General features: G+C 39.6%; 4 protein-coding genes across 11 annotated transcripts; all 4 read left to right on the forward strand.

Annotated features, from left to right (window-relative positions):
- Positions 1-15,391: 15,391 nt before the first annotated feature.
- znf148 (zinc finger protein 148) lies at positions 15,392-26,825 on the forward strand. 2 transcript variants are annotated; one of them, XM_039600232.1, is made up of 7 exons: positions 15,392-15,498; positions 18,328-18,704; positions 19,558-19,683; positions 19,779-19,902; positions 20,047-20,130; positions 20,225-20,343; positions 21,923-26,825. In XM_039600232.1, exons 2-7 carry the CDS (start codon positions 18,351-18,353, stop codon positions 23,546-23,548), a joined length of 2,433 nt encoding a protein of 810 aa, XP_039456166.1. In that variant the 5' UTR covers positions 15,392-15,498; positions 18,328-18,350; the 3' UTR covers positions 23,549-26,825. The 2 variants fall into 2 exon arrangements, with proteins under 2 accessions (XP_039456166.1, XP_031585080.2); XM_031729220.2 differs by having other exon boundaries at positions 18,328-18,644.
- A 1,474-nt stretch (positions 26,826-28,299) lies between these two features.
- On the forward strand, positions 28,300-49,397 carry slc12a8 (solute carrier family 12 member 8). 4 transcript variants are annotated; one of them, XM_039600503.1, is made up of 15 exons: positions 28,695-28,856; positions 29,212-29,349; positions 30,242-30,382; positions 30,501-30,647; positions 32,518-32,709; positions 32,854-33,085; positions 38,596-38,709; positions 38,906-38,993; positions 41,096-41,183; positions 42,170-42,316; positions 44,074-44,731; positions 44,830-44,927; positions 45,028-45,145; positions 46,639-46,699; positions 46,973-49,397. In XM_039600503.1, the coding sequence occupies exons 2-15, from the start codon at positions 29,335-29,337 to the stop codon at positions 47,142-47,144; spliced, it is 2,271 nt and encodes a 756-aa protein (XP_039456437.1). In that variant the 5' UTR covers positions 28,695-28,856; positions 29,212-29,334; the 3' UTR covers positions 47,145-49,397. The 4 variants fall into 4 exon arrangements, with proteins under 4 accessions (XP_039456436.1, XP_039456438.1, XP_039456437.1 ...); XM_039600502.1 differs by lacking the exons at positions 28,695-28,856; positions 29,212-29,349 and adding an exon at positions 28,300-28,375; XM_039600504.1 differs by lacking the exons at positions 28,695-28,856; positions 29,212-29,349 and adding an exon at positions 28,411-28,687.
- Positions 49,398-50,189: 792 nt separating this feature from the next.
- heg1 (heart development protein with EGF-like domains 1) lies at positions 50,190-62,336 on the forward strand. 2 transcript variants are annotated; one of them, XM_039600432.1, is made up of 14 exons: positions 50,190-50,674; positions 55,076-56,141; positions 56,418-56,917; positions 57,817-57,930; positions 58,123-58,251; positions 58,362-58,435; positions 58,530-58,585; positions 58,939-59,093; positions 59,533-59,667; positions 59,930-59,972; positions 60,057-60,094; positions 60,239-60,326; positions 60,839-61,016; positions 61,141-62,336. In XM_039600432.1, exons 1-14 carry the CDS (start codon positions 50,401-50,403, stop codon positions 61,282-61,284), a joined length of 2,994 nt encoding a protein of 997 aa, XP_039456366.1. In that variant the 5' UTR covers positions 50,190-50,400; the 3' UTR covers positions 61,285-62,336. The 2 variants fall into 2 exon arrangements, with proteins under 2 accessions (XP_039456366.1, XP_039456367.1); XM_039600433.1 differs by lacking the exon at positions 50,190-50,674 and adding an exon at positions 50,692-50,814.
- A 4,552-nt stretch (positions 62,337-66,888) lies between these two features.
- On the forward strand, positions 66,889-82,246 carry kansl1l (KAT8 regulatory NSL complex subunit 1-like). 3 transcript variants are annotated; one of them, XM_031729217.2, is made up of 16 exons: positions 66,889-67,155; positions 67,678-68,820; positions 71,763-71,910; positions 72,113-72,265; positions 73,340-73,443; positions 74,301-74,475; positions 75,369-75,528; positions 76,592-76,711; positions 78,182-78,328; positions 79,000-79,100; positions 79,400-79,512; positions 79,777-79,825; positions 79,950-80,131; positions 80,439-80,559; positions 81,450-81,678; positions 82,007-82,246. In XM_031729217.2, the coding sequence occupies exons 2-15, from the start codon at positions 67,748-67,750 to the stop codon at positions 81,645-81,647; spliced, it is 2,844 nt and encodes a 947-aa protein (XP_031585077.2). In that variant the 5' UTR covers positions 66,889-67,155; positions 67,678-67,747; the 3' UTR covers positions 81,648-81,678; positions 82,007-82,246. The 3 variants fall into 3 exon arrangements, with proteins under 3 accessions (XP_031585077.2, XP_039455488.1, XP_039455489.1); XM_039599554.1 differs by having other exon boundaries at positions 71,769-71,910; XM_039599555.1 differs by having other exon boundaries at positions 66,890-67,155; positions 79,950-80,062.
- Positions 82,247-103,206: the final 20,960 nt, after the last annotated feature.

Below are 103,206 nucleotides of genomic sequence, written 5' to 3' on the forward strand. Positions count from 1 at the left end.
TGCCAGCCAGGTCACACGTGACAAAAATCAACAGAGGGATGACACATAGTAGTCTGATCCATAATTTCCCAAGTTACGCTTAAAAGAACAAGTTTCTTGAGCAGGGTTACAGTCTGAACTAACAGTGAATTCTGGTCTGCCTGTCAGTTTTTCTTCCCAAGGGATCGCTTGATTCCACACCAGCATACTTTTATTAGAGGCTGCTGTGATAATTAGTGAAATGTAGGACTTGAGCTGTGAAAATCCTGATTGCACTAACTAAAAAAGAATCAAAATATGGTACTTTATTTATTTTAGATAGGTGACAAACTATGATATAACTGAAGTTGGCTGCACACTAACAGGCTGTATGATTTTATGATTTAATAACTTAGTCATCATAATTTCTCATAAATATTTATAGCACCTATCATGATAGTGAGGATTACAGCTTCAGAGAAATTATTTTCCACTTCTAGAGATAAACTACTGGCACTTTTGTGTGACACCCCATGACTTCTAATCAGGACCAATACCCCCTGCTTACAGCAGCAGATCTTTGGCCATTTCACTGGGCTCAAAGAATCAAATGTCAAGACGACATTTTCAGACATTATCGGATGAGTTTCATTGACATTTTGTGTCACCTGCCACTTTGGAGTACGGTGATTTTCAAGTGATTCTGAGTTTGTGTGATACTTAGAGGTCACAAGCACCAACTTATTAAAGCAGCTATCAAATATAGAGGACAACAACATAAAGCATGATGACATAATGAATTATTAAAGCTTAAATAAGTGATTCCTTGTAACTTTTTTTTGTCTGTTAGCTGACAGCAAAAAATACAGTTACCCTCTTAGCATATCACACAGATCACAGATTTTAAATTAAAGATTAGATTTAAAAAAATAAATGTATCCTCCTGAGACCCCGTGACCTCAGAGGGGTGTTACATTTTGACTTTTCTGCACCTTCATTCTTCTAAATAAAGTGTTTCATACATGGTTCAGCAATGGCAACTTCATTCTATTATGGTGTAAATTAAACCCACTATTCCCTTATGGGTTTTTTTCTAACATGATTCTTATAAGATCCTAATCCAAATTGTTAGGTGATAACTGCAGGTTAATTTCTTGCAAAATGTTTTTATTTACTCTTGTTTTTATTTATTCTTAACCTTTAGTCATTCTTTATTTGTCTGATGTTTTTTTCTCAAACTTGGCTCCAGTGTGACCACAACAGTAAAATGCAGCGATATTGACAACCTCATGTGTTCTTTTTCTTTTTCTGGCTTCTCCTTTTCAAAGTCTGCACAATGGATCATCTGCCTCCATCTCACCCTATCCCTAGCATACTCACCCCCACCCAGTCAGGGCACATGGCTGCCCCTCCCTGAGCCTGGTTCTGCCGAAGGTTTCTTCCTGTTAAAAGGGAGTTTTTCCAAGCCATTGTCACCAAAGTGCTTGCTCATGGGGGTTGTCTGATTGTTGGGGGTGGGGGGTGGGGTCGCTGAAATATTGTAGTCTTTATCTTACAATATTATGTGCCTTGAGGCGACTGTTGTGATTTGGCACTATATAATTAAAATGTATTGAACTGAAAATCCTCCTGTGTCCCTACCAACCCTCAGGATGTCCTCCTTCACTATCCACAGATCTTCTTTGTGGTCTTCCTGTTTTCCTCCTGCCTGGCAGCTACATCTTTATCTTCAACAGTATAGTTGTCCAATATATTGATGTCTGATATACTCATTTCTAATCCCCAGTAGGGTCTCTGAGCATCTCCACCTCTGCCACATCCACGTCCACTCCTGTCTTTTTATCAGGACTACTCTCACCAAACCACATGTCCCAGCTGAATATACGGTTAGGAGGTGATGGCAGAGGGGCATGATCATTTTTATAATGTGGCAGACAATAATACTCTAAATGTGCCATAGATAATATTTTTACAAGCAGACCTTACCTTTACTTCCATAGATTTTTAACACAAGATTTCTCCTTGTAATGGACTATGCATTTTCTCTACTTCTGAAGACAGACTGAAGTGGAAAGAACACTGTTTATGTCAATCTAATAATTTATCAGAAAAAGTGTAGTATTTGATTGACACCTGACTCACAAATACCACCCAGGATTGAGTGGTTGTCCCAAAAGGTGAAATTAAAGTTTCTTTAAAAACATAAATGACTGCCCATTTTCATCTATAATCTACATATCTGAACAGATTACCTACTACAGTGACGGACAGGCTAACAAGCGAGGAGTGAGCTGAATCATCACTGGCACTCAAAGTAGGCCAACCAGTCTGTCCCTCATTTCAATAAAATTACAACCATTTGTGTTAAAGACAGGTCTGGGGCATTCACGATAACTTCCCCTTTTTTCCCTCTTGGCAGGAAAATCATTAGTGTTAGTTTGCTTCTTGCCCAGTATGCAGTGGTTAAGGCCAGGCTAGAACTGCTGCAGTGACATGCAGTTGGCCTCGGTTATTAAAGTCAGCTCAGGAAGGCAGTTAAATGAGCATCAACATAAAGAAACTGTGTCATCACCACTACCCTGATGGAGGCTGAGCTGCGGAGGCTGTGTGTGAAGTCAAATGTGGATGTGTTGCTGTGAATTCAAGCTGAGAGGATGAGTTGTGCGCACATATGAGTGTTTGTTCACCCGCAGCCTGAGAGGTTGTGGGTCAGTAAGGCGAGCCGGCCTGCTATTGTTTAACAGAAATCGCATCTCACGCATGACTGTGGGATGATTATTTGGGATGATGGGAAATCAGGCAGACACATCGCACACACGCACAAAAATTCCCACATACGTTTGAAAGCACGCAAGACGTGTTGGGAACAATACGTGACAGGAGGGTGTGTGAAGCAAATAACATGTGAACAGCATCAAAATAGCTCCAACTAACAGTCACCTAGTCTTGATGACAACCACTGGCTGCCTGCAAAGCCCAACTTGTCTTATTTTGTAAATCCAGGCTGACAACAGCTCTGCGGGATCTGTCTGTGTGTGTGTGTGTGTGTGTGTGTGTGTGCTAGTTAAAATGCAGTTTTTATTTCATTTTTTTCATACACTTATTCTGGGTAAGATGGTATTGGATATTTTTAGCAGAAAATGGCCCTAACAGTTTTTATATACTGATTCGATGCGCTCTTCCTTAACACTCTACCCCCCTGTTTGTATTTGTTCCTGATCAACTGCCACCCACGAGAGATGGGAGGTGAAGTGTCATATTGTGAAGAAAGGGAATTTTCTGGGTGTGTCATGGGCAATTTGGGCTCCGGAGTGCAACAGCTTGTGTGAATTGATGTTAGCTTTTTCTCTGGCTTTGAGCTGCCTCTTTTGTAGCTTTTCCTCAGAAGTCTTTGCCATGCGAGAGGCAGACAATCCAGGTTAGATTCAAAGCGTAGACTTATCCAGAGCTGCAGGGTGTACAGCCTGTAATGACACGTGTACATGTATATGCAGAAAAAAGAAAAAAAGAGAGACAAATCCAAGGGGAACTGCTTGTCTTGCAAACTAAAGCACAGGTCTATGTATACTTATTCTTGAGCTTGTTTAAATAGCAGATTATGTGTCTGTCTTCTGCTGACCAGTTCATAGCATATTTCTATTGGTGTGTTCTTGGTGTCATGTTTTGTGAAAGGAGAGAAGGAACCAGTCACATCAAATTTCTGGTAAAACTGGAAAGTGCACTTCATTAAATACTAAACCTGAGTGTGTTTTTAGGGGCAATGTTTTGCATACTATTTTTCCACAGTTAATAGGTGTGACTGTAGTGTAGCGGTTTGCACATTTCCCTAACAAGTGAAGGATCCTGGGTTTGATTCAAGCAAGACAAAAGACACAAATCCCTTTGGGGTTATGTAAAAATCTGCCAAATCAAACATGGAGCTACCTGCTGTGGCAACCCTTTGTGAATAAGAAAGCAGCTGAAAGTAACTTTTAATAGAAGGCTATGATAAGGATGCATAAGGATTAGAAATTGAGCTGGAGCACACAGATCTATAGGTTTTCTCTAATTAACACCTATTTGTTTTTTTCAATACATGCAAAAACTGTGTACAGTGTAAAAAATATACTGACTTTTATGCCCAGCTTCAAATGATGTTGCTTAGAAAAATATGAGAGTTGTAAATCTCTTGACAAGGAAGCACATAAGTGTACTTTATAAAGTGTTAAACTATCCCCGTCTTTGAGTTCAGTACTTTAACATTTAATGTTTAGATTTTAGTGCTTTACCCCACTTGTTTGCGGTTGTTTGCAAAGCCCAGCGTGTCTCAAAGGGCATAGCAGCATGGGCTTCCAACCCAGCCTCAACTCCCTATGAAGACACGAAAAAACTTACTGAAAGAAACACTTTTATTGTAACTAACAAGGGAAAATGAGAAGAAACCCCAGGAGAGGCAATTCAGAAGGAGAACCCCTCCACGGATGGCCAAATGTGTCCTGTGAGCCATGGGTGGGAAAAGGCAGTAGACTATGTGGGCAGAATTGGTAATAGCTGTGTCACTTCAACTGTAGCCACTTCAGGTTTTCTATGGGGAGAAAAGCCAAAGGCCAGCTTGTAAACATGAAAGTGAAACCTGAGATTTTTGCACTTGTTTGCAGTGGAACTACAGACATCATATACCAACTACCTGGCTTCACATTAGATGTAGAACATTTTTGGAATATTGACCCTCACTCTGTTTACATGCATTTCAATGTCTTTACTAATAACTCAAAAGTTGACTGTGTCCTAAAATCTTTTGCGTTTTCATTACTGGATCATTGCAGGATGGCTAAATAATCAGGAACAGACAGGTTAAATCATTGTCATCATTTTTAGACATGTTTCAAACAACATGCTGAACTTCAACAAGCTTCAGACAGCTGATCAGTATTACAGTAAATTCCTCTCACATGATAACTTGACCGTATAATAACTTGAACAATAACTCTTTCCAGTTTCCAGGAAAGATAAGCATAACTCCAAAGCCATCCTATCTCACAAGCTTTCAACAACTTCCCAAATTAAACTTGGGCCTAGCACTCCCTCCATTTATGGTACCTGCCTAAAAGGTGGAACCAAGGACAGTCTTTCAAAATATGTAAGTCTATTACTGCGTGTTTTGGCTGTGGATGCTTAAGTGTAAAGATGTTAATAATGCATGCAAGATGTGCACAATGAGTTCATCAGAATGCAAGAGACAAAAATCTGTGTATATGTGTGTGCGCGCACATTCATGTTTATCAAATACATCCCACCACCATTACTGCTAACTGTCTTAAGGGAGTGAATGTCTTTCTATTAGTAGATGTAGAATGAGGAACAGTGGGAGGGATATTTGCCTGCACCAATTAAGACTGTCATTAACTCTGTACACCGAACACTCACACACACACAGCGAGACAGACGCGCACACACAATATTTAACACATTCAATTTAACAGTCTGTGAGTCAGCGTGTGCCTCTCTTTCTGTCTGTCTGAGACCTGTTGTCACTGAGACGGGATATGAGGAGACTCTTTCATCTCTCGCTCTCTCTCGGCTTTTTTCTCTTCCTGTCTCACACTCCAGGATTATGTGAACACGGAAAACCTTCAAGGATGTTTATGTGTACTGCTTTCTTGGCTTCAAGGGCGTCAGCTACCCCTCTGTTAAACCCCAAAACCCACTTCAACGCGGTCAAGCGGTCCGGTCTAGCATTATGAAATGGGATCTGAATAACTGTCTGGTATTTTTGAGGTCATTTAGAAGATACCACAGTGCTTATTTGCTCTCCTGTATGTCTAACCCTTTTTGAAAGACATTTTAAATATTGAAAATGTACAGACATGTAAAAGGAAATGTGCCTGAAGTAGGGTCAAATGATATCACAAATAATCCAGGCATGGTCCTGGCTTGTTGACCCAGCTGTTGTTTTTGGTTTTTTGTCTTAAGCTCTGTTTATCTTTACTTACATTCAGTCTGATTATTACTTTTTGCATTTTCAGCTTTGTACTTGTTTATTGCAGTTACAGTTGTGTTTGTGGTATTCCTTCTATCAGTTCACCTTACATTCCTTGTTCCCTATATATAGTGAGATACTCTCTGTTTCGTTACTTCATGTGTTATTTTGATAGTCATGTATCTTTTTGCCAAATTTACTTCCCAGAGTGTCATTATCAGATGTGGTTCAGCTGTGTGTAGTTCCCAAGTTGTTTCCATTCTGCCCTCATCACTGTGTATTTATACCCTCAAATTGTTTTGGTTCTTTGGCATGTCATACTGTTACCTGACTTTGTTATTTTGTAGCCTTCAGACTACTCAAATGGCTTTAATAAAGGTTCTCATTTGATCCCTGCCTTCTTGCGAATCTGCATTTTGGGGTCCAACCATTATTACATGCAAACCTGTTTTTCCTGTTTGTCTTAGAGTGGATGGGAATCATTAAAGCAAAGATACAGTAAGCAAAAAGTGTGGTGGGGTGAGAATGAGGAATGGGGATGGTGACAAGGGGCCATTACTACTCTCAACAATTGTGTTATGATTATGTGTTTATGGCTGGTCAGCAGAACTTTCAGATAAATTTGGATCTTTATATGTGACCTCCCCAAACACTCATTACACACTTTGCTGAGGATAAAAAATTTTCTGAACCAGTGTAGAGGTCTATATTCACACCCAGGATAATAAGGAAGGAAACATAGATGGAAGCTGATTAAAATGTCTCACTATAATTAAGAACACCCAGGTTTTCTCATAGGGGACCAGTGCAGTTGATAAATATATAATCAAATTCCCAGTATAACATCTTTTCTGTGGCGGAATCTGATTTGATGTTTAATAAAAACAAAATCAAGTTAATCTACAGTCATACTCTAGATTTAAGTCCACAGTTGCTAATGTTTACCAGTACTGATTGAGCTGCCTAACTGACCAGAGGGATGGTGGATCTGAATCATGTCTAACGTGGTGTTTCCGTCCCAGTCTGCGCTGAAATACTAATAACGTAGTCTGTTTGGGCTGCAGGGAGTCCATTACGCTGACTGTATCACATCTTTGTCCATTGGGGGACACGCGCTGGGGAATGCAGAGAGGAAGGAAGACTGAGAGGAAGAGAGGCTCACACGTATGTTCTGGGAAAAGTGTGTGTGTGTGCGCGTGTGTGTGGCTCTGTGAATGTGTATTGAAGCTCGGACACAGCAGACATGTGTCACCTCAGCTACAGTGCCGTCAAGCTAAACTGACATAAACAGCCCCAGGCGGCCCTATCAGAGATGGACTTTACATAACGGCTGAGTCACTCACAATGGTGTGTGTGTGTGTGTGTGTGTGTTTTATGGCTTTGTGTGTGTGTGTGTGTGTGTGTGTGTGTGTGTGTGTGTGTGTGTGCATTGCATGTGTGTTTCTGCATCTGCATTATTTCTGAGAGCCAATTTCTGAAGGTCTACAATTTTAGTTGTAGACCTTCACAATGAGGAATCTCCCCTTTTACATTGAGATCATCATAAAAAGATGCTCAGGAATGAGCAGTAGGGGAGGGCAATTAATTTTCCCAAGAGGCCACAATTAGGGCTTAATTGTAACATCTACTCTTGGCAGTTGCAGTTTATACAGTTTAAAAAGAAATACATTTAAAATTAAGCTGAACTGAGTTCAACTTCTTGGCGCAGCCCTCGACAAAAGTCTCAGTTTCTCATGCGCCCCTTTGGGAAAATTAATTTCCCACCCCTGCTCTACAGCATTCACTCACACAGGCAAAAATTGCTGAGATTAGTTTTAATACTTTGTCACTCCTAAAATTAACCCCTATGGAAATCTTAACCTGAAAACAAAGTACTTGCCCTCAGACAGCTGAAGCTGTCTCAGGATGACCCAGCGTCACAAATATGATATTCCACAGGATGTCCCAGACATACAGCCTTGTACTGATGGCAGTGAATAATAAGATGGCACACAAGTGAAGCAACTAATCATTTCTCAAACAAGTTTTTCTCAAGCATGTTTTCTGTCTCATTAATAACTTCTTTTTTTGGTTTTGTAAGCACATCCTTAGCAACAATGAACCTTTGATGCTACTGCAATATACAACTTAATGCACAGGACATAAAAAATACTTTCTCTATAGTTTCAGTCGGACAAACTAAGATAAAAACAGTACAGTAAGTCTGAGGTCTCATAGCTGCTGTTCCAGAGCCATATGTCGCTCTTTTTTTTTCTATCTCCAGTGACTCAATGTGACTGAAAAAAAAGGCTAGCTGATTATCCCCTTAATTTTGCTGAACCTCCCCTGCAATAGTTAGCACTGATGGTTCATATTTACTATGGATTCTAATGTAACAAAGGAAAATATAAAATTAAACAGTCTTCTTTTTTAGCTGACACTGCTGCTGAAAGTTAATTCAAATCAAATTGAACCTTGCCCATTTTTGTTTACATTGACTATATTGAGAGCTATTTTAATTTTTTCTTTTAAAACAAATTACATCTATTAATAACATTGAAAGACATATTTATATTTACTAGGCTATCACCCTCATTAAGGTAAAATAAGAGAAATGCACTTTATTTAACCCAAAAAGATAAAGTTCTCTGGTTATACCAAATAAAAATGTTATTTAAACACTAGAAATACATAACAAATAGCTTAAATAAGTTATTATAAGACTCAAACACATTTTGCTGCTCCATAAAGATTTTTGGTGTCAAGAATTGCTTAAAATTAGCTCTGTGGAGTTTGCCATCCCCTGTTCTACATCAAAATATCTTTAGCATATTTGATTTGAGATTCTGATTCCAGTTTAAAATTTTAATCTGTATTTAAAAAGCCTTTATTAAACTTCTTTTTTTTTGTAGCCTTTGGTGAGACAGTCAGGATTTGATTAAAGTCGAAGCATTTTTATATGAGATATTCTCATTATTACCAAACTATACAGCATGACCAAAACCAACAAAACCTCAAGGTAACATCGCAACTTAACAGCCAAAAAATGTTTTATTTTTGATGTCATGAAGTTAATTAAACTCATTTCACTTCAGTGACCGCATCGCTATGGGGTATGTATTAGTGTCTGTGTGAATGGATGGATTCACTCGAGGGTTAATGAGATAGACACATGCACACACACACATAAACACACCCACCCATGTCACATTTGTTAAAGCATTCACCTTAAAGTAATTTCAAATCAAAGCAGTTCGTTGGCTTTTTAATTTTTAAATGTAACTTGGTAATTTCATGACCCAAACATGAAGGTTTTACATTTTTCTAAAAATCAGATGATCTCTAAACAAAGACCAGTTCTTTCAAAGTCAGGCCACGCACCTTTTTTTTGGCAGAGTGATTGTGAGTAACTATGGAGCATGACATAGTAATGAGTTCATCCAGGGGTAAAGAATATTTTTAATTACACGTGATTTTGGTAAATTAATTTAGCAGACAGAGCTTACGGATGTCCTGGGAATTATCTTGTTGATGGACATCCAGAATTTTTATAAATAAATTAACATTATGGTGCTCAACACCTGAAAAGCAAATGTTAAAAACTGAAATATACATAAGTATTAATTATTTACAGTAAATGCCAAACAACAAGATCATTAAATTTCCCTCTTCAGCCATCAGATTTTCATGGAGCTTCTGTGCTCTGTAACAAACACCACATTTTTCCATCCCAAATAAAAAATTCTGACTATTTACATTCATATTTATGATCTGGTCATCTGGTCTGGTCTAATACTATATTTATGGGGGGAGTATTATGTAGGGCTGAAGAGGTTTTTTTTTTAATGTCTGCAGCAACACATACACTTTGTCATATACAGTTTGCGCACATTGTGAGGCCTGAATATGTTAACAAATCCCTTCTCCTCTTCAAGTTTCAATAATTTACTTTTATCCCTACATATTTTATAACTTCAATCTCAATTGAACCTGGATCTATCAAAACGTATTAAAATTCAAGCAGGCCGAACGAATCCTTTCCATCTTTGTCGACGTCCTCCTTAAAAAATTAATATGCAAACAAAGAGAAGAAGAAGATTACCTTTTTTTATAGTCTAACTGACCTGGGTACAGGTGATGCAAACATGGCTAGAGTGCTTGGTTTAAAAGGTGCAGCCATGGTTCACAGTTTATAACAGAAGAGATGCTAAATTTAAAACACACACACACACAAACTGGCCGAGCCTTTAAACAAATGATGAAAAAGATGAAAGACCATCTGTTTGTCACTCAACATAGCAGCACCCCTAATCAGCCAAGTCTCAGTAGAATTTAAAGAAAAGTGTAACAGAGATTCAGCGTGGTTGTTAGCAAGAAGATCCTGAATTTGAATCCACTGACCTGCTGGGGCCTTTCTGTGTGGAATTTCTGTTCTGTGTGTTCCTGAGTGGGTTCTCTCCAGGAATCTGGCTTCCTCCCACAGTCCAAAGACATGCATGTTAGCATTAATGGTGAACTGGTCTTAGGTGTGAATGGTTCTTTGTCTAGCAACCCGTCAAGAGTGCACCTTGCTGCATGACCCACGGAAAATAACTTGATGAATGCACTCGATTTGGAGCCAACCTCAAGTGGTCATTTGAGGAACTGCAGTCTTTAGCACTTCCGTGCTACCTTCACTTCTCAATTGCAGAGGTTTTCACTGGTGCAGAACAAATTAAATTTCACAAAACTGATTTTTGTGAAATTTAATTTATGACCAGGCTGAATGTTGCAAAATGTTTTTGTAGACATGGAATCACTGAATATAAAACAAATAATGAAGCAGTCTAAAAGTTTCAGATGTTCAATTTTACCGATGAGTAATCATTTTAAAAAATGTTGTTATTTGGTGCTTTGGTTTCCAAATGTATCTTGTCATTTTCAGGTTACATTCATTCACATTTCCTGAACAGCAGATGAGTGTGTGTCATTTTATCTATCTTAGCGTTGATGACTTTGCGTCCAAACAGTAAGTTGCCTTCATTTGCGGCTATAAGAACAGTAGACTTTAGTACTATTTTGACATACTGAATGAAGAGAAAAACAATATTTCTCTCAATGGAGGTTGGAACTTTTAGAGGTGGCAACCATAACATGAACCAAAATTTTGTATTTAAACAGGAGCTTGGAAGGTTGTGTCCACCACTGGAAAGAAAAAACAAGACTTTTTTTTTGGAGGGGGGGCAGAAGTCAAACTTTCGGGTTATTATCTCTTTGTTTTTTTCATGGTGGAAAGAAGCTTCCATACTAAAGTGACTGTTTTTAAAAAGGGGAACAAAAAACACAAGGGAAAATATATTCTAGAACTAGCTGCTTCTACCATTTCAATATTAAAATGAAGCAGAAGAAAACAAGATCAGTGTTTGCTGTGTTGGTGTACCCGAGAACATCGGCTAGGATAATAAAAACAGACCTTAGTGAGGAACATTTGACCAATTCTGAACAAAACAGCTGATACAGTCACTGTAAAGATACATTTTTTTTAAATCAGGGATTGAGTTATGATATATTTTCATCTCTTACAGTGTATTTGTTAAATGTAGGTGTAACAAAACCGGTATTAATCTGCTGTGTTGTTTCCAAATGATGTTTATGATTAATCTCATTCTCATTAAAGAAACAGCTGGACAATGTAGGAAGGATTCTGTTCTGTTTTTAATAATCAGAGTGTGTATGATAAGGGTTGTTTAACAATTTTGCCAACACACAAACACACACACACACACACACTACATAAACTGCTTATGCACTTACACAGTTGGCACGCTACAGTATTACAATTTACACATGTATTCAATGAATGAACACATTTTCAATAAACCTGAGTGAATTTCATACTCATGCATGTTTGCACTCCTACTGTACACACACACACACACACACACACACAACCTGTCTCCCTCGCTGACTACCACTGAGCCTTCCCTGCTCCACTTTTTTTTTTTTATCTGTCATCCAGGAGCATGTCAGTGTTTAACCCCCTCCCACGCTGTGACACACACACACATATGCACACATGCAGCCATTTTCCTTTACAAAAAAACTGCACAAAGTCACTCAAACATTTTTTTTACCGTTCTTTCTGTCTTAAAACACACATACACAAACCAGGACACTAGTTTAGACAGACACAGACAGCTGGAGCAGGTATTATAAGTACTTTTCCTTTCCTTCTCTTTCCCTTGTTATGCCATTACTGAGGCTGATAGAGTCAGAGCTGTCATTTTCAGCCTGTGTGTGTGGCCACGTATATGTGTGTGCGTGTGTGTGTGTTGAGAGGTGTCACAGGCTCGCTGCATATTTGCTTTTGGCTCGCAGAAATCATTTAGTTGTCCGGTCAAAAAGGGCATCTGCCATCCAGCCACTCTCCTTTTCTCCGCAGGAGAGCACTCACAACAGTTTAGGAGGCTGCGGGGTTTCTTCCTCATGACTGCATCCAGCATTTAGGCTGCTCGTGGATATTTAAATACTAGAGTGTTGCAACCGTAGCTCAAAATAAGAAGGTTTAAAAATTTTAAGCCTAAACTTGCACTTTCCTGGTGAGTTGGGCTGAGGAGATGCTCAGGCTTTTTTTTTTAATCCCCTGTGGTGTTTATGGAAGAAATAGTGATGTGGTCGAGCAAGTGGCGAAACTAGAGTGTCAGCTGCAGTCAGCGATTATCTCTCAGTAATCACTGCTCTGTTATATTTCAAAGTATCAAGTCATGCGTTTTCTTTGTCCTTTTGTTGTGTCAGGATGTGTAGGATATATTTATGTTGCAAAGATGTAAAGAAAACAAATCAACTCTACTCTGCAGGTGATTAAAAAAATAAATAACACGAATCTTCCGCTATGCATTCACACTTAAAAAATCAACATGTCCTTGGTGTGTCCTTCAAATCCTTCACTTTGGAACATCCAAAATGTGTTAATTTTCACAGTTGAAGGTTGGTTAAGGTAACATAAAATACTTTGGACCATGATGAAAATGGCAGGCATCTCACATGTGTAATAGCTTTATGGGGCATGTGATAGTCTGCATGCATGGGGGGCCAAGGTGCCTGCAATAGGGAGAAGTGCTTGGCCAATTTGCAGCGTGTTTATTATGTGTGTGGGTGTAAGAGTAAATATCAGTACACCTTCCTAAACCAAGACTGGCCGTAGAACAATGAAATAAGCTCACAGGTGTCTGGGGGAATTAAAAAAATGCGCTATGCGTAAAAGAATTAGCGGAGCATATATGATAAAGACGCAGAAACATGGCCCTGGACAGATTAGGAATAAGACGCACAGGAGCCGGTGGAGATAATCCCGTTATCTCGTTGGACGTAAAATGCCAATGTGAAGCATCCTCGGAGACCAGGATGAACTGAACATGAACTAATGCTGCGGATATACGGCAGGAGGAGTGGGGGCAATCAATACTGGGAAACTGAGGTAAACACTGTTATTCCTGACCTTAAGGAACATCCACGCAGTTTACCGCAATGTCACTGACGGTCTCCGTACTCCACTCATTGCGATCCCACACACGCGCGCACGCTCCGTGTTCCGTTTGACACCAGTTCGATGCCCCCCCCCCGCTAATGACATTGTTTCACCTTTGAGAATTCCCCATCAGTACCAAGAGCGCGTCTCCAATACATAAGAGATTATTGATGAATGGCCGCTGTCAAGTTGAGGAGAAAGGAAGCCGGGGCTCTGCTCATTAAAGGCTCGGGATAACCGGGTGCCTGTGGAGACGCACGCCGGTCATCACTTTTTTAACCAGAGCGCATTTAACATTACGCACGACAGGAATGCGCGCGTGTACACACGCAGACACGGACACAAGAGATACACAGATAACCACGAATTAAAAAAAGCAAAAATACAACACGAGTATAACTCAAAAACAAAAAGGGAGACAAGCAGACTTACAAAATGACCCTGGGCTCTGTTGGTTCCTCTGTGCGACCCATTGTGATATTTCCGTTACTCCGTTTTAACGGAATCCTCAAATGCCGTGGTCGCAGTCCACGTCTCTGCAAATGTACCAAAGGATCACATAGAGAATGAGGAGAATGGCGAAGATGAAGAGCGCTACTAGGATGGCCTTGGTCACCGGAGAGATGAGCGACTGCATGTCAGGAGCAGAGCCGGGCAGAGCGGCGTGGAGCTCCGCGTCCGTCCGTACTCAGTCTGCTATCTCTCTTGCTCTCCTCCTCTCCTCTCCGCCGCTCCGGTGGCAACTGTTGAGGATGGAGCCTGGAGCTTTGCCGTGCTCAAGCACACACATTTATAACCTGACGCGCATGCACACGCACTCCACCACGCGAATAGCCTCTCTACCGGCGATCCGGGCGCGCAACGCGTGGGGGCTTCCCTTGCTAGAAGCGGCACAGCAGTGGGTTGTATTTCCCCGGATCCACACTCCCTCGCTGCCTGTCGCACATCAGAAGACGCAGCGACAGGTGAGACTGGACTGATAACACCCGCGCTTCCTGCAAAGAGGACGGCAAAAAAAACCAACAAAAATCACTTGAAATTCACCAATACAATACAATAAAATAAAAGCCCGCACAGATGTTTCCAGACACAGAATGAAAAAGTGCTAAGTTGCGCGTCGAGCTGCTGCACTTGTCGGCAAACAGGTTGATTAGTATTCTTCACAGCGGCGTGTTTGAGTGTGCATGCGTATGTGTGTGAGATGGCTGGGGATGACAGGCTATCATCTTATCACGACCCTTCGAACCCCCCTTTTTGGCCAAGCTGTGAGTCTAAGGATTAAAATATAATTCTACATTTTTAATGTTCCCATTTCCACCTGATGCGCGCTTTATTCCTATTTTGTTGTATTACTAATCAGACTAGCCTATGCGGCTGGTACGTCTTGCGCATCTTTTTATAAGTATTAATCCTATAATAAAAAGAAGATGGTCTGCAAATGCCATCAAAAACTCTTGTCACGTATATTCCATCTGGGCTAATTAAGACAAGGTCGTAACTGATAAGGCTAGAGGATATGCGCCTTTCCTCACATAAAACGCAGATATCCATGTTTAAACCTATATGACCGATATACGTTGAGAAATCGGGTTTGGCAATTTCACTTAAATTGGGAGTCTGTTTTATTCAGAAAATACAAACACTACATGACAGAAGAGATGACTGCATTAAACAGCTTTTTAATGTGAGCAACAGTTAATAACCCCCGAAGAAGGTCGTGTATTTCTGCATGATATTCCTATCAGATAATTACGGTTACCCACCATTCAAAGACATTAAATCACTGAAGAAAAAAAACGCGCGCCATTTCCAAAAAAGGTGCAAAACAATAATGGGATCAAAGTCTAGAAATAACTGGGCTATTAAGGCATCACTGATGAACATTTAGGCTGCAGAAGTAGGGCACCGAAAGGACATTATCAGTTGCATGATGAGGAGCGCTGCGTTCACCTCGAATACCACCGTGCACCACTAGATGGCGACAGATTTAAATTTCCATGTCCTGATGATGGTGTATTTGATTATTCCGCACACCATCACTGCACTGTAGTCTTGGATAAGAATCATGACAGTTAAACGGGCTTAATACGCGAAGGTAAGGAGAAATAAAATTAAGTTTTCAATTATTTTCGTATCAAATATGCAGTACTCACGCGTATTATTGTTTGTCGTGGTAGAGAACAAGGTGGTTAGCGAACGTTAGCTTGTGAAGATTGTGGCCTATTTAGCAGAGTGGGTGAGGAAGCTAAAGCCAGCTATCACTGCTAATAAGTAAGGGAAAGTTGTGTTCTGTGTCACATGTGTCGTTTAGTGTGAGCTTAAATTTGCTGTTGAATGCCACATATAAGGAGGTACCGCAGCTATGAACATGCAGTTGCAAACGAATGTTATATCAAAAGAGAGAGACCAATGTTTGCAGCAAATTGCTAGTGGTTAGCTCACTAGCTTCAAAATAGGCCGTAAATGCTCGCGAAGTAGGCGCGTGCATATTGGAACTTCCGCTCTGGGCCTTCAAGGTAAAGTCCCAAGTAATGCGCTTTATATTGCAAGGTTGAGAAAAATACGAGTTCGTAAGGTTCAGACGAAGTACACAGTTTGTTTTTCAATGAGAATGGTAAATACTTAAAAGCCTGTTCCGGTATTTTTTACTTAAAGCGTTGAGGAAGCTTTTAATTTGAAGACGCCGTCGCCTGTCTTCCTGTGTTTTCTCCTGCTGTTGTTATGAATGTTTTTGAGGTTTGACGAGCGCAGCTAGCTAGCTAGCTAGCTTGCTGCCTATCTAGCAAGAGACTTAAAGCCACTTAACCAAAGTGACACAGAGAGTGCGTTTGCATATGGTACTAAGTGGCTGTCAGTGTGTGTTCAAACCCTGACAGATATTTATTGGCCCCGCTGTTTCATTGTTCAGTTTGTGTTAGGAACAGCGTCAAACCTGTAACCAAACGGTCCACAAGTCCAGCGGTAGCTAGCTTTTTGCCAGGTTGAGCTCAAGTGATTTTAATTTTAGTCAGCCATCTAATCAGATAGTGCAATGTAACTCCGAATATAGGCAACATCGGCGTAATACAACAGTATAATGTACTGTGGTGGCTAATTGAAATAAGCTATTCTCGATATTTAGCTGTGTTTGTAAGAAATATACTAATCTTATGGTTTGACGGTTTAGGTTTATTACTTTACATATACTTGTAGTTCTTTTAAAACATTAGAAAACCGAGTTTAGAGTTTAAATTAGAATATATAAAATCATAACTGCTACACTTGCATGAAGGCCAAAAAAAATGGAGGAAGAAGAAGGGCAGAATGCAAGCGTACCTGTGCACGTCAAAACACAAGCATGTAAACATACAGACAGCGGCATGTTTCATATGTTCACATGCTCAAAAACAAAAGAGACAGAAAATAAGCACAAGAACTTTGAACTGAAACACTAAACTGGCCAATTTCTACAGATCAGTAAAGATACAGCTCATCTGACTTAGTGTGCAAGACTTTTCTTTATGTACATAGATTTAAATAGTCTATTGTTCGCGGTGTAGTGTAAATATTTTATCTCATGGTTTCACAGTTTCACTCCTCAATTGGAAATACACCTTTTTTTTAAGGTAGTCAGAAAAAAATGGACTTCAGAATTAAAAAAATTCTGCTCTGCTCTGCAGAACAGATCTTATAACATTTTACTTTAAAATTTTCAAGTCAAGTTGTTGGAGAACAACAAACATCAATTGATGCTATTGCAAAGTTGACAATTTGCTCAGAAGAGCAATGGCATGGGTTTCCCCCCCACACAATCGCTCTTCTTAATTTAATTTAAGGTCATAAGTCTTAAATTTGGTGAGGTAGCTGTTAATTTTTAAGAGCTTGGTTAGGCCTGTGTGTGTGTTTTTTAGTGAATAAAAACCAGTGGGATCTAAAATATAACTGACTATGTAGAACAACAGTCTTGCTACCTATCCTCAGGCTTAATATGCAAAAATGTTTTTTAAATTAATGTTGGCTTTTCGGATCATTCCTAATAGTGAACTAATATCTGATTCATAAAAGATGCTTAACACAAAAAGCCTTGCTTAAGCAGTTTCTAATAAACCCATAAGTAACTCATTTTCTTCTGTAATCTATGAAACTGAAGTCAACTTAAATTACCAGCAGTGGCCTCGGAGGGGTTCTCCTTATAATACTATTACAAATATCAGAGATAGCCGTGAAGCAAAAGGTAAAAGCAAACTCTTTGGAGAACAGGCTCATAGTGGTGGTTAAGGAGAGTGAAACCAGACAACAAATATTATCCAGTGGACTAAATAGCGGGTGGAGGAATCCAAACAAGCAGCCTGGAAATGTGTTGCTCCTGCACTGACAAGGGTTGGATAGAATTACAGAACTGTAAAGTACACCAGTGGCTTTGAAAATCGCTCCAGTCTAGACTTAAGATTTGAGGTATGGTCACTTCTGTGCTGTGGTAAAGTTTTGTTTTTTTAACATGTTTTTCTCTTTAAGCATACTTAAGATAGTTTTATATATGTTTTATAAATGAGGCCCTAAAGCTCGTTTTGTTGGTTGCCAGGCTTCATACCACCATGGGTGTTTATTTTTGTATTCTTTCATATCTATTTTTGGTTCAGTGTTGTGGGGATTGAAAAGAGCTGCCGATTTGCTCGTTTAAAAATAAGTAACCATGACTTATGGGAAACTCAGTTAAAAGTTACTCACATGCAGCAAGTTCTAATCTGTAAATAGACTTAATCCATGCTTGGGAAAGTGAGCCTTCATGGTCACAAAGGGGATCTTGGTGGATATAATTATTTCATCCATGATAGTTTGCAGTTGTATTATGTCCCTTTTTGGATTTTTTTAAATACATTCTACTCAATTTGTACATTTTACATTTGGTTTTTTGTAACTGTGTTTCTTTGTTTTTATGTTATAGACTCAAGAGCTACTCTATGTAAGATGAACACTGAGGACAAACTGGAAGGCATGCTGCTGAAGTGCAGCAGCGGAGGAATAGACGGAGGAGGGAGAGTTGGCCTGGGCAGCGGAGGAGGACTGGTGGTGATGACACTCGGGGAACGATCGCTGGCAAACCACCCTCTGCTGGCCGAGGATGATGACGACGAAGACGACGACGAGGACTTGACTCGAAGCTCGCTGGTCACTCACGACCTGGTCCCTCCAGAGCAGCTGATGATGCAGGAGGAGATGATGAAGAATAGCGGTGGAGGAGAAGAGGAGGGAGGAGCCGAGGTGGGAGCGCATTTCCCCCTAAAACTCACAAATAAGTTTCCCTGCTTGCTTCATATGCCAGTGAGTTCATGCTGGTTTAGAAGTAGATCAGATTTTGATAAGCTCATTTCTGTGAGTACATCTACAGTCTCCACTTGATCAGAGTGAGTTTGCTTTTATGCATTTTATGTTGACTTAGCCTGACATTTTGGACTGTTCAGTGCAATCAGTTCTTTTAACACACAAAAAGTACTGTTAGTTAGCTGCTAATACTGCAAACTACTTTCACACAAGTTACTTTTAGTTGCCAGAATTTTCTTAAAAATCGGTCTAAAATAGGGAACTCGCATTAGTGTTTTTTTTAATGAATGACAGAGATTTTAATTGAATTTTTTCTGTCACTTTGACCCACTTGTTCATATTCAGAAACAATATATTTGTACACTCTGATCTTCTGGATCAGAATAAAATGTGAACTTTAAAATGGTAATTTTTATTCTAAGAATACAGCATAATGAGGATAATCTGAATTCACCCTCAGGGACAGGTTTAAAGCATTGCTTCTCCTTGGGAACTTGTATGGTCTGTGTTGTTTGTCTGTCTGTAATTATTACAGACGGGTTATTTACAGAAAGCTGAAAAGTGGCTACATAAATTTTAAAATGCCAGTCAGAGGATTTGAAAACGCTGTCCCTGGCCACCTGGCAGATGTAATCTCTCAGCCTGTTCTGGGTTGTAAGGGGCTGAGGCTTCCCTCTGGTATTTTATGCCTGAGGCAACTGTATGGTGAGATGCCCTCACATTGGTTGATGATGCTCTGCTTGCCCAGTTGCACCTGTCTGACCTGGATAAAGTGCTAGCTGGCTGGGTGGCCCTTTAAAGTAAGTCATGTGCGATATTCAATGTCTAAATGACTATGGTCCTTCTTTTACAGTTGAGCATCAAGCAGGAGCTGAAGTTGTCTGAGCCAGCGGTCTATATAAAGAAAGACAAAAAGGCAATCAAGGATCTGACGATGTGTCCCAAGAAGAAAAAAAGGAAGCAGCGATCACCAGCAAAGGTGAATTCCATCTGTGGAATCTATATATTTTTAAAATACCAGGGACAGTTTTGAAAATTCAACCATACATGTGTTCTTTTTTACCCCCTTTGTAGATTCTCAGCATCAATGACGATGGCTCATTGGTCATACCAAACCCAAAGTGTCACGTCTGTACTCACTGTAATGCTGCGTTCAGAACGAACTACCATCTACAGAGGCATGTCTTCATTCACACTGGTATGAATAACCCTGGCATGTATAAAAATATGTAAAACATGTTGCTGTGAAATTAGATATGTTGACAATAGGGGATCTTTTAGTCATCAAAGGAAGCTAAAAACTAAAAACAACTGGTTTTCATATATGTTACTGAAAACCTAGGTGAGAAGCCGTTTCAGTGCAGCCAGTGTGACATGCGCTTTATTCAGAAATATCTTCTCCAGAGACATGAGAAGATCCACACTGGTGAGTAACAAACAGTTTGGCAAAATTCCCAATTGTTATTATGATTATTGTTATGTTAGCCTGAACTTTTTTCTTTTTAAATACTTGTCTGTAGGTGAGAAGCCTTTTCGCTGTGATGAGTGTGGGATGAGGTTCATCCAGAAGTACCACATGGAGAGGCACAAAAGGACTCACAGTGGAGAGAAGCCCTACCAGTGTGACTACTGTCACCAGGTACTATTCTTTGATTGCTTGTAAATTAGTGCATTTGTAAGTTCCAAAATTGTTTCATATTTTAATTAGACAGACATGAAAGGTCTATTTCAAACCTTTATTTCAGTCATTTTGGTTCAGACAAAGGGGAATTAAAATGTGTTGGGTTTTTTTGGTCTTGTGTTCACTAACTTTTTAAAATAAATTTGTGAACTAGTTTTCTTTGGGTTATTTCACAACGACACTGTGGTCCCTTTAAATTGAGCTCTGGCTCATTTTCCCCCTTGGTGCGGTTCATTTGTGCAGATGCCAAGATGTGTGCTCGGCTGCTGACAACCACACCGAGACCCTTTTGAAAAGGGTGGTCAGTGGGAGGTTCTAGCTAAATACCTTCTTGTAGCTAGGTATGCCTTGCATTCTGGGATGTGGCAGAGTACACAATCTGTACAATAATGCCCAGAACTTTCAACTCTTAAGCCTCAATTACATCTTTTCATGCAACCCAAACTTCAGGTGGACTTTAAAACAGTATAATAGGGATGACAACTTGACCATGTCGTATAATCATGGCTTTAGGAGTAAATTTTCAGTGTAGTCCAATTGTCCTGACCTTAAGCACCTTCCTGTGTTTCTGGCCAGTAAGTAGACTGATCATTCTCACGTGGTTTTTAGTGTGACATTTTAGTTTATTTGGAGCTAGCTTGTAATTCTCTTTGAAAAGAAAGCAGAATATGCGAACATATCAAACTCATCAGCTGACCAGATGAACTACAAGTGTGACGATCTCCTGTGTGTATGTATTTGTGTATTTGAATAGTATGTGGTACAGTGGTTGGCTGTAATATAAAACATGTACGAATATGTGTGGAAAAAGGATGAGGATTGTAAAGCGCTTTCAGTGGTTAGTAAGACTAGAAATGCACTATGTAAATGCCACCCTATTTCAAGAAAACGCAGGTAGAGACAGGATGTACTTCGTCTTTTATTTTGACTGCATTAACTGACTTATCACAAAAGAATACAAACACTAAACATTGCAGTGTAAACTGTTATTGATTGCTTAGTCTGGCTAAAATTCTTTGCTGACATGTTAACAATTTGCTTATAAGGATAGGAATGCTTGCTAAACAGTTATTACGCAAGATATTTTTTTAAGTAGTTAAGCTTTTGTGAATTTGTTGAGTGCCATTAAACTTCTAAATACTGCGTTTAAGACCTTTAGACTAAAAAGAGTCTGCTTAAAACTTAGTCTGGTTAAATGGTGTTTTTGGCATTCAGCTTTTATTGCCATGCTAAAAAGATTGTGTGATTAAAAACACATTTGGTGTGAAAACACTATCACTAGTGCTCATATTAAAGATTTTTATGGCTGTAGAGAGTAAACAGGAAGAGTAAAATTGTGAACTCAAATAGCAGTCATATATACCCAGCTATAGATAACCCAATATTAGAGCCAGTAATGAAGGTTTAGCTGTTTTGTGCACTGCTCAAATAGTTAATGAAAGTACAGAAAGTGGAAAGTGCTTTAAACTGTGATGGGTTTTTTTGTTGTTATTGTGTAACATGTATAAAATAAATGCATTGTGTCCTCTTTCTGCAGTACTTTTCCAGAACAGACCGGGTTTTAAAGCACAGAAGAATGTGTCACGAGAACAGAGAGCGAAAGGCAAACAAGACTGCCGGTAAAGTTGGACCTTTACGTGAAGCAGACTCTTTAGGGCCCCCCTTTGTTGCCAAAGAGTGCTCACTGCCCAAGAAAAAGCGCCAAAAGTGTACAGACAAGAGTTCAGGAGCTTCCACTACTGCCCAGACAGAAGGGCACACTTTTACGGTGGTAGAAACAGAAGAGAAAGAGGAGCAAAAGGAAAGTCTTTCTTTATATGCTGTGTCCTCCAAAGTCAAACATGAGTACGTGATTGCTGACTACTCTGTGGACCTTCCTGAAGAAACGGCTAACCAACACCAAGATGGTGATGTCTCTTCGGAAGAAACAACTTCTCCTAAGCTACTTCTGAAGAAAGTCCCCAAGCGGAGTCTTAAGCAGTCGACTGAACAAACTCCTCCTTGCTTGTCCACTTTACCCTCCTTTGAGGAAAATACTAAGGTGACACAGTACACCTTTGAGATCGTGGACAAGCAAGGCCTCTTAGACGTAGAAGGCAACAGTGAACTCGAATCAGTTGAAACTCTTCAAGGAGGACAAACAAAACCAGCAGCCAGCAGCACAAACTATGACGACGCGATGCAGTTTCTCAAGAAGAAACGTTACCTTCAAGCTGCAATGGCTAACAACAGCCGGGATTATGGCCTGAACACGAGCAGCATCTCCTCTCAGCCACCTGTTACACAAACTGTGGTGTCAACAGTCATCGACGAAACTGTTCCCGCCACCATCTTGGAACCCCAACCCATGAACACAGAGATTAAGACTCCTCACGACAAGAATGTTTTGCCTGATGAGGTTCTTCAGACACTGTTGGACCACTACTCCAACAAAGCCAATGGGCAATCAGACATTTCTTTCAGTGTGGCTGACACAGAGGTTACCTCAAGTATATCTATTAATTCCTCCGATGTTTCAGACAGCAGTCCGGTCGAGAGCCTCGGAGCATCTAGCGCTCAGGCTCAGCCACCTGCTGAGAAAGTGAGTCTCTTGCAAGAATACTCCAAATTTCTCCAGCAAGCACTGGAGAGGACCAGTCAGAATGACAGCTACCTGACCAGCCAGAGCCTCAGCTTGGTCTCTGAAAACCCCACGTTAGCTGGACAGCCTCTGTTCTCCACAGAGAAACAGTTTCCTTCCCCCAGCAGGTTCAAATCAGGGATGAGCTCTCCACTAAGGTCCACCTTAGAGAAACCTCACTTCGGGTTGCTGGTCGGGGACTCCCAGCACTCGTTTTCGTTTTCAGGCGACGAGACAACCCCTCCCTCTGCAGTGTCCCCAGCTGAGGAGGACTTTCTGGAGCAGGTCTCGCCCTCAAAAAAGACTGACTCTTCACAAGGGATACTACAGACTTTTCAAATAAGCTCCTTTGAACAGAACTTCAAATCTCATTTCCAGACATCAAGATCTGCAGCCTCCTCGCAGTTTACGGTTGCCAATGGACAAGTGAGTGTTCGAGGACACAGCACAGAATTCTCAGAGTTCCCTTTAGTCCGAGTCACTGAGACCAGGTCTCAACTGAACTCATCCCCTGACGTTTCGACCAGTGAATCGTTTGGCTGAGGAAATGGAGGCGGGAGCATTCAGTTCTGTTCATCATTTCTGTGGCACTTTATCTCGTCTTTCCTGTGTTTTTGCCAAATCAAATCCCACTGCAAACGAGGGGTCTTTTTTTTTTTTTTTTTCCTTTGTGTAAAGCAGTTATAATTTTGTTTTTACGTTCTAAACTTCTTAAACAGGAATACTGAAAAATGATAATCATACTATAATTAGCATTTCCCCTTTTGGAAAAAAAAACAAACTTCCTCCAGAATGTACATTATGAGATTAAGCGACCAAAGTGTAATGCAGGAGATTAATATTCTCTAATTCCATTGCCATTATTTTTAATGTTTGTGTCAATCATTTTGCCTTGCACACTTAACGATCAAGTCACACTTGCTGCTTAATGCAATATTTACACTTATTAAAATGTAGTTTGCGTCTATGTACGCTTTTTTTTTTTTTTCTTCCCCCCCTGCATTTTTCGACTGCACTGGGGGTTTGGTGGTCCAGAGCTGCACAAACCTACTGTTATTGGTACTTTTTCCTCATGAATGCGTTAATTTTTTTCTGCATTTGAAGATCAAACTCTGTCATTCAGCTGAGCTGAAATGAAACGGGGCCACATAAGTTTGTCCTGCTCCCCCTTCCCCCATGGCAGTGTTAGATTTTTTTTTTTCTTTTGCTTTAGCTACTTCCCCTTACTCTTTGTTTGTTTTTTCAAAAAATATCACTTAGAGCTTTTCTTTACTCCAGCAGTTAAATTGTCTGCTGACACGCACGGTGACACAAAGTTTCGTTACCTAATAAGGGTGTTTCTGCAGGATGTGTGTAATGAACAGTACAGGATAGATTTGACTGATTGTGTTTGTGCTACCTGGGATCGAGTTCACTATCCATTTTGCAGATTGGGTCTAATTTGAGTAATAGGTATACGAAATTAAATTTAACATCATGTGAATTAATGTATTCCCTTTTGGAATGGTTGGATTTCTGGCCACTGATTTTTACAAACATGAGTAGTGCAGGATAGACTGAGCTGCGCTGTATGGGAAACGTTTTGGGGGTTGTGTTTTTTTTTTTTTTTTTCTCCATGCCCCCTCCCCCAAAAACAAAAAGTTTTGGGCATCAAATAGCTGCACACATTTAATGGTTGCAGGATAATTCTTAGGTTCTGTTGTTAAAATGCATAAAGATTCAGGGTTGTGCTTTGTGTTCACACAGTTTGGACGTTTTTCACATGTACATTTATATTAGATTATCACAGTATGTATAAGTCACTTTTTGTTAAGAGAATAGTGAGACTAACCACTTAATTAGTTTAAGTAGAAATTCAAACTAATTCACTTTTTCTTTGATCACTTAAAAGGACATAGCTCTTATAAGGGAAACAAACTTAAAGTTCACAATCCCTTGTATTCAAGAGAATTTGATTAAAATGAGCAGTTTATTATTTTGTGCCTTTTTAAAAGAAATATTACAATTTCCTTTAGTCATTCCTGCACAATGCATTTATTTCTATTTGGTCTACACTCTAAGGCTACTATTTCCACTTGCACAATACAGACAAGCACATAAGCTATCAACATGTTCACACCTTCATACATTAAGAACTGGGAGCTTTATTTAGTTTTGCCTTTTAATATTGTATTATTTTTAAAATTTTAGCAGAAACATATCACCAAATTTAATAATCAACATATTATCTGTAGTTGGGAGGAGTTAACATGTCATGGACTCTTCTCCAGTATGTGTGTAAGTACAGATTTAAGTTGTAGATGTCTAGATTTGCTGATAATCACTGATTTGCTGGAATGTTCTAGTCAGACTCATCTGTACGGGCCTTGTTGAAACCATGCAGTTTTAAACGGAAGTGGCAATGAGTTAAGTCTTTTCTGTACTTCATTACACTGTTGATTGTCGTTCACGTCTTAGGTGCTATTGTGTTAAACAATGTTTTTATTTTTTTGTTTTTCGTGCACCATCCAGTTTAGGTTTGAAACCAATGTTGAGCTCCCACTTGTTACAGCTCCTCTGACAATCAGGGACACACAGAACCACGTTAATCATCGAATACTTTATTCTTCCTCAATGATCATTCCCTCTAGAATGTATAGAAGATATCCTGCTGTAAATACATTGTATATTTTTATGCTCTGAGAAGTACTGTTAGGTTTTATTTTGGTCCTTAGAAAGACAAGGTGTGTGCAAGAAATACTTTTTGTCAGTTAATTTGGCAAGTTTTGTTGTTTTTTAAGCATTTATGAGATTCAATAATGAAACGGTCCATCTTCCTGAGAAAATGTGGCTTTTGCAGAAATCTCACCACTGTATCAAATTTTTTTATTATATTTTCAGTTTAATTGGTGATTGATCAAAGTAATTTTAGATTTTTGTGAATGTTCATTATGATGAGTTTTACTGTATAACTATCATCCGTATGATATATTGAAATAATTCCTTTTAAACATATTTAAAGTAAAAAAAAAAAAATGTTCTTAAATGGAAACAATCCTCCATTCAACAGCTATTAGCGTCTTGAATTTGTGTTAAAATATCACTTAAAAGTTATAGTGTGGTTGAAATACCTCACTAGCTGCCCTTTTTTTATTGTAAGCAATCTTTAAAAGCACAGTGCAGATAGAAATGATGGTTTTGTAAATTGTACCCCATTTAGTTCTTTGAATTTTGAATTCAGTTAAAGTGGAAACCTATTGGAGATTAATGAAGTATGTGAGCAGTACGATGAATATTTCCTTTTAATTAACTATTGTCAGTAAGCTGACCATAAGTGTCCTTGTATAAGCTAGAGAAATCTCATTTGTGTGTGTGTGCGTGTGTGTGTGTGTGTGTGTGTGTGTGTGTGTGTAAAAGATCTGAATTTTTTGATAAAAAGCTATTTTTGAAACATGTCATTTAAAGCACTGATATGTACAGTATATCATATGCAGTCATTCTCGCTACCCTCATTTATCTCTGTATAAGTCGTTTGTGTCAAGGTTTTTCAAATACAGATGGGAATCTGAACTTTTTCTTGATTTTAAAGAATTTGACAAGGAAGCCTACTGCTTCGCAGTAAGGTTGGGCTTACGTTAGGTTTATTCTGCATGGTCTCTGACTTGTTGGGTCAAGTGAACTTGTTTTATGGATAATGTGCAGCTTTAATTGTAGCTGATTATTTTCAGTCAAGTAACCCATATGATTAGACTTTTGCAATATACAATGATTTGTAAGCAATCTGATTAAATTGTTTTTGATTGTTGTGTGTCATGTCCTTATAAATAAATAATTCACAGCATGTGATCTTGAATTGTTGTTGATGTACAGAAGGCGTGCAGCTGCTGGTGAAGCTGAGTGTGGGTGGGTAAATGTGTTTCCTGCTGGAAAGCAGCCAGAAAAGAGAAATATAAAGAGACGCTGGGATGTTTGTTATGGTGTGTTAGGGGAATTCGAGGAGAATAGAAGTGAGGCAGAAGACTGTTTTCATAGGTACGCACTCGTACAGTAACACATTGAAAATCTTTCACCATTTATGGTACACGTTGACATCTTTTTCAACAGGTCCAAAACCTGAAGATATATATTCAGTTTACAGTGATATAAAAGTGCAAAGCATAGAATTCTCACATTGGAGAATTGTTGATGTTTATCGTGGAAAAATATGGAAAAACGTATATCAGAATAGTTCGGTCTTAATTTTCTGACAAACTATTTGTCCAAGCACTGTAAGCCTTTATCACAGCCCAGTAAACCATGAAGGTCAACCAGCATGCACAACAACAGGACCTCCCCCCAAGTGAAATGCAGCTATCAAATACACCTGTGCTTTCCTGCTAGCATACAGTACTGTGGGAAAAACCTTCAGCTACCCCTCATTTCTTTATTTTGCTTCCATTTAGCCAGTCTTTCTTGTAATGTTTAATGTGGTGTTGAGCAGGTGTTCTCCAGACTTTCTGAAAGTTCTCTGGACATGGCTACTTTTATACTCAATTTAAGCATAAAAAGGCACCTAACTCAAAGGATGAACCAGTGTTGTATCTACATATAACAGAAAACTGAGCAAAGAAGTGGGTTTAAATTGTATCTTTAGGCACTTTAATATTAGCAGTCTGTCCGAAACACATTTCTTCCCTTTTCTTTAGCCGAATCTACAAAAAATCCCAAAGCTAACACAGACTGGCATAAAAAACACCAAAAATGTTATTCCTTAAAATATGGGATCCAGAAAAGATCTGACACAGGATCTGAGAGATTTACTGGTCCTTCAGTTGAATATCAGTTGTTCACTGAGGCCTCATTAGAAATTGTCTCAAAAGAAGTGTGGCTGTCAGGAAGCCATTTTTAAGGAAGAGGAAACTGGAGGGAAAGGGCGATGTAGTGATGAACCCAAATATTAAATTTTTGGTTCAAATCATTGTCAGTATGTGTAGAGATGGTCAGGAGAGAGGTAAAACAGTGTCTATAGCCGTCTATGAGACGCAATGGAGGCTCTGCCCTGGCAGCATTTCAGCCAGTAGTGTTGGGGATTTTGATCTTTAATGGGAAACAGCTGTTTGGTAATGACTTTATTTCTCAGCATGGCAATGATCCAAAACACAGTCTTCATGCAGTAAAAGAATACCTGGATGACAAATCGGACCGGCCTCCCCAGAACCCAGATCACAGAGAGAGCAAAACAAAAGGCAGCCAACATCCAAAGAAGAGCTTTTAATGTCCTTTAAGAATCCCGGAGAACTATTCCTGAAGATTACTAAAAGAAATTACAACAAAGTTTGCCTAAGAGAGTTCAGACTGTGATGAAAGGTGGCCATACCAATGCTTGGCATAATCATCTTAAACCATGAAAATGTAAAATATTTTCATTGTGCTATTGTACAGGGAAACTCTTCCAAGTTTTGTTTTCTGTTATTTATTTATTTTTGAATATGTGTTTAGACTGATGTGTTTTCTGATCTGATTGGTAACTTATTGACTGGAATAAGACTCAGAAAACATCCCCAAAGTCTGAAATTCAAACGTGTTTCAGGAAATAACTCCACAAAAAGGATCAAATCCATGTGGATGCATTTTTCAGCTAATCATTACTAGCATTACCTGCCGCAGGACTTGCCAAAGCAAACACGAGATCCTTGTGCAAATGCTCCAACACATCCCGGAAAGGTGAGCAGTAACCGCATGCCTAAGTTGCCTGCTGGCAGCTGACGTATCCATATGACGAACACGTTGTCATACTGAGTGGATTTAAAGAAAACTGGGAAAGTGGAATGGATTTATTTTTTCTTTAATTTTTAAAAAATTGCAAGCAGTGGATGAAATGAGATTGTGAAAGGTAAGGTGTCGCTGAGTTAATCTAGCTAAGAAGCTGTTTGAAAGAAGACCGCCACTCACACCAAACTCTATTGAAAAAACTGCCAATTTTAAGACTAGAGCACACCTCGGTTTTCATAATGGCGTATATCACCAGGAGCTTATTTTGAACATTTAAATTGATTACACTTTCTGATATGCCGTCTTTCCATAATCATAATAATAACTATTATTATTCATTTCAACATTTTGTTTTCTAACGAGGAAACAATGAATTCACATGTTTGTTATAATTCTTCGTTTATTTATCTGGAAACAGAAGCCTCTGAGGTAAAAGCAGTGATGCTAACAACTATTTATTGTTTGTCACATCGCAGAGGAGCACACCCTGCTGCATCCGGGTGTCCTCAAGCTGCACCTGTTGCTGTTTAACCAGGATAAACAGTGCTATTCTTTCCAAGACGACCGCTACAAATGCCTGTGCTACCGTACTGTTTACTATGGCAGGAAAAACCGTATGCTCCAATCATAGATTGCATATCTTCACAATTATGAGTGTTTTGAATGCGGCATGCCAGAATTACCAAGTAACATGCTGCGATATTTCAATTTCCCAGTAGTTTCTGAACGGAAATGTATTAGACTAATAAGTAAGAAGGAAATCAATTTTTTTATCAGATGTTTTAATTGGGATATTATACATGTTTTATCCTCTTATTCCTTTTTCTAGTTTTAAGTCTAGAGTTTTCGATATTTGCTGAGGAAAAATCATACATGATAGTACATCATTATGTAAAATATGTTTGGGGGGGTTATTTTCTATTTTGGGTTACTTCTTATAAATATACGTTTAAGACAGAAATGTTCTAAAATATAAATTAGAATATTTGACAAATCTCTCACAAACGTGTTTAAATTTAAAAATATATTGTTATTTAAAACAAACTGTATTGACTTTTTTCCCCAGATTTGAAATACTCGACTTTAAACCTCTAAACCTTTTTTTTTCAGGAGTGCCGGGAATTAACTGTAAATTGGAAAATTTGTAAATTTCAAAACTCGTGGAAAACATTATAATGATATTTTAGCTTTAAAAATATCATTTTGATTAAAGAGCTTATGCGTGCGGATGGGTTAACCATTATTGGAATTGATTTTTGGTTCTTACCAATATTGTTAAATTGGGCACAGACCTTACATTGGGTGGTGATGTAATACATTTGTTAAGCACTGTACCTCTAGCATCCAGTAACTCACTAAGACCATTATTTTGGTACACTATGGTACACATGTCTTTTAGAGTGACTCTAATAGTATGTGATCATAAAAGTTTTTCAATATTAAAATATAGATTTTATTTCGTTGTTTTACATCCAGCCTGTAAATATAAACACTGTAAATCTCCAGGCTGCAATGGAAACCCTGCCAGCCGGTTGGACGGTGTACACCTGTGAGCAGGAAAGAGCTGAGACAGGCCTGTTGAAGGGAGAATCTGATGACACTAAAGCAAACACACATGTTCAAGATCTGTTCCATGAAGATGCAAAGGCAAGATGTTCAGTGTGTCAGCTCAAATGAAACAATTTTTAGGATCATTGCAGGCTGTTGTTAAAGTAAAGTGACTTCAGATAAGCCAGTGCTGCTACAGTTGTATTTCTGTGTTTAGGGTTTTCAGCAGTTGAGTCAGCCGTGGTGGAGGATCAAAGTATTTGTGTGGGAGCCGGTGCTTTTTGGCACCTGGGATGGAGTCTTCACCACCTGCATGATCAACATCTTTGGTGTGGTTCTGTTCCTGCGTACTGGCTACCTGGTGGTTAGTAAACAGACTATCTTTCACTTTGTGTATTGTAGGTAATTGAACAGCTAATCCACTTTAAACTCTCCCCACGCTAATAAAATGCTAAAAGGCTGAATTCTGTTAAATGCAACTGCCATATTGGTGCTTTAAATATGAGTGTAGTAACCGTGCATGGTGGATACACTGCAGTGAAAAAGGATTTTTCACTTCCTGATTTCTTATTTTTGCATATTTGTCATGTTTAAATATTTCAGCTCAGACAAACTACCTGGGTGAAAATAAATGCAGTTCTTAAGGTTTTTTTTCCTCATTGGCTCTTTGTGATAATTTCCCCTAAACCTAATAACTGGTTGTGCCATCCTTGGTAGCAGGAACTGCAATCAAGCATTTGTGATAACTGGCAATAAGTCTTTGGCATCACTATGGAGGAATTTTGTCTCAGTCTTCTTTGCAGAATTGTTTTAGTTCAGCCGCCCTGAATGTTTTCAAGCATGACCCGACATGCTAAAGCATGAATCACACTACCACCACTATGTTTGACTGTTGGTATGAGGTTGTTTTTATGAAATGCTGTGTTAGTTTGACATCAGATGTAACAGGACTCAAACCTTCCAAAAAGTTCGCTTTTTTCTTATCAGTCCACAGAATATTTTTCCATCAAGATTTTTTCTGGCAAACATGAGACAAGCCTTTGTGGTTTTATTGCTCGGCTGTGGTTTTCTCCTTGGAACTCTTCATGGATGCCATTTTTGCCCAGTTTTTTCTTATTGACCTTAACAGAGGCAAGTGAGGCAGTTATTTAAATGTTGTTCTGGGTTCTTTTGTGACCTCCTGGATGAGTCAATCGACGCTCTCTTAGACTAATTGTGGTCAACTGGCCCCTCCTGACACAGTATACCACTGATCCAAATATCCAAATTATCTGTCTTTATGGATAATTGCTTTGACGGTGGTTCCACTGGAATCCCAAATTCACTCCATAAGACTTACAGATGTCAGTGACTTGGTTTCTCATCTGTTCTTGAGTTTCTTTAGATTATGGCAAAGATTATGGCATAATGCTCCGGTTACCGCTGTCTATTATTAAAATTTCTCTGATTATGTGGAACATTTAAGTGTGACAAATATGCAAAACACTAAGACATCTAGGAAGAGGGTAAATACTTTTCACAGCCCTGCAGTAGCAGACTAAAGAGTCAAAAAGAAATCACTAATCACCAAATTTTATTTTGTATGGTTTCATTTTTATACTTTATAATGGCTTAGCCTCATGTTTGGCTTTCTGCTTTCAGCTTATCCACATTTTTTAGCACTGTTTTTAGCTTCACATATAGTTAAGTATGTGTCATCATGACAATTGATCCAGAACACTGTAATAGCCATGTGTCATCACAGGATACAGCTACAAAGAGACCCAGTGATTGTAATTGCTACATCCGTTTGGCCTTAGCTTGACAGCTAAAATATAGTTTGCTGTGTAGAAAACAGGGTTTCTCTTTCAGAGAGAGACGCATCTTATCAGAAATTTCTGAGCAAATAAAAAAAAGTGTCAGTGTGTCGATGGTCCTAATTCACCTGCTGGTCCACCACACCCGTATAGCATCTGTATGTTGATAGAAAATTGTAAACAAATACAAGGAGGAGAAAAGAGGAGTGATTAAAAAGATGTGAGAGATTGGAGAAAAAGGTGAAGACAGGATTATTTAAATGAACTGAATACAAAGAACTAAACAAAACAGGATGTCATGTACAGAAGATGTGTACAATACAGGTGGTATATTGGCCCAAATATATCCAGTTCACAACTGCAGATGCGTATTATGGTGTAGTTTGTGCAGTGATCACTCAGTATTTTGGATCTTTACTGTTTCCTAACATTATCCAGGGGAACACAGGAGTGCTGCTTGGGATGGTTCTCGTCTCCATGGTTGTGTTGGTTGCTTTAGTGACAGTTATGTCGGGAATCGGTGTGTCTGAACACTGTGGTGTTGGGAGTGGAGGAATCTACTCCATGATCTCTACCATCCTAGGGGGAAGGGTCGGGGGCACTGTTGGCCTCCTTTATGTGTTTGGGCAGGTGAGTAACAGAGGTTTTTAATTTGAACACCGCTAAAGTTGTTTGTTTGGAGTATTTTATCCCTTAAGAAAATCATAGAATGCTCAACCTGAATTTTCCTCCTTCTATCTCGTCTCACTGTTAATGCTCTCTACCACTCTGCAGTGCGTCGCTGGGGCGATGTACATCACAGGGTTCTCCGAGTCGGTGGCAGATCTGCTGGGTCTTCAGACTCAGTGGGCGGTGCGCTGCATGTCAGCAGCAGTGCTGCTAGCCCTGCTTGGAATCAACTTGGCTGGTGTCAAGTGGATTGTCAGACTTCAGCTGCTCCTCCTGGCTGTTCTGGCCATCTCTACCCTGGACTTTGTCATTGGCACATTCACACACCTTGACCCAGGTAAGGCTGGGGACAGAGACACATTTTCAACAGAACAACCGTCACTATGAACACGATGAAAACGAGAAACAAAAAAAAATCAACAATCAGTTACTGTATCGAAGACGAGAGAGACAGTCACAGTTTTAGTTACATTTTTTTCATGCATTAGGAAGATTTGTGTGAAAATTAGGAGGCTAGGATGGCTGCTGGTCAGAAGTAGATGTAGTGGAGTCTTTAATTTGACTCCTAATTTCTGTAAGAATCCAACATGGCTTTTAAGTATTGTTTCCTGTTAATTAACACACCTTGTGTATCATATTTGAAACATACAATTTTTTGTGAGTTTTTGAGACTCTTACATCATCAGTGTCATTTTCCCCCTGAAAAACACCTAAATAAATTGCACAATACATTTTTAAGCAATTTGAAAAAATGCCAGATGCAGGAAATACAATACAGACTAAAAGTCATATATGGAAATTAAAATTTAATTAATTATTTTTAAAGAAATTTGTTAAATAGCTAAATAAATTCAGAAATTTCTGGCAATTATGTGATGATTCAGGCTTTAAAGGTTTAAAGAGCATCAGTACACAAAACATCCTGAAGCTGTCTTTGACTCTTTGAGTGTTTGAGTATCAGATCTCTAGTAGAATATAAAGAGAAGCCTGGCTCATGTTGCAGGGAACACTGGTGTTTTGTATAAAGCTTTCCAGTTATAAATACCAAGACTTTATTATGCTGTATTTGTTTTTGTTATATCTCATTCTCCTTAACTCACTATTAAACTGGGGGGGGGGGGGGGGGCTTCCAAAGAGGCAGTGTGATGGAAGGAGTGTGGGAACCTGTTGTGACCTGTTTTAGTCAGTAGGTGTAGCTGCAGTATCACTTATTTTACTCAGAATACTACTGACATTCCTCTGTCGAATAACCTGTTTATTTCTTTCACACTTTAGCGATTAGTTAATGTGTAATGTTTTTTTTTCCTTCTGTTGTATTTTGAGATTTTAAGTTTGAAAATTATTTTATTTTATTTTATTTTATTATTATTGTGAGTATTTTTTGGGTGCGGTGGAGGGGGTATTCTTTTGTTGACCTCCAGGAAGTCCTTCCCCACATTTCCTGTTCTCACTGATTATCAACTTCCTGCCGAGTAGGAAGAAAAAAGTGTTCCAGGAGTCAAATCAGTCTGTGAACAACACATTTCACACAAGACCCAAGAGTTCTCACACACATGATAAAACATTCATATCTATAGTAACTTTAAAAAAAAAAAAACAGAGAGATTACCTTACCTGTCTTGTTAGTTTTTGTTGGATTTAGCTCGACTACTTCAGGTGAAATTAAAACCAGACTGCCTACTGCTCTACACCTCCCAACTCCCAGTCTTGTTTAAAGCACACTTGGTAGAGACCAGTTTTCAGCCCTTGAGATCTGTACAACCAGCCATAATGACCACTCCAGATTTTTCCAATTAAGAGCAGCTCTGTGTGTGTTTTGGTGACCTAATGGTTGGCAGAGGACCAGCAGGTCTCCATGCTTGCTGAAACGGCCCAGATTAGCATGAACTCACTGAACACTGAGACACATCCTGGAGGAAAGGAGCCACCGCCAAAAGCATGTGGTCATAGTTTGATAACATGTCCCCAATTTTCACACGCCATTGTATATCTCTATCACGGCTTAGGCATGTCTGGTTAACCACATATTCCATCAAAATTTCACTTTCTATAGACATGATTGCCAGTATGTTTGGCAGATATTGCCATTGTAAACACTGAAATCAGTATTTTCCACCTCTGTCATAATCAGAAAGGCTCAGTTTAGAGTTCACTGATTGTAAATCAGCAGAAAATCATCATAGTTGCTTTTAATTATAATGTTTTGCCCCTGTAATGTTTCACTTAACTTTTATCCCTAGCAACAAAAATCACAGATATCAGGTGCTGGCTTTGACCATCCCATGTTAATCGTTGATAATCATTAAGATGAATTTAGGAGTGTTTCTATCTATTTAAGTATCTATGTATATGAACTCTTGACTCACAAACCTGGTTTTCCCGTTCACTAAGATGTCAAAGAAGTGGATTGCAGCAAGTCCTTTTTGCAGCACTGTAAGAGTTGGAGTTAAAATTAAAGTGTTGCATAACTGCAGCATGTAACACAGTCCTGAATAGTTCACAAGTCTGTAAGCACAGTAAATTATTCTGACAGTAATGCCGCCCATGTATTGTCTCTGCAACCAAACAGTTTAACCACAAACCCTTCTGATTGTGGTGCATCGTTGAATTACACTCTGACACGCCTCACCCTGTCCTTATACTTGAAGTCTATTCCCCACAGAAAAGGAAGCCATAATGTACTCCTTGGGTCTGGGGTTTAGGGTGTTAACCAGACTCACCCACATTTTTGGAAAATGACAAAGAGAGAGAGCCGGAACTGAGATCTGAAGCCTGCTGCTACTCCAGAGACCGCCACATCATCTCTCCCTGTGATCCTTACTATAATATATAGTTCTCGATTATCCCAGCAGGACCTGCTCCACCTCTGTAAACTCACAGCCTGGCCTATGCACCATGCTCGGCAATTTATGTAAGTTAGTGTGGGAGTGTAAGAGGTCATTCAGACTGAGGGAGAGGCCTCAGATGTTCATGTAATCTGACTACACATTCAGAGGCATGGTTAACTCAGAATGGAGCCCCACTCTGCTTGTAAACTTGCTCAATACAGAATAAGTAAACTAGAATGAAGACATTCTTGCCTTAGCTTGAGCTGGAAACATAGTAAGTAGGCTTACAAAGCTCTACATCTCTACAAAATCTCATGGATCAAACTGAAGACGTGTCAGTACAAGTCTTCTAGCTGTGTATTGAAAAGGATCATCAGCCTAGTGGGAGTTACCTTCTGATTCAGTATTATATAGGAAGCACTTAGATTGGATTCTTTGATGAATAAATATTAGGGGTAATAATGGTTGCTTCTTGCACGCTGCAAACTTCATAAAGAAGGCCCCACATAAAGCAAGCAATCAAGTTTGTCAGTTAATTATGGTAATTTGATTACTTATTTGGAAACTGGGGAAGGTCCTGGGTATAATATTATAAATTGTGGATATCTATGGTCAAAGTTTTCTTCATACCCATTTTAATAATGGTTTTACAATGCAAAAGTCTTGAGTCGACTCTTACGGATAAATAGGTGGATGGTCTTGAGAAATAGTTCTCCAGGTTTTCTAAAGGACCTTTAGAGTTGGTCTTCAGACATTTCATTGCTTTTCACTCATATTTAGTCCAGTCCTTGTACCTGACCATTTTCAGAAGAATGATTTAACATGGACCTCGTAGGAAATGGTTTCAGTGGAAGGGCAGCTGTCAAGAACTCATTTTTTTTAAAGAAAAGAAACAGGGAAGAAAGGCTAAAGTATGCAAAATTGCACAAGAACTGGATTTATGTGTGAAACCTGAATCCAAATTTGAAATTTTTGGTTGAAATCATTATCGGCATGTATGGAGGAGGTCAGGAGAGATGAACAACAGTAAGTGTCTACAGCCATCTGTAAAACACAGAGGAGGCTCTGTCATAGTTTGGGTCTTTATTTCAGGTAGTGGTGTTCAGGATCTTGTAGATGCATAATTAACGAATGCAGAAAAGTACCATCAGATTTTGATCCACCTTCTGTAAAGCTTCTGCTTGGCAACTTCATTTTTCAACTTGACAATGATCTCAAACACACTGCCAATGCAATGAAAGTAATACACAATGGCTTAAACGGGGTTTCTGGATCTTGTGTGAAGTATTAGGATGCTGTACACCTTGTTTTTAAAACGAGGTGTAGTTTGCAACAGGGCCCAACACAAATCTTTGCCAGCCTATCATTGTTATTATTCCTAGAGAAAATGAGGGGACAATTTGCAGTGAATGTAGTACATATAAGGATTTTATATTAAAGTGTAATGAATATGTGAATGCTCCAAAATAAGTACTTGGAGGGCTTAGCCGTGAGAGCTGGCAGAGTTGAGCCCACTTGGATGTTGGACTATGATGTTGTAATATGGGTGGGGTGCTCATGATGCCGTTTGACACTGGCTGCCCTGGATTTGTTAGATCATGATTGTTTGGATAGAGGGCGATCCTAGTGGGTCACAAAGTGAACAGGAGTTTGAGCTTTTTTGACCTCATTAAACGCATCATACAAAGCTGGAACAGAGAGTGTATCCAGGCCTTTTCTTTTGGCCTTTTGTAAAACAAAAGGAAAAAAAATGAGCATTCTCTCTCTCTCTCTCTCTCTCTCTCCCTCGCCATGTGTCTCTCCCTTTCTCGCTCTTTCCTCCCGCTCTCTGTCTCCCTCTCTTGCTCACATTCATTCTTTCTCCCAAACTTGGAAGCTGCTGAGCTTCTGAAAAGGGTGGTAACTTCCTTTTGGATAAACATGTCATTAATCTGAGAGAACACATTCTTTCCCATCACAAGATAACCAAGGGGGAAATGTCCGGTTTTGTAACATAGGCGGGTCCTTCAGACTGTGTAGTTTAAATGGCCCCCTTCACACATTCAGCAAACTGACCTGACCTAGAGTCATCCTGTCATGTCTTTAGACTGTAGATTTGAAAGGTGTCACCGGTTGTTGTTGTTGCCATTTATTTTGACTGAAATAGACTTTGCAGCATTTATTTACTTGGTGTTATATTTCTAACTATGATGCAGATGTTGTTGAATTATGGAGGGCTCTAATGACTATGCAGATGTAATGCTGTACTGTTCAAACACCTGGTATATAGTGCTGTATGTTTTTCCTTTCTGTGTGCTGTGATTTCTTATACGGTTGATCTAATTTTCTGCACAAAGTGTAGCTTAAAAAGTCAGGAAAAGGCCAGATATGGTGACTGCTTATTAATCTAAGAACACATTATTAATCAATTCGTGAGAGTGATGTGTTTTAAAATCATAAAGTAACTGCTGGCCCTATGTAGCAGCTAAAAACATTTTAAGATTGGACTAGACTGCAACATTTTTGTTGGATTGTATTAATAGGAAGTGAGAAATAGAAACTCATTATTATAATTATTCCTTAAACACAAAATCTATTAATAAGCCCATGTTAAAGAAGCAAATGTTTCTTCTTCTTTATTTTTTAAACCAGTTTATTCCCTTATGCATTAGAGAAATAACCATCATTATCTCAGGTGGAACTGTTATGTGTCCCTTCATGAACTGATTTCAAACAGATGAATGTTACATAAGATATAAAGTTAAGTATTCTTGTTATGAGTCATTTACAGCCTGGGATTGTGTGTTTGTTGCCTAAAATATTGATACATAAGTAAAAGCCTAACATAGAGCTGACTTTTCATGTCTAAAGAAAGACCTGAAACTAATTTTCATACCTCTAGCTAATGGAGTTTGCATAGTTTCTTCTTCCTTCATCATCATTTAATGTTCGTAACTGTTTACTCAGTGAAGAAATGCTGGTAATTCTCACATGCCTTTCTGTATTGATGAGCTTTATGTGAGTTTGTCTCCACTTTCAGAGCATGGTTTCATTGGTTATTCAGCTGGGCTGCTCAGCAGCAACACTATGCCAGATTATACCACTGGAGAAAACTTCTTTACAGTATTTGGGGTTTTCTTCCCTGCTGCTACAGGTGAGTAGATCCTCAACAACTTCTTTTAGATGTCTGTATTTCACAAAAAAAAAGAAAATCCAAGAATAGGAAAAGCATGCAAACATTCAAATCCTGCTTATCATTCTTTGCTTCATATGCAATATAAAAATAAAGTTTGCATTGACAAGCACCTTGTGTACATTTTGTGGTTTGCACATCTTTGTGTGTGTTGTAGGGGTTATGGCAGGCTTCAACATGAGCTCAGACCTTCAGCGACCTGAGCACAACATCCCCGTGGGAACACTAGCAGCTGTCTTCACCTCGTACGACAACACCCCAAATCCACTAAAACATACACATATCTATACAGTGCTGTCAAGCAGTATTTACCCTCTGCACAAGTTCTTGTTTTGTTGCATATCTATCAAATTCACATTTAAATGTTTCAGATCATCAAACAAATTTTAACATTGGGCAAAAATAACCTGAGTAAATATAAATGCAGTTCAATCCTACCTGCCCTGTGTGAAAAAGTAATTTCCCCCTAAACCTAATAGTTGGTTGTGTCATCCTTAGTTGCAATAACTGCAATCAAGCATTTGTGATAACTGGCAGTGAGTCTTTGATATCACTGTGGAAGAATTTTGTCCCACTCTTTTTTGCAGAACTGCTGTGATTCAACAACATTGGAGGGTTTTTGGGTACAGATGGATGTATAAGGTCATGTCAAAGCATTTCAATTGGATATAAGTCAGAACTTTGGGAAGACCTTTCCACAACTTTCATTTTTGTCTTGTGAGACATTAAGAAGGTGGACTTGCCGGTGTGTTTTGTCCTGCTGCCTAACACAAGTGCGTGTGAGCTTTAGTGCACGAACTGATGGCCGGACATTCTCCTTCAGGATTTTCTGGTAGAGAGCACAATTCATGGAATGATGAACTACAGCAGCGGTCCCCAACCCCCGGGCCTCGGACCGGTACCGGTCCGTGAGTCGTTTGGTACCGGGCCGCGAGAGTTGAGGCTCAGGTGTGAAATGTATGGTTTTCAGGGTTTTTATCGGTTTTCAGCGTTATTTTGTTATCGTTTTTATCATTAACTCGGTTTTCCTGGGTCTTTTCACGTGTGTTATGAATAAATCTTCTTTTTTTCGGTACCGGCACTAGTTTTATTTTGTTGTATTTATCCGCGACACCTTATTGCCGGTCCGTGAAAATATCGGGCATAAATGCAAAAGGGTTGGGGACCGCTGAACTACAGAAGTCGTCCAGGTCCTGAAACAACAAAGCAGCCTCAGACCATCACACTACCACCACCGTGTCTGGCTGTTGGTCATGGGAAAGGCGACTCAAACCTTCCAAAATATTATACCTTTGTTTCATCACTCCACAGAAAATTTTCTCCAGAGTCTTGGGGATCATGATTTTTTGGCAAATGTGAGACAAGCCTTTGTGTTCTATTTGGTCAGCAGTGTTTTCTTATTGTTGAATCATAAACACTGACCATAACTGAGGCAAGTGAGGCCTGAAGTTTTTTTAGATGGTGTTCTGGGTTGTTTTATGACCACCTCTATGAGTCGTTGATGAGATCTCAGAGTAATTGTAGTAGGTCCGCCTCTTCTGGGAAGGTTCACCACTGTTCTCAGTTTTCTACAGTTGTGGATAACGGCTCTCTCTGTGGTTCACCGGAGAACCACAGACAGTCTTAGAAAATGGCTTTGTAACTCTTTCTGGATGAACAGATGTCGCTGACTTTGTTTCTCTATGTGTTCTTCAGTTTCTTTAGCTTTTGACATGATGTGCTGCTTTTTGAGGTCTTTTAATCTAAATCATTCTGTCAAATGAAATTGATCTCAACTTTCCAAAAAATGTGGTTAAGCACAGGTAATTCATGATTTAAGAGGGGGGATAATTATTTTTTGCACACACAGCCAGGTAGGTTTGGCTCACTTTTTCCTCTTAATAAATGAAATCATTATTTAAAAACTGCAATTTGTATTTACTTGGATTATCTTTTTCTAATATTAAAACTTGTTTGATGATCTGAAACAGTGAGGTTTGACAAATGGGGGGAAAAAAACAACTCAGGAAGGGATTAGAAATGCTCTTTAATTGCACTGTATAATTAAATACAAAACCACAATAGAAAAATTTACACACCACAGTACGCAGTACTTAAACTAATATAGGAAGGTTTATAGAAAGTACAGGAAAAAGCTATATGATTTAGAGGTTTACTCTATTGTGATTTTTTGGTTTTCTCAGTACACTGAGTGGGTTTTTCTTTTTCATTCACTGGAAAACAAAAGTAACCCACTCTAAAAACACATCGCTATCAGACATTCACTTGTCGTGACTCAATTCTCCTATTAACAAGCAGAAAGAAACATTTGTTAGTAATTCTGTGCTGTACTTTTGGTGACCCACAGGTGGTTCCTGTATCTGGTCTTTGTCTTTCTCCTGGGGGCCATCTGCACCAGAGAAGCTCTACGCTATGACTTCTTGATAGCTGAAAAGGTAAACTCCTCTCTGTGTTTCCATTCGGCTTTGTGAGGGGGGGGGCCTTCCAACAAAAGGGAAGAGGTAAGGGGACTTCCCATGGTGGCTCACTATGTTAGTGGCGTGGTTAGTTTGTGTTCTGACTATATATAGCAACTGTATAGCAACATTATATTCATATTATATTTAAATGTGGAAATAATTATCAATTTTAGACTTAGAAGTGGAGATTTTTTTGGGGGGTGGCAGCAATAATTTTCAAAAGTTGGGGGAGGATTACCACTGTGTCGTCTAGTCTATCAACCATAAGTGTTTCAGAACTGGGAGGACCACTTGCTATAGTGCTGAAAGATTTATAGTCTTATTTTTGCTTAATGTAGAAAATGTGCAGCTTAATATTTCAGGTTTTTCAGTATAGGAATATGTTGGGCATGCAGATCCCCCTGTTTAGCACCTCTTTTTCCACAGAGCCATGCCGCCTTCATATGTGCAGTTGGTGGTTTGGCATTGTCTGGCTAAAAAAAGCAAAGTCTTCCCTGTTGCAATAACATGTGTTTCGCCAAAGCCTCCACTATACAGCTAATGGGCCTTTAATGCCTTGTGCACTGTGCACTTCTAACAAATCTGTCATATACAGTGTTTTGTTTTGAGGACGGGGAATGAGAATCAATGCATAAATTGTCTTCAGAAAGTGTTGCCCAGCTCCAAACAAATAAACTGACCATTTGTCTCTAGGTGTAGCATACATTCAGCATAGCATTACTGCAAAATGGTAAAAATTCTTAAAATCATTATAAAATGATCGCACATGAGTTAGACGTTTTAATAAAATACAACCATTAGATGTTGCTTTGACCAAGTCCTTGACTTGCCCATCAGTGGTGATTTCTCATTGTTTTTATAAGGGGCTGGCTGTAGCGGAACTGGATTGGGCGTAGCTGTTGTGAGCTCTCATCCCCACCCCATCCTTTTTCACCCTCTGTTTGTTTTCCTTCTTCCTCCAGGTCTCCTTGGTGGGTTTCCTCTTTCTGCTGGGCCTCTACATCTCCTCCCTGGCTTCCTGCATGGGCGGCCTGTATGGAGCACCCAGGATCCTTCAGTGCATCGCCCAGGAGAGGGTCATTCCCTGTCTGGCCTTTCTGGGAAGAGGGGTGGGTGGATAGAGCCATGAAGGGAGGAATGTGTGAACTGAAAACTATTAGCTAGAGTTTCTTTGATGTCAATTGATATTACTGAGGTGTATTCATCAGCTGCCAAATTCACTTACATGCAGAATAACATCCAATACTATGACGACTAAAACTGATGTTTGCCTTATTTGGAATGAAACAAGAATCACCAAAAAGACTCATTATTAAAGGATGATTTATGAGTCTTTATTTTCAGTGTCTGTGTGCATATTGTGAGGGAGGATAAACTTGAGAGTAGCTTGAAGTCAGCATAACTAGTCAGAGATTAATTTCAGGGTGCTAGTTGATTAAAACAGATATCTGCAGACTGAATTAAAATGAGACAGTGCATCATCATTCTGTATATCTTCACACTACATGTAGACACAAAATGACTGTGAATAAGTTTGACTCAGTGAAATTCCCCTATAACTCAACTATAACATATTGCATTTTGACTGCAGTACTCTGTAACTGCATGCTTACTGTATTATTCAGTGGATCAAATACAAGTTGTATAGAGTTTGGGATTGAAGTTGGTTTCTCTGATTGCCCAAAGTAACACACGCATACATTGTAAATTAATAAGTGTGCTTAGTCTGGCTCTAAAGGGGGCTGTGGTGTATGGATTCAGAAGGACACGGTCACAGGTCTGCCTAATTATAGAGCAAGCACTGCACAGAAGTGAGCGGACTGACTTTATTGCAGCAAAGAGTTACGACACATTGCTGCAAAACACATGCACACATAGTCACGTTAACAACCTGACCTCTTCCACCCCAGTTTTCCTCAGACTTCTCTGGATGGCAGCTGTATCTGACCTCTCTCAGCAGGTTGGAATGAGGCCCTAGACATCTTGGCCCAAATCAAAGCCCCAGAACAAACGCAGGAAGGGAGACGGGCAGGGCCCTGCTCCGCTGTATGCTCTGGAGGCCCTCCAGCACACAGCAGTGCTCCTTAAACAGTGAGATAGGACCTGGGAAATAAAAGCAAACTAGTTAACAAACCACATGTTAAAGCCATTTTTCCATTTTGAGAAAAGCGATTATTGTTGGGGGCATTGTTTTATTCCATTCATTTAACTTTGAATGCTGAACACTATTTAAGTTGTAAACACAAACATATTCTTTATTTATGCTGTATGTGTTTGATTTAATTAAATGTAATGTAGGCATACTCATGGAAAAATAGCACCAGAACCTTTCTAAAAGTCGGAATAGCTCTCTCATGGGTGTCACAGCTATCTCATGTCAGACTGGCCAGAAGAAGTCCAGATGAAGTCATAGGAAGATTTTGTGTAATGGATTTTTTATTTTTTTATTTACTCAATACGACCCACATTTTTCAAGCTATAAAGCTTACATTTGTCAGCAACATGAATAAGTAATTGTCTGATTGTTACTTGTTGGTAAATCAAACACTGAACAGGAACTTTTGAAAACTCAGTGGACAACAGCAGGAAAAGATCACTCATCGGGGTTTTATTTAACTCAGATTCAGCTTTATGTTCATTTTCATTGTGTCTCTGTTCTTCTGGATTGGTGTTTCCCCCCTTTGCTCAAAACGAACATCCATTTTACTTGGCAAAGGGTTAGCTGTGGCAAATGTACAAAATCCCAGGAAGAATAAGACATTCTTCTTTGTTACACAAAATGTGTTGGTTTAGAGGCACACAATATGTGTATTTGATACATAGTAACAGGAATCGCTAATATTGTGTGACCTTTTCTCCCTGACAGAAAGGCCCAAACAAGACCCCGGTGGCGGCTATCTTTCTGACGAGCCTGGTGACGATGGCCTTCATTTTCATCGGCCAAGTTAACATACTGGCGCCCATCGTCACCATCAACTTCATGCTCACCTACAGCTTTGTCGACTACTCCTACTTCAGCGTGGCCATGATCTCCCACCTTCAGAATAAAGATAAGAGGGACACCGCCTTATTGGGCAAAAGAAACCAGCGCAGGTCCACCAGGCACAGCAGCACGTCACTGATTCAAGCCAATCTTCCAAACTATGGAAGTGATGGTGGGAGTCTGCAGAGTAAAGGCACTCTGCTGGAGTTCACTAGGGACATGGACCAGATATTTCCACCTGTGTCAAATGTGGACTCTGGAGCTGAGAAGACCTGCATGCAAGAGATGAACAACACATCCAAGAGCAGAAAGGCTACTGCTAAGCAGAAGCTAATGGACAGCTTTGGTTTGGACTCGAACATCAGTGTTTCCTCAGAAGAGAAAGAAGAGGGGACAAGTTCTGCTTCACTAGAAGAGGAAGACCAGGGGCCAGGTGGAGGAGGAGAGCTCAAGGCTGGAGAGGAGCCTCAAATCACAGGCTATACAAATGTTGGTCACGTTGAGCAGGATTTGCCTGCTGAGACTCACAATTACAGCACAGGTGATCAGATTTACCTATCAAACATTAAAATAGATTAAGGTATATACTGTATCATAGAAGCTATCTGTACCTGTTTGACCCTTTCTTAAATCTTTCAGGCACTGGAGGTAAAGCAGAACACCAAAGCTTTGAAATCCAACCCAAGCACAATTCCTTCTATGCAAAGTTTTGTAACCGCTGGATCGCTCTCATTGGGGTATGTCAGACATCATTTGCTGTACAATATTTTGATTTTGTTCTCATGACTTTCTTGATATTTTTGGATTAATGTGAACATATCCTTTGTTGTCTTTCAGGCATTGAGCTCCATATTGATTATGTTTGTTATTCAGTGGGTTTACGCCTTAACAAACATAACATTTGCCTTGCTGCTCTTCTTCTACATCGGGAAAACAAGTCCTGGACTACCAAGAGGTGATTTCCACATGTATATTTTCTTTTTAGAAGAACTAAGTGGATTCAGGATAAATTCATCTCCACTTAATCTTTGTACCTGATCTTGAAACTTCAGAGATTAAAGTGCTTTTTTGAGCGCTTCATAGACTAAAGTTATAAATTATTGTATTATTTAAAAACGAATATGAATACAAGCATAATAAGTCGTATGAGGAAAACAAAGCACAAAAAGAACAAAAGACACCAAAGTGGAAAAAACAGGATTTAATCTTGATACCTAATGGCAGTTGGGGTGACAATGCTAGCATGTAGACATTTGTATGTTCCTCCAGGGACATACTTCCCTAGACTATCACTGACCCACCATCCAACCCCTCAGGCTAAATGATGCTACAGGCAAACATAATGTTCTCCACAACTTCTGCAGAGTCTTTCACGTCTGTCACATGTGCGCAGGCAGAATTTGCTCTCACTATGAAAAACACAGGGCTCGACTGGTGGTTCTGAATTGGTCTCCAGAGTGCCAGACACTGAGGACAGGGTACACTAGATGATGTCGGCCCCTTAGGCCACCCTCATAAGGTCTCTTTCTGATTGTTTGGTCAGAGACATTCACAATAATGGCCTGCTGGAGGTCATTTTGTAGGGCTCTGGCAGTGCTCATCTCGGTCCTCCTTGCACAAAGAAACATACCAGTCCTACTGATTGGTTAAGGATCTTCTACAGCCCTGTCCAGCTCTCCTAGAGTAACTGCCTGTCTTCTGAAATCTCCTTCATGCTCTTGGGACTGTGCTGGGAGACACAGTGAGCCCTCTTGCGATCCTGGAGGAGCTGGACTGGGCAATCTCTCCAGTATCAGCTCATGCTGTCAGTGGTGACAAATTCAAAACATGTGGGAAAAATAACCTCTAGTGCTCCTCCTTTTAATTTCATTAACACCAAAGCAGCTGAAACTGGTTAACAACCCCCTCTGCTTCTTAACTGACCAGATCAATATTCCAGAAGTTTAGCAGACTTGATGCTATACTCTGATTAAAAAGTGTTCCTTCCTAAACTGCAATCTCACATTTACGGATTTAGATTTGGTTACCATAGCATATGTCGTTACGTGACCCAGTAGCATAGTCGGCTGGGAGGTTCACTTGCAGCCTCTTTGCCTGGCAGCTGTTGTGGCTTAGGATTTCTTGAATAGCTGGATGTGACACCCTGCATCTGTGCAATAAACTCACCACATCAGTACGTGCCTCAGCCGTCTGACTCACGACATTTTTGAACACGAGCGTCAAACAAGTGTCAGGTCAAGTTAAGTGTCAGACATTTGTTCCACAAATGGAAATGTTGCCAATGTCACAGTGCAGTTCCGACCTCCTGTGTGGTGGTAGAGCTTCAGACACTCACAGCAGAAAAAAGTGTGAAATTTTAGTAACATTGAATGCAAAATTATTACAGCAGAAAATTATGTGTTTCTTCCTGGCAGAAACATAACGATCTGGATTTTGATTTATTTGCAGGAATTGCAGCTCAGTTCAGCTTTTTCACGTGGTTCAAATCGACACTGAGTAGCATTTGCAGGTATTTATGATTTTATTTTTGCACTGAAAAATCTTGCATCATTGATGTCTATTAAATAATGAAGAAGTCAATTTGAGTTTTATATGTGAGTTTAATTTGCTAAGAGTTATTTCTATTTCTGAATCATAATCCAGCATTGCTTTTATTATAAAATCACAATGAAATCCCAAACCTCATAAGTTTGAAACTGTAAATGGTGTTGATTTCAGTTTTTGATTATTTTCTACATTGTTACACCTGAAATGGATTTCTCTGTGTATTCTTGTCTTTCAGGAGAAAAGGATCACCCAGGGATGAGATCGTAGTGACGCCCTCTTTGTCTGGGACTCTGGGGCTGAAAACCAAGCAGCTGACGGAGGAAAACGCTGACTTTGCCTCTCGTCACCGCTATCATCAATCGTCGTTCATCAGGGCCGACAATATGGTCCAACCACCATTTCACTGACTGAATTAAACACTGCCTCAGTTATGCGTCGCAGCTGACAGCCTGAATACCACATTTTCTGCCTCAAACGGTGTCTCATGTTGCACTACGGGCAGAATACTGCTCACATGTTAAGAATCTCAGTGGCTCGAATTGTTTTCCTGTGGTGGTTCAAGGAAATCAAAGCTTTGCACAAAGGTTATGTGGAAGAATAAGATACATCAGAGACAGGCGATAGCTAAAATGTGCAAGTTTTCATGCAAACAGACAAATGCAGAGATTTATTATTTTCTCTTAATATAAACTTCAACTTTTAACTCTTTAATTTTCAACTGTTTTTTTTTGCCATTCCATTACTCTAAAATGGCCTTTTAAGATACAAAACTTTTAAAACATAGTGTATAGTTTATAGATGACAAATACTTTATCTTATATATGGGATTTTTTTGTCACAGCAGTTGCAATAATAATAATAATGAAAAACTAACCTCTGCCCCACTAACCTGTCCAGTTAGTGGTCCAGAGGTTGGTGAGGATGATTGATAATCCACAATCACTTTATCCAGTCTGTTGTTGTCACGAGCTCTGACGCTGCTAACCCAGCAGAGCACAGCAAAGTACTTTACACTAACTACACCTCATTGATAGAATATCTCTATGTTGCTGCACACATAGAACAAGGCGCTGTGTGGGCTGTAAAACTGCAAAAGTCTTCTATAAATGCCGATCTATTTCCAATCAAACCTAAAGCTAATTTCAGCTGCTCCCTTCTCATAAGGGATTGGCACAGTGATTAGCTCCACGTGTTTTGATTTGAGAGCTTTACGCTGGATGCTCTACCTGGCGCAACCACAAATGGGATTTGCGTCTCCATATCTATTTGCACATAATAATCAAAAAGCGAAATCAGAAGCAAAAACTTTGTTTTAATGTATTCTATCTGGACAAAAGTACTGGACCACTTACACATTATACCTACAGGATCTTGCTCGGCCTTAGTAACCCATGCCACGAAGCTCTCGGTGCACAGTTTTTGTGCTGATGTTAATGCCGTAGGAAGTCTGGAGCTCTGCAGTCACTGAGTCTGTAAGGCGTTGGTGACTTTCAGGCACTTCACACCTCAGAACGCAGTAACCCTGCTACTACCTTGCATGGTCTACCACTTTGTACTTGAATTGTTTCGGCTCCTAAATGCTTCTCCTTTGCAATAATACCATTTAGACATTTTAAAAAGTACTTGTTGTTATAGTGATATCTATTACGCTACCATACTCAAATTCAGTGAGCTCTTTAGAATCAGTTTTTTGAAAAAATGTTTTTCAAAGGTAGACTGCATGGATAGGTGCTTGGTGTTATACACCTGTGACAATGGGCCTAAAAATACTTGAATTCAAAGTCTGTATAATGTGTTCATAGCATATCTGAAAGTATCAAATAATGAGTTTTTTTCCCATGTGTGTAAAGCACTTTAACAGCTCTCCTGGTTAAAAAAAAAAAAAAAAAAAAATATTTGAAGACACTACTTGGTGTGAATTAAATGCATGCTAAATGTTTTTTTGGGGGGTGGTTTTCAGTTACAAGTATGATCTGCAAGTATCACAGAGTTCAAGAGTCAGTGTTCGAGCAAAGCTGTGAAAACCACTTCCTCTTATCCTGTTTCTGTGAAAGCAACAGCCCGCCAGTAGGCACACAAGTCTGTAAACCTACTGATTACTTATTTTCTTATCACTGGGCAGAGCTGTAGAAGGGTTGGTGTGCTTTGTGCCTTTGCAGTGACTAAGAAGAAACCCTGTGTGGTTGGAAAAGTTAGTATGTGACTTTCAGTTGAGACACAATGCCTTGAAATGTGAGCAGTGGGAATTAAATACACGATGGAGACAGGACTAAATTCTACTCACTTTTGGACCTACAGGATGTTTGGGCTTTGTGTCATGCAGGAATGAGATTAGAGCAAAATGTCTGCAGAAGATGAAAAAATAATAATAATGTGGTTTGTAATTTAATGCACTTTCACCAATCTTTCATTTGCTTGCTTTGTTTGCACCAACCACCAAAGTCACTGAAGCAAAAGTTCCAACAATGTGTGTTGCACAGCACTGGTTTGAGAGGCTGATTATGTTTACAATCAGTTATGTGTCAAGACAAATTTATGCATGTTTCTCTCTTTTTTTTTGTTGCTTAATAGCCTAAAAAAATGAACAAATGAACTGCAGAATAGTACATATTAATTACAGCAAATTTAGTTTTCCTTGGGATAAAATGTGCTATAAATAATGTTTGTTATCTGTTATTCTACCCATAACACGAACCCTAATTCCCCCAGATGTTCTTTTGATCCCAACCAGAGCACACGAACATCTGCCTGGTAGTTCAGTCTGGCTCCACCTGAAATAGAAATATTTTAATGTCTGGATAAGTGGAATGTGCTGTGGATATGTATATACAAGCTCATTCTGCAGCTTGACAATGACTACAAACATACAGTCTGAGTCACAAAAGAGTAACTAAGCAGTAAATGTGAAGACCAAGGATCCTTGCAGCAGACCTGACTGAGAGAATTCCACATGATTTTATCACTTTTTAAAAACCTGCTGTGACGTGATTGCACTAACAGAAAAGGAAAAAAAACTTTTTACTTCATTCCCAAATGGAAAACCAACATATGAGGGTTTTGAATGATGAAAAGCAAAGTTCTGTGGGGAAATAAATCTCAAGATACGAACAAATAAACAATAAAATAATATTTTAAAAAGTAGAAAGAGAGATGGGTATCTTTGTGGTTAAGACTCTATATAACAACAAGTGATTTTTACAACTATAGCCTGTGATTACAGGTTATTATCAGCAGGTAATGATAGGCTACCGTAACACTCGGAATAGAGGGATTATTCGGTGATGTGAGTTACTAACAGCTCTTAAAAACTTCTGTGGCTTGAAAAGGAAAATATTTATGGGCAAAGCTTCCGACACCTGCAGACAGCAACAGGCGCTACTGGGCTCAGTAACGGGACTCTCAGTGTGTGTGTGTGTGCGCGCGCGGGGAGGAGGAGGAGCCCGGCCTGAGATAACAGGCTGCTGCCTCGGCTCTGTTATCTTCCGCTCCCCGCCGTCTGAGCTGCGGATCTCCTCCGGACCTTTACCAGGATTTATTCATTTCCCATTAAAACTTCACTAAACGCCGAAGCGCTCCTCCCATGGTGTCCCCGGGAGACTCTCCGGCATTCACTCGACTTCACGGAAACTATCGGCGACCGTTTTGGGGGGTCTTGAAAAAATCATGGAAACGTGGTTTTTGAATCACGTCCTCGGTTTGTCTCTTCTGGTCCTCCATCTGGGTCTGCCGGGGCCCCTCCGGGCTGGGACCCCCAGTAACAACAGCACGAATGCGGCAACTCCAGCACTGGATGACTCGGTGGCCACGGATGAAGTCAGAAGCATGGAAAACAGTGCAACTTCAAATTCATACTCCAGCGAGACGTTAACACCATCACAGAGAAACCTCCTGCTCAGGCACGCTGCAGAAACTCACGCTGCTACTGCTGGAAACTTCGGTAAGAGCTCCGAGTGTGAGGCCTGCAGTGGCAAGTGCTGCACAATGATTGAAAAGATCTCCTTTTCATTTCGGCCTGTTGAAGTGAGGTAACATAAAAGGATCGATAAAAGTTCATTTGAGATCCTCCAACATTATTTTGTAAGTTAGTGGTCTTCTATTATTAATAAGTATGATTTTAAAAGAAAAATGTCTAAACACAAAGTTTCCATTTCGGTTATTTGTGACTGTGTTGTGTATTGTTTTATTTTTGAAAATGAAATAATAACACGTGCTTAGACTCATCGTGTATGTGTGCCAGATTTAGCCAGGTGTGCAGTATTCCAACTATATGCCTCACTATAACTGTCCCAAAGCCTATTTTATAATCCCTTACTGAAATGGCTCTTGTAGATCTGTTTTTGACCATCAAAACTTTTACACACATGCAAGTTAGATGCCTTTCCCACTTTAAGAAATGGTATTTGGTAAATGGTAAATGGCCTGTATTTGTATAGCGCTTTACTTAGTCCCTATGGACCCCAAAGCGCTGTACACTACATTCAGTCATCCACCCATTCACACACACATTCACACACTTATATTTATATGTATTTTGTGAAATTGTTTTTAGAAAGGCACTAGAATTAATTTTCTTAAGCTGCTTTGCCAACTGCAAACAGTATAGAGCTGAAGCAATGTATATGCGTTGACTGGTGTTATAACGGTTTAAAAAACAAAAACAATTTTACCACATTTACTCTCATTTCAAGTTCCCTGTTGTGTACAAACCACTGGGTCGAAACCCAAGGATCCTGAGATTAGTGTTATCAGGATTGAGGCCCTAAAGCTAATAGTTTGGGGGTGGGGGGGGTGAGTTTGGAACATTTCTGGTTAAAACTGTGGTAACTATATATGAAGACTGATGTAGATTAAGCTCCCAATCTAACTCATCAGCTAAGCTGTGCTTTAAAAAGAAGGTCATATTGAACTCCTGGAGCTCCTTCACGACTTCAAGTCTCACCACTGTAGGTAAACAGAGTATTTACCATGAACTGTTACAGCTTTAAAAATTGACGAGGTTATCAGAACAGATGCATTCACTCAATGCTTAGTAAACACTGGAGAATCTACTGACAAGGTTATCACTCATCACATCTTATCTGCTTTCGAACTTGACGTAATACTACAGGTGCCGGCTTCCTGTTTAGCAGGAGGTGTTGAAAGCCGTGATATTTGTTCATCGGCTTATACCCACCTGGACCCGAGCATCCAATAGTTAAACTGTTGTATGAGACTCATTTATACTGCAGTATAAAACAATCATAAACATGCAATTCGTCTGGACAGGAATGAGAGCAAGAGAGGTGGAGTGTGATTCTTGTTGCTTGGCAGAGATGTTACTAATACAGAGGAACCTGCAGTTGAAGTATTTAGAGCATTTGGTGCAAGAGGAGGAGGGAATCCACATCCTAAGCACTCCATGACTACCTTCAGAAGTTTGGATGAAAGAACTGGATTTTGGGTCTGATTTCCTGTGCACAAAGCCAAATATCATCCATCGTACTAGAAGAAAAGCATGCCTCATAAAATTCCTGAACTATTGCCATACTGACTCAAAGCAATAAAAGATAGAGAAAGGGCTTTAACTTCTGATATTTCTACTTTGCAGCGCCGATAACACTCTTATCCCTTAAATGAAGGGTTTAGGCATAACGCTGCTGTGCTGGAAGAACATTTCTTCTCTACCACAGCTGGTTTAAGCTACACTCCTGCCAGCGGGAAGAAGGAGGGTTTTGATGCTGGGGCATATGCAAAAATAATATTTAATATCAAGTTACATAACACAGCTAGTATCAGGCATAATAATGTACAATAAAACATGACTACGTCGTTTTATTTTGATAGTTTTGCTGCTAAAGTAGCAGCATTTTATTTTTAAAGCCCTTAAACTTCAACAAACTTTCAGCTTTACTACTAGAAATGCAACTTTTGCTTAATTACTATATAAACTACAATATACAGTGTACAAAGTAAGAATCAGCAAATACACACTATGTAATAAACACTTAAAAGATTTGTCTCCATGGTAATAGGATACCTCAAATGTTGCACTACAGCGCACATGCTTCTTTGAATTTAAGAGATATTTTTAATCATTATGTTGATAAAATTCTGGATTCTTAAAGTTGAACACAGTTCAATTTTTCAGTATAAATAAAGTTTAGGATTTTCATAGATGCTGCAAAGGAAAGATGAGGCTGAAATGATTCACTTTCCTCACTTAATGTTTATTCAGTGACCCTAGCAAGATCATCTTGGCTGCCCTCTTTGGCCTGCATAATGAGTATAAGCCAGTCTATTCAAAGCACTGCTGTGGTGTCATCTGAGGGTCTTTAATATGCAAAATGCATTGCATTTGCTTGAATTAATATGCGAGCCATAGAGCTTCTGAAGTGGAACAGATGTTAAAAGACTGCAGTTACAACTGTGTTAACAGTTAAGAGATAGATAGTAGCTGAGGATCTGGGAGTGTCTGTCACTTGCTGCCAACACCACGTTCCTGTCTGAGTTTTGTTGCCCAGACGGTATCCAGAGAGAGAAAATGAAATAATAAGAGAGACAGACACATGCAGAGGAAGTGAGAGAGAAAAATAGAGTCTGGTGGCCCAGTTCTCCCCCTAGACTCCCAGTGGACTGGCTGTTTAGCTGTTGAACCCTCCCTTTTATTGGTTCTGGATGTTGTCTGCTGGTGGCACTGACACTCATCTGAAGAGTGGTGTTGTTCCAGTCCAGGACACCAGCCAGATAAGCTGTAAGACAGCACTGCACCAAGATAGGCAAAAAAGACCTCTCTCACTCTTTATCCCTATCTGTCTCATGCACACATTTGATGCTTGAGTACTTCTGATGCTTTAACTCTTCTATCCATCTTTGGGATACAAGTTGTGCAACTCTAAGCTTTTCAGAATCAAAACATTCTCAAATAGGGGGGAAAAAAACCTACCTGCTCCCAAAATAGGCAATCCTTTGAGTGTATTTTCTGCAAGGGAAACAAAGGTTTAACCACTGCCAACCAGCAGGCAAAGTCAGTGACAAACATGGAAACCCAGTTCAGCCGTCATCTTATCAAGCAGTTGGTGCTAAAAATAATTTTAAGCCCCCGTGTGTTGGATGTGTAAATAGATAACTGAATGCTGAAATGTTTGACATGTGTTGAACATTAATTATTTACATGTGGTCAGAGGTGCTGGACAAGCTCAGATTATCTTGGATGTTTGGAAACTGTAACCTTGGGAGAATTATTCAAGCTGGAGACTTTGCTGGATGTCATCCCGCTTGCTCTCTGCTGTTGGTTTCTTTCTATCTCTACTGTCAGCTGTAAAAAGGACGTGCCTGGGAAAAAAGTGTTTAAAACAACAGTCACTACTTTAAAAGTCATTCTCTTCCCCTTTAGTGGTAGTGTTTGGGGAGTTTTTATGACTTAACAGTTTTCACACGGACTAAAAAAGACTGAATATGAGCACACACCCAGATCCACCGTGACAGCTTTCTGCCAGTTCCTTGTGCTCACTCAGCTTTAGGAAGGAAATGGCTGATTCCCAACAGAGACAGTCCCCACCATATTTAGGACTTCAAGCCATTGTTAGAGTAGACAAGCTGGCTGCCAGTTGTTCTCCACCCAAAATCATTGCCCATGCTGCAAGTGAAATTCTGACAGCATTTTGTCACTGACTATAGACTGCACAGGCGAGACGGGGATAACACCCTCTGGTGGAGATAAAGTACAACATATAGGCGAGTACAGCAAGAAGGACACTCTTTTGAGTCTATTAATGAAGGATGCTGGTATATATTTTTTAAAAAAAAAGATTGCCTTTAAATTTTTAGGTGGCTGCAGCAGTGCAAAGCCAAAATACATGAAGTTACCAGATGTATATAGTAGAAAAGGAGAAAGCCAGTGCATATTCATTTCTCCAAGAGGTGGCGTATATACCACTACCAGATCATTTAAAACAGGGATGTCAAACTTATTTTACATGGTGGGCCATATATAGCCCAGAAATTTCAATAGTTGTTGGTGAAAAAAGAACTTTTTGTCATTTTATTGTCCTAATTTTAACTCTAATAATTAATTACTTTGTTGTTGTATATTGGCCATGGGATAGGTCTTTATCAGTAGGAAAAGCTGTAAAACTTGTACAAATACAGTCAAAAGACCAAGGTTTATGCCAAATTGAAGTCATTCTGGCCCCCAGGCCTTATATTTGACACCCCTGATTTAAAGTAACATTTTAACATGCCTTAATTGGACCTCTTTAATGATAGAAAATCTTTAAAAATGTTCATAACTGATTCAAAAGTGTATGATTTTATATTGGTGAATATTTACTAATGTGATTTTTTTTTTCTCTATTTCTAGGCACAGACCAGACACAGTCCATTACAGAAACAAGCAGTGGGTCTATACAGACTGCAAATCCACTGTCTACTGAGCCACTTACCTCCAACTTTGTAACTGCCACTGAGGCCAGCAGCAGCAGCATTAGCAACAGCGACAGCAACAGCAGGGACTGGAAGGACAGCAGCAGCAGCATCAGCAACAGCGACAGCAACAGCAGGGACTGGAAGGACATGACTTACACAGACAAGATGCCAGGTATCTCTTATGTTGTGTCAGAGGAGGATAGGACCCAGGTGTTTACAGAGAAGGGCCACATACTCCAAGACAACCCAGACACTACTCTCCAAATGGGGGATGCCACAGCCTCCCACACAGACGTCCTCACCGACAGCACCTACACCACCACCAGCCGAGCTGGGGAGAGGACCTTGCTGTCTGTTACCTCCTCCTCCAGCAACAGCACCTCATCTGCCTTTACAGAAGACTCCAACTCCCGTCAGCCTCCTTCCACTTGGGGTATTTCTCCTAAGTCGACAGAGACTGAGAACTACACCCACAGTGCCCCGTCCACAGGGATTACTGGAAGGGACGTGACCGACTCGTTCAAAGGAGTATTTTCAGAGACTGGGAGCCCAGGGAGTTCCAGTGGAACCCAGAGTTTTACTGGACATCCCAACGCCACCCAACAACAGCACACGTCAACATCAGAGGAGCCGTCCGACTCAACGTCATCTGTCAGGGTGACAGAGCCCAGCACTGACCAATCTCAAGTGTCATTTTCCTCTACACCTCCTTTCACCTCACCTGCAGGAGGTCCTACCAACATTTCAGGAACAGAGCAGGGCTTGGGCTCTAGTTCTGGAGCTTCTACAGAGTTTTCAACTGGAGACCACAGTTCCAGCACTCAGAGTGGCACTGAGGGGCTTTCATCCCAGACCAGAGAGGGAAATGTCGATTTGGGTCTGACTGCAGTGCCCTCTACTGTCAGTAGTAGTACGTCTGAAACAAATCAGTCTCTGACAGATCTGCCACCACTGGGTACTAACGTCTTCCTCACCACCTCACCTGCCACTGTTACAGAAAGGTATGCTAAAAAAAAAAAGAATATTGATGAATACTAATAATAATTTGAAGTTTTTAAAGTCTATACCTTTAAAGAAGGCTTTAAGTGTCTGGAACATTCACAAGCTTGCATCAGTGGCTCTAGTGCCCCCTGCTGGCATGTCAGCCTTCACGTCTGTGAATCCATTTTTGCTTAACTCTGGATTTTTCCAGATATTAACCATTACCTGTCTGTGAGGATCAGTAGAAGCAGAACTTGATTTCATTTGACTTGAGGTTTATTTTTTCTCTTCGTCAGATCTCAGATAACAGAAGAAAACCCTACCATATCCACTGCTTTCAGCACCACCACCACCACAACCTCCACCGAGGCTATTACCACACCTCCTCTAGTTCCAACTTCATCCGCAAGGTTGACTAGCGCCATGACTAGCTCTCCTCTACAGTCCCCTACCAGTGCCACTGTCCTATACAGTTCGTCCTCCACGGTAGCCTCCACCCTGGCAGCGCAACCGACCCAACGTGCGCCACCCAGGCACACGGAGGGCCCCGTGACTGGGATGTCTGACCCCACTAATGTCACCACACTGCAGATCGAAACGAGCACGGGAACTCACAGAGACACCACAGCTCACAGCCAGTCCATCACTACAACCTACACCCACAGTACCCCAACCAAGAGTACGGAAGCTCTGCACACCACTAGGAATCAGACAGACAGAGGTCCTACAGAGCTGGTGGTCACAACACTGCCCCCCGATTTTCAGCACACCAGTCCATCACCACCACCACCTCCAAGTGAGTTAGTCAGCTTCTTTCTCTTCAAATGACGGGACTTATTATTCAGTTTTCAGAGCAGAAATGTGTGTTTATCTTGTTCTTGTACGAATTGCTCTTCATATTTGCATGTTTTCTTCTTAACTATAACTAATAGAGGATTGTGCAATAACATCAGGCCAAATGAAAGAACATTTACCTCAGCTTTACATGATCTTATTACAATATTATTACTATTGAGAATGAACAACAACGATTAAGTGTATTACAGGTTCTAATATTCCCCAAACACTGTGCTTCCTGATCATGAACGTGACTAATAATCTGAGTAGATGACATTAGCTGATTTCTTGCATATTGCAATAAAGCAAAAAAGAGTTCAACCTTAATTTATTGACAGATTAATTTACTGAAAAGCAGTCTTTACTTTTCTGCGGGGCAGTTAGAGGATTGCAGCCGTCCTAAGCAATAAAATAAAAGGTACCACTGACATAATAATGATGAATACACATAACTTGGACTCTTCTTCACAATGAGATGCTGTTAAACAGATTTGTTCTCTCTTGTCTCAAGAATTTGCTGATGAATTTTCAAGTGATGCACTTGTGTGAAATGCTTTTAACGTGCAGCTCCCAGTGAATGGGTCTGGTATTCTGCACTTCTGATTGGATGAACTCACTACTTGGAACAATGAATCTTTTACACAAGCAGAAAAATCTGGAAATTAGTTGTAGAAGTCTCAAAAAATCATCTATCAAATATAACAGACTTTGCATAACAGAGTTAAAACTGCACATAGGAGGATGGATGACAGGTCAGAGTGAAACCGCATGTCCTAAAAGGTCAAACCGTAGCTTTTTTAAGGATGCTATTTTCCCTGATTAATGCTAACACACCCTCTATCCACTCGTAAATTTTAGGAAACCCCTGTGTGCCTAACCCTTGTAACAATGAAGGGATGTGTATGGGTGATGAACCGGATGAGTTCAGGTGTCGCTGTCAGCAAGGATGGGAGGGACGGACCTGCAACAAGGGTGAGCTTTTCTACTCTTCTACCCAACAGTTTAAAAACAATATTGGTACTATGTGTGTTTTTCCATGTTTTGTCTTTCAAAATACAAAATGCATGAAATGTTGCATCAACCCCTTTTTAGAGAGTGTGATAAGGGTGTAAAAGTTTGGTGAAATCCTTCCCAAATATAATATTGTTACACTTGTGTGTTTAGATATTGATGAGTGTAAGCAAAAGCAAGAACCCTGCCCCAAAGGCTCCACGTGCGTTAACACGAATGGCTCATTCAGCTGTGAATGCCTGCTGGGCTTTGACCTTGAAGATGGACGCACATGTAGCCGAGGTAATACCGATGCAAAGAAAAAGGACATTAGAGTTTGGTTTTTTTCCAGTCAAAGTTATTTTCTCAGAGGCCTTTTATTTTTTTAATTCACACTTTTTTCCCCTTAATAGCTAAGACGTTTCTCGGCTCTCTGAGTGCCGACGAATCGCTACGTAATTCTGATATCCAGATCATCATCAAGCTGGTGAGAGGCAGTTCGCATCACTGCATATTCTGTGCTTCACTAAGCTTACGTGCATTATATCTTATACATGCTCCTGTTTTTGTCTTTCCTGCAGCTCAGTGTTTCACTCTCTGACTACCCAGGTTACAGGCACTCAACAGTGACCAAGCAGTACGTTTTTGCATTGAATTTCTGTACATTTTCTGTATTGTTTGATATATATTTAAAAAATGCAATTAAAGAAAGTGGTTGTAATTATTGTTAGTAACCTCAGAAAAAACTAATCTTTCAATTACAATCCTACAAGGTAATGTTTCCAATGCAGGTCTACTTGTTTCTCAGTTTTTCATCATTCAACTTCAAAGATCTGCAATTTTTTTTGCATTTCTTCTTCTTCTTTTGATGCTAAAACTTAGCTAGTTAGCTAGTTAAAAGGGATCTCTCTTATCTATTAGAACCTTGTTTTCTTGTTATTTACAACACCAACAAATTCTCCATATTGACCTCAGATCTCCTCCCCATAGAGAGAAGGTTGGTATCATGGTTGTTAACACGTTTTCCATCTCCGCTAATGTGACAACCGCTGAGGTCAACAACAGAATCCAGATGTCTCTCAAAAACTGCAGCTCTGCATTAGCCCACTGCCAGGTGGTCCTGAAATACAAGCTCACTTACAACGGTGAGTGTGATAGCCGGAAATCTCAGTGGAAATCATTAACTGGGTTTGTTTTAATTGATTAAATCGTTTTTCCAACTGCTCTTATTGTAAACTTTATTTAGGGCAGTCTCATTTCAACCACCAGAGGGCAGAATTAAGCCATAAAAACATTTAATGAACTGTGGCGTGATATATTTGTAAAAAGCTTTGCATGTTTACTAGCCAGAAATTTCAAAGCATCATGTAACTGCTGCATTTCACAACATGACACTACCGGTAATCGTATAATCATATCACAGGACACTGGTGCTGTGCCTCTAAATGCTAAAATATACTGTACAAGCTCTGCATGTCAAAATTATTCATTTTTCAATGAAACAAAGGGGAACTATTAACAAAAATTGTGTTTTATGATCAGATTTTTATAGCTGAGATTAATTCTGTCTGCACTGTGTTCCAGTGGAGAGTCTTTGTGCTGCTCAGAATATTCAGTGTGATAAAGAGCGCTCCAGCTGCACGGACACCAGTGGTATCGCGTACTGCCAGTGCCAAGAAGGATACTACAAACACAATCCTGACGATTTGTCCTGCTTAGGTAAGCTCTTCTTTATTTACATGTTGCCACATGTGCATTTTTGTTTGAGTCACCAACCTGAGAGAAGTCAAATTGAAAAGTTAAATCAAGGAAATAAATGCCTCAAAATGTCTCCAGTTTCCCCTAAAATTTGACTGCTACACGTTGTATGAGAATTTGACTGAGGAAGCCAAAAATGAATAAAACAGCACTGGCCAGGCCTTTGAAACCTATTTGCCAAACTGTGTTGTTTCAAGTCACTGAACAAAATGTCTTGTTTCAGAATGTGGAGATGGCTACAAACTAGAAAATGGCACCTGTGTCCCGTAAGTTTGCTTCCTTTTGTTTCTTGTCAGTACTGTTTTCTGAAAATATTCAAGGCAACTGACGCTTCCATTTCTGTATTTCAGGTGCATGTTTGGTTTTGGAGGATTCAACTGTGGAAACTGTAAGTGAAGCCCACCAATCGTATTCATCTTAAATAGAATTTCTTATATCTTTAAATGTGCTAAATGTCTTAAGTGTAATTTTGTGTTATTTTTTTTAAGTGTAATAAGAATAATATTTAAGGTGTTTGTATTTGCAATTGCAGTTTACAAGCTGATTGCAGTGGTAGTGTCACCTGCAGGGGGCGCCCTGCTCCTCATCCTTATTATTGCTCTCATTGTCACTTGCTGCAAGTAAGTTTGCTTTATTGTTAATTCAAGAAAGTAAATGTAATGAATATTGCCTGATAATATTATTTAATATTATAAACCCAATCTGTATGTAAAAGATGGGCTTAATGTGGAAGTGCCTTAAAATAATACTCGTTTAATGATGAATAGGAGGCGAGGCCTCCTATTGCAAAAAGTCTGTAGAAGTCAAAAGGTCTTTCTGCTCAATTTATAACCTCAGCAGGTATATTCTTGATGAATTTATGGTGAAATTCACATGTGTCAAATCTTAAGTACAACATGATGTTTGCTGGCCCCATTTAGAGTTAGAAAAGAACAAAATTCAGGGAACACTAGATCCACATCTGACTCATGACATCTGAGTTAAAAAAGGAAAAAAAGGAAAAAGATTTCCAGATAAAATACTTAAGTAGAGACTTCCATCATGGTGGCTACATCCATCTTTTATATACAGGCTATATTTATAAACAAAAATACCCATCAAGTTTAAGTTTTTTCAATGTGGAATCTTTCAGGAAAGACAAAAATGACATCAATAAGATCATCTTTAAAAGTGGAGACTTGCAGATGTCCCCGTACGCAGACTTCCCTAAAAATAACCGGATATCCATGGAGTGGGGGAGAGAGACAATAGAGATGCAAGAGAACGGCAGCACAAAAAACCTGCTACAGATGACTGATATCTACTACTCTGTAAGGGAACATGTCATTTCTCGCTTCTCACACGTCACTGTCTCTTGTTTAAGTTAAGGCTTAGTTTCTCTGAGTTTGGTTGATGATAAAGTCCTTTTTTTGTTTCCTTTGTTATTTCCCTCAGCCTGCCTTGCGTAACTCAGACCTGGACAGAAATGGCCTGTACCCCTTCCCGGGTCTCCCAGGCTCTCGCCATTCATGCATCTACCCAGCCCAGTGGAACCCATCTTTCATCAGTGATGATTCAAGGAGAAGAGACTACTTCTGAGTGGGCCACTGTGAACATGCAAACTATTAGAAACATACCATTTTTTTCATACTAACAGTTGGGATTAGTCAGGATGGGTTTTCTGTCACTGTGTGCAAACCCTATTTGACGATTTGAATTCAGGGCTGCACACTAAATATGTGTTTGTGTTTGTGTGTGTCTGCACATTATAAACGTACACATTTTTGCGAGTAAAATGTGTAAAGGTTTCAGTGTTTTTGCATGGCCCATTCACGTTAACACGTGCATTTTCCACCGTGCTGATGTTGTATTTAATGTGTTTTTCCTGCCTTACATACAGCCACCAATACTAATTTGCTGCAGTGTGTAGGTCGGTGATCCATTACAGTTAACATCGTGTCTGCCTCTCTTACTGCCAGAGTTATGTTGTTGCTGGCTGGTAATGCATTGCAGCTTTGCTTGAAAAAAAATGCTTAATGATAAATAAAAGCATTCATGATGTTCCCATTGTGCTCACCAGATATGGGGAAAAACACAATCAAAAAATAATGCTGCATCCTTTAAAGGGATAAACCACAAATAAAATGTAGCAAGCAGACATGCAAAAACACAGATAATGTAGTTTCTGTAAGTGAAAGTTTAACATGTGTGTTCCAATGCTGTGATCTTCTTACATAAAGTATTGATTCAACATGACAACAGCAAACCACTGAAGGGTGAACAAAGTTCTGCTTCATGCCAATAGAAACTTAGGGATGACTTTGTAGTCTGTTGCCAACATTTATTTATTCCTTGTATGTCCAAATCAATAACATGTAGCATAACATCTCGTACATACACACTGACTTTAGACCTGTGGCTTTAAATAAGTGTGTGTGTGTGTGTGTGTGTGTGTGTTGTTAAAGAATGAAAGTGTGTGAAGAATAATAATCTGTATACCAGGATCGTTACTGTCGTTAAATATTTGAATGTAAAGATGTATCATAATTAGCTATTTCTGTCGTGGATTATTATTTTTATTTGAATATTTTCTAACTTGGTGTTGATTCTGGCGTTTTAGTCAGATGAGCTTATTTAAATAAAAATGTTACAAAGCATTTTGTCTGGGACTCCATTCTTTAAACCTTTAAATCCTATATGTTTGGAATAAATGACACGCTTTATATTATTTAACTGTCATAGGTTGATTTCTGTTTCTTATGCTGCCAAAAAGTAATGATCATTGCATCGTTTTAGTACGATATTGTGCCACGAACCAAGAAGAACAAATTAACAATTTAACCTTGAAAGAAATGGGATGATTGGAAATTCAATACTAAAACAGTACATTTAACACTGGCTGGATATAGTCATGCATACCTTCATTTTTACCTTCAAGTTACTGTCCTGTTATTTGCACTAAGCTTTTTGGTGCTTACACCTTTATCATGTAAAACTCAGACGTTTACATACACTCATTATGGGTATAAATGTCATGATACCTTAAGGTGAAGATCTAACAAGGAGAATTGTAGATTTACACAAGTTGGGGAAGGTGTCTTGGAGCCATTTCTAAACAACTGTAAATTCTAAGATAATCAGTTCAAACAACTGTACATAAATACGAGTGTTTTGAATGTGTCACCGCTTTGCCAAGGTCTGGTAGACTGTCAGCCTCAAATGATTTTCAGGAACCACCAATGCTTAACCCTGCCACGAAATGATGGAACACCAATGTCACTGTCCGCAGTAAGTGATTTTTCAATCGCCATGGACCAAAAGGGGGTGACCAAGAAAGTAACCCTTGCTCCAAAACTGACACTTTCAAATTTGACTGAAACTGCTTCTAAATTCAGATAAAAAGTGAGATTACTGTACTCAGCCCCAAAAATTGTGTCAAACCAGATATCTTGGATGACACGACCTTGGCCCCCAGTAACAATGTGAGGAATCTTGGAGTTATTTTTGACCAGAATACAGTTCAATGTGCATATTAAACAAATATGTAGGACTGTTTTCTTACATTTGTGCAATATCTCCAAAATTAGAAACATCCTGAATCAGAGTGATGCTGAAAAACTGGTTCATGCATCTATTACTTCTAAGCTAGACTGCTATGGATCATTATTATCGGGCTGTTCTAAAAGCCTTCAGTTCATCCAAAACGTGTACAGACAGGGTACTGGAAAGAGAACATATTTCTCCCAGTTTGGGTTCCAGAGACAAAAATTTGCTCTACTTTTAATGTTAGGCTTAAGACTTTTCTTTTTGCTGAAGCGTATAGTTACAGTTGGATCAGGTTACCCTGAATCCACCCTTAGTTACGCTGCAGTAGACCGAGACTGCTTGGGTGAGTGAGCTTTTCCTCTTAATTCACCTTTTTCTTTCACTATGTGTTTATAAACCACTCTGCATTTATTCATTGGTTATTATTCATTCCTGGCTTTCTCCACAGTGCGTTTTTTAAAAATTTTTTTACTGTCTTTCTCCCATCACCACCAAATGGTAACAGCAGATTGCTGCCCCTCTCTGAGCCTAGTTCTGCAGGAGTTTTCCTCCTGCTAAACTGAGTTTTTCCTTCCCACTGTCATCAAAGTGCTTGCTCAGAGGGGGTTATTTGATTTTTATCCAGCCTGAATTTTATGTAGCTTTAGTTGTTAATTGGATTCTTTTTACATTTTTTAAATAATTAATTAATTTATTAATTTCAGTAGTCATATTATGTTGTGGACGAAAGGTATGCAAAGCACAATTACTGGGGGCTCCCTTTAAGCCACTGGATACGACCATACAAAAAAACACTGATGGTATAGCTATCCATTGTAGCCTGTCTGCATATTCTAATTTGCATACAGTGCAATTTTAACAATACATCTGAATTTAACCTCAAAATCAACATTTTAGCTATATGAGCAGTTGAAAAACATGTAAATTCTGAGAATGTAATTTAGAACATCTTCTAAGAATGTATGAATCTGGTGCTTCTTATGAAGAAGGTCTAAAACAGAGACTGATCTGCTGCCTCCACTATGAATGTTTTCATTAAGATAATTTTTCTAATAATGATTAATGGACCTTTTTGCTGTTTTCAGCATTGCAGGAAATGCAATGCTTTGTATAGATTATAGAGAAAAGATCAAAAAGCTTCTCAGGCTTCAAGTAAAAACTTGAGTTTCATAATAGCCTTGATTTTGGTGTTTGCTTGAAGATTTTCTGTTGCGTTTGGCAGTACCAGTTACAACCTCACAATTTGTCATGACATTTTTACCACCATCTCTGCGCAAGTTGCAAAGTACTATGTATACCATTGCAGTTTCCATACTTCAGCTGTTATTCCAGTGGTACTGCCATGCAAACACATAGGGAAAATAGCAGCAAATGGAAATTTCCCTCTCCTTTCAAAGGTCCAGCAGTTAGGTGAGTGTCACTGGCATCACTAAAGGAGTCCTTTATGTGTTCTGTGCTGTGTGGTCTGTACATGTTTTTCTTAGCACATACTCATTTCTGGATGTTGTTGACTTACATATAGCTCGGAGCACATTTAACCTGGTAGCTTGTCAGGCTTAAATTGTGAACATTGTAAACAAACTGCTGTCAATCTTTACCATTTACATATATATATATTTAATGTTGAATTGTTGAATTTTCTAAATGTCTAAAAAACTGTGTATGAGGGTTTAGTTTAAATCTCAAATGTAAACAGAACTGTGTTTTGCAATGTTATGGTGAAATATTTGCTGAGAGGATATCTTTTCATATTTAAACTTACCTCTCTTTAGCATTTATAAGCAGCAAACTAAATGCGTTTAACACTCTAGCTGGTATACACAGGTATCTAGCATTTGTTGATGTATTTCTTTATGATAATTTTCTAGTGGGAACCTATAAAGTGAGGGTGTTTTTTTGAAATGAACAACAATATAATAAGACTTGCTGTTAATAATATATATTTGTATTAGAGAAGTTATATTGTATGGGATCATTTTTAATGTCTTAAAAATGTTCTAGATGAAATATGTGCACCTTTATAATAATTGAATTTTAATGTACAGCAGAAAAAATATGGTTGATGACAATTACAACATAAAAAGCCCAATATGTCATACAAAAGCATGAAGTAATGGTCCACTGGATCATGCACTACCTGCAAGATTTTTCTTGAAATGACTGCGAGATTTTTCTGTCGTTCTCATTTGTATTGTGAGTGCTCACTTTTATTTCTGTGTCTGTGTTATGGTGATATCCAGTGGTACTACTGTACTCTACCTGTACAGACACATGTGGCATATGGCAGTGAATGCAGAGCTCCTTTCCTGCTCTTGATACACCAGCCAGGTGAGAGTCACCATTACTGGAATTGTACAGGGGCCCTTTATATATCCTGTGCTAAATGGGTTATGTACATATTTCTTTCTCATCACCTTCCACCACTCAACCACTCAATTCATATGTTCATTTAACTGTCATTAACTTCTATGTGTTAGGCACCACGGTCAAACTGGTAGCTAGCCAGAGTGTATTTGAGCAAGCTGTAGACATCTGGGCAGGAATAGCTCAGTGGTGCAAAACACCTAAGGTCTGAGGGACAAGACTGATTTTGAAGAGCAGGGTTCTGGTGAGATGGACCAGATTCAAACACAAAAAATTTTCTCTAAAATTTGAAGTGATGCAAGCTGCCTCTAAAGTTTAAATCCTACTGATATATTCAATCAATATTATTTTGGTTTTATGTAGGCCATACTGTGCATTTTTATTTTTATTTTTTAGATGAACTATGTTTGAAGTATATACCGTTTGTCACAATATGATATGTATATCATGCTCATGCAACAAAGAAACTTGAACAGATGATGTTTCAACACTGTTCTACACTGCTAAGTAAATTGTGCTTTGTTTTTAATGCGAATCATATTTAGCAACATTTTAAACTAAATATTTTTACCTTTGACTACCTGATCGCTGATGGTTGGGTGAATATGCGAAGTTTGAGTTTAGCTGCAAAACATGAAGTACAAAAATTGCCTTTGCTGTGACTGATTTTTGCCCTTTGATGCAAGCCGAGGTTAAATAATCTCAGAAGTCACCTTCAGGTCCTGTCGGAAATTTGGGAAAGGTATAATGGTAGGCATAATAATAATCAAATAATAAGATTGATTAATAAATTTTTGACAACTACACCTACAACTAAATCACGTTCTAATCTTCAAATCATACAAATATATATATACATATGTAGGCATGGTATGTACAGGAATGTTGCATCTTATAATGAGGAGGGAACTTGATTAGCCATCAGGAATAATGGATGTTATCAAATTGAAATCCTTTATCTTATATTTATAATATTATAAATAAGAGTTTTTTTTTACAGTAGTGTATAGTCTGAATTATTAGTCAACGCTACAATAAGTATTATAAGCGATACATGTTTTTTTTTTTCAATTGATGATCAAATGTAACTTTTGTTAAAGTGTTTGCCACATTTTTCTTAATACATTTGATCATCATTTTGTATTTATTCGGGCTTTTATTGTCCAATATGAAAATTTGTTTGATGATCTTGAAGGAGGAAAACACTTTCTCATGGCACTGTATGTGCAAGTTGTCACTTTGAGTTGTGAGAGATCTGAGCTTCTTAGATGGCCATGAAGGCATCAGGTCCAGCCCCTTCTCTCCAGGATCGTTCAGATGTGTTTCGTCCTTTCGGCAGTTGGTGAAGGAGGAGGAGAAGGAGCTGAACGGTTAATGTACAGGAGAACCACCCCGCCGAAAGTCTGGGAAAAGACAAGTGCCACCGTTTGATAAGCTGTTGGAAAGCCATAGAAGCCCGCCTGATTAGATTTTTCTGCTTTCTAAATGCTCAGAAAGATCAGATGTCATTTTCCGAAGTACATAAGCGATGTTAAAGTCAACGGTTTACCTTGTGTTCAGGTGAGTGTAAATCCACCTCAAGGAGACTTCATGGAGTGTTAGCGTTACCGTTATAGCTCAGCTAGCCTTGGTGGTTACAGTCCGCCGTTATATTTGTATGTTTACCGTTACTTTTGACCTGTGATGGACGAGTACAAGAACCGGGCTCACTTCGTAACTTCGTACTGGGTTGGTATGTTTTCTGTATTTTCTTCCAATCACGTCCGCGGTAGGACTTCTACTTTGGTCGTTATAAGTGGAAAACGCGGAAAGAGGCTGTAAAGGAATCATGCGACCAAAATTATGAGTCGATCATCCCAAATGTGTCTGGCACTGCTATTACTACCATATTCAAAATATACACAGCCCTTAATTATAAAAATGCGTCAACGTAAACTAGTTGACTTTGAAGTGCATTTTATTTGGTGTCTGCGCTTTCAGTTTATCCCTTATTATCTAAAAAAGTGACTTTTCTTTAGCTATACTGTGGCTTTTGTGATCTCAGTGTTGTCAGTTGCCAACATGTGTTTTTGCTGCTGTCAGGTCATTTCAGGCACAGCCTGTGAAGTCTGCACCCTTGGCTTTCTAGCGCATCAGTGGTTCAGAGAAGGGTATGGCCCCAGCTCTGACCAAAATCCTTAAAAATGGCCACGGGATCCACTTGTCCTCACCCCCTGCCACTGTCAGAACTGACTCAGATGGGAGAGCCATGTGCAGTATAGAGCTACAGCCTCACATGGGACCCATAGATGATGATGACAATGACCTCCAGCAGAAGATGTGGAACCTTTCTTCATTTCACTCCCTGGACTCCTGCCTACCTTTCAGCCTCTTGGACGCTCCTTCCAACCCTCCGCTTTCGCCTTGCCAGCAGACATCCGACAGCCAGGGTGAGACGATGTCCCTGCCCAGTCCAAACTCCCTCGTCAGCCTCCTGTCCTTCAATAAAGCCTCCAGAGATTCCCATCAGGTGGCCTCAGTCTTCCCAGATGTACCGGACATGTTTTTAGTTCCTGGGCCTGAACACAATAGACAACACGTTTGTCTGCCACATGGATGGAGTGCTGCTCCTGAATGCCAGCCATATGGTGGTGATGTGTACCACTCCTCTCTTAACCTTACCAGTGTTTGTCCTCCATATCCCCAAGGGGAGTTTACATCCCAGGGCCACACACACTTGTTTGCACCTCCACCTTCACTGAGGCAGGAGAACGCAGCGGGGATGGGCTGCCCTCCCCCAGCTTCACAGCAGCCTTGCATCGGCAGGGTAAACCCTGACCAGCTGACGTCCAGAGCTGTGCTAGAGGAAGCCGTGAAGGCGCAGCTCTCCCGGCAGACAGACCTGCGCAGCCGGGCTTTGAAACTGCGAAAGAGACTGCAGATTCTGCTAGGAGAGCAGACTGCGCGGCACTGCAACCAGCAGCTGGAGGGGCTGGCAAAACACAGTCGGCACGGAGATTTGTCTTTTGACTGCCTCAACTCTCCACAAGAAAGCAGTAAACTCAGTTTTCCTTGGCTAGAGTTGCCAATAGCCTCGTCATCCTTCTCAGAGGTCGGAGAGTTCAGCCACTCCAGTCAGGTGGTACTGAGAGGTCTGCAGGAGGCCTTGGACTCTGAGGCTACAGCCAGCAGCAGCTCAGATGAGGAGCCAGTGGAGGAAAAGATTCGTAGCAGGATTTCATCCATGTGAGTATCCAGGTCTGTTTTTGTTTATTCAACCAGTGCCACAGTGAGCGTGTGGCTATTACAGCTGCTGATTACAGCTACATAAACCAGCAAGAGTGCACAGCTTAACCATTTATTCAGCTAAAGTCATATCAACAGTATATGAAAACAGGTTCCAAAACTCAGCTGTAGTGTCACTGGCAAACTGTTCTGGGATCTGGTTACCAGAAAGCAGCTGTTCTTCACAGTAAAAATCACTGCTCTTTTCTTAATTACTGTGGAAAGTTCACAGAGGTTGGCTCTGGCACTGGGCGTCTGGTCAGTTAAAAACGCGACAAGAACAGCTTTTTAACTTCGACTGATGTAAAAGTGGAGAGAATGGATTGTCAAGTTTGCTTGACAATAGGGGAAGGGCATATTAAGTCAGTATTAAGTCATGCACGGTTACAAATGCCAAGAATGACATAAGAAATCCACTCCTTCTTTTAGAATAACAGTGCAAGTTTTGGAAAAAATCATCTAAGTGTTACGAGGTCCACCGTGCTGTTTACTTGGCCTTCAGTGAGGTTTACAGTGTGGTTGTCATAAGTGCAAGTTTTGTCCTCCCAGATGTGGGGGAGTGTTATGACATTTTTTAACCATGCGCACACACACACACACACGAGCGCGCGCGTTCCTCTTTCCATGCTGCAGTCATAACAGATTCAACAGAGCAGCCAGCTCGTTTTACCCACAGGGTAGGAAATAAACAGAGTCTTTCCAACGAGGCAGCAACTTGCCAGCCATTCTGTGTGCACATTCCTCAGCTCCTCCTCTTTCTAGTGAAAAAATACTTTAAAGCATGTGTCTAGATTCAAGGTTGAGATGTTTGTGGTGTCCTTGTTTTTGTTTTTTTTAAAGGCTTATATTCCCTAAATGTGTAAAATATCAAAGAAATCTTTTTAAAGCTTTAACATCTAGAAAAACTACACTTAAAAATTAAATTGTTGTTGTTTTGCAAAATGGGAATTGGCTGCTTAGTCTAGTTCCTGATTGCCCTTTTGTTTTGTTTACCTGAATTCAGGTTTTGGGCTTGGTTTGCAAGTTTGTTTGCTTTTTTATTTTAGTAGCTATAACTGTCCAAAAACAAAACTAAGTGAATGAGGAAGACCTGTCTTGCCTACCAGGATGTTTAAAAAAAAAAAGAAAAAAAAAAGCATTATGGTCACTTGGGATGATGATTCAGATGATAAACATGCATTTTAGACGACAGGCAGTCTTTGCAGTCGGAGCTCTTGCACAGATGGGGTTAAGGGTTTATTTCAGGAGGTGTAGAGAATAAGTGTGTGATCCTAGCCTGTGCAGTAGTTATTGAAATCTTAATATATTTCACAAACATTTCATCAATAAGATTCAACCTTGTTGACCCCTTAGGTTGTTTCCCGTGAGCCTGGATTCAGTTGCTAGGTCTGACAACAGTAATGAGACAGTATTGTTTGTGTGTGTGTGTGTGTGTCTGCGCGTGTGCTTTTATTTGGCCAGCTTGTCCTTTGTAGAGACTGCTCTCCTCCTGCTTGGAACAATGCTCCGTTCTTCATCTGTAAATCTTGCCTGGGGATTTTTAAAAAAAATTTTATGGCTGGTTCCTTCTCAAAGAGGATAGCATGCTGCAGGGGAGGGGATGGGTCACTGCTCTCCTTTAGAAATGTTAAACAGTAAAGACTTTTATCATTCGAAGTATGAACTTGTGAAGCACAGATATAGTTTGACTTAAAAGAAAAAAATCACTTCCAGATGTTGCTCTGTTTTCATTTTCAAAAATGCTGCACAGGAGTATTTTTCAGAGTCTGAGTGGTCAAGTTTAAATGCCAGGCACACCCAAAAATCTTGATGCTTCTACAAGAGCCAAGAACCTCAAATTGGGGGGAGGGGGACTTCTTCCTGGCGCTTACCTCTAAAGCTGCCCGGATTCAAATATGCAATATAGAAGTATGGATGCAGTCTGTGAACATGCACAGTAACAGGTATGAAGCAGCCGTTCCCATTCTGTCCTCTCCTCTTCCCCTAATGCTCCGCAAATATTCCTGGAATTTTCTCATTATACAGTTGGAGTGAGCTGCAGGGCTGCCAGGTCTGGTCATTGTCTGTGAAGGAAAAAGAGCACCTACTGCTCAACAAAGAGACACTAGCTTAGGATTGAGTGAAACTTATTGGAGAAATAAGCCATTTTGGACATTTAATGGACTGTTTGGCTGGGGGTTTTTTTTTCTTTGTTTTTGTATTGACCATAAACTGAGGGTAAATGTGTTCATTGAAGCAAACAGCATTTGAGGTATTTGATTAATCAGGGTAACAGTGAAATAGCTAACTCATAATATCAAAGGGTATTTGCCAGGTGCACTGAGTGTAGCTGCTTGCTGACTAGCCTAACCTTTCCCTCTCCTGTTTGAAGTGGGGGAGTCTGTCTATCCTAGCCAAGGTCCAAGAGCAATGCCATAGCAACTATTGCCCTGCTGAAGTCAGCCAACCACACACAGACACACACACACACACAAAGATAAATGCTAACTGAACAGCCTAGTACCATGGAAACATGCTATAGACACACACCACACAAGTCAACTGGGCTTTATTCTGTGGCCTAGATAGGCTTTTGTGCTTGAGCAAAATTTCCCCCCACCCCCATGCTGTTTGGATGCTAAACAGTTTACATGCCTGTATAAAATAGGTCAGGTAGACAGAGCTGCAGTACAAAATTGCAGATTGATTAATCATCTTGTTCTCAGACCGACATACCTGGTTTTCATGATTGTATTCAGCGCGCTGAAATAAAAATCCAAGGCTTACAGCTTTACACTCGTCTTTCTTCTTGTGGGGTTGAATGGGGGTATAAAGCCTTTGACAGGGATGAATATAATATTAAAGTGCTTTTGTACGGGTGTAACTGTCCCCCCTGTCATCCATCACCCTGTCCCTCCTGCCAGCAGCAGCAGCAGCAGCTGTGAGAGGCAGTGGCTGGAAGAGAGAGCAGAGCTGAGCAGCCGATGGAGTTGGTTGGAACTGCGCTTGGCTGAACTAGAAGGGAGGATACTACAACTGGAGGGGGTCCACAAGCATATACGCTCTGTGAAGGTATGACAAAAGGTGTCTGTACCAACTGACTGACAGACAGTTGGTCAGTTATATTATAGGACATTAAGCTTGCACAGTCTTGTTAAGAAAAAGGATACAAAAAACAAACTTTCATGGATTGCCCGAGCTACAAAAAGTAGTATATGTTTTAATCAGTGTTTGGCGCCTCTCTTCTGTCTTTCTGTGGATCTCTGTTTATCAGGGTGGGGTGGTGCTTGCAGACTCCCAGCCACTGACCGACAGGCAGATTCAGCAGACCCTGCTGAAGGAAATGGCAGGTTTATCCTGCACAGCTTCTGATCCGGACAACGAACCCTGCAGCCCTACACGCCTTCTGCACAATATAGAGAGACAGGTAGGAGGGAGGGATTATTACTTGCACCTCTGATACCAGGCATGAGTTTAAAATAAAGAGGATTAGTAATCTAGAATTATAGATGCTATTTTAGGAGATTACCCTTTTCTGTCTTGTGATCTTCCATATCCCAATGTCAGGTTGAGACGATTAAACTAATTAATTATGGTATGCTTACTTTCTGACCTTTGTGGTAATATGCTAAATTAGAGGCTGCAGGTCAAATGAATGAATTTGTGCTTTATGAAGTCGACCGTTAAGTAATAAGTCTGTAACTCTGAAAGTGCTTATTTATTTTTTCCAGCTGTTGCAGCTGAGATAGTAGCTGACATCTAGCTATGTGTTTAAGATGGTGCACACTCTTGATAGCTTTAAAGCTGTACTTATGTGCTCCTTTTTAGATTCATGATCCTTGATTTTAATCACATAGATTTGACCCATGTGACCATATGATTAGATAGGACACAAAACCTGTCACTTCAACTCCAGGGTAAAACTCACAGTGTTGCTTTCTGTTTTGGTTTTAATTTTTTTTGACACTTCTTACCTTCTACCTAAGACGCATAGTATGTTCAGTGAGCACCGACCTTACTCGTTTGCAATCCATATGATTCGTATGAAAAGAAAACCACATGCCAACCTTAGGTGATCCATGATATAAAGTCATTAACACGCCCCCAGCGTGCTCACCCACCCAAGAAAAACAACTTCTATTTGTATTTGCGTTTACACTTGCTTTAGAAGCGGTATGTACCTAAACACCAAAATATGTGTTTTGCCTCAACATGTTTTCTGAGCTCACTCAACGTGGGACTTTCTATTCACTCTCGGTTCATACTCTTTTTATTCGCCTCGGTGGAAAGTTCTCATATGTGTACTGTGCTCCTTTTTAAGATTACAAGACTTGCTTATATTTATCAGCCTGATACCAAATAATAAGAATCAGCCAAGGCTAAAAACATCTAACTTGATATGTTCTTTCTGTGAAGCAAATTCTTCAGGGGAAGTCTGAACGGCTGGATTGTATCTCACTCCTATGTAAAATGCATTATTTGGCTGATGTTTTCATTGCAGAGTGCTCAGCTTAGCCAGATCGTCAACAGTCTGATGCCCCCTCTGAGCTTTTCACCGCTCTCAAAACAGTCCCAGACCTGTAAAGACAGGAGAACCCTCCCAAGGTAGAGACACACACACACACACACACACACACACACACACACACACACACACACACAACCCCGTTCAGCTATCTTAGTGAGGACCTTCATTGACATAATGCTTTCCCTAGCCCCTTACCCTAACCCTAACCATTAAAAATGAATGCCTAACCCTAACCCTTACCCTAAACCTAACCATAACCTAATTGTAACCCTGACACTAAAACCACATTTTGAGCCTCAAAAATGCCTTTAAATGCCTTCAAATTTGTGAGGACCGGGTTGTGTGTCCTCACAAGTGACTGTTGGTTCTCACAAGTATAGTAGAATGCAGATTTCGGTCCTCACAAAGATAGCTAGACAGGACACACACACACAAACAGTCGCATTGTGTTAATACCTACATTATCCTGTGTGCTTTTTACAAGTTGCAGTTAAATGACACATTTACAAAAAATGTCTTTAAAAACTGTTAATTTATGTGAAAATCTGACATATTTCAGACTCTAAGGGTGATAGAAGTTTGTCTGTTATCTCTTTAAAGTCTGGGCGATAGGCTGAAAGCACGTCCCAGCTTGTAGTAAAACCCACTGAACCACCTTCGGTCTCTTCATCGAGTCTGACTTCAGTAATCCCTTCATGTCTCCCCTTCCTGTTGCCTTTTTAACTCTCTGCCTGGCTGGGAAGATGAAAGCCCCATAATAAATGAAAGGCATTCTGTTTGTTTTATTCATGTACAGTAACAAGTGGGTATAAGTAGGGATTGATGAACAAGATCTAAGGAATCAACACCTTGAAAGAAGTTGCTTTTTTAGCATTGTGATCTTGCTACGAAGCACAAACCTAACATGTGACCTCATCTGGTTGTGTTTCTGCAGCGGCCAGAGAGGAGATGACGTTTTCTTGCCTGTGAGCTCCAAGAGAAGGAGACTAGGGACTAGGCGGCTCTTTAAAGCTGATGCGTCATGCGTGTGTGCCCGAACCCGACCCCTGGTCACCTACCACAAGCCCAGACTGTTCACTTTCAACTCGTACGGCTCTGGCAGTCCACTGGTAAGGCTAATGTCGACCCCCCTTCTTCTTCTAGTCTGTTTAACCATTTACATGCTGTATATAATTGTCAAATTGTGCCTCTTATTACCCTGCAAGCGTATCAAATACATTGATTTATGTACTTCATAAAGCAGTTCAGAGATTCTTATGAAATGTAGCTTTAGAGCAGTGCCTTTGAGACCTATTTTAGCTTCAGTAGTGGAGTGCCATCACTAAAATAGGTCTCCAAATTAAATAGGAATTATTGTTCAAAGCCGAACACCTGCTTTTAATTAAGAAATAATATCTCTAATTCAGATAAACAAATGCAGGGTGCTATTTTAAAAGCTCGAGCCTTTATTTAGCCTGCGGGGCCAGTACATTATGCTGTCCTCTTACTGCAGATAAAAGATTGCAGTGGCGGTGTGTGTCGAGTGCTTCTTAGCATCACACTGTTGCGGTGATGAGGATGTGTACAGCATAGGAATCTATAAATCAGCTTAACTATTTTATTTCTCATTCACATGTTCTTGACCTTGAAGGACTTTCAAGCATCGGCATGTCTCGCTCAGTGCCGAGATATTTATAGAGTTTCCGCATCTTTCTGATTCTGAACACTGTTAATCTGGACGGCATAGAACCCAGAACAATTGTAGCTGCTATAATAAGCAGCGCTGAGCCACCACCATTGTGACATTGTTCAATAACAAAAAGAGCGTTTAACAGATTAATTACTTTAATCAGTGCACTCCATCAGAGATCAGCTTCCTTACATCCATATCACTTATATCCTAAGAGAAAGGAAAGGTAAACTGTAAAGAAACTCTTCCCTGTTGCTAATCTTGCTCTGCCTATCTTGAGCATTTTTTTAAGTAATCTTTTTCTTCTCTTGTTCTCTTTTCCTTTTGCTCCAGAACTCAAGAAAGTCCACGGCTACCTTCTCCTCATCTTCCTGTTCGTGCTGCTCCTCTTGTGATCCCATAGTCTTGTGCTCTGATCCTGACTGCAGCTCCAGCGGGGTCTCCTCCGACACCTTCAGCTTTCGACGTCACCCTGTGTCGTCTCTGTCGTTTGGTAGGAGAAACTTAGCTACATTACATTGGTCAGCATGAGCAAACTTTGTAAGCTAATCAAGATTTTTAGATCATTTGATTGCAATGTTGTTTTTGAACTGCAGTCAGCAAGAGTAAATATTAGGCTTCCTGTCTGACATGGTAGACCGACTCTGAAGGGTCACACACCCTGGCCATGTATTTGTCATCTCAGGCCTGTAGAGCAAAAAAAACAAAAAAAACACTGGTAGCAAGATTTGCTAAAGTAGGGGGCAGTTGAGATATGTTTGTAGGGTTATAATAAACTATAAGGTATAAAAGGTAGATGTTTTTAGTTATATGTCTTGTGATAACAGCTTACTATAGTGTGATCAGTCAGTATTTTAAAAAGACCCCACTGCACACAGCAGATGAGAATAATCAGCCAAAACTTAACCAAACTGGTCCACAGAGCCAAGAAAACAGGTCAGGTTACATGCAATATTTTAAAACAGGCATCACAATAATTAAACGTTAAAATGAAAGCACACGTCCTGTCGTGATGGACCGTAACCACGTTTTTAATCACACTTTGGAGAACGATCAGTAGATGAAGTCAACATAGGGACAAGTCCAAATGTTTTCAGGGGGATAAAGCTCCTTAATCTCCTGGTCTTCTGTTGTGCTCTTTTGCAATGATAATATTTTTAACTACTGGTGACTACTAATGTAATTTGATCGTGATTCTTGGTGTTATTTAAACGTTTTTTCAATTCAATTCAGTTTTATGTATATAGCGCCAAATCACAACAACTGTCAAGGCGCTTTATATTGTAAGGTAGACCCTAGAATAATATATAGCCTACAGAGAAAAATCCAACAATCATGTGACCCCCTATGAGCAAGCATTTTGGCAACAGTGGGAAGGAAAAACTCCCTATTAACAGGAAGAATAGATGCAGAAGAATAGATGCAATAGATGCATAGATTCTGTACAACTAGGGTGACATACTGTATGTTGAGATGCTGCTGTGTGCTGAATTGAATTTGCAAAAGGTGTTGTATTCTGTGTGTCCCCACACTTAAAAATGGTCATATTCTTCCAGGCACACCTACGAGCCACCATGTAAAGAGAGTGCCAGGCAGAGAAGTATGGTCCCAAAGACCTTTAGTTGTCAACAGTCCAGCAAACTACAAGCGACACAGCTCCACGCCGCTGCACAACAGTAAGATCGCTCTGTATACTCGTACTGATTACAAATTATGCCTCATTGTGTGGTGCTCTCTTTCATTCTGCTGGTCTCCTTTGTTTTTCTTCTCTTCATGTTCACCATACTGATATTTAGGCTCAAAGCATGCTTGCAGAAACTATAGTGTGATCAGTCATTCAGCGAGTAAGAAGAAAGAAGGATAGAGGTGCAATTTAAAAAGCCGCACCTGTGTGTGTGCTCTTAATACCGATATCAAAGCGACTGGATCAGATTGTTTTTGCTAAAGTAATATAACATAACATAATATAACAAGCAAGCAAAAGTTACTTTAATTGTAACTGTAGCTAAATCAGTGGTAGCATTCATATCCTTATATTCTAAGCAGCCACTCAGATTCATTAATGCAACAGTTCAGTTGTAATAAATGCAGTCTTTCAGTGTTTCTAAAGAATAATTTGTGCATAATTAAAAATGAAATGACAGTTCGTCATATCCAGACAGCTCACCCATTTGCTTGTATTCAGTGAAGGCAAACAATAACCGGCTGCTTCAAAGTCATCCGCTCACTCTGCTTGTTTTCTCCCCATCGACTATCATAATTCATTCCTAGCGTGTCAGATATCCCACTGGGGCTGTAAGAGGCATCCAGCTGAGCAGTAGATGGAAATAAAATCATTTGGCATTTCACCTATGTCTGTAAGCACCTTGGTATGTTAGTCTGAAGCTAATGAATGATCATTTCCTGTAACATTTACGCTGCATACCTTTGGCAGCCTAGAAGCTTAACGATTTAAGAGGATCTTGCATACGTGGTTGTCCATATTGTAGATGGATGATTCAAAGTTTAGATTTTCCTCGATTTCTCTAGTAAAGGTTGAGGAAACACTGTGGAATGAGATAGATGAGAGGGGGAGGGCATAAAGGAGGAGACACAAAGGAAGCAGACTGAAAACGGATGAAGGCATTAGACCCAGCAACGCTTGTCGATTTTGTGTCAGCTTGAATGATCTTATTGTCGTTTGTCAATAGCTGAAGAAGGCAGTCTGTCAGTTAAATGCCAGCTCAGATAATAGCCACATGGAAGCAGTTTTCTTATCAAAGCTGATCTCAGCTGGAATGGGATGAGATTACATAAACCGTCAAATCAGGCAAGACGCAGAAATGTGGATGGATGAAGTGGAGACTGATGATAAATGACTTTCAACTGTGGTATATATTTTACAGTGTAACATAGAGAACTCAGTGTGTTTAAAGACAAATTAATTGCTATAGCCATATTAAAAAAAATGATCCATTTATTCCTGTGTCCTGTTCCTTTAAAGTAATTTGAAGCAGCGGTTTGGTGAGTAAAACTTGCATAAATAAAGATTGAAGATTAATGTTTTCACTGATTGGTAGTAGATTGGAATAAAAATGGAAAACTCAAAATCATTCTGACAGTCTATTAATTCAGTTTCTTGTGTTCGTCTCTGTGTCTCGCTGTAGGTCACGAATACAAGCAGAACGCCAGGCATCATAAAAGCAGAGTTATGGGTTTGTCACCCATCAGGTTGTTAGTCTCTGCTCGGAATCGACACAGCAAAGCCAGTCAGAGGAGAAGGAAGAGAAGACGCATCCACGGGCTGCTAGAAGGTGTGTATACGCAGTGAAAGCTCACACTTGGCTTTCATTACCTTTGCCACAGCTTATGTTTTTGGTCGTGTGTGCGTGTCGTCATTCTGTCTGCAAACACAATAGCTCGAAAAGTTTTGATTGAATTCTGGTTAAACGTTGTAGGGGTGTAGAGCGCTGTCATGTTAACAGTACATCAGAATTTGTCTTTCATCCAAAAAAGCCTTATAACTCACAGATTCATCTATGTTTCGTTTGTATCATCAACATAGTCAGCATATAGGGAATGATCTATGGGGATTCTAAGTATCGTTTTATTATTATTTTGTTATTTACATTACAGTAGCTGTATGTAATTTACACAGAATATCCTCATAAATAAAACCAAATTGTACTTAAAATTATGTCAAGTATATTTAAATGGGTTTCAGTGGAGCAAATAACAAAAGCCTGCACTTTCCACTTGTTTTTACTCGTATGCTAACATCTTAAAATACTTTCAAAATAACAAAGAAAAGTAAATGAACATATAGAAAATACAATACTATTCCCTTAAATGTAAATGCGACCCAGAGTGAGCTGCCTTAGTGGAAATTTGTGCTCTTGATGTTTCTTGTTATAGTTGTTTTAACAATGTAGCTGCTGGTTTTAGTGTACAGCATGTCTGTATATGTCTGTGTTTGTATACCTAGATGAGGAGGATGCCCTGTACCAGCTCTGTGATCCAGCAGAAAGTTCAGATGATGTGCTAGAGGAGAGCTACTCACATGCATCACACAAGCAGGCTTCACAGGTAACACAAAACATATGTTATTATTAAAAACTAAAGAGCCAAGAAAATGATACAGGTGAAATGTAAGAAGTAGCAGATTTAATTCAGATTAGGATGAAGGGCGGTTAGGATAGGATGGATATGACAGGATAGGATAGATCCACCTACATCACTTCATATGTGCATATGTGTGAAATGTAATGAAAGATGACCACAAAAGTTTTTTCAGGGCATCTGAAGATTTAGGATGACTTTGAATGTGTAAACTCTTCTGAACGATTGGTACGCTCTTCATTCAACCTGGGAACGTTTCGTTCTAGGGCTTTGTTCGCAAACGCCAGGGAGAGAACGTGTACAACATCAACAACATTGTCATTCCCATGCCACTGGCTAAAGTAGAAAAGCTGCAATACAAAGAAATTCTAATACCCAGGTAGGAAATGGAAACGCCCCTGAAAGTGTTATAATGTATCACAATGAACCATAACTCCTTTAGGAAGACTAATGACCAGTCTTATTGACTGGTTTTACAGTAGTTGTGATTTTGCATAATTGTATTTTGTAACTTATTTATTATAAACGATCACTTTTACCAGAGTGATGTCTGATTTGTAAAGCTATTGTTTAAAAATGACATAAAAGTAAATGGAAGTTGTCCATTATCATTATTATAATGATTAGTTTATCTTTATTGCAGTTGGCGAGTAGTTGACATCCAGCCTCTGATGGAGATGGAGCCAGAGAAGGTGGAGGGGCATGAAACAGAGCATTTCTTTTCTTTGAACATGAGCAGTTTATTATCATGTGTGAACAATCCAGCATCTTAATGCCTTTCTGTGTGTCTGTGTGTCTGTGTCGTGTTGTGTTCAGGCGGAGGATCTCAGTGATGAAGTCTTTGCTCAGCGGCACCTGGCTTTGGAGCAAAAAGAGAAGTTACGCTGGTCGTCCTGGGATAAGAGGAAAAACTGTAGGCGCCCTACAAGGTGGACGCCCACACAAACTCACAAATGTAGCAGTAATGAGGGTGTCTCATCAGTAATGCAAAATCTAAGGTGAACTACAATGTTAAAAAATGTTAGAATGTTTTTAAAGGGCCTACAGAATTAAAACAATTCTGTAAAAATACAAAATAAACCTCAATAAACTGAGGAAGTTAATCCAGGTAGATAATGAGGATTATGATAATGAGGATAATGTGGATTAACGCCACCACTAGTCATTGTATTACATTTGGAAAGCTTTAAACAGTGAACTCTCAAAGAAGTGCCGCTGCTTTCAGACTTGTTTTGTTTGTGTGCATGTAGAAACCTGGAAATTTGAGAGAGTGTTTCATGGGGTATGCTTGTTTTCTCATTCCAGATCTGGCAGCAGGCTTTTAGGCAGCGGAGGTGGGATGTACACATCAGGAGAGGAGAGTTCTGTGGAGTGGAGTTGCGCTCAGCTGGATCTTGATGATTCGCTGAGGTCAGAGGAGTGGCTGGTAAGATCAAAAGCGCCACAGCTGAAACCTGAAATCCCCAAGACAAACTGAGAATATCACAGGATGGCTGATCAAGGTGACACAGGAGGCAGCTCATGTGGAGTCATGCATATTTACAGTGTTGTTTCCCTTGTGTCCCCAATATGCTGTTTACCGTATTTGCGCTTGACTGTTGTTTCCGACACAAGGCGTTGTAAATCATTTAAAGGAAAATCAGTAGACTGCAGCACTTTCACCCATACGTTGCTGTAAGGATATTTTCTGTAACATACCTGTGAAAAAATGAAGCCGTTTCATGTGTCCTTCAGCAGAGACAAAGAATATAAAGCAGCAGCATTCATCTCATTCAGTCACCATTCATCTTGTGTGAGCTATGGAGCCTTGGTGGGTTCTTGAGAGCCTACACAGATACTTGTTTCCACTCTTGTTTCCTGTGATGATGCCCTGATTGCAGTGCTCTATTCCACTTTGCTTTGATTGGAGAGCAAATGAGTTGCCCCTAAACCAGACTTACCTAATCAACCTTCTCCACACTACAAATAACCCCTACTTCACTGCTTTGCACCTCTTATGCACTCCAGAGGCCATACAAACCATGATTAAAGCACAACCATTATTTATTTATTTTTAAACAGACCTCTGAGCCATGCACACATGTATTATAGCCCTCAATGTGCATATTCACTTGAAGGGACTGTTATGAAAAAAAGGACAAATAAAAAGCTTTCTGCAGTTTTATTTTACACTTAATGTCTGCCTTGCAGGAAATGTATGTAGCCAGTTGTGAATACTTACAAAAACGCGCTCCACTGTCATATTCAATTTACAAATAAAGATAATATTCCAGTTTTCCTGAATGACATTGATTTGTCTTCCTTGTCCTCCAACAGCCTCAGACACCCTGGGAGCCTCGAGTCTTTCCTTTGGATGAGGAAGGCGCTCTGCTCTCTGATGAACAAGAAAAAGTCCCGTATGGGTGCTTGGGGATTAGTTCAGCCTCTTCCACATCAAAGAACTCAAACTCCCGACCATCTCAGGCTTCTTATGCTACACTGCCCTCTGGGGGACAAAGCAAGAACAGCAGCTGATACTGCCGTGCCTTCTTTTTTGTCTTTGAACGTAAGTTCATTGAAAATTTTACATGTATGTCATGTCATGTGTGTGTGTATGTGTATTTTCTCAATTTTAAGCCAGTTTAATTTGTTTAACCACTTATTCCACATCAGTCATACACTGAATTGCCTGTGCTTTGATAAATTTATCCAGTATGTCATTCATAACATAAAATTGTTATTACTATTATTGCGATTGGACTCTAATACATACAATATTTATTTATTGGATCATTCATATAGAGTACAAAGAGTATTTTAGAAGGTTAAGCCTCTGAAAAACATCCTTCAGTATTTTATCACTTAATTTAATATTTGCATCATTTCTTTTCCAGATCTCCTCTCATCAGGGACAACGAGCAGAAAATGTGCCCTGGGAACCTTAACAGGAATATTTAATACATTCCACCAGCATTGTGATCTGATGTAATAAAAAAAAAACATCTTTTAGGCAAAAGTGATTATTTTGTTAGGGTTGTGACAGTAGTCACAGTAGTTTTAACTTCTGCAGCAATTTCAGGTTTTAATGTAAAAGTGGTACTGTATGTAAAGTAATATATCTATCAGCAACTCCACTGTAGTGTCACGTTTCTTTCATGTTTGTATCTGTCAACGCTATTTATGTCTACAGCTGTCTTAAAATGTAAATATAGGATGTGTTTAGTACCTTTTATTTAATTTTTAACTTTTACTTTATGTACTTGTGCTTTTTGTTTGAAGATGCTGTCCTTTTTGTATTTTTTTTTTTCCACAAAAAAGAAAATGTATTTGGAAAATATAAAACTTTCCAATATAGATGCCATGCTCTGCTTCCATAGTTATCTCAGTGATCTGATGTGTAGCAAATGGACATGGCTGCTATTTTTTTCCTGGATTGAGAAGCTGCACTAGCGACTCCTACTGGGTTTTTGTTTTTTTGGGCCATGCTTTGATTAGTGGTAGGAATTAAGGTTATGTCCACTCAAATCTCCATAAAAAGATATCTGTATATTCATATTCACATATCTGTACACAGTTTGTGGTCTAAATTTGAGAAACTAATCACATTCAGGCAAGCTGTTTCCAGGTAAACAATGGAAAGGAAAAGAAGGATGCAACCTAACCAGGAAGGAGATAGTTGGGTGCTCAAGTGTAACCGATTAGGAAAGGATCACCAATAAGACCCAATGAAAAGGTGAATATATGCATCATTTTGAAATGTCTCAGATTCTTACTTGTGGTACTGCAGTTGCTGAATATTTTATTCTTTTTTTTTGTTGTTATTTGTTTTGTTTTTTTTAAAAGCTCTTTTTGCAGTGCCCTATAATCTTGCACACATAGGGGCATAGAAGAGCAATACACCTAAAATACTATGTTTTAATCCCCCTGAATATGTGGACAAATTACAGGGATAATGTCTGCACATGACTGAGGTGCCCCCCAGTAATATCAGTGTTTTGAAAATCAGAAAAATTATTTCCTTTCAGGATTCTTGCAGCCTGTCACTACTGGAAAATCCAACAGGTGTGTGGAAGGATTTCAGGAGGAGTTTAACTAGGAGCAAAAATGTAAAACGACAGAAGGGAGAGGAGGTAGAAAACAAGCTGCCTGTGTAATTAGGTCATGACATAGAAAATCTGAAATTAGAATATTGCACATCATTGCTTGTCAAGCTGTCAGTGCCCATTAGTCTGAAAACGAACAAGTCAAGTGAGGCGTCTCTTCAGTCGAGAGCTCCGAGGTTTTAATTTCAGTAATGTGAAGGATGTCTGCAATTCTCGCCAAGTCTACTTAAATAAGATGTAATTTATAAAAGCTGGACAGACAGAACATTGTGAGGTCATTTCAGTGATTTGGATGATTTACCTTTATGGAGGTCGTCACTTTTTAAGGCCACAGTCTTAAAGTGAAACGGCTTGTATTTTGATCCTGTATGCTTAGCATCCTCTTATAACGTCCTGGGAAGGAGGCGTTGATGGGCAGATGGTGGTCAAGGTCATCCCTCTCACCTACTGCATGCATGTCAGCTGCTTTATACTGGGGATTTGGTGCTAAGATTCTAGAATTAGAAACTTGGCTTTCATTAAATTAATTTACAGATTATGGCTGGCTGATTCCAAGTTCATCGAGGTGAATGGGGCTCATCTGTGCTTTCACGTGGCTTCGGGTGTCAGCTGAGGTAAATCTTTTCATTCTTTAAGATCCCCCTCCTTGGTCCTTGGTCACACTTGTATATAATTGGGAAATATAGAGCTAAAATGTCCAGCATTACAACACTCTTTGTTGGAGTCAGAAGAAAAATCTTAAAACCATCAAGGTCGCTTGCACTCGTTTCCAGTTGAGAAGTGGGAGACCTCGTCTCTCCTTGAAAATTGAAGAAGAGATCGAAGTGTCACCTCAGAGGTCCATCTTAATGCTCCCCTCCACATCTGGTTCTCCAGATTGTCTGATCTCAATAGCGGGCAGAAAGAACCTCTGGTGTCCACATGGGGGCCATATTGCTTCTTAGAAGAAGACTACACAAGTCAACGAACAATATAATGCATACACATAGGTGACTGTTTCCATGAGCTCTACATCAATTGAGTAAAATTAACCCTAACCTATAAACGAATAAGCAGATTATTAACCCGATGAAAAGGGGGGAAGATGTGTGCACTGAACTATGAAAAGCAGATTGTAACTACAGCATTTGCACTGTGGGAGGCGCTCGTATATCAAAGAATATCTGAATACCGATTTACCGAAAAAAAAAAAAAATGTAAAAAAAAGAAAAAAAATACATACTGTTGAACTGGGATGACCACAAATAACAGATGGGAAGTGATTCTTCATTAAGAACATTGTTTCTGGGAAGCCAAACTATTTTTCGTGCAGTATTTTTAATCCATGCCCCGAACTGCACGTGTGCCTTTATACTGATTTATTGCCATAGCAACCTAAAGAACGTAATACTTGACGAGACGACATTTCGCCAGCCTTATTTACTTTGTAATACCTGCTGGCGTTGTACCTTTACGTCAACACAGTAGGTAGGTTTAACACTTTCGTTTAACCTGAAACGCATCGGTACAGTTTGTTGCTGCTCCACCTCTGTGGTAATTTCTAGCAAAGGGTACACCAGAACACCGTAATGGCTAGTTTAAACACCGACGCAGTCTATCGGCGTGACTAGTAGGATCATTACGGTAAATGTAGGTTGCGGAGCCTGTGTGTGTCCGACAGACCGGGAGTTCCTCTGGAAGACACTGCGCCGAACAGGTAAAGAATTCAACACTTCTTTGCTTTTAACAGCATCATTTTTAATGCAGTATAATATATTGCGATTGGCAGCGACTTAAAAAGCATGGGACACTGACCGGCTTGAAAAAGAAGTCCTTATACCCAGCAGTAAATTGACATTTCAGTGAGCTGAAGCTGAAATGATGAGGTGCCCCTCTGTGTCTGTGTGGATGGAAAAAGGACGCATTGTTCGTCCGAAGGAGAACTGTGTCTGGGCTCCTGTGAGTCTGTGTGCTGTCTGAGCTGTGGTGTGTGCCGGTTTTAAGATGAAAAGTGCTGCGAAATTCATCCGATATTAAATCAAATCTTAGGAATAGATCTAGAAATCAGAAACCCGAGATAGGTAGGATTCGCACTGACGACCTAATTGACTCGTCTGTTATTGATCCACTTTTTAATTTTTTGATGGGGTTCACGAATAATGTCTGCATTGTGCTACTTAAAGGCTTCACCTACTGCGGTGACTGCGGGAACTTGGCTTGCTGCGGTGGCAGTGCAAGGCTATTGGGCTTTAGTAAGCCTATAACACATCTCGGAAAGCTGTAGGTAACTGTAATAAAATCATCAGAGGGAACCCCTAGAGAAATATGACATTAATTTCCCATCACCCCAGAAAGGGAAAAAAATGGGTGCAAAAGGAAAAAAACAGGTGCTGAGTCATTTTGGCGGGTCCTTCCCCTGATTGATCTCACAAATTGAAGCCCTGTATGTGCATGTCTGTTGTTGTCAGCGTCACCACTGCATTTAATGTTAGCTTACTGTTTAGTTTCATTTCATTTTAAAGGCATTTTGAAAGACTTGATGTCTTTATTAAACCCAGCACAACAATTAACACTTAAAAAAAAGAGCCAGGGCTGTTACACCTCAGAAGTCCCTTTCTTCATACTGAAATGGCTATTAAGTAAGCTCATACATGATGGGTTCCTTACACAGTACATAGGCTTCAGTCCAGTCTCATTTACATACAGGCACTGGCTATTGATTTCCCTCCGTCAAGTCCATTTACAGTTTGTGCACACATACATATAAATGCCTGATGCATTCAGGATGAGGCTGCCATATATTGAGTCATGCACAGCCAGGGAGGCTGCTGTGAGCTCCTCCTTGCTGAGGGATGGGGCTCATGCTTTCATGTTTGTGAAGGACCCGGCTGATGGTTCCACCTAGGTCTACATTTTGCCTGTTGGACGTAAATTCAGCTTTCTCAAGATGCTTCGGCCATCACATCCTTTTTATCTCTATGGCAAAGAGGACAAGAGGAAACATTTCAAGAGCTTAATCCCTGTTTGGATCTATACTTTGACATATTTTGGAGAAAAAAAAGGCCAAAAGGCAACAAAACTGGAACATATGTAACATATGCCTTCTGTTTTTTCTTTGTGAAGTAAAGGTTATGATTTGCATCCTTTAAATTGCATTAATATCGACACATTGCCTTTGCATTGGCGATTATTGACGTGTTTATTTTAGCATAAATGACTCCTTTTATATGGGCTTCATGTATTGATGAGAAGGTAAACAGTCTGAGTTTACTGATCGCGTTTCTGATCGCGTTTAGTTGGAATGCGGACCTCTGATGCTAAATCTTTGTAGTGATAGCCCTTTTCTCTGAAGTAACCACTTCACGTTGAAGTATATGTATTAAAACAAACAAAGAAAAAAATTAGTATAAATGTCTTTCTATTGTCGCAATCTCAGATTAGCTTAAACAGTGAGCTGAAGCTGAAATGTTGAGGTTAATTAAGCATTTTGGCTCAAAAATGTGTAAAAAGAAAGGTTGATGGTTTGGGTATTAAATGTCGCCCCCGTTTCAGTTGTTGGAAATAATATTGAAAGAATTCTAAGTAAAGTATTTGTTGTCTTACATGTATGCATTTGCAGGGCTGTGGTTTGTAATTTCAGCCAATAAGTGTGCAGAAACATTCTTAAAATTGATCGGATCTAATAAGCAAAACTGAAAACTTTCATTTTGCTGTAAGAGTGACAATCCAGTTTGAGGTGCCAGTTAGGATGGGTATAGCACTGCAACCTGGCAGTTCACATTCACGTGTGGTGCCTCGCATTGTGGGTCAGCTTTACATAAGCCTTGTGTGTCAGTGAGGCAACCTAATCCTGATTCCTACAAAGATACTTAGCCTGGACAGACACGCTTACACACACACACACACACACACACACACACACACACACACACACACACACACACACACACACACACACACACACACACACACACACACACACACACACACACACACACAGGCAGTCCTCCTTTGTCACATTTGGAGCTTGATGTAATGCTCCGTGCTTGTTTGTGTCTGTGTGAGACAGAGAAAGTGGGAAAGGCTCCCTGTATGAAAGAAGATAGACACTCAGTGGTATCTTTGGCAGCAGTGCCAACACACTAACACTCAACCGACATGCCTGCCAGCTAACTGCCAATCTCGCTCCCTTCTTTCTGTCCCTCTGGCAAAGGGAGGTATTCCAGGTTTTTGTAGAGATTAGCACACTGGTCAGCGTGTAAAGTAGTGATTTATAATTATCTTAAGGATCAACTATGGGCACAAAATTTTTCATTGCTGAGTAATTGGTCAGTTATTTAAATTATAGGTTGATTGATTAAGCATTTTGTCTCAAAAATTTGCAAAGCAAAATTTTTTTTAGAATCCACATTTGTATTAAAGAAGACAAAAATACTGGCAGTCCTCACATCTGAGAAGCTTTGCAGTTCACATATATGAAAACAGTTTATTTATTGATGTTAATGATTCAATAGTACTGCTACTACAGTTACTAGTAATTGTTGTTTATTCTTGTTGATGGCATAAACTTTCGCACTAAGATCCAGGATGCTTTCTTACACACCTGCACTTGAAATCGATCCTGTTATGAGGAGAGAGGGAAATAGATAAGCATATGGGGTTCATAAATAACTAGCAGGTCATTGATTAAGAGCTTGCTATAGTACTTTAGCTGGCCTCTTATATTCATTGTAACAGTGGGTAGTTTGGTGTCAAGGATGCATGGCAGGAGTTTAATGTCGCCAGGATAAGGTCGAGCTTTATGTTCGGTATTCAGCAGACTTTGTTGAGCATGGTGTTGAGACAGTGCCTATGCAATGCACTGGTATGAGGTCGGGGACAGGTGAAGGGCAACCATCACCCGGAAGGCAATGTCTTGCTTGATGACAGCAATTTATTGACACTGGGATTTGAAGCTTTGATTGATTTAAAGCTTTGATTGATTGTCCTATTTAATAATGGTTCCTCCTTGTCAGCTAAAGCTATCTGTACAATATGTAGGTTGAAGGATTGAAGCCCTACTGTGTTGCATTTTTGTAATTTTGTAAAGGTTTTCACATACAAAACCTGGTCACCACTCCAACCTTTAATGCAAGCATATACAAAGCAGTTGTTTCACTTAGGTAGTATTTCCATGTCATACCTGTCAAATGTCATATTTAACCAATGCGATGCAGCTTTTAGTGACAAATTTTTCTTGTTTATACTGTGAAAATCTTACCAATTCTTCCATTGCAATCTGCTCTGAGAGCAGATTATGAGTGGAAATAAAGCGTGTAAGTCGTAATCCCAGATCAGCATTGAAATGCTAATGGAAAGCAGAATGACTTCACTTGTGTTCTTGACAGTCCTGTCAGCGAAAGAGCAATCACGCTGACAAGTCTGAGCTAACTAATTTACATTTTTGGCTACGGTTCAGGAGTGGCATGCCCCCATGCTGACCTCGCCTGACTTGAAGCTAACGGACATCCGCTTCCACACAGATTTCTACACGCTGAGCAGCGTGATATTATATATGCTTTTACGTGTCTTGTGGAATTCTGTTCCTCAGCTTTGATTTTTATGCCCTGAGGGACAGCTGGGGTCAAGCCTGGTTGTCTTTAGTTTGCGGGAGGCTGAGATCAGTCAAGTCAAACCCACAAGAGCCTGCCCCAACATCCAGACTCTATCTGTCTTCCTGACACCTCTGGTTGCAGTATAGACAACGGCTGTTGGTTGCATACTGAACCTAAAGCACATCTCTTCAGTAATGTGGATAAAACCAAAAGCGTCCAAGCTTGAGCTTGACACAGAGATTTAAAATGTAGTTACACAGATATTTCAGCCTGTAGTACTCCGACAGAAAAACCTCTTAATTATTTGAAAGTGCACTTGGCTGGTTTTTATTTTTAAATTCACAAATTGCTTCCTCCTTATTGAAAATTCTTTGGACATGGAATATATTTGCTTTTGCTATTGCCAGCGCCTCACACTCTCAAATGGGAGCTCTGGCATGAGAATTCTCATGAAAATTGGACTGTAGTGTTTTGTATTTACGCATGAATATGGAAAATGAGTCACTGTCCTTCCAATGTTGCACGTCAACTTTCTTACAGCAAAGCCTGTTGAGGATAAATAATATCCAGTCCTCAAGAAAAACCCCTAGAGTTTAAAGTACAAGGTGAGACTTGTATGGTGTGACGATGGTGCGGTTTTACTGCAGTGCCATGATTTGAAAAACAACAGTTTTTTTTTTTTTTTTGTCATCATAAAATCACTCGCAGGTGACAGGGAATGATAACATCAGGCAAGAAGCCACAGTTTCAAGTACTGTTGGCAGTTCCAGTGTCCAAACAAATCCTTGTCAAAGAATATGGCACACGTGGCATATAGCACTGATATGTAAGAGAAAAAGAACAGGTGCATATGTTTACTATTCATATATGCATTTGTGCTTCAAGTCAAATATAGAAAATCGATAAAACACGAAACTTTATTGACACCATTTTGATGTCAGAAGTGTATATGGATGGATTTTTTTTTTTTTTCAAAGTAAAGAGAATATGGTATGTAGAACAAGATAGAAAGCTGATATAAATACACGTGTGGGCTGAAGCAGGAAAAACATAAGGATGACTCACAACTCACCTAACTATCATGTTTTTCCTCTCCTCTCCTCTCCTCTCGTGTGTGTTGTTTTTGCATCTGTGTTTGTGTACAACATCCCTCAGTCTTTGTGTGGGAGTCTGTGCTTAAGTGTGTGGGTATCGTTTACGGCTAAATAATGCTTGTGCTAAAGGAGAAAAAAACATCCCCCTCAGCATTTTCTCTGGTGTGTGATGTTGAGTGCATCCCAGTTGCTTTATTTTGTGACATAATTCCGTCATTTAGGTTCTTTCAACCTGTTTCAGCCGATTCAGTGGTTCCTTGCGTTTTGCTGAATGCCTGATAACAAGGCTCATAGAAGAGTGTGTGGGCATAGAAATCCAGCTAAATGGCCAGCCCGTAGAAGCACTGTTGTGGGAGATAAACTTCAGGATTATGATTGTTTTGCAATAATCAAACTCTATTGTAGCCATACTGCAAATATCCCAATAGCACAATAACCCCCACTAATCTTTTCTTTCTTTATTTTTTGGCAAATGCTTGAGTAATATGTGTTAGGCCTTTTTGCTTATATTTGATAGCCACAGTTCAACTGACAGGTAATGTAGAGAAAGAGAGATGAGTGATTTTCAGTAAAGATCTGATCGGTCTGGAACTGAACCTTAGACTCAGCTGATTAAGGCATTTTTCCCATGTGGCTGTCCCCTAGCCACTTGAGTTGTCTTTATTTATTCCATTTAAGGCTAAACTAAAATAGCAGAATAACAAATACTGTACTGGAAAGCTCATCAAAGTGTTAGAAGTGATGAATATTTCTAAAATCTCACTGATGAGGATGATGAAATCCATTAGTGCGCTGATACAGTATACTGGTCAAATCCCTGAGTGTTTCACTGCCGTTCATTATCGGAGAGCCAAAACCCCTGAGATGATCCAAAAACAGCCATCTTCCCACCCAGTGCCTATAAAATTCCCACTACCCATCACGTCCTTATTTGAAAGGGTTTAAAATAAAACAGATGTATCATAAATATCCTTAAGTCTTATCTACATTTTCCTCTTTGATTTCCTGCAATGATAATAGGCCTCACAACATGAAGCCCGATAGCAGTGTCCATCTCATAAATGAGAGACCCCTTCAATCATTGAAGAGAAAGCTAAAGGGTCTGAAATCTTCTTGATGGGGTTTCTTCCCAGCAGAATTACATGTAAACGTGCGAAACCCTGGCTTAAAGGTGCCAATATGTGCTGCACTTTTTAGCTTGCATTTCATCTTATGTAAGGTGTGTCAGACATAACATAATATAATGTAATTATCGCACAAAAAATATGTTGTATACACGTGTTCTTTGTCAGTCTGGGAGAAAACATACTTAACATACTGTACATGCAGATGCAGAATGTCAGTGAGCTTGCATAAATTGCTTGTGTTACAGCCTCTGTCAGGGTAATTGCATTTCACATCGCTTTGTTAAAATGCTTCAGTGTTACTGCTCTGTCTTCTGCCTGCTCGTCTTAATGGCTTTTCTTGATGGAGCACAGAGGTTCATGGTGACGCCCCCTAAGGTCTGCAACAGACCAGACAGGGGAGCTGCTGAATGACAACATTGCAGAGGAGTAATTATCTTTTGTGTTTCTTTCTCAAGCTAATGAAAAAAACAGACAGAGAGCACTTAAGTGAATAGCACTTTAAGACCTTCTTTCCACCTGCATTAAAACATATTGACTGCATTGTGTCATGAAAATGCAGGAGTCCATCACTGTCAGCATTAATGCGCCTCAGATATGTCAATTAATTCATGCCAGGAATAGTCAGAGATGCATTTAATTACACTACCAAGATGACTGATGAAATGCTACCACTTTCAAAATGACCAAGAAGCGATAGGCTACTTACAACCGAGAAAATAGATGAGGATTACAGAACTGTGCAAAGTCTGGAGCTACCCTTCATTTCTTTATGTGTTGTTTCTGAGGAGCCAGGCTTTCTTGTAATTTTGGTCTTGAGCAATAGTTTTTCAGGCTTTCTGAAGGTCTTTCAAAGTTTTTCAGTCTACTATTTGTACCTGGCCGATTTCAGTGGAATGCTTTTATTTGTTTGTTTGTTTTTAACACAGGCCTATCAATCACTCAATCATTTTGAAAGCACCTAAGTCAAGAAATGAACCAGTGTTTTGGCTACATGGGCAAAAATGGACAATTCAGCAAAGATCCTGTTTTTTGTTGTATCTTTAGGTACTTTGTTTTTAGCAACCTGTCTCAAAAACACATAATTTGTTTCCATTTTATTAGTTGAATGTATGAAAAATGGCAAAGATAAGAGTTTGGCAGGCATGAAATGGGATTTTTGCACCAATAAGTTTACCCAAAGTTTTTTTAGTAGGTATAACAGAATAGCGCTTTTTAGCTACAAAAAGGTGACATATCTCAACATTGTGTACAGTTTGTTCTTAAGAATTTGAGGGAAACTGGCAAGTGGAGGAAGAGAGAGGCCTGTCTACAACAGCTCACCAGTATCTGAATGTCATGTCCTTAACAATGGGAGAAAATCTCTAACAAAGACCTGACACAGGACCTGAGAGATGTATCTGGCTCTTCAGTTGAACGTCAGAAATATTCTCAGTGGAAGGGTGGCTGTCAAGAAGCCATTTTTAAGCCAGCAGTGTTTAGGATCTCACCAAAATTGGAAATACTGTCAGATTTTGACCCACCATTGTCCATCCAACATGATCCATCCATTTTATGCAGCTTAGTTTTTAATCCCAAACACACTGCCAATGCAGTAAAAGCATACCTGGAGAGAAAACCTCATAAAAGAACACTTTAAGTGATGGGCTGACCTCCCAAGAGCCCAGACCTCAACATCACCGAAACAGTGTGGGATCATCTTGACAGAGAAGGTAACAAAAGGAAGCCAATATCCAAAGGAGAGGTTTGAGTGTCCTTCAAGAAGAATTTCAAGAAATGACAAGAAAGGTTGTCAATAAGAGTTCAGGCTGGGTTGCAGGATAAAGTAGGCACAATAATATTGACTTTCAAGTTTGTTAGAATTGTACAAACATAGTTTTGCCTCATATATTGTATTTCCGTGTATGTTTGCACCCAATATGTTTCTCAGTGTCCTAGCAAAATATTAAGAAACCTTTGCACAGTCCGTTTTTTGATTATTGATGTAGTTATGTGTGCATTTCTCTGCATTTTTATTACCTGGAGACAGATTTTTGTACAACTTATGAAGCTAATACTATTTGTTATTAGGAACGGGATCCAAAATACTTTATATAAAATAGACTAAATGCTGAATCACTATTTGGCCACAGCTAACATATGAATTTTTTTCTCCTTCATCGCCTGGCGTGTTGGCTTTCCTTTTCCCACCATATTGTCGGAAGTGTCACCAGACGCTTTGTAGAGTGTGTGATCTGTGATTTTGAACTTGTTGGGGATCTGTGGGAATTCAGAACGTAAAAGCCTACAAGTTAGACATGAGAAAAAACATGAATTATTCCTTCAATGTTTTGAAGTGTTGTTTCATCTCTTCAGCTTTCGTCTTCGGGGAAGCAAGTCGTCCCTCTTTCAGTTATGTCATAAACACTCACGCCTACTCATGTGAAAACCCACACACGGAACAAAAGCACATACACACAAGCACGCATTCACACAGAAATGCAATTGCACAAACTACACATGGTTGTCGATTAGAATAGATGAGTCTTTAATCTGGTGGTTTGTGAACTCTTTTGATGGCTGTGTTTCACTGGATGTGCTGCGGCAGACTTTTCTCGTCTTGACAGGATTATCCTGTCAAATGACTGTCGCCAGCTCCTATGGAAAGCTTCATCCATGCAACCTCAAACACTGTGGAGCTTTATTTTAAGATATCCACTGTCACAGCAGCACTGTCAAGGATTATCACTGGGCTTTTATTGTGTGCATTTCAGAGTGTTTGCTTCCTTTTCTGAAGCAACCTGTTGCTTAACTCTTTAGTAATAGGTAAAAAAAAGAGCCTTTTCTTCCCAGGGTTTCAACTGAAACCCTATTTTTGATCTGGCTGTCACTCATCACATAATATACTCTGTGATGGTGAGGTACTTGTGTAGTCAGAACATAAAAGTTAGATAAGGTTACGCTAATCTAATCACTGATAAGAGATTTGTTGATTGCTTGGCAGAGAAACTAACTGTGAGTGCACATTTTAATCCACATATTCGATTAGGGGTTTGTCAAAAAGGTAAAAACAGAACTGAAGGTGCTTATGTAAACAGACAGACCTATTATTTTGTCAGAGAACAGAGGCATAGCCACATCTCACATGTACGTAACTGGAAGATGATAGCCCATTATATCCTGTGCCAAGTAGAGGAGGCCATGAGAAGGTCACTGGCATACTGTCCAAAAACTGTGAGTGCACAGTTTCTACCACGGGCCGGGATGTGTGCATCAGCAGGTCCCGATTAAACAATGTGCCACAAAATGCAAAAACATCTAACTGGATTAGCGTTAGGTAGGGCAGATTTAGACAGAATAAACTAAAAAAACTGTGTTAACATAGAACGTGTATAACTTGCTCATCCATTAGCTTTACAGTTTCTCTAGTAACTTTCCTCTTTTAACCACCTGCCTCAATATTTTACACTTAGGCCCATAATTTGTTGGGCAAAGACACAGTTTTTGCATTTTTTGCCTATGTACACAACCACAGTGGATTTTTTATTAAACAGTCTATATCTGATGGAAGTGCAGATATTCAACTTTAATTTCAGGGAAATTTTGCTTTATTTGTTTAGGAATTACAGTCATTTTTGTACATAGTATTCTATTCTCAGAGGCCCAAAAGTAATTCGACAAACTATAATCATTTTAAATAAGGCTTATTTTGTTATGTTGTTTTTCCTTCTTTGAGATGTTCTGCTGGGCTTCTACTGCAGCCGCTTTCAGTTGCTGATTGTTGTCTCCACCATTACAACACATAATTTAGTATGCTTCAGATCATGCTGCATTAATTTACTCTTCCCATCGTTCTGGTACAAGTTAAACTGTCCAAATATTTTTCCACAACTGTGCAGGCTTTTTTTGCTGGTTTCAGGCAAAGTCTAATCTGTCAATCTTGAGTGTAACGAATGGTTTGCAGTTTGCAGCCCTCTGTATTTTCCTTCATGACGGCATCTCTCGATTACAGAATTTGACAATGATATGACTATCATATCGTGTTAATAGTCTCATTGACTTTAATAATTCTGTCATCATTCACCTTTTTCACATTTTGTCATCTCTCAGGCCTTTTGATGTTGGTCAGTGCATTTATTCTTAATAATAACAAAATTATTCATTTGAGCCTAATGACGGCCTCCCTCACTTGCCTTGACATCTCCTTGGGAACGAACCTCACCTGTCCGAGGATAGTGCTTGTCAGTAACTTGTGTAATTAATTCTGACTCTCCAAAAAAGGGGGACTGAGCATAAAAGTGAATGTAATTCCTCAACAGTGAATGCAACATTTTGTAAAACTTGCAGTGTCTTTGAAGCTGCACTTCAACCACGTTGTGATTGTTTGATTTAAAAGCGACTGTGGTGGTGTGCAGAGGTGAAAAATGCAAAGTTTTCCATTTGTCCAACAAAATATGGACTTAACCGTAATTCATAATGAAACTGTAGTGGCCAAAATGTAAGGGCTGACAAAAGGAAAAAAAAAAAAAAAAGCACACAAAGCCATCCAAAAATACAACGCTTATTAGACTACCAGGATTAAGAGCTAGTTTATATATGACTAAATATGAGTGGAAACCTCCCTATTAGAGGAAATTCTAGGATTACAACAAAGGAACAGAGGATGGGATTACTGTACTGGTAGATCACATACATCCACACATGCATACACACAATAGGCTTTTGCATGACTGATAAAGAGTGGTAGGAGGAAAAATTTGAGTTATTGTGTGAGACAACCTTTCTTGTTGACAGGTCATATTGTTAATTATAAATGACTTCTTAGAGATAACAGACGGATAGTATCATAAACTGATGAAATATCTGCAAACCAATGGCAGAATTTTTCACTGTCTTATAGCAAATTATTTCCACAGAAATGAAAATGTGTTCATTTGTATTTCCAAACAGTGTTAATAGTGGATGCAGACCAGATTTGGTCTTAATGCAATTATTTGAAAAGGCAATGAAACATGATGTAGCACTAAATAAAAGCGTCTGTCATATCAGACCTGTGACATATTAGATAAACAACTGTGGCGAGGATTTCGGGATCTCAGCTTTATCAGGATTCTTGGCTTACTAAAGAAGATGGGGCTCAATTTCAGCTGCTCCTCTCGGACATATAATTTGGTCATCTTGTAGTAGGATCGAGGAGGATGCATATTAAACAGCTATTTTTTTTTCTTTTTCTGACTTTAAGTATTTCCATGATGTATAAATCTCATAATGTTTTGTGAAACATATTGAGCTTAGTCCTGCTAATCTTAAAGGTTATTCTGAAATCTTTTACAAAACGATATCTCACCTGGTGTGCCCATATTCAGTGTATTTGAGCGAGGCAGATGTGCCCACATGCATGTTAGCTGTCCAGACTAAACCCCACTCTGAGTGGCCCCGATTGATTTTAGTAAGCCAACTAAAACCGCCAGGCTTAGGATAGCTAATATTTTTTGCTTTCACCCAATGGTAGCCATTAAGTCAAACCACCCACTATTATCACACACACACACACACACAGATTAAAGCATGCTGCTCTTTCACAGCCTTCAATCTATCTGCCTCTTGTCAGCAGGCACTCCCTTTCTTTGATTTGCTCATTGCGGTGTTCTTCCATGTTGTGGTACCTGATGTTATGTGCCCTCTCTTGTTTTCGGTAGCATGGGCCAGAGACACGAAGATGGATAAAAGAATCCCAAGAATCCCAGGGAGAGGGAGAATGGTCTGTTCACCCTGCCAGTTCTCTCTTCATATGTAGCCACTACTTGCAGGGCATAGCCTTGAGAATGCAAGATTGGATCAAAATGATCCTCTCCGTTTCCTTCCTTTGTTTCCCTGTTTGTGTATATTTCAGAAAAGTGTGTATTTATTCAGCTATTGCATTAAACATTCATTTTTCCATGGCAACCAGGCACTAATGATCCATTTAGGATGTGTAGATACAGCATTGCTCACTGCTTTTCATTTCTTTTACATTAGGCCAGGGAGAAATAGAGTGGGAAGGCACTGATGGCTGATAAGCTAAAAAACATTAAATTATTTGGTTTTATTAACAGCTGATTGAAACACAAAGATTTAACCATTTTCTGTGTCTCTACTGGTAAAACAAAATAGACACACGGTGCCAAATTACTAAATAATATGTAAGAAGACCCACTCAGTATCTTTTATTGGATTGGATTAGGGTTACAATTTGTGCTTTATCTGTGGTTTGAAATAATGTGGATACAGTACTTTGTCTTTTAGAGCAAATGCAATAACGCCAGACTCCATTAATATAACCAGAAATTATAAACCGAAGGTTGAATATGTTGAATTTTTCAGAGTACTTTGGTTATCTTATTCCATTTGTCTGTCGAAAGGATTACACAAAAACCATTTGGCTGAATTTCATAAAACATGGTTGAGAGGTACAGTAGTGTGGAAATGTGTTGAGCCACTCCTCATTTCTTAATATTTTGATAAGACAATGTAAAGCCTAAAGCCTTACTGAAGTGGCACATTTAATATCAGTCTCCAGTGGCAACAGAGCATAGGTTCATCCTTCAGAACAACATTAAATCAAACATGAGATGTTCTCAGTTTAAGGTAAAGACACACAACCAGATAACAGTTTCCTCCTCACTTGATAAGCTTTATTCTGCTTAAACAAGCAATCGGTTTAAGTACAGTCATTTCATGCTTACCAGTATTTTAGTGCTTCTGGTGTCACTATTGGAAAAAGATACACTTAATGTCATGCTGACATAAAATGTGACCATACATTTGCATTGTTTTTTGTTTGTATTTTCTGTTCATACCTTCATAAACAGGGGCTCTGTTTTGTATATTAATTTGATCATTTTTTAAATTAAATTCTTTCAGATGTATTTGGTGATTAAAATTTAAAGTGAAAGATAGTCATGATTATGACAGACCTTTTACAACCCTTTCTACCAAAATAGTGAAACACTCCACTCAGTCTCTGCTACCACTTTGTATTGCATATCTAAAAAAATGATAAAATGTTTCTGTAGTTCAAGATGTGTGCAGGCTTGACAAAACAGACAAGAAATTATATTAACAAAGTCCTGATTTATGTGGTCTGTCATTTTGAATTCAGGACTTTAGAGGTCACTGGTGTTTTAGTCGCTCTACTCCCTTCCATTTTCTCAACCACATTCAAACCTTGTTGGCTCCTCCCTGTTTTCTTTGCAGTGATAAATGTGCTGAGAGTAAATGAAAATTAAAACCAAGTTCAAGTTATTGTATTTAGCTGATGGGGGTTGTGCTTTTTCTAATTGCGTTATATATCATGTAGGGGTAAAAGTGCAATACTGGTTGAAGTTATACCTCAGTTGAGCCTTATCGATTACTTGACATCTTGCAAAATTTGTTTGGTCATAGACTGTATTGGGCTTTTTTTTTCTTTCTTTTTTCCTTATAAGAAATGTGGCTGTTTACAGTCGGGGAAATTGTTATTTGATCCACTTGCTCACTTACTTTTTATGACAGTTTCATTTTAATGGAGACAGAATATCAACTGAAAATCCAGTAAAAACATATTAAATAAAGCTTGATTGATTTAGTACTTGGTTGTGGAATCATTGTTTTTAGTTTGTGACCACGTTTGCACACATCTGATGGCTGATTCTGGGCAACTCTTCTTTACTGAAACTCTTAAATCCTTTAGGTTTATTGACTGCTACTTGGCAACTGATGCTTCTGCTCCCTTCATAGATTTTCTATAGGACTGAGTTCTCGAGACTGGCTAGGCCACTGCATGAACTTAAAGTGCTTCTTCTTTAGCCACTGCCTTGTAGTTTGGCAGTGTATTTTGGGTCATCTTCAGTTTTCTGACTTTTATGGTACATGGTCCCATCCATTGGCCCGTCAATGCAATGTCAGTGTCGACCTGTGCCACCACCTGTACCACCTCTGTGCTTGATTGTGGGGATAATCTCTAGATACTCAGCATTTCTCTTCGAGTTGATGTCAAAGAGCTTGTTTATGGTTTCATCTGACCACAGCACTTTCTTCCAAGCCTCCTCTGAATCATTTAGGTGGCTACTGGCAAACTTAAGATGGGCCTATGAATGTGCCTACTTAAGCAGGAGGACCTTGCATCCCAATGGCCTTCAGATCATTAGCAAGCTCCTCCCTTGTAGTTTTGTGCTGATACACCACCTTTCTCATGATTATCCTCACCCCATGAGGCATAATCTTGCATGGAGCAAACTCCCAGCTCAGATTTCATGATGGGCAACTTTAATCAATAAATTATTTTTCAAGAATTTTATACTTCTTCCATTCCCAAATAATTCCACCAACAGTTGTCACCTTCTCAAAGGAAAAAACTATAGCTTACTGGGGTATATTAGACATTTAACAGTTACTATATACAGTAATGGCCATTCCAGCCTTCTGGACATATGTGCTTTATACATATAACAAGCTGAGAACAGGAGTATCTGTAATTGATTGGCTGTGTGCCACATGGGTACAAAGCCAATGTCTTGGAGCCAGAATTCTGGCTGGGTTAAAGAGACGGATCGATCATGACTTAGTTTTTACTGTTTGTTTTGTTTGAGTTTAGATGTACACACGGATTATCTGCACTTCTAAGTGCTCCAGTGAGTTATTCGTGAAAACCTACGGTTATAAATACTCCAAGATTTTAGTTTGATTATCTGTTGACCATCTCACCATATCAAACAGTCATTGTTACACGGGATTGTCCCCCAAAATTTGGTCCGACAGTTTTAGTGGATATCTCAGGAGTCTGACTCCCTACATTCCCTTCAAGGTTTATCAGTAGCAGCCTGAAAAAAGACAAAAAAAACCCTTTTCCCTCCTTCTGACATGAACCTTCACTTAGGCTGAATCAGCTAATGCTGTTATCAGTTGCTATGGAGACTGACTGAGTTAGGATGTTGCTGTGGAAACTGAGCAGCAGCTCATTACCACCCACAGCAACCCTCCACACTCGCTTGAGCAGCACCACACAAACACATAGCTCATACACACTCATTTAAATACACACATACACAGTAAATATGTTTTTTCATGATGTATCAGCCGTGAGTATGATTAATATTGCTTTTATTTAAACCTCACAGAGATACAGTGACGCGGTGCATACACCTGTACAAATGTCAGACAAGCGGCATTGGCAATGTTGCTGATGTAACGGTGACATGTATACTAAAATGAGACAGGGTGGGTGTGGGGATTATTTATTGGTCATCATAACTGAATGTATTGTTCCTTTCATCCTAAATGTCACACCGCACACGGCACAATAGCTCCAAGAAAGGAGATGATGTATTTTCTTCCAGACTTCTTTGTTCTGCAGCGCAGGTTTGACCAAGTTTTTGAAGAAATTTTGCGGTGCTTTTATTAAAATTTTGTATTAACAGGTAGCTCAGCGTGGGTTCACGTGAGTCAGTCTCTTAAAGATTAAATTACCGCTCAGCTCTTCGTGACAGAAGCTAATCACTAACCAGCACTTTCATTATCACTGCATTTAGCATGTGGCTTCCAGGTGCGCTCAAGCTGAAATTTGCTCTCCGTGAGCCCTTTTTCACCCCAAACACTCAGAGAATGTCACAGTAGGAAAGAAAGCACACGTGTTACTAATATTATTCTGTTCAAATGTTCCAGTAACCCACGGCAGTGTGACAGTAAAACCAACATGCATACAATAGCAGCCACTTGAACCTGAAGAAATGGAATTCAGCCATTCTTTATTCTTCTAATTAAAACTGGTGCCTTTCCTACTGTGACATGACAAAATGTCTGCCGTGGAAAGGGCCTGGGTGGGAGGGGGCAGATGTGGTCTCTCTTATTTGCAAATGGATCCTGCCTTTGTTTGTTTCCAGCAGTCTGGGTTTAGTCTGGATTCAACTTTTTTTCACCTCACAGTCATACCTTTTTACAACGCCATCCATTTCCTGACTTGCCTGCTTTTTGCAAGAACATGCTAATGAATTTTGTCTTTTAAATGTAGTTTTATCAGTGTAAATAAGAGGAATCATTAAGAATCTGAATGAGCATGATTTTTTCCCCCCTAATTATAAGGCTCATTTCGTTATTTTAATATTTTTCACAGTGATTTAGAGTCACAAACTAATCTCTCCCTTAAACAAAATTACATCCAGTAAACAGTGTAACAACCACATAGGTGAAAATTATAAATTGTATGTATAATTAGCGTGGCATGTTACACTTGAGACAATGTTGATATCAGTCATCTCTGTCCACAAGTCTCTGTTAAAATGTAAATGCTGAAGAAAATCTCGACCCATGCAGTTGATCAGGGCTTTCTCTCCCTGCTGTTGTTTATTAATTCAGTAGTAGCTGTGCTGCCTGCTGTGGCTCAATGTTTCACTGCTCCCCTGATAGTTTCCGCTGTGATACTGATATATTCAAAAACACACTCTGCACACTGCCTGAGAAGTCCGTAGAATTGGCTTTGCAGTGCACCCATATGGCATTTCATTCTAGCTACTCAAAGCACAACATTGGACTACAGTCAAGTGCCTCTATAACATCATAGTGCTAAAATTATCTTTTATATATGTAGGCCAGAGGACAGAAATTATATTAAGGCTATAATTACACAGGACATGTCTTTTGTGCACGAAGGTACGTTTTCTAAGTGTTATGCACGCTACTTGTGCACACCTCAGTCTCTGTTTGACTTTCTGTTTCAGATGCATTGGGTGAATATAAAAAGCCATTTAACATGGATGTTTGTATTCTAATTATGGGCCTATTAAGATGCTACACTGCACATGTTGCCATGATAAAACATTTGCAGGCTACACCAGAGCTCCGTATAAGCGAGTCCATCAAATCTCACTGTCTCTTGTTGCTTCACACTTGATCGACAGAGCTTTGTCATAAAAATGAAAATGAAATCTGTCGTCTCAAGCATTTTGTTACTGCATGTGCCGCTGAACCCTCAAAACAGTTAAATATAGAAATCAACCAAAGCCTTTTTTTGTTTTTTGATGTAGTAAAAGCGTCACCCACTGCAGGACATATCTGGCTATCCATATGGTCACTGACACAGCTATAAATACTGCACTGTACATCTTCATTCACCAGCAGAGAACACACACAAGCTTCTACTTAATGATAATGGATTAATTATCGGATGTTGTGTTTTGGAATATAATTCCCAAATCTCCCAAACTCATTTTAAAACTATGAATGCACTGTAGTAATTCTTTGTGGACTGCTGGATTTATAAACATCACGATATCACACGTGCAGTTGGTAAAATTCACACTCACAGACTTGACAATGCCAGTGCACATACTGTATCAAAGTGCTCGCTATTGAACAAACCATTAGCACTGGTACTCTTAAAAATGTGAAGGCTGATCCCGAGATTGTTTTGCCACATGCAGTAATTCTACAGTGGCGGTGAAAATGAAAGCTGCATCCACTTGCACTCAGCACCAAGTGGGCACAGCCAGAGGCGGTCTATGTGTGCCCGATGCACACATGGTGCACCTGTTTGGGAGTGCGCTGCACTGTAGGTATTTGTGTAGTGATATGTTTGTGCGAGACCGGTGAGTGTTCATTAGCTTGCTGGTAATGTAACTGACTGGTGCTGTTTATAGTGGAGCCCACGCAAACTCCTAAAGAAGCTGTGAAAACGCTTGTTCTCTTGTAAAGAGCACCACCAACTGAAGCTCTGTGTCTGACACCGACAGGGCAGGCACTTTATTCCGTAATACATATGGTGTCTCAGCGCAGGGAAATCGCGCCGAAACACAGAGAGTGGAAAGAGGTAAATGAGGTCTCGGCAGCAGGAGGGTTTAGTCAATAGAGGAAAAAGGAGAGAAAAAAAATCTAATTTTAGCGAGGTCATTTATTCTTTAATGTGTGTGAACTCTTTGTTATTACTAGTATCTTTTCCTCTTCTTTTTATACACAGCAAATTGCACTGAACAAGGAAAAAAAAGGAGAGATGGGGAGAGGAAATTCACTTCATAATTTAGAGTGAAAAAAAAGCTTTTCTTCTTTCTCATCCCCCAGCTGATTTCTGTTTTCATTTTCAAGGGGAAATTAAAAGTTATTTTGGTTCACTTTGGAGAAACCACTTGTCTGACATGTTTTATCTCTCTAAAACACTCGCATTAAATCCAGTGTGCATATTTTATAATAATATCACTAATGCCTTTTGCAAT

The sequence above is a fragment of the Oreochromis aureus genome, linkage group 16 (assembly GCF_013358895.1).
Source record: "Oreochromis aureus strain Israel breed Guangdong linkage group 16, ZZ_aureus, whole genome shotgun sequence".
Lineage (NCBI taxonomy): Eukaryota > Metazoa > Chordata > Actinopteri > Cichliformes > Cichlidae > Oreochromis > Oreochromis aureus.

What these genes read in the sequence shown, in the direction of transcription:
- znf148 (XM_039600232.1), top strand. Translation starts at nt 18,351, where the DNA reads ATGAACACTGAGGACAAACTGGAAGGCATGCTGCTGAAGTGCAGCAGC. An exon ending in AGCAGCGATCACCAGCAAAG is followed by an intron (nt 19,684 to 19,778) that starts GTGAATTCCATC and finishes CCCCCTTTGTAG; the next exon opens with ATTCTCAGCATCAATGACGA. An exon ending in GCATGTCTTCATTCACACTG is followed by an intron (nt 19,903 to 20,046) that starts GTATGAATAACC and finishes CTGAAAACCTAG; the next exon opens with GTGAGAAGCCGTTTCAGTGC.
- slc12a8 (XM_039600502.1), top strand. Translation starts at nt 28,343, where the DNA reads ATGCTTGGCATAATCATCTTAAACCATGAAAAT. An exon ending in ATTCACACACCTTGACCCAG is followed by an intron (nt 33,086 to 38,595) that starts GTAAGGCTGGGG and finishes CTCCACTTTCAG; the next exon opens with AGCATGGTTTCATTGGTTAT. An exon ending in AAGTCCTGGACTACCAAGAG is followed by an intron (nt 45,146 to 46,638) that starts GTGATTTCCACA and finishes ATTTATTTGCAG; the next exon opens with GAATTGCAGCTCAGTTCAGC.
- heg1 (XM_039600432.1), top strand. Translation starts at nt 50,401, where the DNA reads ATGGAAACGTGGTTTTTGAATCACGTCCTCGGTTTGTCTCTTCTGGTC. An exon ending in TCCAGATCATCATCAAGCTG is followed by an intron (nt 58,436 to 58,529) that starts GTGAGAGGCAGT and finishes TCTTTCCTGCAG; the next exon opens with CTCAGTGTTTCACTCTCTGA. An exon ending in CACTCAACAGTGACCAAGCA is followed by an intron (nt 58,586 to 58,938) that starts GTACGTTTTTGC and finishes TCCTCCCCATAG; the next exon opens with AGAGAAGGTTGGTATCATGG.
- kansl1l (XM_031729217.2), top strand. Translation starts at nt 67,748, where the DNA reads ATGGCCCCAGCTCTGACCAAAATCCTTAAAAATGGCCACGGGATCCAC. An exon ending in TGTGTCGTCTCTGTCGTTTG is followed by an intron (nt 75,529 to 76,591) that starts GTAGGAGAAACT and finishes ATATTCTTCCAG; the next exon opens with GCACACCTACGAGCCACCAT. An exon ending in TGAGGTCAGAGGAGTGGCTG is followed by an intron (nt 80,560 to 81,449) that starts GTAAGATCAAAA and finishes GTCCTCCAACAG; the next exon opens with CCTCAGACACCCTGGGAGCC.